The sequence below is a fragment of the Phyllobates terribilis genome, unplaced genomic scaffold (genome assembly GCF_046119375.1).
Source record: "Phyllobates terribilis strain yellow unplaced genomic scaffold, ASM4611937v1 Scaffold_11__3_contigs__length_659146591, whole genome shotgun sequence".
NCBI lineage: Eukaryota > Metazoa > Chordata > Amphibia > Anura > Dendrobatidae > Phyllobates > Phyllobates terribilis.
In genome coordinates this window covers 170,215,835-170,360,013 of record NW_027362771.1, presented here as the reverse complement: position 1 = coordinate 170,360,013, position 144,179 = coordinate 170,215,835, and positions in this window count along the sequence as shown.

The following is a 144,179-nucleotide window of genomic DNA, read 5'->3' as shown; positions in this document are numbered from 1 at the left end:
TACAGAGATATATGGAGCGAACAGATTATGGACCGCCTTGTTGAAAAATGTTACTAGTTTGAACTGGATTTGTTGGAGAATTGCAAATCAATGAAGGTATTTATAGAGGGGAGAAGTGTAAGAGTAGCAAGGAGAGAGGTAGATAAATCGGGTAGCAGAGTTAACGACAGACTGGAGTGGTGCGAGAGTGTTAGCTGTGAAGCCACATAGGAGAATATTGCAGTAGTCAACGCGGGAGATGATGAGGGCATACACCAACTTTTTAGTAGATTCAGGGTTGAGGAAAGGACAGATTCTGGGAATATTTTTGATTTGGAGGTGGCAAGAGGTGGTAAGAGCTTGAATGTGTGGTATGAAGGACAGGGCAGAATCAAGGTTACTCCCCTATCACAGTGTAATATCACTAGTTATCTTCTTTACATTCCTTAAAGGAATATGACGTAATGTTTAAGTTCATTAAATATAATTTTTGTAAGAAAACATGTAAGATTTTTTTTTAATGTTATTATCTATAGATTTAAAAAAATACTGAAATCGTACAGTTTTCACAATAGCCACTAAACCTCACACTAGACTGACACTGCATGTTATATAGACATCAAATCTTATTATCATCACAGGGTGGATATGAATGAAAGGTTATACATCTATTATATAACTGGAGGCAGATTACTGAGGAACCACCATATACATCAGATGATGGACATAGCTCACCTGCTCCATCACTTCACCAATACACTATGAACAGAACATGCTTAAAACAAGCTACCTTGGAAGCTATTTACACATTGTTATAAATGAGTAAATGTTATTCCAAACAAATTAAATTAATTTAGAATTTCCCAATTTGAATTTTTTGGAATTTGATTTGTGCGAGCCCAGAAAAAAGGCTGCCATTTTGCTGAATTCACATGAGTCAGGAAGGGAACAAAAATAAAAATACATCATACATACATCTAAAAGGGTCAATTGTCTGGAGATAATTTTTTTATAAATATTATGTAATGACATTAAAATGAAAAAAAAAATCACCACCATAAAGTCTTAAGCACTGTTTAAAATGGTTATGCCAAATTTACAACTTAACCCCTATTCACACTGCTGAGTGATTGGGGCATAAGCAAATTGGGCCCAAGGCTCCAGGGTGGCCCATGGTCCAAAAAATAATTGCCCCCATTATAATTTGCATGGTTGTCACCTCTGCAGCCACAGGCGGTTTAAAAGATGCTGGGCGTTCCCAGTGATTACACTCCTGTGAGTGTATAATCGGCTGTTATGTAGAGCAGTCATATCAGTGATTTCTGTGGGACACTCTGGATTATTTCATCACGTCAAAGAGGTAGGGATATAGTTGTTTTTGCAGGTAACAATGGCTTCAAATGGAATAAGCGTTAGATGAGTATTTTTGTTGCTTATTATTTTCTGTTCTTTACAGGAGACGATGGCTTCAATTGAATGGTCATTAGGTGAGTATAACTGTGCTTGCTATTTTTAAATAACAAAAGTAAAAGACTGTTTTTTTATTTCAAATAAAGGATTTTTTTCTGGCTGTGTCTTTATTTCACAAATTTTACTATGGGGTTAGTAATGAGGGCGTCTTATAGACGTCTCTCCATTACTAACCTGGGCTTTATGTCAGCTGCCAATACAAGGCTGACATGAACCCCAACCCTTTTACGCCACTTGCCACCACACCAGGGCAAGTGGGAAGAGCTGTGGCTAAGTTGCAGAATTGGGGCATCTTATGGATGCACCATTTCTGGGGCGGCTGAGAGCTAATGTTTTTAGCCTCGGAGGGGGCCAATATCCATGGCCCCTTCCTAGGCTATTAATATCAGCTTGCAGTTGTTTGCCTGGTTATCAATTATAGGGGGTCGCCACGTCAATTATTTTTGGGGTCCCCCATTTTAATAACCAGTAAGGCTAAGTATACAGCTGTAAGCGGATATTAATAGCCTGGGAAGCTCCATGGGTATTACCCTCTTCCCAGGCTATAAACACCAGCCCTAGCTGTCCGCTTTCCCTCTGCTGGTTAATAAAATTTAGGGGGATCCCACACCATTTCTTTCTGAAATGTAATCATTAATTAATAAATTACATGTACAGTAAGCTACAAACACAAAGTACTGAATATATAACTCACATATTTCTATCTATCATCTATCTATCCATTCATATATCTATCTATCATCCATATATCTATCCATCCGTTTAACTATATTTCCATCTATCAATCTATCCATCCATCCATCCATCTATCAATAAATATATAGATATAGATTACATAGATATACAGATAGATAGATAGATAGATATGGATAGATAGAAATATGGATAAATAGATATACAGATAGATAGATATACAGATAGATATGGATATAGATAGATAAACAGATAGAAAGATAAATATACAGATAGATATACAGATAGATATATGGATAGATAGATATGAATAGATAGATAGATAGAAAGGTTGATAGATACATGGATAGATAGTAGATGGATAGATAGACCGATAGATATAAAGATAGTTAGAAAAATAGACAGATATGGATAGATAGATACTTGGATAGATATATGGATAGATATACAGATAGATAGCTAGATATATGGATCGATAGATATGGATAGATAGTTAGATAGATATAGATAGATACAGTTGAAATCAGAAGTTTAAATACACTACATAAAAACACACATATGGATGTTTTTCTTAATATCTGACATGAAATCAGAATAAACCTTTCCCGTTTAAGATCAATTAGGATTATCATAATGTTTAATATTTGGCAAATGCCAGAATAATGAGAGAGAATGTTTTAAGGCATTTTTATTACTTACTACAAAGTCAAAAGTTTACATACATTTCAATAGTATTTATTACCATTGCCCTTAAACTGAATGACTTGGGTCAAACGTTTGGGATATCCTTCCACCAGCTTCTCATAATAGTTGATCAGAATTTGGGCCCATTCCTCCTGACAAAACTGGTGTAACTGATCCCGGTTTGTAGGTCGCCTTGCTCGCACCTGTCTTTTCAGATTTGCCCATAAATTTTCAATAGGACTGAAATCAGGGCTTTGCGATGGCCATTCCAAAACATTGACTTTGTTATCCTTAAGACACTTTGTTACCATTTTAGCAGTATGCTTTGGGTCATTGTCCATTTGGAAGACCCACTTCTGCCCAAGCTTTAACTTCCTGGCAGATGTTTTGAGATGTTGCTTCAGTATTGCCACATAATCTTCTTTTCTCATTATGCTATCTATTTTGTGAAGTGCACCAGTCCCTCCTGCAGTGAAACAACCCACAACATGATGCTCCCCCCCTGTGTTTCACAGTTGGGATGGTGTTTTTAGGCTTTCAAGCTTCTCACTTTTTCCTACAAACATAATGATGGTCATTATGCCCAAAAAGTTGTTTCAGCCCATGTTGATACAGTACTCCTTTCACTGTAGATATTGACACAATCTTACCAGCTTCCGCCATCATCTTCACAAGGTCTTTTGCTTTTATCCTTGGGCTGATATGCAGATGTCGGAACAAAGTACGTTTATCTCTGGGACACAGAACCCGTCTCCATCCTGAGCGGTATGATGGCTGGACATTCTCATCTTGTTTGTACTTGCATATAATTGTTTGTACAGATGAACAAGGCACCCTCAGGTATCTTGAAATTGTAGCCAAGGATGAGCCAGACGTGTGCAAGTCAACAATTCTCTTCCTGATATCTTTGCTGATTTCTTTAAACTTTCCCATGATGCTACACAAAGAAGCAGTGTGTTTCAGGTGTGCATTAAAATACATCCACAGGTGTGTCTCTAATTAACTCAGATGTTGCCAAAAAACCTATCAGAAGCTTAGAAACAAAAGCTTACAAACACATGACATCATCATATGGGCAGACCAGAATTTTTTAAAGGCATAGTAATCTTAGTGTATGTAAACTTTTGACTTTGCAGTAAGTAATAAAAATGCCTTAAAACATTCCCTCTCATTATTCTGGCATTTGGCAAATATTAAACATTATGGCAATCCTAACAGACCTAAAACAGGAAAGATTTTTTCTGATTTCATGTCAGATATTGAGAAAAACATGCATATGTGTCTTTTTATATAGTATATGTAAACTTCCGGCTTCAACTGTAGATAGATATTTGGATAGATAGATAGATAGATAGATAGATGTACAGATGGATAGATAGATAGATAGATAGATAGATAGATAGATAGATAGATAGATAGTAGCCACCTTTTGCTTTGATGACTGCTTTGCACACTCTTGGCATTCTCTTGATGAGATTCAAGAGGTAGTCACCGGAAATGGTTTTCACTTCACAGGTGTGCCGTGTCAGGTTTAATAAGTGGGATTTCTTGCCTTATAAATGGGGTTGGGACCATGAGTTGTGTTGTGCAGAAGTCTGGTGGAAACACACCTGATAGTCCTACTGAATAGACTGTTAGAATTTGTATTAGGGCAATAAAAAAGCAGCCAAGTAAAGAAAAACGAGTGGCCATCATTACTTTAAGAAATGAAGGTCAGTCAGTGCGAAAAATTGGGAAAACTTTGAAAGTGTCCCCAAGTGCAGTTGCAAAAACCATCAAGCGCTACAAAGAAACTGGCTCACATGAGGACCGCCCCCGGAAAGGAAGACCAAGAGTCACCTCTGCTTCTGAGGATAAGTTTATCCGAGTCACCAGCCTCAGAAATCACAGGTTATCAGCAGCTCAGATTAGAGACCAGGTCAATGCCACACGGAATTCTAGCAGCAGACACATCTCTTCAACAACTGTTAAGAGGAGACTTTGTGCAGCAGGCCTTCATGGTAAAATAGCTGCTAGGAAACCACTGCTAAGGATAGGCAACAAGCAGAAGAGTCTTGTTTGGGCTAAAGAACACAAGGAATGGACATTAGACCAGTGGAAATCTGTGCTTTGGTCTGATGAGTCCAAATTTGAGATCTTTGGTTCCAACCACTGTGTCTTTGTGCGACGCAGAAAAGATGAACGGATGGACTCTACATGCCTGGTTCCCACCGTGAAGCATGGAGGAGGAGGTGTGATGGTGTGGGGGTGCTTTGCTGGTGACACTGTTGGGGATTTATTCAAAATTGAAGGCATACTGAACCAGCATGGCTACCACAGCATCTTGCAGCGGCATGCTATTCCATCCGGTTTGCATTTAGTTGGACCATTTATTTTTATTCAAATAATTATTTATTAATTTAAACTTTTTTTTTTAACTTTCAGCACAGGCGTCAGCTGATGAGAGACTACCTCTCTAATCACAATGGTGGCACTCACTGTTAACAGTAAGAGCAGGCGCTAGCTGATGGGGGGAAGTACTCTCATCAGCCACCACCTGTAACCAGGTATTATCTTTTTACCACAGGTCACAGTCACAGTTGTGGGATCACGCTGACATCTGACAGTGTGATCCCACAGTGATGTGACCAGTGGTGACTATGTTACCGCCTCTCACAGCCTGATTCCCGCTCTCTCACGCAGATGACAGTGTGTGAAACCAGGGATGTTCGGGCTCGGCCGACTTTTGCAGATTTTGAGCAAAATGCTTGGGAATCCGAACCATGAATACGAATGTGAAATGCTCATGTCGACTTTGAGATTGGCAAACGTTTTATGAACATGTTCACTCATCTCTAATCACAACCCATTTTCTCCCATTTAAAATAAAGGTATTAAAGTGGTTGTCCGGTTATAAACTACAAATCTGCAGTCATTCTATGTGACTGCAGACATGTGAATCCTCATCTGACCCACACTGGCGGCAACAGCGGTCATGTTACTGCAAGTATGCAATATGCATAATTCCAGCCACAATCCGACTATATTGTTTCTTGCCTTGCTTAATACACTTGGATTGAGCAAGGCCACGCACATATAGCCAGAATGTGGCTAGGAGGAGTATGAAAATCACATACTTACAGTCATGCACCCTCCACTACCGGCAGCGGAGAATCCTCACAGTGCACAGTGCCTGCCATATGAAGATTCACAAGTCTGCAGTCACTTTATGTAGTCTCTTGTAGCCTAAGACCAGACAACCCCTTTAAAGTACATTTATATTGGCCAACTGACCATTTAAGTTGTTTTCCATCCCAGAGAAAATGTCTGGCAAGCAGTGCATCTTACTATAAACTGTGTACTACACTGTGTAATATATATAATGTTAGAATTCTGCTCTGCTAGCCAGTTTGGGCCGTTGTCATTTGACTGCAAGTATAAGATTTGCATTAAATTGCGGTTAAGTTCTGGACAGATTGTCATCTACTTCTCTCAGTAGAACATTGAGAGAAGCAAATGTGAATCTATTAGTCAGGTAATTACAACTATGGAAATCATGCACTTGCCATTATGTAGCAACCATTCGAAACAGCAAGCACAGCCGAATCGTAACATTATATCTTCTACACACTGTGAGTTATTCAGTAGGTTGCACTGTTTGCCAAATGTTTGCTCTGGGGTGGAAAACCTTTTTCATCGTCCCAGTCGGTCAGTATAAATGCACCTTACACATGTCTAAGATAATTGTTGAAGTCAGATATCTGTTAACGCTGGCAGCTCATAGTCTGCAATGTTTACTGATGATGATACTATTAAGCTGTATTCACATGGCATTTTTGCCCCAAGCTTAGCATATACACCTGGAAACTTCCTAAAAAAACACTGTACATATAGGTCAATTAGTCAGACAGAGGTCGAAAGAATGTCCTTTTGACCTCCGTATGGCAGTAATAAGTATACTTGAGTGACTTCCCATTAATATAACTTTGGCTGCATAACCATTTAACCTAAATACTTTCTCATGACCAAGCTATCTGAGGGGCCAAAGTAGCACATTTTTCCTGGAGCAGCTGCCTGCTGTAGAACATCGCTTCCCCATTCACAGTAAGCTATTTCTTCAGAAATAATCTGTATATAATGATGACATTGGTCACATGACCCATTACATGACCCATCACATGACCTGTGAAATGGGGGAACCCACACAGTCTGCACTGCTCAGTCCCCTGGCTACCGTTAATCCACGCCTGGTTGGGGGTCCCATCACTTGGACCCTCACCGGACCCAAGAATGGAATGCAAGTGTTTAACATTAGTGCATTCTGGAGCACTTTCATTTTTTGTAATTTAGAGATCAATATGTCTACATTTTCCATAATATAATCTTATATTCTGCAGTCAGCTACAGACTTTCACATTTCTAAAGCCCAGATTGACCATGGGAAAACTCTTAAATGCAATGCAGCCACCGTCATCCATACACTCTTTTGGTTCTAATGTCACAGTTACAGGAACCTAAAAGAATGCAGAATCTAGAAGCCAGGACTAGTTTAAGTATTTTCTAAAAGGAGTTTACTAGTTTATTGTTTTACCTTTTTCCTCCAGAGCATCTGTGGGGCATCCTTCTGGACTTCACTGATGTGATTTCATTGCAGAATTTATTGCATCTAGTGGATATCTGTAACTTTCTTCTGTAAATAATAAGCTTTGGAAGATTTATACAAAATTACCTTATTAGTTCTGTTTCCTAATTTATATGAAACTTTTGTGTTGCACTTCCTGTTATTTTTCATAGCACAGTAATTACCAAACAAGCCAGATATATTTGATCTTCAAATATATCTCGTCTTAACCATTAATCTGATGTGCAGCAGTCAATAAATGCTAATAAATGCTAATAACTCTCACAAGGAATTATACAGTTGCAGGACATGATACACAATTTCTTTCTTAAAATGCCCTTAAGATATATTGGTTCGTTTTTTATTTATTTATTTATTTTATTTATATACATTACAGAGCTTTATGCATCCTCTGTGATAATAATGGATGGCAAAATGTTCTCATGCACAGACTGTTTCCGATATACATTGTAATTAAGGAAGCAGATCATTTGTATAAAGATCAATACCGTGCAATTTATTCAGGACCTTGGGAAACAAGGGGTCATTAATTTTTGTTCTTTCCTGTAAAAAGAATAATTCAGACTAGAGTAAAACAAAATGATTTCATCACTGGAGCCACTAATGTTTAACTTTGCATACTGTCATTTTTAAGCAAAGTATTGAGCTGCACTTCCCAATAATATATCATGCAAGAGAAATATCTACAAAATAGGAAATATATTTAAACTGAAGTTGTCAGGTCCCCTACACATTGGAAACTGAAATTCTATCTATCTATCTATCTATCTATCTATCTATCTATCTATCTATCTATCTATCTATCTATCTACAGTATACAGTGAAGGAAATAAGTTTTTGATCCCTTGCTGTTTTTGTAAGTTTACCCACTGACAAAGACATGAACAGTGTATAATTTTAAGGGTAGGTTAATTTTAACATTGAGAGATAGAATATACAAAAGAAATAAAAAAAATCACATTGTATAAATTAGATAATTTTTTTTTCATTTTGCTGTGAGAAATAAGTATTTGATCCCCTACAAACCATTATCAGTTCTGGCTCCTACAGACCAGTTAGACACTCCTAATCAACTCGTTATCTGCATTAAAGACAGATGTCTTACACAGTTCACAGACTCAATCAATCACACTCTAAACTCTACAACATGGGCAAGACCAAAGAGCTTTCTAAAGATGTCAGGGACAAGATCATAGACTTGCACAAAGCTGGAATGGGCTACAAAACCATAGGTAAGACGCTGGGTGAGAAGGAGACAACTGTTGGTGCAATAGTAAGAAAATGGAAGAAATACAAAATGACTGTCAATCGACATCGATCTGGGGCACCATGCAAAATCTCACCTCGTAGGGTATCCTTGATCATGAGGAAGGTGAAAGATCAGCCTAAAGCTACACAGGTGGAACTTGTTAATGATCTCAAGACAGCTGGGACCAGAGTCACCAAGAAAACCATTGGTAACACTTTACGCCTTAAAGGTTTAAAATCCTGCAGTGCCCACAAGGTCCCCCTGCTCAAGAAGGCACATGTGCAGGCCCGTCTGAAGTTTGCCAATGAACACCTGGATGATAAAGGTGCTGTCGTCAGATGAGACAAAAAATTTGATTTTTTACGTTAACTCAACTCGAAGTGTTTATGCAGAAGAGAAATGCTACCTACGACCCAAAGAACATCATCCCCACTGCAAGCATGGAGATGGAAATATTATGTTTTGGGGGTGTGGACTACTTCATCACAACAATGGGAGAATGGATGGAGTCATGTAACGTAAAATCCTGAGTGTCAACCTCCTTCCCTCCGCCAGGACATTTAAAATGGGTCATGGCTGGGTCGTCCAGCAAGACAATGACCCAAAACATACAGCCAAGGCAACAAAGTAGTGGCTCAAAAAGAAGCACATTAAGGTAATGGAGTGGCCTAGCCTGTCTCCTGACCTTAATCCCATAAAAAGCTTATGGAGGGAGTTGAAGCTCCGAGGTGCCAAGCGACAGCCTCAAAATCTTAACGATTTAGAGATGATCTGCAAAAAGGAGTGGACCAAAATTCCTCCTGACATGTGCACAACCCTCATCATCAACTCCAAAAAACGTCCGACTGCTATGCTTGCCAACAAGGGTTTTGCCATCAAGTATTAAGTGTTTGGTTATAGACTGTTCATGGCTTTGTCAGTGGGCAAACTTACAAAAACAGCAAGGGATCAAATAATTATTTCCTGCGCTGTATATATAGGGTGGCCCAACCAGTTATTAGATTTAGGGTTCAATCAATTTTTCACACAGGGCCCTGTAGGTTTGGATTTCTTTTTCCCTTAATAATAAAGATCTTAATTTAAAAACTGCATTTTGTGTTTACTTGTGTTATCTTTGTCTAATATTTAAATCTGTTTTGTGATCTGAAACATTTAAGTGTGACAAACATAAAAACAAATAAAAAATCAGGAAGGGGGCAAACGCTTCATCACACCAATGTATGTATATATATATATATAAATATATATATATATATATATATACAGTACAGACCAAAAGTTTGGACACACCTTCTCATTTAAAGATTTTTCTGTATTTTCATATGAAAATTGTACTTTCACACTGAAGGCATCAAAACTATGAATTAACACATGTGGAATTATATACTTAACAAAAAAGTGTGAAGCAACTGAAAATATGTCTTATATTCTATGTTCTTCAAAGTAGCCACCTTTTGCTTTGATGACTGCTTTGCACACTCTTGGCATTCTCTTGATGAGCTTCAAGAGGTAGTCACCGGAAATGGTTTTCACTTCACAGGTGTGCCCTGTCAGGTTTAATAAGTTGGATTTCTTGCCTTAAAAATGGGGTTGGGACCATCAGTTGTGTTGTGCAGAAGTCTGGTGGATACACAGCTGATAGTCCAACAGAATAAACTGTCAGAATTTGTATTATGGCAAGAAAAAAGCAGCTAAGTAAAGAAAAACGTGTGGCCATCATTACTTTAAGAAATGAAGGTCAGTCAGTCTGAAAAATTGAGAAAACTTTGAAAGTGTTCCCAAGTGCAGTTGCAAAAACCATCAAGCGCTACAAAGAAACTGGCTCACATGAGGACCGCACCAGGAAAGTAAGACCAAGAGTAACCTCTGCTTCTGAGGATAAGTTTATCCGAGTCACCAGCCTCAGAAATCGCAGGTTAACAACAGCTCAGATTAGAGACCAGGTCAATGCCACACAGAGTTCTAGCAGCAGACACATCTCTTCAACAACTGTTAAGAGGAGACTTTGTGCAGCAGGCCTTCATGGTAAAATAGCTGCTTGGAAACCACAGCTAAGGACAGGCAACAAGCAGAAGAAACTTGTTTGGGCTAAAGAACCCAATGAATGGACATTAGACCAGTGGAAATCTGTGCTTTCGTTTGATGAGTCCAAATTTGAGATCTTTGGTTCCAACCACCGTGTCTTTGTGCGACGCAGAAAAGGTGAAGGGATGAACTCTACATGCCTGGTTCCCACCGTGAAGCGTGGAGGAATCTGAGCTGCTGTTAACCTGCGATTTCTGAGGCTAGTGACTCGGATAAACTTATCCTCAGAAGCAGAGGTGACTCTTGGTCTTCCTTTCCTGGGGCGGTCCTCATGTGAGCCAGTTTCTTTGTAGCGCTTGATGGTTTTTGCAACTGCACTTTGGGACACTTTCAAAGTTTTCCCAATTTTTTGGACTGACTGACCTTCTTTTCTTAAAGTAATGATGGCCACTCGTTTTTCTTTACTTAGCAGCTTTTTTCTTGCCATAATACAAATTCTAACAGTCTATTCAGTAGGACTATCAGCTGTGTATCTACCAGACTTCTGCACAACACAACTGATGGTCCCAACCCCATTTATAAGGCAAGAAATCCCACTTATTAAATCTGACAGGGCACACCTGTGAAGTGAAAACCATTTCCGGTGACTACCTCTTGAAGCTCATCAAGAGAATGCCAAGAGTGTGCAAAGCAGTCATCAAAGCAAAAGGTGGCTACTTTGAAGAACCTAGAATATAAGACATATTTTCAGTTGTTTCTCACTTTTTTGTTAAGTATATAAATCCACATGTGTTAATTCATAGTTTTGATGCCTTCAGTGTGAATGTACAATTTTCATAGTCATGAAAATACAGAAAAATCTTTAAAATGTGAAGGTGTGTCCAAACTTGTGGTCTGTACTGTATATATATATATATATATATACAGTATATATATAAATATATATATATATATATATATATATATATATATATATATATACAGTGCTGCTCACCATTATTGGCACCCCTTCTTTTATTCACAGACTGTACAATATCTTCGGAAATAAATAGAAATGTACCAAAGTTATATCCTTAGGACTTTTTAATTAGTGGTCCAAAGTAATACAACAATAAAACATTGTTTTTCAACTTCCATGTTGCAATTTCAAAGAAAAAACGGAATAAACAGCATGTGCAGCAATAAAGGCACCCCTAATTAATACTTGGTTGCATGCTCTTTGGCATTGCTGACAGCCTCCAAATGTTTCTTGTAATCTATAAGCTTTTTGCACTTCTCAGCTGGAATTTTCTCCCACATTTCCTTTGCAATTTATTCAAGCTCTTGAATGTTTACTGGGTTCTTTTTCCCAATGGCAGATTTCAGCTCACCCCACAGATTTTTTAATGGAATTGAGGTCAGGACTCATTGTGAACATTTTCAAACAGTCCATTGTTTCTTTTTCAACCATTCCTGTCTACTTTTGGATGTGTGCTTTGGGTCATTGTTTTGCTGGAGGACCCATTATATTCAACTCAAACCAAGTTTTCTTACACTGTGTAGGACATTTCGCTCTAAAATCTCTTAATAATCCTCTGATTTCATGATTCCTGTCATATGGTCAAGGCCTCCAGTATCAGACGCGGAAAATCAACCCGACATCATTATGGATCCTCCTCCATGTTTAACTGTTGGTAAGGTGTTCTTTTCCTTGTAAGCTTTATTGTTCTGTCTGTAAATAAACTGCTGTTTTGCATTGCCAAAAAACTCTATTTTAGTTTTATCTGTCCACAGAACATTTTCCATGGAGGGTTGGGGTTTGTCAAGGTAATCTTTAGCAAAGATCAGTTGTTCCTCTTTATGTCTTTTCTTCAGCAATGGCTTGTTCCGTGGCCTTTACCCATAAAGCTCTGCTTGGTTTAGTGTGCGGCATATGGTACTTGTTGAAACCATGACTGTTCCAGCTTGGTCTTTGGATGTTTGACGTGGTGTTTTTTCCAGCATTCGCACCAACCTTTGAAGATATCTCTTGTCAATTTTTCTCTTTTCCCCACATCCAGGGAAGTTTCTTGACAGTTCCATGCTTTGAAAACTCCTTAATAACATTGTGCACTGTTGAAAATGGGATACCAAGGCTTTTGGAGATGGCCTTATACCCTTTGGAAATCTTATGTTTGCTAATAACAGCAGTTCTGATGTCCCCCAACAGCTCCTTTGTCTTCACCATTGTGATAAAAGAACAGGGCCTACCATGTGGCCTTTTAAAACAGTGAAGTCATCATTCATTGGCTACTTCGTGTCACAATGGCACTGAAAATTAATCACAGCAGAATCTCTTTTTTGATTTACCACAGGCGAGTCAAAATGTGTTTCAATACTAAATTAATGTAAAGGGTGCCAACACCAGTGTCACAGCAAGCTTTACATTTTTCTATTTTTCCCTCCCATTGTATTTGGTTTTAAATTATTGTTTATCATTTGCTCTTTTGTATTTAACACGAGTGCTCTATACAAAAAAACTGTTTCACTTGATTCATTTTTTTCAGGAGATATTCCACATTATGTATTTTAACTTCATGGGTGGCAATAACGATGAGCAGGACTGTATATATATTGTGAGAAAGTCAAAGATAAAATACTGGAGGGGAGATATGTGTCACTCAGGATGTTAACCTTAGTGATATGAACCTGGAAAAATGCTCCAGTATACTAAGTGCTGAGAGGGGTTAATTGGCTATATTAATCGGCTGGGGTTTTTGTGAACAGCTGAAGAGTGGGCGGGAGGCTGTTCACCATATTTCCACCCCAGGGTGTGGTCAACAAGGTAAATGTGGAGCCTTTGGACTCATTCAGTGTTGGACAAGATCTCCAAAGCTGTGCTCATGTTAAAGAGAACTGAACCTTGATTTTTGTTCCCCTGAGCGGGTGAATCCCCGCAGCCACACTGACTGTACTGTATGCTATTTTGTTTTCTCATTATGCCAGAAGGGCCGTGTTTGTTTACCTAATTTTTGACTAATTTATGCAGTTTGTTTTTCATAAACCAGTTGGAAATGTAAACGTAGAGTGATTCTGTGACTACGTCTTTAAGCAGCCAAGTGAGTCGATGTACCACAATATATGTACCCACAAGGATGTCTCTATTAAATAGTAAAAAGAATAAAAAGGAATTAAACAGAGTGCCGGCATATACCGTAGAAAGCAAAGAGATAGCTAATTTAGTTAAGAAACATTGGAGTATGTTAAATAAATGTTTGCCAAATATTGTAGAATTTAAACCCCCTCCCTCTATTCTCTTATAGGAGAAGTAGGAATATAGAGGATCACCTTGTGCATTCAGATATTGGCACGTTTAAGAAATCCCATCAAACCTACCCAACAGGCACACAGAGAAAGGGGTGTTATCCATGTTTTTCATGTTAAAATTGTCCATTGATGTTAAAGGGACCTACCTTTACTCATCCTGTGACACATGTGAGTTACAATATAGAACATTATTTGACATGCAATTTAGAATATGTAGTCCACCTCCTGCAATGTCCTTGTTCCGTATGGTATATTGGTGAAACAACTTGGGATTTCAGGACACGTATCAACCACCACCGATATACCATAAGGAAGAAAAGACTGGATCTTCCGTTCTCTAAACTTTTTTTTTAAATGGGCCATAATGAGAAACAACTCAGATTTAAAATCATTGATATAATTCCACCACAGTGGAGAGGAGGTGACAGAGTTCGCGTTTTAAAATGAAAAGAAAAGAATAAGAGTGGATATACAAACTCAATACCTTAAAACCTGCTAGATTGAATGTAGAATTCAAAATCAATTTGATTAGGTAATATCATCTAATTCCCCTTCTAACTATAACATCTGTTTTGTCCCTGGTGATATAACAGGGATCTTATATTCTTTAAGAACATATATATGTTTTCTTTTTTAGAATTTTAATTATTTTATATCTTCACAGATCATTTCACGACTAATAATAATTTTTATTTTTATAGCACCAACATATTCCGCAGCACTTTACAATTTTAGGGGGCGCTTGAACAGACAAAAATACATTACAGAATAAGCATAACTCACATATTAAAAGGAGTGAGGGCCCTGTTCACAAGCTTACAGTCTATGAGGAAATAGGGGGGACACAAAAGGTAAAATGTACAAATATTGAATAATACAGCCATAATATCCTAAATAGGGTAAGTACATAACACTGTATGAACTGGTTGCCAGACAGTATGTGTACAGTACAGACAGAGGCTATTCAGTGCATGGATTGTATGAGCATGATTTTGAAGAAAATTTTGGTATGGGCCAAACTGGGACAGTTAGATAAGTGTGTTAAGGTGATAGGCCAGTCTAAAGAAATTGTTTTTTTAGGGCACGCTTAAAACTGTGGTTATTGGGAATTAATTGAATTGTCCTTGGTAGTGCATTCCAAAGAATTGGCGCAGCACACATGAAATCCTGGAGACGGGAGTGGGAGGTTCGGATTACAGAGGATTTTAGTTTTAAGTCATTAGCAGAATGGAGGGCACGGGAAGGGTGGTAGATTGAGATGAAGGAGGAGATGTAGAGTGGTGCTGAATCGTGGAGAGGTTTGTGTGTAAGAGTGATAAGTTTATATTGAACTCTGTATTGGATTGGCAAGCAGTGCAATGACTGGCACAGGGAAGAGGTATTCGTGTATCGGTTGGTGAGGAATATGATCCTGGCTGTTGCATTCAGGATGAATTGGAGAGGGGAAAGTTTAGAAAGAGGGAGACTGATCAGTAAAGAGTTGCAATAGTCCAGACGAGAATGAATAAGAGCTACAGTAAGAGTTTTTACCGAGTCAAAGGTAGGAAAAGTTCTGATTCTAGAGATGTTTTTGAGGTGTAGATTAGTGTTGAGCCACCCCCGTAGTGTTCGAGTTCGGTTCGGTTCGTCGAACACCCGTGTGTTCGCCGAACTGTTCGTCGAACTGTTCGTCGAACACCTTCGAACACCGTTAAAACCAATGGCAGGCAAACAAAAACACATAGAAACACATAGAAAACACCTTCAAAGGTGTCCAAAAGCTGACAAACTGCTCAGAAGACACAACTAACACATGGAAAAGTGACAAGTACATATAGTCATGCGAAAAGAAAAGAGGTGGAGGAGTAAAAGGAGGGGGAGACACAGATATAGGCATGTCATGCCCTTCTAAAATCCAAAAAGTGAGAAGCCGAGACGGCCAGTCCGCTCCTGCCCGTGCCACCTCCGTGTCGCCGGGTTTGTGCCAGAGCCGCGGTGAACCCTGACGGCCAGCCCCCCTCTCCCAATACTGGTGCCTGTCCTCTGGTGGGTCGAGAGAGCCCCCCTGCGGTGGAGGCAGCTCTAAGCTTTTTAATTTAAATTGTCCCTCTAATTTGAATGAATACACTTTAAATCCATTTACAAGGATCTATTGGAGGGCAAGTCTCATGCCAGCAGCCGCGTAATTCCAGCTCCAGTAGCGTCCACTAAAGCTGCTGCAGTTAAAAAGCTTTTATAAGGATCGAGCTCGGCTGTCCACCGCAAGGCATCCTAGTGCCAGTCCCAGCCCCTATGCCTTGGGGTGCCTCCTGATGCTCTTCACTGAGTATCCCGTGGTCCCGAAGCATTTCCTTTGAAAAAATTAAGTGTCCAAACTACAGGTGGTGTAGCTTGCTTAACAGCCGGGATAATCTGCTGACTAGCAGACACTGCTACTAGGCACAAAGTATTTCCTGGGCTAGATGCAGTTAAAAATTTGTAAGTAGATACTCTCGTTGGATGCTGAGAAAGCATTCCATAGAGTCTCCTGGCACGCCATATATGATTCTCTTAAAAAGCTTGGGGTAGGGGTCTAGGGGACCCTTTTATAGCCAAAATCACGGCCCTGTATCACAATACGTCACCTAGGCTGAAGATAAATGGAACTGTAGCACCGAGGGCTCGGTTGCTACAGACGTATTGCACCTCACCCAGAGGTGTGATATCTCACTCTCAGATAAGGATGGAGTGTGGATCAGGACCCGACACCTGCATGCATTACACCACATTGCCGTGGGGCAGGGCGACCAATATGCCCCTGAGGTGGGCACGACAGTCCCTGTCCCTGGCTGGAGTGGGGGGAGGGAACACTGAGGAAGGGGAACCCTGCAGTGCAGGAGCAGGGAGGAAGCAGTTCCTGGGTGCATTGAGAAGGGAGTATAAAAGGTGGGCACCATCTTAGTTCAGTGCAGAGAAGTCTGAGCAGAAGTGGCAGGGAGCAGGGGCTCTGCATGAGCTCTGCTCCGGAGGCGGGCCTAGTAACAGAGGCCCAGGCCTGCAAGAGGGAGAAGGAAGGAAGAGGAGCGGAGAAGGCTCCAGGAACGAGGAATGAAGGGATCCCAGGGGTGCGGACGGGCGAGTCGCCACCGCACGCCCGAATCCACCTGCGTGGAGGGGTCAGGCCAAAGGGGGAGACCGGTCCCCGAACTAGTGGAGGCAGGAAACGACCCTCAGCTAGAAACCGGAGGCTCTGACATTTTATGTGGCGCAGCCCCTTGCTCCACCCGCTAGGAAGGCACCACATAGGGTCAGGGAAACTGGCGCCAAGTTTACCAAGAGGAGGCCCGAGGCAGCCGGACAGAAGTGTTGGTAAGAAAGGCCAGACAAAGGACACACAAAGGGGGTCCTGTGAAGCGCTCCAAAGTTATCTGGGAGTTGTCTGAGCCCCTCACCTGGTGAGCACAGTACGACGTGGGCAGCTGTTACCTGCAGACGTGGTCTGGATAATAAGAACTGTGAGTAAAGGCCCTGAACTGCATCACTGACTCCGTGTCGTTACTGCTGCTGCCCTGCACCATCACCCCCATCCTCCGCATACACTGCCCTGAGGCTATACTCCTCCCGTGGGGAGTTATGCTACGCTCTGCTGCACCCACAACACCAGCCTTAGCGGTCTGCCCTGTAGCGGCGGTTCACTCTGACCGCAATCCACGGGTGGCGTAGTCGGACATTTAAACATCAAAACCACATAAATAGTTCCGCCACTGGTTTGACCGCCCTGAGCCACGGAACCGGATCGCCGCCACGAAGACTACAACCACCAGCATCCACCAAAAAGGGTCCGGCTCCGGGTGTCCCAAGGCCCAGGGGGTGCGTCAGAACATTTTCATCACCTTTCACAATCACCAATGGGACAAGGCAGGGATGTCCTCTGTCCCCTCTCTTATACATCCTAGTGACGGAGCACCTGCTCTCATCAATTCGCCATAACCCCAATATTAGGTGGATTGAGGTGGGAGGCACCGAGTACAAGTGCTCTCTATTTGCTGATGATGTCCTAGTATATATCACTCAATCACATATATCCATCCCTGCTGTTATGGCTGAAATAGATCACTTTGTTACATGGTAAAATTTTAAAATCAATGCAGCGAAGTCTGAGGCCCTCGATGTCTCCCTCCCTAAATCCATATAGGATTCCATCCAGTCCAACTTTCCCTTTGCCTGGCCCTCACAGGGTATCAAATACTTAGGAATTCCTATTCATAGAGACCTCTCCCATCTATGTTATCTTAATTTTGGGCCCTTTATTGAACAATTCCATACAGACCACGGTTGGCAAGTTAGAACTGTAAGATTCACTACGTGAACCACTGGTGTTTTGTGGAAAATCACATGTACACCGCGTTCCAAATTATTATGCAAAAAGTGTTTAGGAGTGATAAGGGAAGAATTTGTTTGTTTGTCAGTTAAACTCATTGATGGTGATGTGTGTCAGGGCTCTTTATATCACTGTAAGCAATTGCAGACACCTGTGCTAATTAGTTTGGCAGGTGTGTCCAATAAAAGGCAAGACTACTTAAGAAGGCTCTCTCACATTATTAAGCAGCCTACATTTTCTGCCAAAATGGGAAAGAAAAAGGATGTGTCGGCTGCTGAGAAGCAACAAATTGTGGAGTGTTTAGGTCAAGGCATGACTATAATCAACATTGTGCGATGATCAGGGTGAAGTGTCTTGGCAATCAAGAAGTATGTAGCTGATTCACAGTACACACGTGTGCGTGCTGATAAGGGAAAATTGAGGACTCTTTCCTACAGGCAATTACGTCAGGTTGAAAGAGCAGCGGCAAAAAAGCCTTGTCATAGCAGCAGACAAGTTTTTGAAGCTGCTTGTGCCTCCAACGTCCCCCGAACAACAAGATGCAGGGTCCTTCAGAGGTTTGCAGCTGTGCATACGCCATCCTGTCGACCTCCTCTATCCACTTCACACAAGCAGAAACGGCTCCAGTGGGCCAAACATTACATGAAGACTGATTTCAAAACTGTTTTGTTCACGGATGAGTGCCGTGCAGCGCTCGATGGTCCAGATGAATGGAGTGGAGGATGGCTGGTTGATGGACACCCCACGCAAACACGGCTACAGCGCCAACAAGGAGGAGGTGGAGTAATGTTTTGGGCTGGAATCATGGGGAGAGAGATTGTCGGCCCCTTTAGGATCCCTGAAGGCGCTAAAGATGAACTCCATAATGTATGTGGATTTTCTCAAACAGCACTTCCTGCCATGGTTCAAGAAGAAGAACCGTGTATTTCACAGCAAGATCATTTTTCTGCATGATAATGCACCATCTCATGCTGCACATAAAACATCTGCATCTCTGGCTGATATGGGCATAAAAGGGGACAAACTTATTGTGTGACCCCCATGCTCCCCTGACCTCTACCCCATTCAGAACCTTTGGAGCATCATTAAAAGGAGTGTCTATGATGGCGGGAGGCAGTTCACATCTAAGCAACAGCTCTGGGAGGGTATTCTGTCCTCATGCAAAACAATTGAAGCAGAAACCATCCAAAACCTGACAAATTCAATGGACGAGAGAGTTCAGAAGCTCCTTTCGAACAAGGGGTCCTATGTGAAAATGTAACATCACCTAGAATAAAGTTTTGAGTTGAAAACTGTTTGATTTCAGTTTCTAACAACCTGCTAATGCTTATAATTTCAAAAATGACCATTTTTTTGGTCTTTATTAAAATGAAAAGGTTGATCGAAAAGTTTGGGGGATCTAAGAGTGTGGCAACCCAGTAGTCATGATTACTTCGAATTCTGACAATATGAGGGTCATGCTGCAGGTAGTGCAGCAAGAAGGCACTTATGTGTCTTGCGCATCTCGGAGCCCCAAAATTATTTTCCGGGCTAGATGCAGCTAAAAATTATTTTTAATTTTAAATCTGGTGAAGCTTATTATAGATGGCCTAATAGGATCAGTGCTGCACACTGCTACAAAGCCCAAATTATTTTCCAGTCAAGATACAGATAAACATGATTAGTAATTTGAAAGCTTAAAACGGTTGGTAGGGTGATTTTAACCAATCATCAAGCTTTTACTCTCCCCAGGATGACACAGGGGTAGAAAAGTCGTTTCGGATCCATGATTTGTTCATCTTTATGAACGTGAGTCTGTCTACATTATCATTGGAGAGCCGCGTGCGCTTATCTGTCAGCACACCACCAGCAGCGCTGAACACACGTTCAGACAGAACGCTGGCTGCGGGGCATGACAAGATCTCCAAGGCGTAAGTGGCTAGCTCCGGCCATTTATCCAGATTGGAAGCCCAAAAAGAGCAAGGGTCCAGTGACACAGTCGTGGCTTCAATGTTTACTTGGAGATACTCCTGTACCATCGTCTCTAGGCGTTGACTATGTGTCAGACTTCTTGTCTCCTGTGGCCTTGCAAAGGATGGGCTAAAAAAGTGGTGAAATGATTCCGCAAAATTGATGTTACCAGCAGATACTGTGGTTCTGTTACGGTTTGAGTGCTGAACACTTGACGGTCCCACGGTTGGCAAGTTGGAACTGTGAGATTCACTACGTGCACCACTGGTATTTTGTGGAAAAGCACATGTAAGATTCTGCAACAGTCTCTGCTGATACTCCTGCATGCGTGCATCCCTTTCTATGGCAGGAATAATTTCTGCAAATTTACTTTTGTACCGGGGATCTAACAGTGTGGCAACCCAGTAGTCAGGATTATTTCTAATTCTCACAATTCGAGGGTCATGTTGCAGGTAGTGCAGCAAGAAGGCACTCATGTGTGTTGCGCATCCAGGAGCACCAAGTCCCTGTTGTGTTGGTGGCGAGGTAACAATCATGCTTCCTTCCTCTGTCCTCTCCCCCCAACCTCGCACAACAGAAATGTGATCAAGGTCTCCCTCATCTGATGAGTCTTCCATCAGTTCGTCCTCCACTTCTTCCTGGGCTCCTGCACCTTCCTCACTAGTTTGGCTGCTACCATGCACCCTGGTAAAATCATCTCCCCCACCCTCACATGCCTGCCGCCTTGGTGCTGCCGACCGTTTGGACCTTGCAGATGTTAGCCCTTCCGCATACAACTCCTCCTCCTCTACTTCCTCCACCTCCTCTTGTGCCACCACCTGACTCCGAATTCTGTTTAACATGTGCTCCAGCATGTAAATCACCGGAATAGTCATGCTGATAATGGCATCGTCAGCACTAAACATCTTCGTCGCCATTTCAAAACTGTGCAGAAGGGTGCATAGGTCCCTGATCTGAGACCACTCCTCCAGCGTGATTTGCCCCACCTCTGAATCTCGTTGGCCCAGGCTATACGTCAGAACGTATTGCACCAGGGCTTGTCGGTGCTGCCACAGTCGCTGCAACATGTGCAGAGTTGAATTCCACCGGGTAGGCACATCGCATTTTAGCCGGTGAAGTGGCAGGCCCAACGACTTCTGTAGAGATGTAAGTCGCTGAGCTGCGGGATGCGAACGGCGGAAGTGAGCACACAGCGACCGTGCCCTCTGCAGAGGGCCATCTAGTCTGGGATAGTGGGCTAAAAATTGCTGGACAACCAGGTTCAACACGTGAGCCATACAAGGCACGTGTGTGACATTGCCCCGGCGAAGGGCCGCACCCAGGTTTGCAGCATTGTCGCACACGGCCTTCCCTGGTTTCAGGTCCAGTAAAGACAACCATTCATGAAATTGGTTCTCCAGAGCTGACCACAACTCCTCAGCTGTGTGACTCACATTTCCCAGACATTTCAATGTAAAAACCGCCTGATGACGTTGAGCCCTACTGCCAGCATAGTAAGGAGGTGTGCAGGATCCCTTCTGCGCAGTTAGAAAGCTTGTGGCATGACCAGACAGGCTTTGGGTGCAGGTGGAAGACCGAGAGGAGGTTGAGGAGGCAGAAGCAGTGGAGGAACTTTGACATAAAGAGGATTGACGCACAACTCGTGGGGACGGCAAGACTTGGACAGCAGCCCCTTGTCCTGCTGTCACCATAGTTACCCAGTGCCCAGTCAGCGACATGTAACGCCCCTGTCCATGCCTACTCGTCCAAGTGTCTGTGGTGAAATGCACCCTGTCACACACAGAGTTTCTCAAAGAAGCGGTGATGTTGTGTGCGACATGCTGGTGGAGCGCAGGCACACCTTTCTTTGAGAAGTAGTGCCGACTGGGCATCTGGTACTGGGGCACTGCGACGGACATAAGGTCTCGAAAATCCTCTGTGTCCACCAGGCGGAAAGGCAGCATTTCTGTAGCCAAGAGCTTGCAGATGGTGAAATTCAACCTCTTAGCTTTCTCATGGCTAGGAGGAAATGGTCTTTTACTTGTCCACATCTGAGGGACCGAGGGCTGGCTATTGTGCTTAGACGGGGTTGATAAGGGTGTCCCCGGCAAACTGCCGGTCTGTGAGGAAGATGCAGGCGGACATGTTAGGTTGCCTTGATCCAAAGGTGGTGCTATCGATGTCGGACAGCGCTCAAGACCAGCTGGTGTTACCACCTCCAAAGAAAATGATGACCTGCCAATCACGCTGGCTGTTGCGGGTAAAGAGGTGGCAGGTCTGCGCCCCAAAACAGGTGTGACTGCTGTCCCCCCAGTCACAGAGGATGAAGAGGCCGCGGATGCACAAGATATGGCAGACGGTGGTTGGCCCGGCCGGCTAGGCCGCATTGTAGCACACTGAGCTTCCCACTGCAACTTATGCTTCATGTCCATGTGCCGGATCATGCATGAAGTACTCAAACTATGTATTTTTTGGCCTCTACTTAGCTTTTGCTGACAAATGTTACAGATAACACGAGTTGGGTCATCTTTATCGATCTGAAAAAATGCCCAGGCTATGCAAGGCTTAGCACCCATGCGACCTGAAGAGCCACCACGACTTGTGGTGAGAGGCAGAGTTGTGTTTGAGGATGCAGTTGTTGACGTGCTTCCAGTACTACGTCTCTGTCCAGGAAGGCGCAACCTGACCTCGTCGTCACTATCATCTTCCTCCACCTCCTCTGCTGACCTCATCTCTTGGCTGACTGTGGGTTGACAGTAAGTGGGATCTCCGACCTCATCATCATCACCCTGTGCGTTATCACACCCGTCGTCCTCAGAGCCAACCTGTTCCTGCCCTGACAAAAAACTAAAGTTGTCGCTCCAATCAGGTATTTGAGTCTTATCATCGTCTTCCTCATTGTCTCCACCAACAGGAGTTACAGTTTGGGAATGAGGGTCTACATTATGGTCAGAACCTTCTGCGTCTGGTCCTGGATCCGACTCATAAAGATTCTGGGCATCAGTGCAGATCATTTCCTCGTCTGGATTCACAGAAGCGCTGGAGTCGACCTCTGATTCCCAGGCTATAGTATGAGTAAACAGCTCTGCAGACTCAACCATCTGTTCTACCTCATACTCAGACGGGCAGCTGGAGATTTGGGAGCTGTGAGGAAGCAAGTGCGATTTGGGTGACACCTTTGAGGACTGGAGTATTTGTGATGTTGAAGTTGATGTGGAGGAGAGCCCACTTAAAGGAGCACTTGATATCCGTTGAAGCACATGCTGTTTTTGTGCCTCATCTGGAATTTGTAGCGATTGGCGTGGCCGTAAGAAAGGGATCTTATCACATTGTCCGCTAAAAGAAGTAGACATTTTAGTTTGGCTGGAAGATGGTCTTTCTTCTGCACCTACCCCATGGACACAACCTTTTTTCCCCTTCCCAACACGCCTATTCCCCTTTCCACCAGCAGCAGGCCTTTTTCCACTCATTTTGGTGGTTAACTAATTCACAACTCTGGAGTTGTTTGCACAAAAAAACAATGGATGGTAACCGAGCAGAGCTGAGTGGCCAAACTGTGGTATTAGGCCAAAACTATTGGCTGGGTTAGATGCAGAAAAAAATTATTTTTAATTTGCAACCTGATGGAGGTCAGTATAGATGGACTAATAGACCAAGTCCCACACACCGCTAGAAGCCCAAATATTTTTTCAGAGCTAGATGCAGAAATTTTTTTTATTCAATTTGCAACCTGATGGAGGTCAGTATAGATGGACTAATAGACCAAGTCCCACACACTGCTAGAAGCCCAAATATTTTTTCAGAGCTAGATGCAGAAAAAAATTATTTTTAATTTGCAACCTGATGGAGGTCAGTATAGATGGACTAATAGACCAAGTCCCACACACTGCTAGAAGCCCAAATATTTTTTCAGAGCTAGAAGCAGAAAAAAATTATATTCAATTTGCAACCTGCTGGAGGTCAGTATAGAAGGACTAATAGAACAAGTCCCACACACTGCTAGAAGCCCAAATATTTTTTCAGAGCTAAATGAAGAAAAAAATTATTTTTAATTTGCAACCTGATGGAGGTCAGTATAGATGGACTAATAGACCAAGTCCCACACACTGCTAGAAGCCCAAATATTTTTTCAGAGCTAGATGCAGAAAAAAATTATTTTTAATTTGCAACCTGATGGAGGTCAGTATAGATGGACTAATAGAACAAGTCCCACACACTGCTGGAAGCCCAAATATTTTTTCAGAGATAAATGAAGAAAAAAATTATTTTTAATTTGCAACCTGATGGAGGTCAGTATAGATGGACTAATAGAACAAGTCCCACACGCTGCTAGAAGCCCAAATATTTTTTCAGAGATAAATGAAGAAAAAAATTATTTTTAATTTGCAACCTGATGGAGGTCAGTATAGATGGACTAATAGACCAAGTCCCACACACTGCTAGAAGCCCAAATATTTTTTCAGAGCTAGATGCAGAGAAAAATTATTTTTAATTTGCAACCTGATGGAGGTCAGTATAGATGGACTAATAGACCAAGTCTCACACACGGCTAGAAGCCCAAATATTTTTTCAGAGCTAGATGCAGAAAAAAATTATATTCAATTTGCAACCTGCTGGAGGTCAGTATAGAAGGACTAATAGAACAAGTCCCACACACTGCTAGAAGCCCAAATATTTTTTCAGAGCTAAATGAAGAAAAAAATTATTTTTAATTTGCAACCTGATGGAGGTCAGTATAGATGGACTAATAGACCAAGTCCCACACACTGCTAGAAGCCCAAATATTTTTTCAGAGCTAGATGCAGAAAAAAATTATTTTTAATTTGCAACCTGATGGAGGTCAGTATAGATGGACTAATAGACCAAGTCCCACACACCGCTAGAAGCCCAAATATTTTTTCAGAGCTAGATGCAGAAATTTTTTTTATTCAATTTGCAACCTGATGGAGGTCAGTATAGATGGACTAATAGACCAAGTCCCACACACTGCTAGAAGCCCAAATATTTTTTCAGAGCTAGATGCAGAAAAAAATTATTTTTAATTTGCAACCTGATGGAGGTCAGTATAGATGGACTAATAGACCAAGTCCCACACACTGCTAGAAGCCCAAATATTTTTTCAGAGCTAGATGCAGAAAAAAATTATTTTTAATTTGCAACCTGATGGAGGTCAGTATAGATGGACTAATAGAACAAGTCCCACACGCTGCTAGAAGCCCACATATTTTTTCAGAGATAAATGAAGAAAAAAATTATTTTTAATTTGCAACCTGATGGAGGTCAGTATAGATGGACTAATAGACCAAGTCCCACACACTGCTAGAAGCCCAAATATTTTTTCAGAGCTAGATGCAGAAAAAAAATATTTTTAATTTGCAACCTGATGGAGGTCAGTATAGATGGACTAATAGAATGATGCTATGCCCAAAAGATTTTACTTCACTAGGTGCAGTAAAAAAATTGGTATTCTATACACAGGTGGTATATCTTGCAACACAGATAGGCTACTCCACTGACTAACACACTCTGCAATAGGCCAAAAAGGATTAGCTTTGCTAGATTCAGCCAAATGCTGTGAAAAAAACTTGCACAGCACTGGCACAGACCTGCCTGGCAAAAACTGATAGGAACTGATGTAACCTAGTCCTGAAAAGGACTCCAATTACAATTAGTCTTTACTCCCACAATCTATCTATTTAAGAGCACAGACCTGCTTGATAAAAGTCGTAGGAAATGCTGTAACCTAGTCCTTAAAAGGACTGCAATCACAACTATTCCCTACTCCCAAGCTATCTGTATATTTGTGCGAAAATTGGCTTGAAATTAACAAGGTATAGCGCACACAGCAACAGCGGTGCCGTCTAACACGCAGCTGCAGCAGTGAGAAAATGGTGGCGACGGGGAAAATGGCTTGGTCTTATAGGGCAAGGACATGTGACATACACTGCCAATCACACATGCCCTTGCTTGTGTGAAAAAAAGCACTTCGCTCCGTGTGTGCGCTGCTGATAGGCTGACAGATTGCACCTCCCCACTAGTGTTGAGCCACCCCCGTAGTGTTCGAGTTCGGTTCGGTTCGTCGAACACCCGTGTGTTCGCCGAACTGTTCGTCGAACTGTTCGTCGAACACCTTCGAACACCGTTAAAACCAATGGCAGGCAAACAAAAACACATAGAAACACATAGAAAACACCTTCAAAGGTGTCCAAAAGCTGACAAACTGCTCAGAAGACACAACTAACACATGGAAAAGTGACAAGTACATATAGTCATGCGAAAAGAAAAGAGGTGGAGGAGTAAAAGGAGGGGGAGACACAGATATAGGCATGTCATGCCCTTCTAAAATCCAAAAAGTGAGAAGCCGAGACGGCCAGTCCGCTCCTGCCCGTGCCACCTCCGTGTCGCCGGGTTTGTGCCAGAGCCGCGGTGAACCCTGACGGCCAGCTCCCCTCTCCCAATACTGGTGCCTGTCCGCTGGTGGGTCGAGAGAGCCCCCCTGTGGTGGAGGCAGCTCTAAGCTTTTTAATTTAAATTGTCCCTCTAATTTGAATGAATACACTTTAAATCCATTTACAAGGATCTATTGGAGGGCAAGTCTCATGCCAGCAGCCGCGTAATTCCAGCTCCAGTAGCGTCCACTAAAGCTGCTGCAGTTAAAAAGCTTTTATAAGGATCGAGCTCGGCTGTCCACCGCAAGGCATCCTAGTGCCAGTCCCAGCCCCTATGCCTTGGGGTGCCTCCTGATGCTCTTCACTGAGTATCCCGTGGTCCCGAAGCATTTCCTTTGAAAAAATTAAGTGTCCAAACTACAGGTGGTGTAGCTTGCTTAACAGCCGGGATAATCCGCTGACTAGCAGACACTGCTACTAGGCACAAAGTATTTCCTGGGCTAGATGCAGTTAAAAATTTGTAAGTAGATACTCTCGTTGGATGCTGAGAAAGCATTCCATAGAGTCTCCTGGCACGCCATATATGATTCTCTTAAAAAGCTTGGGGTAGGGGTCTAGGGGACCCTTTTATAGCCAAAATCACGGCCCTGTATCACAATACGTCACCTAGGCTGAAGATAAATGGAACTGTAGCACCGAGGGCTCGGTTGCTACAGATGTATTGCACCTCACCCAGAGGTGTGATATCTCACTCTCAGATAAGGATGGAGTGTGGATCAGGACCCGACACCTGCATGCATTACGCCACATTGCCGTGGGGCAGGGCGACCAATATGCCCCTGAGATGGGCACGACAGTCCCTGTCCCTGGCTGGAGTGGGGGGAGGGAACACTGAGGAAGGGGAACCCTGCAGTGCAGGAGCAGGGAGGAAGCAGTTCCTGGGTGCATTGAGAAGGGAGTATGAAAGGTGGGCACCATCTTAGTTCAGTGCAGAGAAGTCTGAGCAGAAGTGGCAGGGAGCAGGGGCTCTGCTTGAGCTCTGCTCCGGAGGCGGGCCTAGTAACAGAGGCCCAGGCCTGCAAGAGGGAGAAGGAAGGAAGAGGAGCGGAGAAGGCTCCAGGAACGAGGAATGAAGGGATCCCAGGGGTGCGGACGGGCGAGTCGCCACCGCACGCCCGAATCCACCTGCGTGGAGGGGTCAGGCCAAAGGGGGAGACCGGTCCCCGAACTAGTGGAGGCAGGAAACGACCCTCAGCTAGAAACCGGAGGCTCTGACATTTTATGTGGCGCAGCCCCTTGCTCCACCCGCTAGGAAGGCACCACATAGGGTCAGGGAAACTGGCGCCAAGTTTACCAAGAGGAGGCCCGAGGCAGCCGGACAGAAGTGTTGGTAAGAAAGGCCAGACAAAGGACACACAAAGGGGGTCCTGTGAAGCGCTCCAAAGTTATCTGGGAGTTGTCTGAGCCCCTCACCTGGTGAGCACAGTACGACGTGGGCAGCCGTTACCTGCAGACGTGGTCTGGATAATAAGAACTGTGAGTAAAGGCCCTGAACTGCATCACTGACTCCGTGTCGTTACTGCTGCTGCCCTGCACCATCACCCCCATCCTCCGCATACACTGCCCTGAGGCTATACTCCTCCCGTGGGGAGTTATGCTACGCTCTGCTGCACCCACAACACCAGCCTTAGCGGTCTGCCCTGTAGCGGCGGTTCACTCTGACCGCAATCCACGGGTGGCGTAGTCGGACATTTAAACATCAAAACCACATAAATAGTTCCGCCACTGTTTTGACCGCCCTGAGCCACGGAACCGGATCGCCGCCACGAAGACTACAACCACCAGCATCCACCAAAAAGGGTCCGGCTCCGGGTGTCCCAAGGCCCAGGGGGTGCGTGAGAACATTTTCATCACCTTTCACAATCACCAATGGGACAAGGCAGGGATGTCCTCTGTCCCCTCTCTTATACATCCTAGTGACGGAGCACCTGCTCTCATCAATTCACCATAACCCCAATATTAGGTGGATTGAGGTGGGAGGCACCGAGTACAAGTGCTCTCTATTTGCTGATGATGTCCTAGTATATATCACTCAATCACATATATCCATCCCTGCTGTTATGGCTGAAATAGATCACTTTGTTACATGGTAAAATTTTAAAATCAATGCAGCGAAGTCTGAGGCCCTCGATGTCTCCCTCCCTAAATACATATACGATTCCATCCAGTCCAACTTTCCCTTTGCCTGGCCCTCACAGGGTATCAAATACTTAGGAATTCCTATTCATAGAGACCTCTCCCATCTATGTTATCTTAATTTTGGGCCCTTTATTGAACAATTCCATACAGACCACGGTTGGCAAGTTAGAACTGTAAGATTCACTACGTGAACCACTGGTGTTTTGTGGAAAAGCACATGTACACCGCGTTCCAAATTATTATGCAAAAAGTGTTTAGGAGTGATAAGGGAAGAATTTGTTTGTTTGTCAGTTAAACTCATTGATGGTGATGTGTGTCAGGGCTCTTTATATCACTGTAAGCAATTGCAGACACCTGTGCTAATTAGTTTGGCAGGTGTGTCCAATGAAAGGCAAGACTACTTAAGAAGGCTCTCTCACATTATTAAGCAGCCTACATTTTCTGCCAAAATGGGAAAGAAAAAGGATGTGTCGGCTGCTGAGAAGCAACAAATTGTGGAGTGTTTAGGTCAAGGCATGACTACAATCAACATTGTGCGATGATCAGGATGAAGTGTCTTGGCAATCAAGAAGTATGTAGCTGATTCACAGTACACACGTGTGCGTGCTGATAAGGGCAAATTGAGGACTCTTTCCTACAGGCAATTACGTCAGGTTGAAAGAGCAGCGGCAAAAAAGCCTTGTCATAGCAGCAGACAAGTTTTTGAAGCTGCTTGTGCCTCCAACGTCCCCCGAACAACAAGATGCAGGGTCCTTCAGAGGTTTGCAGCTGTGCATACGCCATCCTGTCGACCTCCTCTATCCACTTCACACAAGCAGAAACGGCTCCAGTGGGCCAAACATTACATGAAGACTGATTTCAAAACTGTTTTGTTCACGGATGATTGCCGTGCAGCGCTCGATGGTCCAGATGAATGGAGTGGAGGATGGCTGGTTGATGGACACCCCACGCAAACACGGCTACAGCGCCAACAAGGAGGAGGTGGAGTAATGTTTTGGGCTGGAATCATGGGGAGAGAGATTGTCGGCCCCTTTAGGATCCCTGAAGGCGCTAAAGATGAACTCCATAATGTATGTGGATTTTCTCAAACAGCACTTCCTGCCATGGTTCAAGAAGAAGAACCGTGTATGTCACACCAAGATCATTTTTCTGCATGATAATGCACCATCTCATGCTGCACATAAAACATCTGCATCTCTGGCTGATATGGGCATAAAAGGGGACAAACTTGTGGTGTGACCCCCATGCTCCCCTGACCTCTACCCCATTCAGAACCTTTGGAGCATCATTAAAAGGAGTGTCTATGATGGCGGGAGGCAGTTCACATCTAAGCAACAGCTCTGGGAGGGTATTCTGTCCTCATGCAAAACAATTGAAGCAGAAACCATCCAAAACCTGACAAATTCAATGGACGAGAGAGTTCAGAAGCTCCTTTCGAACAAGGGGTCCTATGTGAAAATGTAACATCACCTAGAATAAAGTTTTGAGTTGAAAACTGTTTGATTTCAGTTTCTAACAACCTGCTAATGCTTATAATTTCAAAAATGACCATTTCTTTGGTCTTTATTAAAATGAAAAGGTTGATCGAAAAGTTTGGGGGATCTAAGAGTGTGGCAACCCAGTAGTCATGATTACTTCGAATTCTGACAATATGAGGGTCATGCTGCAGGTAGTGCAGCAAGAAGGCACTTATGTGTCTTGCGCATCTCGGAGCCCCAAAATTATTTTCCGGGCTAGATGCAGCTAAAAATTATTTTTAATTTTAAATCTGGTGAAGCTTATTATAGATGGCCTAATAGGATCAGTGCTGCACACTGCTACAAAGCCCAAATTATTTTCCAGTCAAGATACAGATAAACATGATTAGTAATTTGAAAGCTTAAAACGGTTGGTAGGGTGATTTTAACCAATCATCAAGCTTTTACTCTCCCCAGGATGACACAGGGGTAGAAAAGTCGTTTCGGATCCATGATTTGTTCATCTTTATGAACGTGAGTCTGTCTACATTATCAGTGGAGAGCCGCGTGCGCTTATCTGTCAGCACACCACCAGCAGCGCTGAACACACGTTCAGACAGAACGCTGGCTGCGGGGCATGACAAGATCTCCAAGGCGTAAGTGGCTAGCTCCGGCCATTTATCCAGATTGGAAGCCCAAAAAGAGCAAGGGTCCAGTGACACAGTCGTGGCTTCAATGTTTACTTGGAGATACTCCTGTACCATCGTCTCTAGGCGTTGACTATGTGTCAGACTTCTTGTCTCCTGTGGCCTTGCAAAGGATGGGCTAAAAAAGTGGTGAAATGATTCCGCAAAATTGATGTTACCAGCAGATACTGTGGTTCTGTTACGGTTTGAGTGCTGAACACTTGACGGTCCCACGGTTGGCAAGTTGGAACTGTGAGATTCACTACGTGCACCACTGGTTTTTTGTGGAAAAGCACATGTAAGATTCTGCAACAGTCTCTGCTGATACTCCTGCATGCGTGCATCCCTTTCTATGGCAGGAATAATTTCTGCAAATTTACTTTTGTACCGGGGATCTAACAGTGTGGCAACCCAGTAGTCAGGATTATTTCTAATTCTCACAATTCGAGGGTCATGTTGCAGGTAGTGCAGCAAGAAGGCACTCATGTGTGTTGCGCATCCAGGAGCACCAAGTCCCTGTTGTGTTGGTGGCGAGGTAACAATCATGCTTCCTTCCTCTGTCCTCTCCCCCCAACCTCGCACAACAGAAATGTGATCAAGGTCTCCCTCATCTGATGAGTCTTCCATCAGTTCGTCCTCCACTTCTTCCTGGGCTCCTGCACCTTCCTCACTAGTTTGGCTGCTACCATGCGCCCTGGTAAAATCATCTCCCCCACCCTCACATGCCTGCCGCCTTGGTGCTGCCGACCGTCTGGACCTTGCAGATGTTAGCCCTTCCGCATACAACTCCTCCTCCTCTACTTCCTCCACCTCCTCTTGTGCCACCACCTGACTCCGAATTCTGTTTAACATGTGCTCCAGCATGTAAATCACCGGAATAGTCATGCTGATAATGACATCGTCAGCACTAAACATCTTCGTCGCCATTTCAAAACTGTGCAGAAGGGTGCATAGGTCCCTGATCTGAGACCACTCCTCCAGCGTGATTTGCCCCACCTCTGAATCTCGTTGGCCCAGGCTATACGTCAGAACGTATTGCACCAGGGCTTGTCGGTGCTGCCACAGTCGCTGCAACATGTGCAGAGTTGAATTCCACCGGGTAGGCACATCGCATTTTAGCCGGTGAAGTGGCAGGCCCAACGACTTCTGTAGAGATGTAAGTCGCTGAGCTGCGGGATGCGAACGGCGGAAGTGAGCACACAGCGACCGTGCCCTCTGCAGAAGGCCATCTAGTCTGGGATAGCGGGCTAAAAATTGCTGGACAACCAGGTTCAACACGTGAGCCATACAAGGCACATGTGTGACATTGCCCCGGCGAAGGGCCACACCCAGGTTTGCAGCATTGTCGCACACGGCCTTCCCTGGTTTCAGGTCCAGTGGAGACAACCATTCATGAAATTGGTTCTCCAGAGCTGACCACAACTCCTCAGCTGTGTGACTCACATTTCCCAGACATTTCAATGTAAAAACCGCCTGATGACGTTGAGCCCTACTGCCAGCATAGTAAGGAGGTGTGCAGGATCCCTTCTGCGCAGTTAGAAAGCTTGTGGCATGACCAGACAGGCTTTGGGTGCAGGTGGAAGACCGAGAGGAGGTTGAGGAGGCAGAAGCAGTGGAGGAACTTTGACATAAAGAGGATTGACGCACAACTCGTGGGGATGGCAAGACTTGGACAGCAGCCCCTTGTCCTGCTGTCACCATAGTTACCCAGTGCCCAGTCAGCGACATGCAACGCCCCTGTCCATGCCTACTCGTCCAAGTGTCTGTGGTGAAATGCACCCTGTCACACACAGAGTTTCTCAAAGAAGCGGTGATGTTGTGTGCGACATGCTGGTGGAGCGCAGGCACACCTTTCTTTGAGAAGTAGTGCCGACTGGGCATCTGGTACTGGGGCACTGCGACGGACATAAGGTCTCGAAAATCCTCTGTGTCCACCAGGCGGAAAGGCAGCATTTCTGTAGCCAAGAGCTTGCAGATGGTGAAATTCAACCTCTTAGCTTTCTCATGGCTAGGAGGAAATGGTCTTTTACTTGTCCACATCTGAGGGACCGAGGGCTGGCTATTGTGCTTAGACGGGGTTGATAAGGGTGTCCCCGGCAAACTGCCGGTCTGTGAGGAAGATGCAGGCGGACATGTTAGGTTGCCTTGATCCAAAGGTGGTGCTATCGATGTCGTACAGCGCTCAAGACCAGCTGGTGTTACCACCTCCAAAGAAAATGATGACCTGCCAATCACGCTGGCTGTTGCGGGTAAAGAGGTGGCAGGTCTGCGCCCCAAAACAGGTGTGACTGCTGTCCCCCCAGTCACAGAGGATGAAGAGGCCGCGGATGCACAAGATATGGCAGACGGTGGTTGGCCCGGCCGGCTAGGCCGCATTGTAGCACACTGAGCTTCCCACTGCAACTTATGCTTCATGTCCATGTGCCGGTTCATGCATGAAGTACTCAAACTATGTATTTTTTGGCCTCTACTTAGCTTTTGCTGACAAATGTTACAGATAACACGAGTTGGGTCATCTTTATCGATCTGAAAAAATGCCCAGGCTATGCAAGGCTTAGCACCCATGCGACCTGAAGAGCCACCACGACTTGTGGTGAGAGGCAGAGTTGTGTTTGAGGATGCAGTTGTTGACGTGCTTGCAGTACTACGTCTCTGTCCAGGAAGGCGCAACCTGACCTCGTCGTCACTAGCATCTTCCTCCACCTCCTCTGCTGACCTCATCTCTTGGCTGACTGTGGGTTGACAGTAAGTGGGATCTCCGACCTCATCATCATCACCCTGTGCGTTATCACACCCGTCGTCCTCAGAGCCAACCTGTTCCTGCCCTGACAAAAAACTAAAGTTGTCGCTCCAATCAGGTATTTGAGTCTTATCATCGTCTTCCTCATTGTCTCCACCAACAGGAGTTACAGTTTGGGAATGAGGGTTTACATTATGGTCAGAACCTTCTGCGTCTGGTCCTGGATCCGACTCATAAAGATTCTGGGCATCAGTGCAGATCATTTCCTCGTCTGGATTCACAGAAGCGCTGGAGTCGACCTCTGATTCCCAGGCTATAGTATGAGTAAACAGCTCTGCAGACTCAACCATCTGTTCTACCTCATACTCAGACGGGCAGCTGGAGATTTGGGAGCTGTGAGGAAGCAAGTGCGATTTGGGTGACACCTTTGAGGACTGGAGTATTTGTGATGTTGAAGTTGATGTGGAGGAGAGCCCACTTAAAGGAGCACTTGATATCCGTTGAAGCACCTGCTGTTTTTGTGCCTCATCTGGAATTTGTAGCGATTGGCGTGGCCGTAAGAAAGGGATCTTATCACATTGTCCGCTAAAAGAAGTAGACATTTTAGTTTGGCTGGAAGATGGTCTTTCTTCTGCACCTACCCCACGGACACAACCTTTTTTCTCCTTCCCAACACGCCTATTCCCCTTTCCACCAGCAGCAGGCCTTTTTCCACTCATTTTGGTGGTTAACTAATTCACAACTCTGGAGTTGTTTGCACAAAAAAACAATGGATGGTAACCGAGCAGAGCTGAGTGGCCAAACTGTGGTATTAGGCAAAAACTATTGGCTGGGTTAGATGCAGAAAAAAATTATTTTTAATTTGCAACCTGATGGAGGTCAGTATAGATGGACTAATAGACCAAGTCCCACACACCGCTAGAAGCCCAAATATTTTTTCAGAGCTAGATGCAGAAATTTTTTTTATTCAATTTGCAACCTGATGGAGGTCAATATAGATGGACTAATAGACCAAGTCCCACACACTGCTAGAAGCCCAAATATTTTTTCAGAGCTAGATGCAGAAAAAAATTATTTTTAATTTGCAACCTGATGGAGGTCAGTATAGATGGACTAATAGACCAAGTCCCACACACCGCTAGAAGCCCAAATATTTTTTCAGAGCTAGATGCAGAAAAAAATTATATTCAATTTGCAACCTGCTGGAAGTCAGTATAGAAGGACTAATAGAACAAGTCCCACACACTGCTAGAAGCCCAAATATTTTTTCAGAGCTAAATGAAGAAAAAAATTATTTTTAATTTGCAACCTGATGGAGGTCAGTATAGATGGACTAATAGACCAAGTCCCACACACTGCTAGAAGCCCAAATATTTTTTCAGAGCTAGATGCAGAAAAAAATTATATTCAATTTGCAACCTGCTGGAGGTCAGTATAGAAGGACTAATAGAACAAGTCCCACACACTGCTAGAAGCCCAAATATTTTTTCAGAGCTAAATGAAGAAAAAAATTATTTTTAATTTGCAACCTGATGGAGGTCAGTATAGATGGACTAATAGACCAAGTCCCACACACCGCTAGAAGCCCAAATATTTTTTCAGAGCTAGATGCAGAAATTTTTTTTATTCAATTTGCAACCTGATGGAGGTCAGTATAGATGGACTAATAGACCAAGTCCCACACACTGCTAGAAGCCCAAATATTTTTTCAGAGCTAGATGCAGAAAAAAATTATTTTTAATTTGCAACCTGATGGAGGTCAGTATAGATGGACTAATAGACCAAGTCCCACACACTGCTAGAAGCCCACATATTTTTTCAGAGATAAATGAAGAAAAAAATTATTTTTAATTTGCAACCTGATGGAGGTCAGTATAGATGGACTAATAGACCAAGTCCCACACACTGCTAGAAGCCCAAATATTTTTTCAGAGCTAGATGCAGAAAAAAAATATTTTTAATTTGCAACCTGATGGAGGTCAGTATAGATGGACTAATAGAATGATGCTATGCCCAAAAGATTTTACTTCACTAGGTGCAGTAAAAAAATTGGTATTCTATACACAGGTGGTATATCTTGCAACACAGATAGGCTACTCCACTGACTAACACACTCTGCAATAGGCCAAAAAGGATTAGCTTTGCTAGATTCAGCCAAATGCTGTGAAAAAAACTTGCACAGCACTGGCACAGACCTGCCTGGCAAAAACTGATAGGAACTGATGTAACCTAGTCCTGAAAAGGACTCCAATTACAATTAGTCTTTACTCCCACAATCTATCTATTTAAGAGCACAGACCTGCTTGATAAAAGTCGTAGGAAATGCTGTAACCTAGTCCTTAAAAGGACTGCAATCACAACTATTCCCTACTCCCAAGCTATCTGTATATTTGTGCGAAAATTGGCTTGAAATTAACAAGGTATAGCGCACACAGCAACAGCGGTGCCGTCTAACACGCAGCTGCAGCAGTGAGAAAATGGTGGCGACGGGGAAAATGGCTTGGTCTTATAGGGCAAGGACATGTGACATACACTGCCAATCACACATGCCCTTGCTTGTGTGAAAAAAAGCACTTCGCTCCGTGTGTGCGCTGCTGATAGGCTGACAGATTGCACCTCCCCACTAGTGTTGAGCCACCCCCGTAGTGTTCGAGTTCGGTTCGGTTCGTCGAACACCCGTGTGTTCGCCGAACTGTTCGTCGAACTGTTCGTCGAACACCTTCGAACACCGTTAAAACCAATGGCAGGCAAACAAAAACACATAGAAACACATAGAAAACACCTTCAAAGGTGTCCAAAAGCTGACAAACTGCTCAGAAGACACAACTAACACATGGAAAAGTGACAAGTACATATAGTCATGCGAAAAGAAAAGAGGTGGAGGAGTAAAAGGAGGGGGAGACACAGATATAGGCATGTCATGCCCTTCTAAAATCCAAAAAGTGAGAAGCCGAGACGGCCAGTCCGCTCCTGCCCGTGCCACCTCCGTGTCGCCGGGTTTGTGCCAGAGCCGCGGTGAACCCTGACGGCCAGCTCCCCTCTCCCAATACTGGTGCCTGTCCGCTGGTGGGTCGAGAGAGCCCCCCTGTGGTGGAGGCAGCTCTAAGCTTTTTAATTTAAATTGTCCCTCTAATTTGAATGAATACACTTTAAATCCATTTACAAGGATCTATTGGAGGGCAAGTCTCATGCCAGCAGCCGCGTAATTCCAGCTCCAGTAGCGTCCACTAAAGCTGCTGCAGTTAAAAAGCTTTTATAAGGATCGAGCTCGGCTGTCCACCGCAAGGCATCCTAGTGCCAGTCCCAGCCCCTATGCCTTGGGGTGCCTCCTGATGCTCTTCACTGAGTATCCCGTGGTCCCGAAGCATTTCCTTTGAAAAAATTAAGTGTCCAAACTACAGGTGGTGTAGCTTGCTTAACAGCCGGGATAATCCGCTGACTAGCAGACACTGCTACTAGGCACAAAGTATTTCCTGGGCTAGATGCAGTTAAAAATTTGTAAGTAGATACTCTCGTTGGATGCTGAGAAAGCATTCCATAGAGTCTCCTGGCACGCCATATATGATTCTCTTAAAAAGCTTGGGGTAGGGGTCTAGGGGACCCTTTTATAGCCAAAATCACGGCCCTGTATCACAATACGTCACCTAGGCTGAAGATAAATGGAACTGTAGCACCGAGGGCTCGGTTGCTACAGATGTATTGCACCTCACCCAGAGGTGTGATATCTCACTCTCAGATAAGGATGGAGTGTGGATCAGGACCCGACACCTGCATGCATTACGCCACATTGCCGTGGGGCAGGGCGACCAATATGCCCCTGAGATGGGCACGACAGTCCCTGTCCCTGGCTGGAGTGGGGGGAGGGAACACTGAGGAAGGGGAACCCTGCAGTGCAGGAGCAGGGAGGAAGCAGTTCCTGGGTGCATTGAGAAGGGAGTATGAAAGGTGGGCACCATCTTAGTTCAGTGCAGAGAAGTCTGAGCAGAAGTGGCAGGGAGCAGGGGCTCTGCTTGAGCTCTGCTCCGGAGGCGGGCCTAGTAACAGAGGCCCAGGCCTGCAAGAGGGAGAAGGAAGGAAGAGGAGCGGAGAAGGCTCCAGGAACGAGGAATGAAGGGATCCCAGGGGTGCGGACGGGCGAGTCGCCACCGCACGCCCGAATCCACCTGCGTGGAGGGGTCAGGCCAAAGGGGGAGACCGGTCCCCGAACTAGTGGAGGCAGGAAACGACCCTCAGCTAGAAACCGGAGGCTCTGACATTTTATGTGGCGCAGCCCCTTGCTCCACCCGCTAGGAAGGCACCACATAGGGTCAGGGAAACTGGCGCCAAGTTTACCAAGAGGAGGCCCGAGGCAGCCGGACAGAAGTGTTGGTAAGAAAGGCCAGACAAAGGACACACAAAGGGGGTCCTGTGAAGCGCTCCAAAGTTATCTGGGAGTTGTCTGAGCCCCTCACCTGGTGAGCACAGTACGACGTGGGCAGCCGTTACCTGCAGACGTGGTCTGGATAATAAGAACTGTGAGTAAAGGCCCTGAACTGCATCACTGACTCCGTGTCGTTACTGCTGCTGCCCTGCACCATCACCCCCATCCTCCGCATACACTGCCCTGAGGCTATACTCCTCCCGTGGGGAGTTATGCTACGCTCTGCTGCACCCACAACACCAGCCTTAGCGGTCTGCCCTGTAGCGGCGGTTCACTCTGACCGCAATCCACGGGTGGCGTAGTCGGACATTTAAACATCAAAACCACATAAATAGTTCCGCCACTGTTTTGACCGCCCTGAGCCACGGAACCGGATCGCCGCCACGAAGACTACAACCACCAGCATCCACCAAAAAGGGTCCGGCTCCGGGTGTCCCAAGGCCCAGGGGGTGCGTGAGAACATTTTCATCACCTTTCACAATCACCAATGGGACAAGGCAGGGATGTCCTCTGTCCCCTCTCTTATACATCCTAGTGACGGAGCACCTGCTCTCATCAATTCACCATAACCCCAATATTAGGTGGATTGAGGTGGGAGGCACCGAGTACAAGTGCTCTCTATTTGCTGATGATGTCCTAGTATATATCACTCAATCACATATATCCATCCCTGCTGTTATGGCTGAAATAGATCACTTTGTTACATGGTAAAATTTTAAAATCAATGCAGCGAAGTCTGAGGCCCTCGATGTCTCCCTCCCTAAATACATATACGATTCCATCCAGTCCAACTTTCCCTTTGCCTGGCCCTCACAGGGTATCAAATACTTAGGAATTCCTATTCATAGAGACCTCTCCCATCTATGTTATCTTAATTTTGGGCCCTTTATTGAACAATTCCATACAGACCACGGTTGGCAAGTTAGAACTGTAAGATTCACTACGTGACCCACTGGTGTTTTGTGGAAAAGCACATGTACACCGCGTTCCAAATTATTATGCAAAAAGTGTTTAGGAGTGATAAGGGAAGAATTTGTTTGTTTGTCAGTTAAACTCATTGATGGTGATGTGTGTCAGGGCTCTTTATATCACTGTAAGCAATTGCAGACACCTGTGCTAATTAGTTTGGCAGGTGTGTCCAATGAAAGGCAAGACTACTTAAGAAGGCTCTCTCACATTATTAAGCAGCCTACATTTTCTGCCAAAATGGGAAAGAAAAAGGATGTGTCGGCTGCTGAGAAGCAACAAATTGTGGAGTGTTTAGGTCAAGGCATGACTACAATCAACATTGTGCGATGATCAGGATGAAGTGTCTTGGCAATCAAGAAGTATGTAGCTGATTCACAGTACACACGTGTGCGTGCTGATAAGGGCAAATTGAGGACTCTTTCCTACAGGCAATTACGTCAGGTTGAAAGAGCAGCGGCAAAAAAGCCTTGTCATAGCAGCAGACAAGTTTTTGAAGCTGCTTGTGCCTCCAACGTCCCCCGAACAACAAGATGCAGGGTCCTTCAGAGGTTTGCAGCTGTGCATACGCCATCCTGTCGACCTCCTCTATCCACTTCACACAAGCAGAAACGGCTCCAGTGGGCCAAACATTACATGAAGACTGATTTCAAAACTGTTTTGTTCACGGATGATTGCCGTGCAGCGCTCGATGGTCCAGATGAATGGAGTGGAGGATGGCTGGTTGATGGACACCCCACGCAAACACGGCTACAGCGCCAACAAGGAGGAGGTGGAGTAATGTTTTGGGCTGGAATCATGGGGAGAGAGATTGTCGGCCCCTTTAGGATCCCTGAAGGCGCTAAAGATGAACTCCATAATGTATGTGGATTTTCTCAAACAGCACTTCCTGCCATGGTTCAAGAAGAAGAACCGTGTATGTCACACCAAGATCATTTTTCTGCATGATAATGCACCATCTCATGCTGCACATAAAACATCTGCATCTCTGGCTGATATGGGCATAAAAGGGGACAAACTTGTGGTGTGACCCCCATGCTCCCCTGACCTCTACCCCATTCAGAACCTTTGGAGCATCATTAAAAGGAGTGTCTATGATGGCGGGAGGCAGTTCACATCTAAGCAACAGCTCTGGGAGGGTATTCTGTCCTCATGCAAAACAATTGAAGCAGAAACCATCCAAAACCTGACAAATTCAATGGACGAGAGAGTTCAGAAGCTCCTTTCGAACAAGGGGTCCTATGTGAAAATGTAACATCACCTAGAATAAAGTTTTGAGTTGAAAACTGTTTGATTTCAGTTTCTAACAACCTGCTAATGCTTATAATTTCAAAAATGACCATTTCTTTGGTCTTTATTAAAATGAAAAGGTTGATCGAAAAGTTTGGGGGATCTAAGAGTGTGGCAACCCAGTAGTCATGATTACTTCGAATTCTGACAATATGAGGGTCATGCTGCAGGTAGTGCAGCAAGAAGGCACTTATGTGTCTTGCGCATCTCGGAGCCCCAAAATTATTTTCCGGGCTAGATGCAGCTAAAAATTATTTTTAATTTTAAATCTGGTGAAGCTTATTATAGATGGCCTAATAGGATCAGTGCTGCACACTGCTACAAAGCCCAAATTATTTTCCAGTCAAGATACAGATAAACATGATTAGTAATTTGAAAGCTTAAAACGGTTGGTAGGGTGATTTTAACCAATCATCAAGCTTTTACTCTCCCCAGGATGACACAGGGGTAGAAAAGTCGTTTCGGATCCATGATTTGTTCATCTTTATGAACGTGAGTCTGTCTACATTATCAGTGGAGAGCCGCGTGCGCTTATCTGTCAGCACACCACCAGCAGCGCTGAACACACGTTCAGACAGAACGCTGGCTGCGGGGCATGACAAGATCTCCAAGGCGTAAGTGGCTAGCTCCGGCCATTTATCCAGATTGGAAGCCCAAAAAGAGCAAGGGTCCAGTGACACAGTCGTGGCTTCAATGTTTACTTGGAGATACTCCTGTACCATCGTCTCTAGGCGTTGACTATGTGTCAGACTTCTTGTCTCCTGTGGCCTTGCAAAGGATGGGCTAAAAAAGTGGTGAAATGATTCCGCAAAATTGATGTTACCAGCAGATACTGTGGTTCTGTTACGGTTTGAGTGCTGAACACTTGACGGTCCCACGGTTGGCAAGTTGGAACTGTGAGATTCACTACGTGCACCACTGGTTTTTTGTGGAAAAGCACATGTAAGATTCTGCAACAGTCTCTGCTGATACTCCTGCATGCATGCATCCCTTTCTATGGCAGGAATAATTTCTGCAAATTTACTTTTGTACCGGGGATCTAACAGTGTGGCAACCCAGTAGTCAGGATTATTTCTAATTCTCACAATTCGAGGGTCATGTTGCAGGTAGTGCAGCAAGAAGGCACTCATGTGTGTTGCGCATCCAGGAGCACCAAGTCCCTGTTGTGTTGGTGGCGAGGTAACAATCATGCTTCCTTCCTCTGTCCTCTCCCCCCAACCTCGCACAACAGAAATGTGATCAAGGTCTCCCTCATCTGATGAGTCTTCCATCAGTTCGTCCTCCACTTCTTCCTGGGCTCCTGCACCTTCCTCACTAGTTTGGCTGCTACCATGCGCCCTGGTAAAATCATCTCCCCCACCCTCACATGCCTGCCGCCTTGGTGCTGCCGACCGTCTGGACCTTGCAGATGTTAGCCCTTCCGCATACAACTCCTCCTCCTCTACTTCCTCCACCTCCTCTTGTGCCACCACCTGACTCCGAATTCTGTTTAACATGTGCTCCAGCATGTAAATCACCGGAATAGTCATGCTGATAATGACATCGTCAGCACTAAACATCTTCGTCGCCATTTCAAAACTGTGCAGAAGGGTGCATAGGTCCCTGATCTGAGACCACTCCTCCAGCGTGATTTGCCCCACCTCTGAATCTCGTTGGCCCAGGCTATACGTCAGAACGTATTGCACCAGGGCTTGTCGGTGCTGCCACAGTCGCTGCAACATGTGCAGAGTTGAATTCCACCGGGTAGGCACATCGCATTTTAGCCGGTGAAGTGGCAGGCCCAACGACTTCTGTAGAGATGTAAGTCGCTGAGCTGCGGGATGCGAACGGCGGAAGTGAGCACACAGCGACCGTGCCCTCTGCAGAAGGCCATCTAGTCTGGGATAGCGGGCTAAAAATTGCTGGACAACCAGGTTCAACACGTGAGCCATACAAGGCACATGTGTGACATTGCCCCGGCGAAGGGCCACACCCAGGTTTGCAGCATTGTCGCACACGGCCTTCCCTGGTTTCAGGTCCAGTGGAGACAACCATTCATGAAATTGGTTCTCCAGAGCTGACCACAACTCCTCAGCTGTGTGACTCACATTTCCCAGACATTTCAATGTAAAAACCGCCTGATGACGTTGAGCCCTACTGCCAGCATAGTAAGGAGGTGTGCAGGATCCCTTCTGCGCAGTTAGAAAGCTTGTGGCATGACCAGACAGGCTTTGGGTGCAGGTGGAAGACCGAGAGGAGGTTGAGGAGGCAGAAGCAGTGGAGGAACTTTGACATAAAGAGGATTGACGCACAACTCGTGGGGACGGCAAGACTTGGACAGCAGCCCCTTGTCCTGCTGTCACCATAGTTACCCAGTGCCCAGTCAGCGACATGTAACGCCCCTGTCCATGCCTACTCGTCCAAGTGTCTGTGGTGAAATGCACCCTGTCACACACAGAGTTTCTCAAAGAAGCGGTGATGTTGTGTGCGACATGCTGGTGGAGCGCAGGCACACCTTTCTTTGAGAAGTAGTGCCGACTGGGCATCTGGTACTGGGGCACTGCGACGGACATAAGGTCTCGAAAATCCTCTGTGTCCACCAGGCGGAAAGGCAGCATTTCTGTAGCCAAGAGCTTGCAGATGGTGAAATTCAACCTCTTAGCTTTCTCATGGCTAGGAGGAAATGGTCTTTTACTTGTCCACATCTGAGGGACCGAGGGCTGGCTATTGTGCTTAGACGGGGTTGATAAGGGTGTCCCCGGCAAACTGCCGGTCTGTGAGGAAGATGCAGGCGGACATGTTAGGTTGCCTTGATCCAAAGGTGGTGCTATCGATGTCGTACAGCGCTCAAGACCAGCTGGTGTTACCACCTCCAAAGAAAATGATGACCTGCCAATCACGCTGGCTGTTGCGGGTAAAGAGGTGGCAGGTCTGCGCCCCAAAACAGGTGTGACTGCTGTCCCCCCAGTCACAGAGGATGAAGAGGCCGCGGATGCACAAGATATGGCAGACGGTGGTTGGCCCGGCCGGCTAGGCCGCATTGTAGCACACTGAGCTTCCCACTGCAACTTATGCTTCATGTCCATGTGCCGGTTCATGCATGAAGTACTCAAACTATGTATTTTTTGGCCTCTACTTAGCTTTTGCTGACAAATGTTACAGATAACACGAGTTGGGTCATCTTTATCGATCTGAAAAAATGCCCAGGCTATGCAAGGCTTAGCACCCATGCGACCTGAAGAGCCACCACGACTTGTGGTGAGAGGCAGAGTTGTGTTTGAGGATGCAGTTGTTGACGTGCTTGCAGTACTACGTCTCTGTCCAGGAAGGCGCAACCTGACCTCGTCGTCACTAGCATCTTCCTCCACCTCCTCTGCTGACCTCATCTCTTGGCTGACTGTGGGTTGACAGTAAGTGGGATCTCCGACCTCATCATCATCACCCTGTGCGTTATCACACCCGTCGTCCTCAGAGCCAACCTGTTCCTGCCCTGACAAAAAACTAAAGTTGTCGCTCCAATCAGGTATTTGAGTCTTATCATCGTCTTCCTCATTGTCTCCACCAACAGGAGTTACAGTTTGGGAATGAGGGTCTACATTATGGTCAGAACCTTCTGCGTCTGGTCCTGGATCCGACTCATAAAGATTCTGGGCATCAGTGCAGATCATTTCCTCGTCTGGATTCACAGAAGCGCTGGAGTCGACCTCTGATTCCCAGGCTATAGTATGAGTAAACAGCTCTGCAGACTCAACCATCTGTTCTACCTCATACTCAGACGGGCAGCTGGAGATTTGGGAGCTGTGAGGAAGCAAGTGCGATTTGGGTGACACCTTTGAGGACTGGAGTATTTGTGATGTTGAAGTTGATGTGGAGGAGAGCCCACTTAAAGGAGCACTTGATATCCGTTGAAGCACCTGCTGTTTTTGTGCCTCATCTGGAATTTGTAGCGATTGGCGTGGCCGTAAGAAAGGGATCTTATCACATTGTCCGCTAAAAGAAGTAGACATTTTAGTTTGGCTGGAAGATGGTCTTTCTTCTGCACCTACCCCACGGACACAACCTTTTTTCTCCTTCCCAACACGCCTATTCCCCTTTCCACCAGCAGCAGGCCTTTTTCCACTCATTTTGGTGGTTAACTAATTCACAACTCTGGAGTTGTTTGCACAAAAAAACAATGGATGGTAACCGAGCAGAGCTGAGTGGCCAAACTGTGGTATTAGGCAAAAACTATTGGCTGGGTTAGATGCAGAAAAAAATTATTTTTAATTTGCAACCTGATGGAGGTCAGTATAGATGGACTAATAGACCAAGTCCCACACACCGCTAGAAGCCCAAATATTTTTTCAGAGCTAGATGCAGAAATTTTTTTTATTCAATTTGCAACCTGATGGAGGTCAGTATAGATGGACTAATAGACCAAGTCCCACACACTGCTAGAAGCCCAAATATTTTTTCAGAGCTAGATGCAGAAAAAAATTATTTTTAATTTGCAACCTGATGGAGGTCAGTATAGATGGACTAATAGACCAAGTCCCACACACCGCTAGAAGCCCAAATATTTTTTCAGAGCTAGATGCAGAAAAAAATTATATTCAATTTGCAACCTGCTGGAGGTCAGTATAGAAGGACTAATAGAACAAGTCCCACACACTGCTAGAAGCCCAAATATTTTTTCAGAGCTAAATGAAGAAAAAAATTATTTTTAATTTGCAACCTGATGGAGGTCAGTATAGATGGACTAATAGACCAAGTCCCACACACTGCTAGAAGCCCAAATATTTTTTCAGAGCTAGATGCAGAAAAAAATTATATTCAATTTGCAACCTGCTGGAGGTCAGTATAGAAGGACTAATAGAACAAGTCCCACACACTGCTAGAAGCCCAAATATTTTTTCAGAGCTAAATGAAGAAAAAAATTATTTTTAATTTGCAACCTGATGGAGGTCAGTATAGATGGACTAATAGACCAAGTCCCACACACTGCTAGAAGCCCAAATATTTTTTCAGAGCTAGATGCAGAAAAAAATTATTTTTAATTTACAACCTGATGGAGGTCAGTATAGATGGACTAATAGACCAAGTCCCACACACCGCTAGAAGCCCAAATATTTTTTCAGAGCTAGATGCAGAAAATTTTTTTATTCAATTTGCAACCTGATGGAGGTCAGTATAGATGGACTAATAGACCAAGTCCCACACAGTGCTAGAAGCCCAAATATTTTTTCAGAGCTAGATGCAGAAAAAAATTATTTTTAATTTGCAACCTGATGGAGGTCAGTATAGATGGACTAATAGACCAAGTCCCACACACTGCTAGAAGCCCAAATATTTTTTCAGAGCTAGATGCAGAAAAAAATTATTTTTAATTTGCAACCTGATGGAGGTCAGTATAGATGGACTAATAGAACAAGTCCCACACGCTGCTAGAAGCCCAAATATTTTTTCAGAGATAAATGAAGAAAAAAATTATTTTTAATTTGCAACCTGATGGAGGTCAGTGTAGATGGACTAATAGACCAAGTCCCACACACTGCTAGAAGCCCAAATATTTTTTCAGAGCTAGATGCAGAAAAAAATTATTTTTAATTTGCAACCTGATGGAGGTCAGTATAGATGGACTAATAGACCAAGTCCCACACACCGCTAGAAGCCCAAATATTTTTTCAGAGCTAGATGCAGAAAAAAATTATATTCAATTTGCAACCTGCTGGAGGTCAGTATAGAAGGACTAATAGAACAAGTCCCACACACTGCTAGAAGCCCAAATATTTTTTCAGAGCTAAATGAAGAAAAAAATTATTTTTAATTTGCAACCTGATGGAGGTCAGTATAGATGGACTAATAGACCAAGTCCCACACACTGCTAGAAGCCCAAATATTTTTTCAGAGCTAGATGCAGAAAAAAATTATATTCAGTTTGCAACCTGATGGAGGTCAGTATAGATGGACTAATAGAATGATGCTATGCCCAAAAGATTTTACTTCACTAGGTGCAGTAAAAAAATTGGTATTCTATACACAGGTGGTATATCTTGCAACACAGATAGGCTACTCCACTGACTAATACACTCTGCAATAGGCCAAAAAGGATTAGCTTTGCTAGATTCAGCCAAATGCTGTGAAAAAAACTTGCACAGCACTGGCACAGACCTGCCTGGCAAAAACTGATAGGAACTGATGTAACCTAGTCCTGAAAAGGACTCCAATTACAATTAGTCTTTACTCCCACAATCTATCTATTTAAGAGCACAGACCTGCTTGATAAAAGTCGTAGGAAATGCTGTAACCTAGTCCTTAAAAGGACTGCAATCACAACTATTCCCTACTCCCAAGCTATCTGTATATTTGTGCGAAAATTGGCTTGAAATTAACAAGGTATAGCACACACAGCAACAGCGGTGCCGTCTAACACGCAGCTGCAGCAGTGAGAAAATGGTGGCGACGGGGAAAATGGCTTGGTCTTATAGGGCAAGGACATGTGACATACACTGCCAATCACACATGCCCTTGCTTGTGTGAAAAAAAGCACTTCGCTCCGTGTGTGCGCTGCTGATAGGCTGACAGATTGCACCTCCCCACTGCAAATGCGGGAAAGAGAAAAAAAAATGGAGATCTTCATTGTTCCTGCAGAGATCCATCCCCTGCCCCTCCCCCCGCCCCGCTGTACACTCAAACTGCGTATTAACATTCATTTTCATCATTACTGAGAAAAAATCCAGTTATGATTTTGGTGCACGAACAGTTATCGAACATAACCTCGAACAGCCGAATTTTTCTCAAATTGTTCGTGTTCGCCGACCGGCTCGAACACCGCCCAAAACAGCTCGAATTTGAGATTGGCGAACAGTTCGAGTAGAACAACGCTCATCTCTACTCCCCACTGCAAATGCGGGAAAGAGAAAAAAAAATGGAGATCTTCATTGTTCCTGAAGAGATCCATCTCCTGCCCCTCCCCCCGCCCCGCTGTACACTCAAACTGCGTATTAACTAGAGATGAGCGTTGTTCTACTCGAACTGTTCGCCAATCTCAAATTCGAGCTGTTTTGGGCGGTGTTCGAGCCGGTCGGCGAACACGAATAATTTGAGAAAAATTCGGCTGTTCGAGGTTATGTTCGATAACTGTTGTAATGATGAAAATTAATGTTAATACGCAGTTTGAGTGTACAGCGGGGCGGGGGGAGGGGCAGGGGATGGATCTCTGCAGGAACAATGAAGATCTCCATTTTTTTTTCTCTTTCCCGCATTTGCAGTGGGGAGGTGCAATCTGTCAGCCTATCAGCAGCGCACACACGGAGCGAAGTGCTTTTTTTCACACAAGCAAGGGCATGTGTGATTGGCAGTGTATGTCACATGTCCTTGCCCTATAAGACCAAGCCATTTTCCCCGTCGCCACCATTTTCTCACTGCTGCAGCTGCGTGTTAGACGGCACCGCTGTTGCTGTGTGCGCTATACCTTGTTAATTTCAAGCCAATTTTCGCACAAATATACAGATAGCTTGGGAGTAGGGAATAGTTGTGATTGCAGTCCTTTTAAGGACTAGGTTACAGCATTTCCTACGACTTTTATCAGGCAGGTCTGTGCTCTTAAATAGATAGATTGTGGGAGTAAAGACTAATTGTAATTGGAGTCCTTTTCAGGACTAGGTTACATCAGTTCCTATCAGTTTTTGCCAGGCAGGTCTGTGCCAGTGCTGTGCAAGTTTTTTTCACAGCATTTGGCTGAATCTAGCAAAGCTAATCCTTTTTGGCCTATTGCAGAGTGTGTTAGTCAGTGGAGTAGCCTATCTGTGTTGCAAGATATACCACCTGTGTATAGAATACCAATTTTTTTACTGCACCTAGTGAAGTAAAATCTTTTGGGCATAGCATCATTCTATTAGTCCATCTATACTGACCTCCATCAGGTTGCAAACTGAATATAATTTTTTTCTGCATCTAGCTCTGAAAAAATATTTGGGCTTCTAGCAGTGTGTGGGACTTGGTCTATTAGTCCATCTATACTGACCTCCATCAGGTTGCAAATTAAAAATAATTTTTTTCTTCATTTAGCTCTGAAAAAATATTTGGGCTTCTAGCAGTGTGTGGGACTTGTTCTATTAGTCCTTCTATACTGACCTCCAGCAGGTTGCAAATTGAATATAATTTTTTTCTGCATCTAGCTCTGAAAAAATATTTGGGCTTCTAGCGGTGTGTGGGACTTGGTCTATTAGTCCATCTATACTGACCTCCATCAGGTTGCAAATTAAAAATAATTTTTTTCTGCATCTAGCTCTGAAAAAATATTTGGGCTTCTAGCAGTGTGTGGGACTTGGTCTATTAGTCCATCTATACTGACCTCCATCAGGTTGCAAATTAAAAATAATTTTTTTCTTCATTTATCTCTGAAAAAATATTTGGGCTTCTAGCAGCGTGTGGGACTTGTTCTATTAGTCCATCTATACTGACCTCCATCAGGTTGCAAATTAAAAATAATTTTTTTCTGCATCTAGCTCTGAAAAAATATTTGGGCTTCTAGCAGTGTGTGGGACTTGGTCTATTTGTCCATCTATACTGACCTCCATCAGGTTGCAAATTAAAAATAATTTTTTTCTGCATCTAGCTCTGAAAAAATATTTGGGCTTCTAGCAGTGTGTGGGACTTGGTCTATTAGTCCATCTATACTGACCTCCATCAGGTTGCAAATTGAATAAAAAAATTTTCTGCATCTAGCTCTGAAAAAATATTTGGGCTTCTAGCGGTGTGTGGGACTTGGTCTATTAGTCCATCTATACTGACCTCCATCAGGTTGCAAATTAAAAATAATTTTTTTCTGCATCTAGCTCTGAAAAAATATTTGGGCTTCTAGCAGTGTGTGGGACTTGGTCTATTAGTCCATCTATACTGACCTCCATCAGGTTGCAAATTAAAAATAATTTTTTTCTTCATTTAGCTCTGAAAAAATATTTGGGCTTCTAGCAGTGTGTGGGACTTGTTCTATTAGTCCTTCTATACTGACGTCCAGCAGGTTGCAAATTGAATGTAATTTTTTTCTGCATCTAGCTCTGAAAAAATATTTGGGCTTCTAGCGGTGTGTGGGACTTGGTCTATTAGTCCATCTATACTGACCTCCATCAGGTTGCAAATTAAAAATAATTTTTTTCTGCATCTAGCTCTGAAAAAATATTTGGGCTTCTAGCGGTGTGTGGGACTTGGTCTATTAGTCCATCTATACTGACCTCCATCAGGTTGCAAATTAAAAATAATTTTTTTCTGCATCTAGCTCTGAAAAAATATTTGGGCTTCTAGCAGTGTGTGGGACTTGGTCTATTAGTCCATCTATACTGACCTCCATCAGGTTGCAAATTGAATAAAAAAAATTTCTGCATCTAGCTCTGAAAAAATATTTGGGCTTCTAGCGGTGTGTGGGACTTGGTCTATTAGTCCATCTATACTGACCTCCATCAGGTTGCAAATTAAAAATAATTTTTTTCTGCATCTAGCTCTGAAAAAATATTTGGGCTTCTAGCAGTGTGTGGGACTTGGTCTATTAGTCCATCTATACTGACCTCCATCAGGTTGCAAATTGAATAAAAAAAAATTCTGCATCTAGCTCTGAAAAAATATTTGGGCTTCTAGCGGTGTGTGGGACTTGGTCTATTAGCCATCTATACTGACCTCCATCAGGTTGCAAATTAAAAATAATTTTTTTCTGCATCTAGCTCTGAAAAAATATTTGGGCTTCTAGCAGTGTGTGGGACTTGGTCTATTAGTCCATCTATACTGACCTCCATCAGGTTGCAAATTGAATAAAAAAATTTTCTGCATCTAGCTCTGAAAAAATATTTGGGCTTCTAGCGGTGTGTGGGACTTGGTCTATTAGCCATCTATACTGACCTCCATCAGGTTGCAAATTAAAAATAATTTTTTTCTGCATCTAGCTCTGAAAAAATATTTGGGCTTCTAGCAGTGTGTGGGACTTGGTCTATTAGTCCATCTATACTGACCTCCATCAGGTTGCAAATTGAATAAAAAAATTTTCTGCATCTAGCTCTGAAAAAATATTTGGGCTTCTAGCGGTGTGTGGGACTTGGTCTATTAGTCCATCTATGCTGACCTCCATCAGGTTGCAAATTAAAAATAATTTTTTTCTGCATCTAACCCAGCCAATAGTTTTGGCCTAATACCACAGTTTGGCCACTCAGCTCTGCTCGGTTACCATCCATTGTTTTTTTGTGCAAACAACTCCAGAGTTGTGAATTAGTTAACCACCAAAATGAGTGGAAAAAGGCCTGCTGCTGGTGGAAAGGGGAATAGGCGTGTTGGGAAGGGGAAAAAAGGTTGTGTCCGTGGGGTAGGTGCAGAAGAAAGACCATCTTCCAGCCAAACTAAAATGTCTACTTCTTTTAGCGGACAATGTGATAAGATCCCTTTCTTACGGCCACGTCAATCGCTACAAATTCCAGATGAGGCACAAAAACAGCAGGTGCTTCAACGGATATCAAGTGCTCCTTTAAGTGGGCTCTCCTCCACATCAACTTCAACATCACAAATACTCCAGTCCTCAAAGGTGTCACCCAAATCGCACTTGCTTCCTCACAGCTCCCAAATCTCCAGCTGCCCGTCTGAGTATGAGGTAGAACAGATGGTTGAGTCTGCAGAGCTGTTTACTCATACTATAGCCTGGGAATCAGAGGTCGACTCCAGCGCTTCTGTGAATCCAGACGAGGAAATGATCTGCACTGATGCCCAGAATCTTTATGAGTCGGATCCAGGACCAGACGCAGAAGGTTCTGACCATAATGTAGACCCTCATTCCCAAACTGTAACTCCTGTTGGTGGAGACAATGAGGAAGACGATGATAAGACTCAAATACCTGATTGGAGCGACAACTTTAGTTTTTTGTCAGGGCAGGAACAGGTTGGCTCTGAGGACGACGGGTGTGATAACGCACAGGGTGATGATGATGAGGTCGGAGATCCCACTTACTGTCAACCCACAGTCAGCCAAGAGATGAGGTCAGCAGAGGAGGTGGAGGAAGATGCTAGTGACGACGAGGTCAGGTTGCGCCTTCCTGGACAGAGACGTAGTACTGGAAGCACGTCAACAACTGCATCCTCAAACACAACTCTGCCTCTCACCACAAGTCGTGGTGGCTCTTCAGGTCGCATGGGTGCTAAGCCTTGCATAGCCTGGGCATTTTTTCAGATCGATAAAGATGACCCAACTCGTGTTATCTGTAACATTTGTCAGCAAAAGCTAAGTAGAGGCCAAAAAATACATAGTTTGAGTACTTCATGCATGAACCGGCACATGGACATGAAGCATAAGTTGCAGTGGGAAGCTCAGTGTGCTACAATGCGGTCTAGCCGGCCGGGCCAACCACCGTCTGCCATATCTTGTGCATCCGCGGCCTCTTCATCCTCTGTGACTGGGGGGACAGCAGTCACACCTGTTTTGGGGCGCAGACCTGCCACCTCTTTACCCGCAACAGCCAGCGTGATTGGCAGGTCATCATTTTCTTTGGAGGTGGTAACACCAGCTGGTCTTGAGCGCTGTCCGACATCGATAGCACCACCTTTGGATCAAGGCAACCTAACATGTCCGCCTGCATCTTCCTCACAGACCGGCAGTTTGCCGGGGACACCCTTATCAACCCCGTCTAAGCACAATAGCCAGCCCTCGGTCCCTCAGATGTGGACAAGTAAAAGACCATTTCCTCCTAGCCATGAGAAAGCTAAGAGGTTGAATTTCACCATCTGCAAGCTCTTGGCTACAGAAATGCTGCCTTTCCGCCTGGTGGACACAGAGGATTTTCGAGACCTTATGTCCGTCGCAGTGCCCCAGTACCAGATGCCCAGTCGGCACTACTTCTCAAAGAAAGGTGTGCCTGCGCTCCACCAGCATGTCGCACACAACATCACCGCTTCTTTGAGAAACTCTGTGTGTGACAGGGTGCATTTCACCACAGACACTTGGACGAGTAGGCATGGACAGGGGCGTTACATGTCACTGACTGGGCACTGGGTAACTATGGTGACAGCAGGACAAGGGGCTGCTGTCCAAGTCTTGCCGTCCCCACGAGTTGTGCGTCAATCCTCTTTATGTCATTTTTCCTCCACTGCTTCTGCCTCCTCAACCTCCTCTCGGTCTTCCACCTGCACCCAAAGCCTGTCTGGTCATGCCACAAGCTTTCTAACTGCGCAGAAGGGATCCTGCACACCTCCTTACTATGCTGGCAGTAGGGCTCAACGTCATCAGGCGGTTTTTACATTGAAATGTCTGGGAAATGTGAGTCACACAGCTGAGGAGTTGTGGTCAGCTCTGGAGAACCAATTTCATGAATGGTTGTCTCCACTGGACCTGAAACCAGGGAAGGCCGTGTGCGACAATGCTGCAAACCTGGGTGCGGCCCTTCGCCGGGGCAATGTCACACACGTGCCTTGTATGGCTCACGTGTTGAACCTGGTTGTCCAGCAATTTTTAGCCCACTATCCCAGACTAGATGGCCTTCTGCAGAGGGCACGGTCGCTGTGTGCTCACTTCCGCCGTTCGCATCCCGCAGCTCAGCGACTTACATCTCTACAGAAGTCGTTGGGCCTGCCACTTCACCGGCTAAAATGCGATGTGCCTACCCGGTGGAATTCAACTCTGCACATGTTGCAGCGACTGTGGCAGCACCGACAAGCCCTGGTGCAATACGTTCTGATGTATAGCCTGGGCCAACGAGATTCAGAGGTGGGGCAAATCACGCTGGAGGAGTGGTCTCAGATCAGGGACCTATGCACCCTTCTGCACAGTTTTGAAATGGCGACGAAGATGTTTAGTGCTGACGATGCCATTATCAGCATGACTATTCCGGTGATTTACATGCTGGAGCACATGTTAAACAGAATTCGGAGTCAGGTGGTGGCACAAGAGGAGGTGGAGGAAGTAGAGGAGGAGGAGTTGTATGCGGAAGGGCTAACATCTGCAAGGTCCAGATGGTCGGCAGCACCAGGGCGGCAGGCATGTGAGGGTGGGGGAGATGATTTTACCAGGGCGCATGGTAGCAGCCAAACTAGTGAGGAAGGTGCAGGAGCCCAGGAAGAAGTGGAGGACGAACTGATGGAAGACTCATCAGATGAGGGAGACCTTGATCACATTTCTGTTGTGCGAGGTTGGGGGGAGAGGACAGAGGAAGGAAGCATGATTGTTACCTCGCCACCAACACAACAGGGACTTGGTGCTCCTGGATGCGCAACACACATGAGTGCCTTCTTGCTGCACTACCTGCAACATGACCCTCGAATTGTGAGAATTAGAAATAATCCTGACTACTGGGTTGCCACACTGTTAGATCCCCGGTACAAAAGTAAATTTGCAGAAATTATTCCTGCCATAGAAAGGGATGCACGCATGCAGGAGTATCAGCAGAGACTGTTGCAGAATCTTACATGTGCTTTTCCACAAAATACCAGTGGTGCAAGTAGTGAATCTCACAGTTCCAACTTGCCAACCGTGGTCTGTATGGAATTGTTCAATAAAGGGCCCAAAATTAAGATAACATAGATGGGAGAGGTCTCTATGAATAGGAATTCCTAAGTATTTGATACCCTGTGAGGGCCAGGCAAAGGGAAAGTTGGACTGGATGGAATCCTATATGGATTTAGGGAGGGAGACATCGAGGGCCTCAGACTTCGCTGCATTGATTTTAAAATTTTACCATGTAACAAAGTGATCTATTTCAGCCATAACAGCAGGGATGGATATATGTGATTGAGTGATATATACTAGGACATCATCAGCAAATAGAGAGCACTTGTACTCGGTGCCTCCCACCTCAATCCACCTAATATTGGGGTTATGGCGAATTGATGAGAGCAGGTGCTCCGTCACTAGGATGTATAAGAGAGGGGACAGAGGACATCCCTGCCTTGTCCCATTGGTGATTGTGAAAGGTGATGAAAATGTTCTGACGCACCCCCTGGGCCTTGGGACACCCGGAGCCGGACCCTTTTTGGTGGATGCTGGTGGTTGTAGTCTTCGTGGCGGCGACCCGGTTCCGTGGCTCAGGGCGGTCAAACCAGTGGCGGAACTATTTATGTGGTTTTGATGTTTAAATGTCCGACTACGCCACCCGTGGATTGCGGTCAGAGTGAACCGCCGCTACAGGGCACACCGCTGAGGCTGGTGTTGTGGGTGCAGCAGAGCGTAGCATTACTCCCCACGGGAGGAGTATAGCCTCAGGGCAGTGTATGCGGAGGATGGGGGTGATGGTGCAGGGCAGCAGCAGTAACGACACGGAGTCAGTGATGCAGTTCAGGGCCTTTACTCACAGTTCTTATTATCCAGACCACGTCTGCAGGTAACGGCTGCCCACGTCGTACTGTGCTCACCAGGTGAGGGGCTCAGACAACTCCCAGATAACTTTGGAGCACTTCACAGGACCCCCTTTGTGTGTCCTTTGTCTGGCCTTTCTTACCAACACTTCTGTCCGGCTGCCTCGGGCCTCCTCTTGGTAAACTTGGCGCCAGTTTCCCTGACCCTATGTGGTGCCTTCCTAGCGGGTGTAGCGAGGGGCTGCGCCACATAAAATGTCAGAGCCTCCGGTTTCTAGCTGAGGGTCGTTTCCTGCCTCCACTAGTTCGGGGACCGGTCTCCCCCTTTGGCCTGACCCCTCCACGCAGGTGGATTCGGGCGTGCGGTGGCGACTCGCCCGTCCGCACCCCTGGGATCCCTTCATTCCTCGTTCCTGGAGCCTTCTCCGCTGCTCTTCCTTCCTTCTCCCTCTTCCAGGCCTGGGCCTCTGTTACTAGGCCCGCCTCCGGAGCAGAGCTCATGCAGAGCCCCTGCTCCCTGCCACTTCTGCTCAGACTTCTCTGCACTGAACTAAGATGGTGCCCACCTTTTATGCTCCCTTCTCAATGCACCCAGGAACTGCTTCCTCCCTGCTCCTGCACTACAGGGTTCCCCTTCCTCAGTGTTCCCTCCCCCCACTCCAGCCAGGGACAGGGACTGTCGTGCCCATCTCAGGGGCATATTGGTCGCCCTGCCCCACGGCAATGTGGTGTAATGCATGCAGGTGTCGGGTCCTGATCTACACTCCATCCTTACCTGAGAGTGAGATATCACACCTCTGGGTGAGGTGCAATATGTCTGTAGCAACCGAGCCCTCAGGGTGCTACAGTTCCATTTATCTTCAGCCTAGGTGACGTATTGCGATACAGGGCCGTGATTTTGGCTATAAAAGGGTCCCCTAGACCCCTACCCCAAGCTTTTTAAGAGAATCATATATGGCGTGCCAGGAGACTCTATGGAATGCTTTCTCAGCATCCAACGAGAGTATCTAATTACAAATTTTTAACTGCATCTAGCCCAGGAAATACTTTGTGCCTAGTAGCAGTGTCTGCTAGTCAGCGGATTATCCCGGCTGTTAAGCAAGCTGCACCACCTGTAGTTTAGACACTTAATTTTTTCAAAGGAAATGCTTCGGGACCATGGGATACTTAGTGAAGAGCATCAGGAGGCACCCCAAGGCATAGGGGCTGGGACTGGCAGTAGGATGCCTTGCGGTGGACAGCCGAGCTCGATCCTTATAAAAGCTTTTTAACTGCAGCAGCTTTAGTGGACGCTACTGGAGCTGGAATTACCGCGGCTGCTGGCATGAGACTTGCCCTCCAATAGATCCTTGTAAATGGATTTAAAGTGTATTCATTCAAATTAGAGAGACAATTTAAATTAAAAAGCTTAGAGCTGCCTCCACCACAGGGGGGCTCGCTCGACCCACCAGCGGACAGGCACCAGTATTGGGAGAGGGGGGCTGGCCGTCAGGGTTCACCGCGGCTCTGGCACAAACCCGGCGACACGGAGGTGGCACGGGCAGGAGCGGACTGGCCGTGTCGGCTTCTCACTTTTTGGATTTTAGAAGGGCATGACATGCCTATATCTGTGTCTCCCCCTCCTTTTACTCCTCCACCTCTTTTATTTTCGCATGACTATATGTACTTGTCACTTTTCCATGTGTTAGTTATGTCTTCTGAGCAGTTTGTCAGCTTTTGGACACCTTTGAAGGTGTTTTCTATGTGTTTCTATGTGTTTTTGTTTGCCTGCCACTGGTTTTAACGGTGTTCGAAGGTGTTCGACGAACAGTTCGACGAACAGTTCGGCGAACACACGGGTGTTCGACGAACTGAACCGAACTCGAACACTACGGGGGTGGCTCAACACTAATCAAGAGTATTTCCATCTCCATGTATAGGAGAGTTAGTAAGCTGTGAAAGGCCGAAGGAGGAAGTTAGCGATAAAAGATGAGCGGCAGATGAGGAGAGGGGACGCCCATTGGGATGTTAAAGTCCCCCATGATGAGAGTGGGGATGTCACAGGATAGGAAGTTTGCAAGCCAAGTGGCAAAGTGATTTAGAAACTGACTGGAGGGGCCCGGATGGCGATACACAGCCGCCACTCACAGGGAGAAGGGCCGGTAGAGTCTGGCTGTGTGGGCCTCAAAAGAAGGAAAGATAAGTGAGGGTACTGGGGGGATAACCTGAAAAGTACATTTTGTTGAAAGGGGCAGACCAACACCTCCACTTGATCTGTTGTAGGGTCTCGGGGTATGAGAGAAGTGTAGGCCACCATATGAGAGAGCAGCAGCGGTGGTGATGTTGGACTGCTGGATCCATGTTTCAGTGAGAGCCAGAAGGTTGAGAGAATTTGAGAGGAAAAAGTTATGTATGTAGGAGAGTTTATTACATGCTGACTGCACGTTCCAAAGGGCACAGTTGAATGAGACAGAGGGCATGCAGGGAATATTAATGAGATTGGCAGTGTTTCTGAGTGTAGCAGGGAAAGAGTTAGTGTTATTATTACAAGAAGGTCCTGGATTAGGAGAAATATCAACTGAGACTAAGAGAAGGAAAATAGAGAGAGTGAGCAGATGGTTGAGTGATTTGTGAGAGCGTTTCTTGTGTTGTATGGTGGGAGTGAATGTGTCTGTGCGATATAACATTGCGAAGAGAGCATGAGAGCTGTACATAGGAGAAGAAAGGAGAGAGGGGTTAATATGGATGAAGTGTTCCGAGTTTGAGGGAGAACGGTGAATGTCGATGATTGTAGCAGCCAGAAAATAAATGGCACAAATACAAATGGTGAACACTGTTTGCAAAACAGATGACCTGGAAGCAAGTTTGTTTAATTGTCTTGCATGTCTTATCTGTCTCCTGCCCTGTCCAACTGCCATGTCTAACTGTGCCGGGACTTTGAAAACCGATGCATAGTTGAAAAACTATGCATAAATGCACCCCACATAAATGCAGCCCCTTAACTAAGTCTCAGTATATACAGTATGGAAGTATGTGCTTAGATCTAACACAGATATAATTCGTTAGCAATCAATCAACTAGCTGAAACGATTAAAGAATTTACAGATGAATTTGACTCATCCATTTATTGTATTGTTATAGATTTTGTTTTTTTTCTATAAAAACAATGTAAAAACAAAAAAAAATATATATATTTTTTCATATATGTATTTTTTAGTGATTATTTTTCAGCCAATAAGTATTTCTTATGGGTAAATTACATATAAACACAGAAATCCTTTTTGAGCTTTACACAGATAGGGTTGGAAAAGTTCATTCTTCATATAATTACATCCGTTATTTCCCATTTGTGAACTTGATGGGAGGGCCTGACGTGGGAGGGCAACCTTCTCCTATCATATCACAGGCATCCAAAATCACCTTCACAACAGGGGGCGTTGTGGAGTGCTTGGGTTGGAATGAAATATGCAAACATTTTGGCCTTCCCAATACCCGTATTATATAAAACTATGGCTTTGAAAGCATGTTGTCATTGGCCCTGGAGTGTGTAACGCTCATTCTAAATATATAAATCTCTGTTAATATAGTGCAAACCTTGCCATGTAAGTGAGAGTCTCTGTCCCACAGTAAATATGGCGCTTGCACGCAAAAAAGTGATACTGCGCAGGCGCAAGCAAGCCATTACATTTTTCCCTCTTCAATAATGGAGATCGCGAATATTTGAGCTCCGCAACGCATGAGCAATTGTGCTTTGACCTGGCCATGGTATGATTGTCTGTTTGGCGGTCACGTGATTAGACATGCGCAATAGCGCCACACAGATGCCGAGATCGGCGTGTTTTACAAAAATAACATAACCGGGAACAATATACCCTTTTGACCTTGCACTAAGTAATAAAAATGCCATAAAACATTCTCTCTCTCTCTTATTTTGACATTTGGCAAATATTAAAAATTATGGTAATCCTAATTGACCTAAAATGGGAAAGGTTTATTCTGATTTCATATCAGATATTGAGAAAAACATGCATATGTGTCTTTTTATATAGTGCATGTAAACTTCTGGTTTCAACTGAATATGTGGGTGAGTCATATTTAATTATAACAAATACATGATTCAATCATTATATCAATTATATATATATGCACAATGTAATCAAGTATGTATATCTGTCTTATGCACTTTGTAACACTCGTGCTTTGTATCAGATGAATGAGATTGCTTTTTTTGCAGATATTTTTGTAGATATTTGTACTTTCACAAAAGTCAAAATGTGTTGTTTTTAATCTCATTTTGCATATGATTTATAAATTGCACAATGATGAAATGTTCCTATGTATACTCCCTATGTTCAATTCACGGTTTGAGAAAGGTTCACTTTAACTGAAAAATCGCCATACCATATAGGCTAAATAAAGACCTCTTGTTTTTGGTAAATATTGGAGTGCTGCCTACTTTTTCTATTTATATATATACAGTACAGACCAAACTTTGGACACACCTTCTCATTTAAAGATTTTTCTGTATTTTCATGACTATGAAAATTGTACATTCACACTGAAGGCATCAAAACTATGAATTAACACATGTTGAATTATACAGTTAACAAAAAAGTGTGAAACAACTGAAAATATGTCATATTCTAGGTTCTTCAAAGTAGCCACCTTTTGCTTTGATGACTGCTTTGCACACTCTAGGCATTCTTTTGATGAGCTTCAAGAGGTAGTCACCGGAAATGGTCTTCCAACAATCTTGAAGGAGTTCCCAGAGATGCTTAGCACTGGTTGGCCTTTTTGCCTTCACTCTGCGGTCCAGCTCACCCCAAACCATCTCGATTGGGTTCAGGTCTGGTGACTGTGGAGGCCAGGTCATCTGGTGTAGCACCCCATCAATCTCCTTCTTGGTCAAATAGCCCTTACACAGCCTTGAGGTGTGTTTGGGTCATTGTCCTGGTGAAAAATAAATGATGGTCCAACTAAACGCAAACCGGATGGAATAGCATGCCGCTGCAAGATGCTGTGGTAGCCATGCTGGTTCAGTATGCCTTCAATTTTGAATAAATCCCCAACAGTGTCACCAGAAAAGCACCCCCACACCATCACACCTCCTCCTCCATGATTCTCGGTGGGAACCAGGCATGTAGAGTCCATCCGTTCACCTTTTCTGCGTCGCACAAAGACACGATGGTTGGAACCAAAGATCTCAAATTTGGACTCATCAGACCAAAGCACAGATTTCCACTGGTCTAATGTCCATTCCTTGTGTTCTTTAGCCCAAACTTGTCTCTTCTGCTGGTTGCCTGTCCTTAGCAGTGGTTTCCTAGCAGCTATTTTACCATGAAGGCCTACTGCACAAAGTCTCCTCTTAACAGTTGTTGAAGAGATGTGTCTGCTGCTAGAACTCTGTGTGGCATTGACCTGGTCTCTAATCTGAGCTGCTGATAACCTGTGATTTCTGAGGCTGGTGACTCGGATAAACTTATCCTTAGAAGCAGAGGTGACTCTTGGTCTTCCTTTCCTGGGGCGGTCCTCATGTGAGCCAGTTTCTTTGTAGCGCTGTATGGTTTTTGCAACTGCACTGGGGGACACTTTCAAAGTTTTCCCAATTTTTCGGACTGACTGACCTTCATTTCTTAAAGTAATGATGGGCACTCGTTTTTCTTTACTTAGCTGCTCTTTTCTTGCCATAATACAAATTATAACAGTCTATTCAGTAGGACTATCAGTTGTGTATCCACCTGACTTCTGCACAACACAACTGATGGTCCCAACCCCATTTATAAGGCAAGAAATCCCACTTATTAAACCTGACAGGGCACACCTGTGAAGTGAAAACCATTTCCGGTGACTACCTCTTGAAGTTCATCAAGAGAATGCCAAGAGTGTGCAAAGCAGTCTTCAAAGCAAAAGGTGGCTACTTTGAAGAACCTAGAATATAAGACATATTTTCCACTGTTTCACAATTTTTTGTTAAGTATATAATTCCATATGTGTTAATTCATAGTTTTGATGCCTTCAGTGTGAATGTACAATTTTCATAGTCATGAATAGTGTTGAGCGATACCTTCCGATATCGGGAAATATCGGATCAGATTGGATCGGACCGATACCCAAAAAATATCGGATATTGCCGATTCCTATACTGGAAACCAATGCAAGTCAATGGGACACAAATATCGGAATGAAAATAAACCCTTTCTTTCCTTGTAGGTTAATTCTACATGAAGGAAAACAACTAAGAATAATGAAGAATGTATTACATGAAAAGCCGGCAATTCAGCAGCGGCATACACCGGTACCCGACAATTTAGAACAGAAAGAATAGAGCATCACACATAGATTAGATAGATAGAAACATGTCAGTCACATATATAAGAAATACAGTGACAGTGTTGCTTACTGTACTTGTCAGTTAGTGTTAAAGGATTTATTTAAAAAAATAATGTTTTCATGCACCGTCTCTTTAAAAAAGCCGGCGGGCAATTCAGCATCGGTACCGGACAATTTAGAATAGAAAGAATAGAGCATCACACATAGATTAGATACATAGAAACATGTCAGTCACATATATAAGAAGTACAGTGATAGTGTTGATTTCTGTACTTGTCATTTAGTCTTAAAATAAAGGATTTATTAAAAAAAAAAATTGGCGTGGGGTTCCCCGTAATTATTGTCTCTAGCGGAGGTTAAGCAGATGGCTGGGGCAGATGTTTTAAGCCTGGGAAGGTGGTAATACCCACGGAGCTTCCCAGGCAACTAATATCAGCCCCCAGCTGAATACCTAGCCTTTACTAGCTATTAAAATGGGGGACCCCCAAAAAATGTCGTGGGGTCCCCCCTATTTTAATAGCTAGCAAAGGCTAGTCATACAGCTGGGGGCTGATATTAATAGCCCAGGAAGGGTGCCATGAATATTGGCCCCGTCCCAGGCTAGAAACACCAGCCGTCAGCCGCCCCAGAAATGGCACTTAGCCTCGCTCTTCCCACTGCCCTGTAGTGGTGACAGTGGGGTAATAGGGCTGGGGTTGATGTCAGCTTATAATGCCAGCTGACATCAAGCCCAGGTTAGTAATGGAGAGGCGTCTATAAGACACCCCCATTACTAACCCCATAGTCAAAGTTAAAAAAAACCACAAACACCCAGAAAAAAGTCCTTTAATTGAAATAAACACACAATTCTTTATTGTTCTAAATTATACCATACTTACCATCACGCCCATTCCAGCTGAAGCCAATGTCTTCTGCAATCAAAGTAAAATAATAAACCAACATCATCCTTAACTTTCCATGGTTCCCACGAGGGCTCCAGCTCTGCTACATTCACACAACAGGCTGGATCGCAGCCGAAAGCTGCCATCCAGCTTGCCATGCCGCAGACACTGAGAAGCGCAATCATGCTTGCGCTCCTCAGTGTCTGGCTGTGACGGCATAAAGATGAGCCGAGGTCAAGTCCAATGAACTCAGCTCACCTCATGCACGTCACTGACGTCACTGACCCCTCACGTGGAGTGGTTAATAAAGATGCAGTCCCTAAAATATTATTTTTTTTTATTATGTTTTAATTAATTTTTCCCAAAAATGTTGACGTGGGCTTCGCCATATTTTTTGTATGCCAGCCAGGTACAGCATCCAGGAACGGGCTGCCCCCAACCACCAGATGCCTATTTGTACCTTGCCGGACACAACAATATAGGTAACCCTTTTTTTTTTATTATTTCATGAATTTCATGAAATAATTTAAAAAAAAAATACGTTGAGCTTTGCCCTATTTTTGTGTCCAGCCAGGTACAACTAGGCAGCTGGGGGCTGGAATCTGCAGCGCAGGGAGGCCCAAGCTTTCTGGGCCCACCCCCCCCCCACTGCAAATTGCAGTCCCCAGCCACCCCAGAAAATGTCACGTTCATAGAAGCGCCATCTTCTGACGCTGTACCAAACTCATCCAGGGCCCTGGTGCGTTGGCTCACTGGGTAATAAAGGGGTTAGGGCCAGCTTGGCATTATCAGCTGGCCCTAAGCCCGAAATTCATGGGGTCACGCCAATATTAGACATGACCGCCATGAATTTCTTGAAAAGTATTTAAAAAAACGCAACACCCAGAATAAAGTCCTTTAATTGAAATAAACACACAATTTTTTAATGTTCTAAATTAAACCATACTTACCGTCACGCCCATTCCAGCTGAAGCCAATGTCTTCTGCAATAAAAGTAAAATAATAAAGCAACATCATCCTTACCTTTCCATGGTTTCCACGACGGCTCCAGCTCTGCTACATTGACACGACAGGCTGGATCGCAGCCGAAAGCTGCCATCCAGCTTGCCATGCCGCAGACACTGAGAAGTGCAGGCATGCTTGCGCTCCTCAGTGTCTGGCTCTGACAGCATAAAGATGAGCCAAGGTCATGTCCAATGAACTCAGCTCACCTCATGCACGTCACTAACAGAGTGGGAAAATTCTCCTGGGCTTGCAGTGAGCGTGAGAGAATTCTCCTGCTGAAGCGCAGGAGAATTTTCCCACGCTGTCAGTGAAGTGCATGAGGCGAGCTCATGTCCAATGAACTCAGCCCACCTCATGCACGTCATTGACATCGTCATTGACGTGCATGAGGTGAGCTGAGTTCATTGGACGGGACCTCGGCTCATCTTTATGTCGTCACAGCCAGACACTGAGGAGCGCAAGCATGCCTGCGCTTCTCAGTGTCTGCGGCATGGCAAGCTGGATGGCAGCTTTCGGCTGCGATCCAGCCTGTCATGTGAATGTAGCAGAGCTGGAGCCGTCGTGGGAACCATGGAAAGGTAAGGATGATGTTGGATTTATTATTTTACTTTTATTGCAGAAGACATTGGCTTCAGCTGGAATGGGCGTGATGGTAAGTACGGTTTAATTTAGAACAATAAAGAAATGTGTGGTTATTTCAATTAAAGGACTTTATTCTGGGTGTTTGTGTTTTTTTTTAACTTTGATTATGGGGTTAGTAATGGGGGTGTCTTATAGACGCCTCTCCATTACTAACCTGGGCTTGATGTCAGCTGGCATTATAAGCTGACATCAACCCCAGCACTATTACCCCACTGCCACCGCTACAGGGCAGTGGGAAGAGCGAGGCTAAGTGCCAGAATTGGCGCATCCTATGGATGCGCCATTTCTGGGGCAGCTGATGGCAGGTGTTTCTAGCCTGGGACGGGGCCAATATTCATTGGACCCTTCCTGGGCTATTAATATCAGCCCCCAGCTGTCTGCCTAGCCTTTGCTAGCTATTAAAATAGGGGGGGGCCCACGTCATTTTTTTGGGGGTCCCCCATTTTAATAGCTAGTAAAGGCTAGGTATTCAGCTGGGGGCTGATATTAGTAGCCTGGGAATCTCCGTGGGTATGACCCCCTTCCCAGGCTTCAAACATCTGCCCCAGCCATCTACTTAACCTCCGCTAGAGATTAAAATTACGGGGAACCCCACGCCAATTTTTTTTAAAATAAATCCTTTATTTTAACACTAAATGACAAGTACAGTAATCAACACTATCACTGTACTTCTTATATATGTGACTGACATGTTTCTATGCATCTAATCTATTTGTGATGCTCTATTCTTTCTATTCTAAATTGTCGGGTACGGATGCTGAATTGCCGGCTGGCTTTTTTAAAGAAACGGTGCATGAAAACACTATTATTTTTTTTTAATAAATCCTTTAACACTAAATGACAAGTACAGTAAGCTGAGCGCTGCCATCCAGCTTGTCATCCTTCAGAGACACTGCAGAGCACAGGCATTATGGGAACTTCCGATTCTGGCATTCGATATTCTAAAAGTATCGGAACTCAGTATCGGAACTCCGATACCGCGAATATCGGTTGATACCCGATATTTCAGTATCGGAATGCTCAACACTAATCATGAAAATACAGAAAAATCTTTAAATGAGAAGGTGTCCAAACTTTTGGTCTGTACTGTATATATATATGTATGTATGTATATATATATATATATATACATATTTATATATATACAATACAAAAGGTAGAGAATGCATTGTGGTGGGAGGAGATGTGATTAGTCTTGCGCTGCCTATTCGGATGAAGGATGATGGATGGAGCCAACAAAGGATCAGATTTATTTGTCAACGCAATTCGGAGTATATACACCTTCTTCCTCAGGTCAAAACCACAACTTGGTGGTTTGTATGTGCTGCACATTTTTTGCACAGTGGCCCTTTTCTCTTACGGTAAGGCCACATGATGCTGCTGCAGTATGCATTTGACAAAGTGAAAAAACACATGCAGATGACCTTATGTAGTTTTTGCATAAACAAACATGAATGACATGGTGTCTTAGATTATTACTATGATTACTAGTGATGAGCGAATATGTTCAAAAAACTATCGCAAATTTCAAATTCGGCACGAATATGGCACATTCGGATACGTGATCGGAAACCTGAGTATTTTTCCTTAAAATCGGCTAAAATGGGAAAAATGTGGTAAAAGTGTGGGAAATTATTGCGCTTTGCAACTGAAGTATTTTTATCACTTTGGCTAGGATAGTGGTGGTGTATGATGAGTGGGGGTACGTGTTTGAAAAGGTGAGGGGCTGAGGAGAGCTTAGAAGAGCTCAGAGGAGCAGCATACTTGTAATCTTTTTTATTTCCGAACTTTATGTGTGCAAATCGCAGCTAGCCAATCAGGGCGCAGGAAACATCCACACTGTCTAGACACCAGGGCTTGTGCCATTGGCTGCTGAAATCACATGTCCCTCTCTATGTAAGGAACGGACATGTTGTATTAGCACCATTTTGTGATTATAACAGGTCACAGAGGCTGTTGCTGATGGTGCTCCTGCATACAGAGAGATTTTAGCTAGTTAGACGGTTGCTTCTGAGTCAGATAGTTTAGGTAGCTAGTGTCCTGTGTGGCTGTGAAATCAACCTTCCAGCAGATTTTTTTTTCTTGTGCCATTACTGACGTCCAGACAAAGACTGCAGGGCACATTTCAAAGAAGTCTGTTGTGCACTGCTTCTATTGAGCTCCATGTTTGACCACACCTTTAAGAAACTATTTTTTTTTCAGTTGCTAATGTGATACAACAAGCCATAGTAGCCCACCTTGTCATTTTGTGGGGTTGAAATTCAGCTTTATGCAGAGCTCCTGCAGAGTAAAAAAATCTATTTTTTTCATTTGTTAATGTGATACAGCAAGCCATAGTAGCCCACCTTGTCATTTTGTGGGGATGAAGTGCAGCTGTATACAGAATAAAAAAAAAAAAATTGTGAGTAATGTGATGCAGCACGCCAAAAGCTACCTTGTCATTTTGTGGTGTTAAAATTCAGCTGTATGCAGAGTAAAAAAATCTATTTTTTTCTATGAATAATGTGATACAGCAAGCCATAGCTCACCTTGTCATTTAGTGACGCTGAAATTCAGCTGTGTGCAGAGCTGTTGCACAGTAAAAAAATCTATTTTTTTCAGTTGCTAATGTGATACAGCAAAACATAGATCACCTTGTCATTTAGTGACGCTGAAATTCAGCTGTATGCATTGCTACTGAAGAGTAAAAAAATATATTTTTTTCTGTGACAAACTTGATACAGTAAGCTAGATCAGAGTTTGAAATTGTTTGGAGCATATCTTGTATGTTATACAGGCCTCATCCACACTAAAAAAATATTTTCTTCTGTAACTAACATGATACAGTAGGGGACATCTCAGTTTGAAATTTTTCGGAGCATATCTTGTATATTATACAGGTCTCATCCACACTAAAAAAAAATTTCTTCTGTGACTAACGTGATACAATATGGGAGATATGAGTTTGAAATTGTTTGGAGCATATATTTTATGTTATACAGGCCTCATCCACACTAAAGAAATATTTTCTTCTGTTACTAATGTGATACAGAAGGGGAAATCTGAGTTTGAAATTATGTGGAGCATATCTTGTATGTTATACAAGCCTCATCCACACTAAAAAATATTTTCTTTTGATACTAGCATGATACAGTAGGGGAGATGAGAGTTTGAAATTGTTTGCAGCATATCTTGTATATTATACAGGCTTCATCCACACTAAAAAAATATTTTCTTCTGTTACTAACATGATACAGTATGGGAGATATGAGTTTGAAATTGTTTGGAGCATATCTTTTATGTTATACAGGCCTCATCCACACTAAAGAAATATTTTCTTCTGTTACTAATGTGATACAGTACAGGAGATCTGAGTTTGAAATTATTTGGAGCATATCTTGTATGTTATACGAGCCTCATCCATACTAAAAAATATTTAAATATTTTCTTCTGATACTAATGTGATACAGTAGGGGAGATTTGAGTTTATAATTGTTTGGAGCATATCTTGTATATTATACATGCCTCATCCACACTAAAAAATATTTTTTCATTTTCTTCTGTGACTAACGTGATACAGTATGGGAGATTTGATTTTGAAATTGCTTGGAGCATATCTTGTATGTTATACAAGCCTCATCCATACTAAAAAAATATTTTCTTCTTTGACTAACTTGATACAGTAGGGGAGATCTCAGTTTGCAATTGTTTGGAGCATACCTTGTATGTTATACAGACCTCATCCACACTAAAAAAATATTTTGTTCTTTGACTAATGTGATACAGTAGGGGACATCTCAGTTTGATATTTTTCAGAGCATATCTTGTATATTATACAGGCCTCAACCACACTAAAAAAACATTTTCTTCTGTGACTAACGTGATACAGTATGGGAGATATGAGTTTGAAATTGTTTGGAGCATATCTTTTATGTTATACAGGCCTCATCCACACTAAAGAAATATTTTCTTCTGTTACTAATGTGATACAGTAGGGGAGATCTCAGTTTGAAATTGTTTGGAGAATATCTTGCATGTTATACAGGCCTCATACACACTTAAAAAAATGTCTTCTGTGAGTAATGTGATACAGTAGGGGAGATCTGAGTTTAAAATTGTTTGGAGCATATCTTGTATAATATACAGGCCTCATCCACACTAAAAAAACATTTTCTCATATTCTTTTGTGACTAACGTGATACAGTATGGGAGATTTGAGTTTTAAATTGCTTGGAGCATATCTTGCATGTTATACAGGACTCATCCACGCTAAAAATAAAATTCTTCTGTTACTAATGTGATATAGTAGGGGAGATCTGAGTTTGAAATTTTTGTAGCATATCTTGTATGTTATAAAGGCCTCATCCACACTAAAGAAATATTTTCTTCTGTTACTAATGTGATACAGAAGGGGAAATCTGAGTTTGAAATTATGTGGAGCATATCTTGTATGTTATACAAGCCTCTTCCACACTAAAAAATATTTTCTTTTGATACTAACATGATACAGTATGGGAGATATGAGTTTGAAATTGTTTGGAGCATATCTTTTATGTTATACAGGCCTCATCCACACTAAAGAAATATTTTCTTCAGTTACTAATGTGATACAGTAGAGGAGATCTGAGTTTGAAATTATTTGGAGCATATCTTGTATGTTATGCGAGCCTCATCCATACTAAAAAATATTTAAATATTTTTTTCTGATACTAATGTGATACAGTAGGGGAGATTTGAGTTTATAATTGTTTGGAGCATATCTTGTATATTATACATGCCTCATCCACACTAAAAAATATTTTCTCATTTTCTTCTGTGACTAACGTGATACAGTATGGGAGATTTGATTTTGAAATTGCTTGGAGCATATCTTGTATGTTATACAAGCCTCATCCATACTAAAAAAATATTTTCTTCTTTGACTAACATGATACAGTAGGGGAGATCTCAGTTTGCAATTGTTTGGAGCATACCTTGTACGTTATACATGCCTCATCTACGCTAAAACAATATTTTGTTCTTTGACTAATGTGATACAGTAGGGGACATCTCAGTTTGATATTTTTCAGAGCATATCTTGTATATTATACAGGCCTCAACCACACTAAAAAAACATTTTCTTCTGTGACTAACGTGATACAGTATGGGAGATATGAGTTTGAAATTGTTTGGAACATATCTTTTATGTTATACAGGCCTCATCCACACTAAAGAAATATTTTCTTCTGTTACTAATGTGATACAGTAGGGGAGATCTCAGTTTGAAATTGTTTGGAGAATATCTTGCATGTTATACAGGCCTCATACACACTTAAAAAATGTTTTCTGTGAGTAATGTGATACAGTAGGGGAGATCTGAGTTTAAAATTGTTTGGAGCATATCTTGTATAATATACTGGCCTCATCCACACTAAAAAAACATTTTCTCATTTTCTTCTGTGACTAACGTGATACAGTATGGGAGATTTGAGTTTTAAATTGCTTGGAGCATATCTTGCATGTTATACAGGCCTCATCCACGCTAAAAAAAAAATTCTTCTGTTACTAATGTGATATAGTAGGGGAGATCTGAGTTTGAAATTTTTGGAGCATATCTTGTATGTTATACAAGCCTCATCCACACTAAAAATATTTCTTCTGTTACTAATGTGATACAGTAGGGGAGATTAGAGTTTGAAATAGTTTGGAGCATATCTTGTATATTATACAGGCCTCATCCACACTAAAAAAATATTTTCTTCTTTGACTAACATGATACAGTAGGGGAGATTTCAATTTGCAATTGTTTGGAGCATATCTTGTATGTTATACAGGCCTCATCCACACTAAAAAAATATTTTGTTCTGTTGCTAATGTGAAACAGTAGGGGAGATCTCAGTTTGCAATTGTCTGGAGCATATCTTGTATGTTATACAGACCTCATCCACACAAAAAAAATATTTTGTTCTTTGACTAACATGATACAGTAGGGGACATCTCAGTTTGAAAACTTTCAGAGCATATCTTGTATATTATACAGGCCTCATCCACACTAAAAAAACATTTTCTTCTGTGACTAATGTGATACAGTATGGGAGATATGTGTTTGAAATTGTTTGGAGCATATCTTTTATGTTATACAGGCCTCATCCACACTAAAGAAATATTTTCTTCTGTTACTAATGTGATACAGTAGGGGAGATCTCAGTTTGAAATTGTTTGGAGATTATCTTGCATGTTGTACAGGCCTCATCCATAGTGTTGAGCATAACGATACTGAAATATCGGGTATCGGCCGATATTTGTGGTATCAGAATTCCGATACTTAATTCCGATACTTTTGCAATATCGTATACCGGAATCGGAAGTTCCCATAATGCAATGAGCCAGTTTCATTTTATTCAGCCAATGAGGATCCTAAGAAGTGTGGGCACATCCTGTTAGGCATGTAGGCATCTTAACTAATGGCATGGCTGTGATTGGCTGCTGAAATGATGTCATGATGCACTATAAAATTTGCCGTCGCCATTTTCAGCTCACTCTGCTGTGAATTCAGTTAGGGATAGGACGCTGTTGTTCTGAGGGACAGTTTTAGCTACCTATTTGGTCTATTCTGCTTTACTAAAGCTACTTTATAAATCGCTGTGTCTTGCAGCGCTAGTACACAGTTCTCTGTGCTGTTCACCACTGTCTGCAAGGTCTGTGTGTGTGAGTGCTGCTCACCCTGTAGTGTGTGCTTCAGCCACGTCTGGTTGTAGTGCACTCAGTGTGTGTCACTGCCTCATATATTGTCCTTTTTTGCCAATTCATAATTTTTCCTGATATCTCCTATTAGTGTGGTGGTTCCATCCGTATTCAGCTAAATTGGTTCCAAACACACTATATAGGAGTAGATAGAGAATTTTTTTTGGTCTTGCAGCGCTAGTGCACAGTGCTCTGCATCTGCACTGTTCACCGCTGTCTGCAAGGTCTGTGTGTGTGAGTGCATCCCACCCTGTAGTGTGTGTTTCAGCCACGTCTGGTTGTAGTGCATTCAGTGTGTGTCACTGCCTCATACATTGTCCTTTTTTGCCAATTCATAATTTTTCCTGATTTCTCCTATTAGTGTGGTGGTTCCATCCGTATTCAGCTAAATTGGTTCCAAACACACTATATAGGAGTAGTTAGAGGAGCCTTTCTGCAGCATTGTGCCCTGCAGCCCCAGCCAGATTAGTATTAGCCTATTTTTTGTAGCCTCATCTATTGCATTGTAGGTTACCTTCCTACATTGTAATAGTTACAAAAAGTTTGTGATACTATCAGTATTACATCTTTGGGCACATCCAGTGTCTTCTTGTGACAAAAAAACCTAAATAAAGTTCACCAAACACTCCACTTTACAGTTGTGTAGGCCACATTAGCTCATATTAAAGTCTAGTCCACACTTTATAAAATTAGTGTTTCTTATACCTGTTAGCAGCTGTTCAGGAATAAGCACACTAAGCCCTTAGTACTTTTCTGCCTATCTTTATCAGTCTACCAAGATGAAGAAGGCAGGGAGAAAGGCATGTGGTCGTGGGCATGGAGTTTCTGCAGGGAGAGGACGTGAGGATTCTGTGCCTGCAGGGAGAGGACATGGGGATTCTGTGCCTGCTGCGGGCACCAGTGATTCAGCATGCCCCAGTTTTACCAGGGAACAGTCCTTTATGCTCAGCTTTGTAGGAGCTAGCCGTACCCCACTGCTGCGGGAGGACCAAATTGAAGCCGTTGTCGGATGGATGGCAGCTAACGCATCGACTTCAGTTAGTTCCAGATCCTCTCAGGTCCTGAGCACTGAAGAGCACCCATCTGTCTCTTCACCACCTACCAAATTGGCCAGGCAGTCAGAGAACCCTGGACAGGAGCCATCTCTACTTCTGTTCTCTGAATCTCTTGGCTTGGAAAGAGGGGGCCAGCCAAGCAGAATTCGAGAATTTGAAGAAGAGGTAGTATGCAATGATGCGCAACCGTTTTGTCTCTCTGAATCTGAAGAGGCGGGTGGGCCAGTGCCTATGGTCAGCAGCACACCTCAGTACGCATCTGATGATGAGACTCAGGTGCCACTTTCTGGTGCGTACTGTGCTGTCGAGACTACCCAGGAGAAGCAGTTGTTTGAAGAGGGTGGTGTAGATGATGAGGTCCTTGACCCATCATGGCGTGAGGGACAGGAAGGTGGTGGGAGCAGCTCTGAGGAAGAGATTCCCCGAATGGCCCAAAAAGGAGGGAGAGGGAGGGGGCAGACTTGGTTGCCTGTAGCCTCCACTTCGGCACCCATTAGGAGCATGGCTCTTCCAAAATCCAAAGCGGCCGCTCCCAAGACTTGCAGTGCCTGGTCCTTTTTTGACACAGTTGCAGATGACATTTGCTTTGTCAAATGCAAGCTGTGTAATCAGAAGGTGAAAAGAGGGAAAAGTGTCAGCAACCTCAATACCACAAATATGTGGAAACATGTGCGGACCAAGCACGTGGTGGAGTTACAAAAACACACTGAAGACCTAAGCCAACCTACAGCGCCACCTACCACCTCTTCAGCTCGTGTTGTAGCCTCTTCCTCCAGCTCACACACAGGATCGCCATGGAAGAATCTCTGGCAATGTTGTACAGAGACACAGTGTAATTCCACCCACAGCACCACTTTCCCTGTCATCCTCACACTCCCAGGCCAGTCTACAGCCATCGTTAGCACAGGCATGGGAGAAAAGGCGCCCATACTCGGCAAACCACCCCCGAGCACAGGCTCTGAATGCTGGCATTGCTAAACTACTGGCCCTTGAAATGCTATCATTCAGGCTGGTGGAGACTGACACCTTCCATAACTTTATGGCATTGGCAGTCCCACAATACAACGTGCCCAGCCGATTTTATTTCAGCAGGCAAGCCGTCCCTGCCCTGCAACAGCATGTGGAGGGAAAAATTAAACATGCGCTACAAAACGCCATCAGGAGCAAGGTCCACCTGACCACCGATGCGTGGACCAATAAGCATGGACAGGGACGATACCTTTCCCTCACTGCCCATTGGGTAAATGTTGTGGAGCCGGGTACAGATCTTGAGAGTGACGCTGTACGTGTTCTGCCAACTCCAAGGATTGCAGGAATCCAGTCTGTACACATTCTTCTGTGATTAATGTGATACAGTAGGGGAGATCTGAGTTTAAAATTGTTTGGAGCATATCTTGTATATTATACAGACCTCATCCACGCTAAAAATAATTTTCTTCAGTGACTAACGTGATACAGTAAGGGAGATTTGAGTTTGAAATTGCTTGGAGCATATCTTGTATGTTATATAGGCCTCATCCACACTAATAAAAATTTCTTCTGTTACTAATGTGATACAGTAGGGGAGATCTGAGTTTGAAATTGTTTGGAGCATATCTTGTATGTTATACAAGCCTCATCCACACTAAAAAAAAATTTCTTCTGTTACTAATGTGATACAGTAGGGGATATTAGAGTTTGAAATTGTTTGGAGCATATCTTGTATATTATACAGGCCTCCTCCACACTAAAAAGATATTTTGTTCCTTGATTAACATGATACAGTAGGGGAGATCTCAATTTGAAATTGTTTGGAGCATATTTTATATTTTATACAGGCTTCATCCTCACTAAAAAAACATTTTCTTCTGTTAATAACATGATACAGTAGGGGAGATCTCAGTTTAAAATTGTTTGGAGCATATCTTGTATATTATACAGGCCTCATTCACACTAAAAAAACATTTTCTTCTGTGACTAACGTGATACAGTATGGGAGATTTGAGTTTTAAATTGCTTGGAGCATATCTTGTATGTTATACAGGCCTCATCCACACTAAAAAAAAATTTCTTCTGTTACTAATGTGATACAGTAGGGGAGATTAGAGTTTAAAATTGTTTGGAGCATATCTTGTATATTATACAGGCCTCATCCACACTAAAAAAATATTTTCTTCCTTGACTAACATGATAGAGTAGGGGAGATCTCAGTTTGCAATTGTTTGGAGCATATCTTGTATGTTATACAGGCTTCATCCACACTAAAAAAATATTTTCTTCTGTTACTAACGTGATACAATAGGGGAGATCTCAGTTTAAAATTGTTTGGAGCATATCTTGTATATTATACAGGCCTCATCCACACTAAAAAAACATTTTCTTCTGTGACTAACTTGATACAGTATGGGAGATTTGAGTTTTAAATTGCTTGGAGCATATCTTGTATGTTATACAGGCCTCATCCACACTTAAAAAATTTTTTTCTGTTACTAATGTGATACAGTAGGGGAGATTAGAGTTTGAAATTGTTTGTAGCATATCTTGTATATTATACAGGCCTCATCCACACTAAAAAAATATTTTCTTCCTTGATTAACATGATACAGTAGGGGAGATCTCAATTTGAAATTGTTTGGAGCATATTTTATATGTTATACAGTCCTCATCCAGACTAAAAAAATATTTTCTTCTGTGACTAACGTGATACAGTAGGGGAGATCTCAGTTTGCAATTGTATGGAGCATATCTTGTATATTATACAGGCCTCATCCACACTGAAAAAATGTTTTCTTCTGTGACTAACATGAAACTGTAGGGGAGATCTGAGTTTGAAATTGCTTGGAGCATATCTTATATGTTATACAGGGCTCATCCACACTAATAAAAATACTTTCTTCTGTTACTAACGTGATACAGCAAGCCATATCTTACCTTGTCATTTAGTGCCGCAGAAATTCTGTTGCGTGCAGAGCTGGTGCAGAGTAAAAAAAACTAATTTTTGGTTGCTAATAGCGTGCTCCTCCCACACTATCTGAGCAACATAAGTAGGAAAAAGCGAGATCTTGGTGGAAGTGGGAATAGGCTTAGTGTTCAAGATATATGTGTAGTAGTTGGTAATGTTAGTGAAAGAGCTGGTAGTAAACCAACAGCGTAACGTCCTATCCAAAGACAACTGACAACTTCTGTTACTGGACGGGTTACTCCACTCTCTTTCTTTGGCAGCTGCAAAGCTGATGAGGGCCAGAAATAGCATGTACTCCAGTAGATGGCAAGCGCTGCTTCAAGTGGCCTCTCCTCCTCTTCCTCCACCTCAACATCACACACAGTACAGTCCACAGAGGTTTCACCCCAATTACGCTTGCTTCCCCCCACGTCACAACTGTCCAACCACCCAAATGACTGTAGGGAACCAGAGATGAGTGAGTCTGCAGAACTGTTCACACATTCTATGCCATGGACATCAGAAGTGTACTCCAAAGATTCACAGATTCAAGAGGAGGAAAGCATCTGCACCGACACCTAAAAATTTTTTAGATTGGATTCAGGGCTGGACAAAGTAGGGTGCGAGCAGGCTCCTGACCCTCTTCAAGAGACGTTAACCCCTGGGGGAGGTGATCCTGATGAGACTCAGATACCTGAGGCTTGCGCAGGAATGGGATAACACATTGGATGATGATGAGGTTGTAGATCCCACTTGGTGTGAACCCAGAGACACGCAGCTGAGTAGCTCATCTGAGGAGGTGAAGGAAGACGAGGTTCCTTTGTGCCCTTGGGCGCAGACACGGAGTGATGCAAGCACGAGGAGCATTGCAACTTTAGCCACAACTGTGGCGGTGGCCAGCAGTGGTCGGAGGTCTGCAACTCACATGGATGGCAAGGGTTGCCTAGCCTGGGCCTTTTTTGTCACTGTAAAGAATGAGCCAACTCACGTTATTTGCAAACTTTGCTTGAAAAAACTCAGTAGAGGGAAAAAGTGCAATAATTTGACTACTACATGAATGAACCTTCACATGAGCAATCAACAATGTGTTGCTCTGTCAAACTCACTGCAATAAAATGCGGACCTCAACAACCATCAGACTCTCCATCAACTGCATCTGCTGTTTCTTGCTCCTCCTCTGTTACCTTGACAAGTATTGTCATGCAGGTATCCGGTCGCAGAACCTCTGGTTCCTAACACAATCCAGTCAGGCTGAGTGAGAGCCCTTCGGCTGTAATGGAAGCGGACATGCCTGCTGTGTTTGTTTCAATGAGCACACCACATGTTTCTCAATCCACCATAACATCTCCATCTGCACCTCACTCGCGGTCCAGCAGTTTGTCTGGTTCACCGTACTCTGCCCCCTCTCAGCACTGCAGCCAGCCCTTGGTCCCACAGTTGTTTCATCCTACACATGACAAAGCTAAGAGAATGAACTCCACCATCTCCAATCTGCTGGCCATGGAAATTCTGCCTTCCCACCTCATAGATACAGACGGTTTTCAAAAGATGATGGCCGGCACAATCCCCCAGTAACAGTTGCCCAGTCGCCATTATTTCTCTAAGAAATCTGTGCATACGCTAAACCAGCATGTCGCAGACAACATCACCTATTCCTTGACTAAATCTATGTCTGCCAGTTTGCATTTCACCACAGACACCTGGATGAGTAAGCATGGCCAAGAGCATTACATCTCGCTGACTGGGCACTGGGTGACTCTGGTTGCTGTGGGGGTAGGCAAGGAAGGGGCTGCTCTACAAGTCTTGGAATCCTCAAGGCTGGCAGAACAAACCTCTGTATTTCACACTTCCTCCACTGCTTCTGCCTGCTCTACCTCCTCTAGGGTCTCCATCTGCCCCCTCAATCTCTGCCTTAATGAGACACGTGTTCCAACAGTGCAGAGTGAATCCACACCACCTCTGTACTGCGCAGCCAGGGCTCACTGCAATCATGCAGTCTTAAAATTAATATGCCTTGGACATCACAGTCATACAGCTGAACAGTTGGGGACAGCTCTACAGGCTGAGTTTGAGCAATGGCTGTCTCCGCTGAAACTGGAGCCAGGGAAGGCTGTGTGCGATAACGGTGCGAACCTGGTGGTGGCACTACACTGATGCGAGCTCACAGACGTGCCTTGCATGCCTCGCGTCCTCAATGGTGGTACAGCAATTTCTCCACCACTACCCCAGCCTTGATGAGCTGCTGCAGAAAGCACAGAAGCTGTGTGCTCACTTCTGCCGTTCGTACCCCTCAGGTCATCGACTTGCATTGATATAGAGGTCTTTGTCCTTGCCAGTTAACAGGTTGATATGCGATGTGCCAACATGGTGGAATTCCGCTCTGCACATGTTGCAGTGACTGTGGCAGCAGCAACAAGTCCTGACCCAGTATGTCATGTCATATAGCCTGGGCCAATGCAGTATGGACGTGGGGCACATCATGTTTACGGAGTGGGCACAGATAAATGACCTCTGTACTCTTCTGCACAGTTTTGAAATGGCTAATAAGATGGTTAGCGCTGATGATGCCGTCATCAACATCACTATTCCAGTCATCTACATGCTGGAGCAGATTTGAATAGCCTGCGGCAGGAGCTGGTGGTCCCAGAAGAAGAGAAGGATGTGGAAGGGATAACAATGTTTCTAAGTTCCATACTGTCGTCACACAGGCGGATGCCAATTGAGGGTGGATTACTGCGATCGAGGGGGGCTGTTGATACCAGACAATCTGTTAGTGAAGGGACAAATGAAAGAGGAAGTGGTGATGGGCGAGCAACAGTCAGAAGATGAAGAGAATAACCATTACCTGTCTGTTGTTCATGGCTGGCGGGAGGAGACGGAGGAAACAAGCATCAGTGTTACCCAGCCAGCAATACAGCATGGCATTGGACCTCATGGAAGAGCCCAAAATATGCGTGCCTTCTTGCTGCGCTATCTGCAACATGATCCCTATATAGTTATGATTCTAAATAGTGCTGACTACTGGGTTACTCTGTTAGATCCACATTATAAGAGTAAATTTTGTCAAATGCTTCCCGCCCTGGAAAGGGACCCACGAATGCTGTACTATCGAAACAAGCTTTTACACAACCTTAAGAGAGGTTTTCCCCAAGACAGCAGTGAGGCACACAGTGTGCATCGCAGCTCTACACTTCCAACCTGTGGCATGTCAATTCGTCAACGCCAAAATATTAGCAGCAGCAGCATAGGTGGCAGAAGCAATTTCTGTGAGTCCTTTCACACATTTTTTAGACCAGCTCGGGCACCAGTACAACAGAGTACAAGTCTATACATGCAAAAAGTCAATAGTAGCCAGCTTACCCAGATCGTAGTTTCTCCTTCGTCTTATCATCTACCAGGGATCCCCACGGAAATGAAGGAGGCACACCCTCCTGCAATCGCTTGGAACCAAAACAAGTAAAGTCCAGTGGAGGAACCCTTATTTTGGCATTTTTGTTAAAATCTTTTTATTCTTCACTTAGAAGAAGACCTATACGGTTGAAACGCGTAGTCTGTTCCTAGACAGTTGTGTCCTCTATGCTGCCATAAAGTGTCCACTGTATGTACATACCTGGTCCGAAAAGGAATGATGTTCTTTTATGGATTGTTGAAGAATAAAAAGATTTTGTTTTGGCCCCAAGAGAGTACAAGTCTGACACGTGGTGAACGATTGGAGAGGATGTTGCAGGAGTATATAAAGCTCAATATCAATACCATCAGGGAGGGTTTGGACCCTTTTACATTTTTGTCTTCAAAAATGGATGAGTGGCCTGAGCTCACCTGTTACGCCTTGAAGGTTTTATCATGCCCGGCAGCCAGCGTTCTCTCAGAATGTGTCTTCAGCGCTGCTGGTGGTGTCCCGACAGATAAGCACAGCCGGCTGTCCCCTGAAAAAGTAGACCAACTAACTTTCATCAAGATGAACAAGTCATGGATCTCCAAGGACTTTTGCACCCCAATCGCAGACTGTACACAGTAGGCGATGTTGTAGTTTTTAGTGTGCTGCATTGATTTCACGTAATTGCAGTCTGTGATATCTTTAGTGTAGCTTCTGTGCCTGCTGTTGCTGCTGCTACTGCAGGTGTTAACACAGATTTTTGGAAATGTGAACACTCCTGGTTGGGTCTCCATCTGCTGGGGTGACTGTAGTGGAAGAGGTGTCAGTCCCCATTATACTAGTTGTACCATACTAAAATGGATGCCACTCCTGTGGTGTCAGCCCCTAATTTAGTAAAATGTGAACACTCCTGATTGGGTATCCATTTTCTTGGCTGGCCATACTAGAAGGGTGTCAGTCCCCATTATACTAGTTCTACTCTGGTGAAATTGATGCCACTTTGGTGGTTTCTGCCCTTAATTTTTTGGAAATGTGGAGACTCCTTTTTGGGTCTCCATTTGCTGGGCTGGCTGTAGTGGAAGAGGTGTTGGTCCTAATTATACTGTTTGTACTATAGTTAAATTGATGTCACTTTGGTAGTGTCAGCCCCTAATTTAGTGAAATGTGAACACTCCTGTTTTGGTCTCCATTTGCAGGGTTTTCTGTACTGGAAGGGTGTCGGTCCCCATTATACTAGTTCTACTCTAGTGAAATTGATGCCACCTTAGTGAAACTGATGTCACTTCAGTGATGTCTGCCCCTAATTTTTGGAAATGTGGAGACTCCTGATTGGATCTCCATTACTGATGAGCAAGCGTGCTCGCCACTGCTTTGTACTCTCCTGAGCATCTCACTGCTGGACATGCTCGGCGAGTATTTTCGGAATGCTCGGGCGGGAGCTTTGGTCCCCGCCCCACATGTTTGGCATTCTTTAGACAGCCAATTAACATGCAGGGATTGCCAGCCACTCACTTTAATGCCGTAGCCATGTTGGTTGTGGCATTACAGTGATTGGTTGGCCACATAACGTCATCGAGTCTATATAAGAAGACCCGGTTACCCCATGCTCGTCACAGTTGACCTCGGAAACAGGCAGAGTAGGGAGAGGTGCTGCTGAGTGAGGGACAGAATTGGAGGTTTATTAGTTAGGTATAGGTATTCCACAGTAAGATACATACCTATCTGAAGTAACAGTCCTTCTAAGGACTAATCCAGCTGCATATATTACTGGTGATAGCAGGAGTTAGGCCGGCAGAGTTTGTGGACACTGTATAGAGCAGAACAGGGTCCATTGCACGTTCTGTCTGCTGCTGCTGTTACAGATATCCATAAGCCTAGATATTTTTTTTTGCTCTTAATCCTGATTATTTGCTTAAAAAGCAATACAGTACACCATTTTACTGCTCAATTTGCTTGTTAGCAGAATACAGACAGATTTTTTTTTATTTTATCCGCATTGCTGCATTGTGGGAGCAGAGAAACTTTTCCATCGTCAGATGTAATCCCATATCACTGAGGTAACAATACAGACATTTTGTGAAGCGTGCCAAATATTACACTTCATTTAAAGTCAGCCAGTTGTGTTTTGTTGAACCTATTCACACTTGGTCGCTGACCAATACCACATCTATAAGGCCACTTCCTAAAACCGTGGTCATGAGACGTGATCCCATATTACAGCCGTAATAATCCTGACATTTTTGGGAGCATTTCAAACATTATAATCCATTTAAAGTCTGTCAGCTGTGCGTTCAAACCTATTCACAATTGGTAGCTGGACAATACCATATCTGTGAACGATGTTGTCAGAGTATTAAGCCACTTTTCCAGACTGAGAATAAAACATACAAAAACAAATCTAAAATGTTTTTTTCATGGAAGAAATGTTAAGAAACATTCTTTGCAGGATCACGACTTGTATATAAGGCCAAATAAATTAGAAAAAAAACCCTATAAAAACACAGCAGGATCTTTAGTATAAAAACCAGACTCGCCAATGTAACCTCTTAATCCTTGCAAGCTTCAACAAAATATTCACAAGGTAGACAGCAGAGGTGGTCGCTCCCCTAGACAACGAGCAAACTCCTTCATAATGGTAGAGGCCACCATCTCCTTAGCTTGTTGGTACTTACTTGGGAGCGTCGGTAGGCAAAACAGAAAGCTTTTCCATTTAAAAGTCCATTCTGGTTAATTGCTGTGTCATAAACCAGCCATAAGCAAAGGAAAATAAACATCCTTCAGTTTAGGCAAACAAAATAAACAGTTCTTTAGGCTAAGTCTCTTGAGAACCTGTCCTAGTCACACCGGCTGGAAAACATCTAGTACACCAGCTCAGTTTGCAGAAACCACGCAGGAGGACCTCTTCCTCCTCATACAGAGACCATATGTCAAACAACGGACTCCATTTTACCTTGTTATCCACACCCAGAGGTGAGGTATGTGGGTAGCCAGACTCACAGATCTCTCTGGCCACCTGTAAAACCTGGGCTTTGATGCATCAAATAATCCTCTTAGTGCTTACGTGCAGTACAGCAACATTCAAGGATTTCATCACAGACGACAGCCATCTCTGTGATACATACCTCCCATGAACTATGTGTCCGTTAGCCACCTTACACTGCTCAAACATTAGTTTCTCACAAAGGAGTTGAAGACACTGTGTGACAATAGGTACAAGTTTCTCCAGCATGACCTGTTTGTTAGATATCAAAGGGAGAACCGAATTGGGCTTTGTTATTTTATTATTATTATATTATGATAATCCTAATTATTACTATTATTTATTATTATAGCGCCATTAATTCCATGGCGCTTTACATGTTTAAAATGGGTATACATAGCAAACAACAAGTACAATAATTTGAACAAAAACAAGTCAGCGACTGGTTCAGGAGGAGAGAGTACCCTGCCCGCGAAGGCTCACAATCTACAACGGATGGGTGAGGATACAGTAGGTGAGGGTAGAGTTGGTTGGTCAGCGGTATGGTTGAGTGAGGGTTGCTGCAGGTTGTAGGCTTGTTGGAAGAGGTGGGTCTTCAGTTTCCTTTTGAAGGTTACGACGGTCGGCCATAGTCTGATATATTGAGGTAGAGAGTTCAGAATAGGGGGGATGCACAGGAGAAATCTTGTATACAATTGTGGGAAGAGGAGATAAGAGGAGAGAAGAGAAGGAGATCTTGTGATGATCGGAGGTTGCGTGCAGGTATGTACCGGGAGACTAGATCACAGCTGTATGGAGGAGACAGGTTGTGGATGGCTTTATATGCCATGGTTAGAGTTTTGAAGTGGAATCTCTGGGCATTGGGGAGTCAGTGAAGGGATTGACAAAGAGGAGAGGCCGAGGAATAGCGGGGGGACAGGTGGATTTGTCGGGCAGCAGAGTTTAAGATACATTGGAGGTGTTCAAGAGTGTTAGAAGGGAGGCCACAGAGCAGGAGGTTGCAGTAGTTGAGGTGGGAGATGATGAAGGCATGCACTAGTGTTTTTTGCAGATTCGTGGTTGAGGAATGTGCGGATCCAAGAAATATGTTTTAGCTGGAGTCGGCAGGAAGTGGAAAGGGCTTGGATATGAGGTTTGAAGGAGAGAACAGAGTCAAGGGTTTTCCCGAGGCAGTGAGCTTGCGGGACTGGGGAGAATGGACAGTCATTGACTTTGATAGATTGATCAGATGGGGTGATTGAGCGAGATGGTGGAAAGATGAATTCAGTTTTATCCATATTAAGTTTTAGGAATCTAGCAGAGAAGTAAGATGAAATAGCGGACAGGCAGTGTGGGATTATATAATTATAACTACTATAAAATATCTTATAATTATAAAATATAATATATAATATTAAATATAATTATATAATTAGAATATTTCTATATAATATTTCTATATAAATATAATATACTATAATATTTCTACTCTGGTGAAATTGATGCCACTTTGGTGATGTCAGCCTTTAATTTTTTGAAATGGAGAGACTCCTGGTTGGGTCTCCTTCATGTGTGTTGCCTATAGCAGTAGGCCTCCCAGACTGGTAGGCCTCCACCTACTTTCAGTCAACTAACCGTGTTACTATCCTTACCTTTTTGTATCAGTACTAATCTATGAAGCTGATTTTTCTGCAATGTGAGTGTGGCTGAGCACAAAAACAGGTTGAGCTGTTGCATGTGGTATCAAGGCTCCCAGCACAGCAGACCTACACCGATCCCTCACCCACCTTGTCTTAATTTGAATCCAATGGCGTTCAGCTTTGTTTAGCGAATATTTGACAAATAAATCAGCGAATATTGTAAATTTGACAATCGTAATCTGAACAGAATATTGAAATATTCACTCATCTCTACTATTGTTGTCACAAAATTCCATTAGGTTTTAGTACTGTAAATACTGTCTGTTCATTTTTATTTTTTTTAGGATAGTATTTCAGTAAGAAGCTTTACTGTCTTATATCCTATTGTTTTTATTTGAATTCTCACTTAATTGCTGTACAAATTGATTAATTGGTGAGACTTACACCCTCTATTAGTTACTGTATAAAAAAAAAAATTGGCAGTACATTTATGACAATACCAAACATATCCAGTTTTTTCAATTGTTTTAGTGGTTAAAAAAATTCAGAAATTTGTAAAAAAAAAAATTTTGTGCATGACAACAATAACAGTGGAATAACAGTGCACCCTCTCTGGTTTGCACCAATTAATTTCCATTGTTACAGATAGACGGCGACATTTAAGAGGTTAATAGCCGCAAGCAGAGCTCATTTTTGCCCCCGACTGTTAGAGGCAAATCTTGCCTGTGACATGTAGCCCTTATTTGCCGGGTATGGGGCCCACTCCATACATCCATTCCCTACTTGCACCGTACATTTACGCAGATGTCTAGAAGGGGTTAAGCAAGCTATTGGTTACCACCAGCTGCCATCCATTTACCTATAACCATATATGCTGAAGTCACTTGGATATTAATAAGGATGTGTTTTTGATAAAGATACAGCCCTAGGATTCCTCAGAGTGTTACACATGTCTCTTCCAGGCAATGAAAGGCTCTGCAGTATTGAGATTTGTAGGGAATCGATTTACTGCAAATCAAATACTTGGTAAAAATTTGTTGAAACTGGAGATTTTGAATTTAATCCCTAGTCACTGCTATTAGTATGATACTTATGATCAAAATGATAAGCCAACATGTAATATCAGAGCACTATTACTAGTGTTGAGCCACCCCCGTAGTGTTCGAGTTCGGTTCGGTTCGTCGAACACCCGTGTGTTCGCCGAACTGTTCGTCGAACACCTTCGAACACCGTTAAAAACAAAGGCAGGCAAACAAAAACACATAGAAACACATAGAAAACACCTTCAAAGGTGTCCAAAAGCTGACAAACTGCTCAGAAGACATAACTAACACATGGAAAAGTGACAAGTACATATAGTCATGCGAAAATAAAAGAGGTGGAGGAGTAAAAGGAGGGGGAGACACAGATATAGGCATGTCATGCCCTTCTAAAATCCAAAAAGTGAGAAGCCGACACGGCCAGTCCGCTCCTGCCCGTGCCACCTCCGTGTCGCCGGGTTTGTGCCAGAGCCGCGGTGAACCCTGACGGCCAGCCCCCCTCTCCCAATACTGGTGCCTGTCCGCTGGTGGGTCGAGCGAGCCCGCCTGTGGTGGAGGCAGCTCTAAGCTTTTTAATTTAAATTGTCTCTCTAATTTGAATGAATACACTTTAAATCCATTTACAAGGATCTATTGGAGGGCAAGTCTCATGCCAGCAGCCGCGTAATTCCAGCCCAGTAGCGTCCACTAAAGCTGCTGCAGTTAAAAAGCTTTTATAAGGATCGAGCTCGGCTGTCCACCGCAAGGCATCCTACTGCCAGTCCCAGCCCCTATGCCTTGGGGTGCCTCCTGATGCTCTTCACTAAGTATCCCATGGTCCCGAATCATTTCCTTTGAAAAAATTAAGTGTCTAAACTACAGGTGGTGTAGCTTGCTTAACAGCCGGGATAATCCGCTGACTAGCAGACACTGCTACTAGGCACAAAGTATTTCCTGGGCTAGATGCAGTTAAAAATTTGTAATTAGATACTCTCGTTGGATGCTGAGAAAGCATTCCATAGAGTCTCCTGGCACGCCATATATGATTCTCTTAAAAAGCTTGGGGTAGGGGTCTAGGGGGCCCTTTTATAGCCAAAATCACGGCCCTGTATCGCAATACGTCACCTAGGCTGAAGATAAATGGATCTGTAGCACCCTGAGGGCTCGGTTGCTACAGACGTATTGCACCTCACCCAGAGGTGTGATATCTCACTCTCAGGTAAGGATGGAGTGTGGATCAGGACCCGACACCTGCATGCATTACACCACATTGCCGTGGGGCAGGGCGACCAATATGCCCCTGAGATGGGCACGACAGTCCCTGTCCCTGGCTGGAGTGGGGGGAGGGAACACTGAGGAAGGGGAACCCTGTAGTGCAGGAGCAGGGAGGAAGCAGTTCCTGGGTGCATTGAGAAGGGAGTATAAAAGGTGGGCACCATCTTAGTTCAGTGCAGAGAAGTCTGAGCAGAAGTGGCAGGGAGCAGGGGCTCTGCATGAGCTCTGCTCCGGAGGCGGGCCTAGTAACAGAGGCCCAGGCCTGGAAGAGGGAGAAGGAAGGAAGAGGAGCGGAGAAGGCTCCAGGAACGAGGAATGAAGGGATCCCAGGGGTGCGGACGGGCGAGTCGCCACCGCACGCCCGAATCCACCTGCGTGGAGGGGTCAGGCCAAAGGGGGAGACCGGTCCCCGAACTAGTGGAGGCAGGAAACGACCCTCAGCTAGAAACCGGAGGCTCTGACATTTTATGTGGCGCAGCCCCTCGCTACACCCGCTAGGAAGGCACCACATAGGGTCAGGGAAACTGGCGCCAAGTTTACCAAGAGGAGGCCCGAGGCAGCCGGACAGAAGTGTTGGTAAGAAAGGCCAGACAAAGGACACACAAAGGGGGTCCTGTGAAGTGCTCCAAAGTTATCTGGGAGTTGTCTGAGCCCCTCACCTGGTGAGCACAGTACGACGTGGGCAGCCGTTACCTGCAGACGTGGTCTGGATAATAAGAACTGTGAGTAAAGGCCCTGGACTGCATCACTGACTCCGTGTCGTTACTGCTGCTGCCCTGCACCATCACCCCCATCCTCCGCATACACTGCCCTGAGGCTATACTCCTCCCGTGGGGAGTTATGCTACGCTCTGCTGCACCCACAACACCAGCCTCAGCGGTCTGCCCTGGAGCGGCGGTTCACTCTGACCGCAATCCACGGGTGGCGTAGTCGGACATTTAAACATCAAAACCACATAAATAGTTCCGCCACTGGTTTGACCGCCCTGAGCCACGGAACCGGGTTGCCGCCACGGAGACTACAACCACCAGCATCCACCAAAAAGGGTCCGGCTCCGGGTGTCCCAAGGCCCAGGGGGCGCGTCAGAACATTTTCATCACCTTTCACAATCACCAATGGGACAAGGCAGGGATGTTCTCTGTCCCCTCTCTTATACATCCTAGTGACGGAGCACCTGCTCTCATCAATTCGCCATAACCCCAATATTAGGTGGATTGAGGTGGGAGGCACCGAGTACAAGTGCTCTCTATTTGCTGATGATGTCCTAGTATATATCACTCAATCACATATATCCATGCCTGATGTTATGACTGAAATAGATCACTTTGTTACATGCTCAAATTTTAAAATCAATGCAGCGAAGTCTGAGGCCCTCGATGTCTCCCTCCCCAAATCCATATAGGATTCCATCCAGTCCAACTTTCCCTTTGCCTGTCCCTCACAGGGTATCAAATACTTAGGAATTCCTATTCATAGAGACCTCTCCCATCTATGTTATCTTAATTTTGGGCCCTTTATTGAACAACTCCATACAGACCACGGTTGGCAAGTTAGAACTGTAAGATTCACTACGTGAACCGCTGGTGTTTTGTGGAAAAGCACATGTACACTGCGTTCCAAATTATTATGCAAAAAGTGTTTAGGAGTGATAAGGGAAGAATTTGTTTGTTTGTCAGTTAAACTCATTGATGGTGATGTGTGTCAGGGCTCTTTATATTACTGTAAGCAATTGCAGACACCTGTGCTAATTAGTTTGGCAGGTGTGTCCAATGAAAGGCAAGACTACTTAAGAAGACTGTCTCACATTATTAAGCAGCCTACATTTTCTGCCAAAATGGGAAAGAAAAAGGATGTGTCGGCTGCTGAGAAGCAACAAATTGTGGAGTGTTTAGGTCAAGGCATGACTACAATCAACATTGTGCGATGATCAGGATGAAGTGTCTTGGCAATCAAGAAGTATGTAGCTGATTCACAGTACACACGTGTGCGTGCTGATAAGGGCAAATTGAGGACTCTTTCCTACAGGCAATTTCGTCAGGTTGAAAGAGCAGCGGCCAAAATGCCTTGTCATAGCAGCAGACAAGTTTTTGAAGCTGCTTGTGCCTCCAACGTCCCCCGAACAACAAGATGCAGGGTCCTTCAGAGGTTTGCAGCTGTGCATACGCCATCCTGTCGACCTCCTCTATCCACTTCACACAAGCAGAAACGGCTCCAGTGGGCCAAACATTACATGAAGACTGATTTCAAAACAGTTTTGTTCACGGATGAGTGCCGTGCAGCGCTCGATGGTCCAGATGGATGGAGTGGAGGATGGCTGGTTGATGGACACCCCACGCAAACACGGCTACAGCGCCAACAAGGAGGAGGTGGAGTAATGTTTTGGGCTGGAATCATGGGGAGAGAGATTGTCGGCCCCTTTAGGATCCCTGAAGGCGCTAAAGATGAACTCCATAATGTATGTGGATTTTCTCAAACAGCACTTCCTGCCATGGTTCAAGAAGAAGAACGGTGTATTTCACAGCAAGATCATTTTTCTGCATGATAATGCACCATCTCATGCTGCACATAAAACATCTGCATCTCTGGCTGATATGGGCATAAAAGGGGACAAACTTGTGGTGTGACCCCCATGCTCCCCTGACCTCTACCCCATTCAGAACCTTTGGAGCATCATTAAAAGGAGTGTCTATGATGGCGGGAGGCAGTTCACATCTAAGCAACAGCTCTGGGAGGGTATTCTGTCCTCATGCAAAACAATTGAAGCAGAAACCATCCAAAACCTGACAAATTCAATGGATGAGAGAGTTCAGAAGCTCCTTTCGAACAAGGGGTCCTATGTGAAAATGTAACATCACCTAGAATAAAGTTTTGAGTTGAAAACTGTTTGATTTCAGTTTCTAACAACCTGCTAATGCTTATAATTTCAAAAATGACCATTTTTTTGGTCTTTATTAAAATGAAAAGGTTGATCGAAAAGTTTGGGGGATCTAAGAGTGTGGCAACCCAGTAGTCATGATTACTTCGAATTCTGACAATATGAGGGTCATGCTGCAGGTAGTGCAGCAAGAAGGCACTTATGTGTCTTGCGCATCTCGGAGCCCCAAAATTATTTTCCGGGCTAGATGCAGCTAAAAATTATTTTTAATTTTAAATCTGGTGAAGCTTTAGTATAGATGGCCTAATAGGATCAGTGCTGCACACTGCTACAAAGCCCAAATTATTTTCCAGTCAAGATACAGATAAACATGATTAGTAATTTGAAAGCTTAAAATGGTTGGTAGGGTGATTTTAACCAATCATCAAGCTTTTACTCTCCCCAGGATGACACAGGGGTAGAAAAGTCGTTTCGGATCCATGATTTGTTCATCTTTATGAACGTGAGTCTGTCTACATTATCAGTGCAGAGCCGCGTGCGCTTATTTGTCAGCACACCACCAGCAGCGCTGAACACACGTTCAGACAGAACGCTGGCTGCGGGGCATGACAAGATCTCCAAGGCGTAAGTGGCTAGCTCCGGCCATTTATCCAGATTGGAAGCCCAAAAAGAGCAAGGGTCCAGTGACACAGTCGTGGCTTCAATGTTTACTTGGAGATACTCCTGTACCATCGTCTCTAGGCGTTGACTATGTGTCAGACTTCTTGTCTCCTGTGGCCTTGCAAAGGATGGGCTAAAAAAGTGGTGAAATGATTCCGCAAAATTGATGTTACCAGCAGATACTGTGGTTCTGTTACGGTTTGAGTGCTGAACACTTGACGGTCCCACGGTTGGCAAGTTGGAACTGTGAGATTCACTACGTGCACCACTGGTATTTTGTGGAAAAGCACATGTAAGATTCTGCAACAGTCTCTGCTGATACTCCTACATGCGTGCATCCCTTTCTATGGCAGGAATAATTTCTGCAAATTTACTTTTGTACCGGGGATCTAACAGTGTGGCAACCCAGTAGTCAGGATTATTTCTAATTCTCACAATTCGAGGGTCATGTTGCAGGTAGTGCAGCAAGAAGGCACTCATGTGTGTTGCTCATCCAGGAGCACCAAGTCCCTGTTGTGTTGGTGGCGAGGTAACAATCATGCTTCCTTCCTCTGTCCTCTCCCCCCAACCTCGCACAACAGAAATGTGATCAAGGTCTCCCTCATCTGATGAGTCTTCCACCAGTTCGTCCTCCACTTCTTCCTGGGCTCCTGCACCTTCCTCACTAGTTTGGCTGCTACCATGCGCCCTGGTAAAACCATCTCCCCCACCCTCACATGCCTGCCGCCTTGGTGCTGCCGACCGTCTGGACCTTGCAGATGTTAGCCCTTCCGCATACAACTCCTCCTCCTCTACTTCCTCCACCTCCTCTTGTGCCACCACCTGACTCCGAATTCTGTTTAACATGTGCTCCAGCATGTAAATCACCGGAATAGTCATGCTGATAATGGCATCGTCAGCACTAAACATCTTCGTCGCCATTTCAAAACTGTGCAGAAGGGTGCATAGGTCCCTGATCTGAGACCACTCCTCCAGCGTGATTTGCCCCACCTCTGAATCTCGTTGGCCCAGGCTATACGTCAGAACGTATTGCACCAGGGCTTGTCGGTGCTGCCACAGTCGCTGCAACATGTGCAGAGTTGAATTCCACCGGGTAGGCACATCGCATTTTAGCCGGTGAAGTGGCAGGCCCAACGACTTCTGTAGAGATGTAAGTCGCTGAGCTGCGGGATGCGAACGGCGGAAGTGAGCACACAGCGACCGTGCCCTCTGCAGAAGGCCATCTAGTCTGGGATAGTGGGCTAAAAATTGCTGGACAACCAGGTTCAACACGTGAGCCATACAAGGCACGTGTGTGACATTGCCCCGGCGAAGGGCCGCACCCAGGTTTGCAGCATTGTCGCACACGGCCTTCCCTGGTTTCAGGTCCAGTGGAGACAACCATTCATGAAATTGGTTCTCCAGAGCTGACCACAACTCCTCAGCTGTGTGACTCACATTTCCCAGACATTTCAATGTAAAAACCGCCTGATGACGTTGAGCCCTACTGCCAGCATAGTAAGGAGGTGTGCAGGATCCCTTCTGCGCAGTTAGAAAGCTTGTGGCATGACCAGACAGGCTTTGGGTGCAGGTGGAAGACCGAGAGGAGGTTGAGGAGGCAGAAGCAGTGGAGGAACTTTGACATAAAGAGGATTGACGCACAACTCGTGGGGACGGCAAGACTTGGACAGCAGCCCCTTGTCCTGCTGTCACCATAGTTACCCAGTGCCCAGTCAGCGACATGTAACGCCCCTGTCCATGCCTACTCGTCACAGTGTCTGTGGTGAAATGCACCCTGTCACACACAGAGTTTCTCAAAGAAGCGGTGATGTTGTGTGCGACATGCTGGTGGAGCGCAGGCACACCTTTCTTTGAGAAGTAGTGCCGACTGGGCATCTGGTACTGGGGCACTGCGACGGACATAAGGTCTCGAAAATCCTCTGTGTCCACCAGGCGGAAAGGCAGCATTTCTGTAGCCAAGAGCTTGCAGATGGTGAAATTCAACCTCTTAGCTTTCTCATGGCTAGGAGGAAATGGTCTTTTACTTGTCCACATCTGAGGGACCGAGGGCTGGCTATTGTGCTTAGACGGGGTTGATAAGGGTGTCCCCGGCAAACTGCCGGTCTGTGAGGAAGATGCAGGCGGACATATTAGGTTGCCTTGATCCAAAGGTGGTGCTATCGATGTCGGAGAACGCTCAACACCAGCTGGTGTTCCCACCTCCAAAGAAAATGATGACCTGCCAATCACGCTGGCTGTTGCGGGTAAAGAGGTGGCAGGTCTGCGCCCCAAAACAGGTGTGACTGCTGTCCCCCCAGTCACAGAGGATGAAGAGGCCGCGGATGCACAAGATATGGCAGACGGTGGTTGGCCCGGCCGGCTAGGCCGCATTGTAGCACACTGAGCTTCCCACTGCAACTTATGCTTCATGTCCATGTGCCGGTTCATGCATGAAGTACTCAAACTATGTATTTTTTGGCCTCTACTTAGCTTTTGCTGACAAATGTTACAGATAACACGAGTTGGGTCATCTTTATCGATCTGAAAAAATGCCCAGGCTATGCAAGGCTTAGAACCCATGCGACCTGAAGAGCCACCACGACTTGTGGTGAGAGGCAGAGTTGTGTTTGAGGATGCAGTTGTTGACGTGCTTCCAGTACTACGTCTCTGTCCAGGAAGGCGCAACCTGACCTCGTCGTCACTAGCATCTTCCTCCACCTCCTCTGCTGACCTCATCTCTTGGCTGACTGTGGGTTGACAGTAAGTGGGATCTCCAACCTCATCATCATCACCCTGTGTGTTATCACACCCGTCGTCCTCAGAGCCAACCTGTTCCTGCCCTGACAAAAAACTAAAGTTGTCGCTCCAATCAGGTATTTGAGTCTTATCATTGTCTTCCTCATTGTCTCCACCAACAGGAGTTACAGTTTGGGAATGAGGGTCTACATTATGGTCAGAACCTTCTGCGTCTGGTCCTGGATCCGACTCATAAAGATTCTGGGTCTCAGTGCAGATCATTTCCTCGTCTGGATTCACAGAAGCGCTGGAGTCGACCTCTGATTCCCAGGCTATAGTATGAGTAAACAGCTCTGCAGACTCAACCATCTGTTCTACCTCATACTCAGACGGGCAGCTGGAGATTTGGGAGCTGTGAGGAAGCAAGTGCGATTTGGGTGACACCTTTGAGGACTGGAGTATTTGTGATGTTGAAGTTGATGTGGAGGAGAGCCCACTTAAAGGAGCACTTGATATCCGTTGAAGCACCTGCTGTTTTTGTGCCTCATCTGGAATTTGTAGCGATTGGCGTGGCCGTAAGAAAGGGATCTTATCACATTGTCCGCTAAAAGAAGTAGACATTTTAGTTTGGCTGGAAGATGGTCTTTCTTCTGCAGATGTTACTGTTGCTTTAACACCTACCCCACGGACACAACCTTTTTTCCCCTTCCCAACACGCCTATTCCCCTTTCCACCAGCAGCAGGCCTTTTTCCACTCATTTTGGTGGTTAACTAATTCACAACTCTGGAGTTGTTTGCACAAAAAAACAATGGATGGTAACCGAGCAGAGCTGAGTGGCCAAACTGTGGTATTAGGCCAAAACTATTGGCTGGGTTAGATGCAGAAAAAAATTATATTCAATTTGCAACCTGATGGAGGTCAGTATAGATGGACTAATACAACAAGTCCCACACACAGCTAGAAGCCCAATATTTTTTCAGAGGTAGATGCAGAAAAAAATATATTCAGTTTGCAACCTGATGGAGGTCAGTATAGATGGATTAATAGAACAAGACCCACACACAGCTAGAAGCCCAATATTTTTTCAGAGCTAGATGCAGAAAAAAATTATATACAGTTTGCAACCTGATGGAGGTCAGTATAGATGGATTAATAGAACAAGACCCACACACAGCTAGAAGCCCAATATTTTTTCAGAGTTAGATGCAGAAAAAAATTATATTCAGTTTGCAACCTGATGGAGGTCAGTATAGATGGATTAATAGAACAAGACCCACACACAGCTAGAAGCCCAATATTTTTTCAGAGCTAGATGCAGAAAAAAATTATATTCAATTTGCAACCTGATGGAGGTCAGTATAGATGGATTAATAGAACAAGACCCACACACAGCTAGAAGCCCAATATTTTTTCAGAGCTAGATGCAGAAAAAAATTATATTCAGTTTGCAACCTGATGGAGGTCAGTATAGATGGATTAATAGAACAAGACCCACACACAGCTAGAAGCCCAATATTTTTTCAGAGTTAGATGCAGAAAAAAATTATATTCAGTTTGCAACCTGATGGAGGTCAGTATAGATGGATTAATAGAACAAGACCCACACACAGCTAGAAGCCCAATATTTTTTCAGAGCTAGATGCAGAAAAAAATTATATTCAATTTGCAACCTGATGGAGGTCAGTATAGATGGATTAATAGAACAAGACCCACACACAGCTAGAAGCCCAATATTTTTTCAGAGCTAGATGCAGAAAAAAATTATATTCAGTTTGCAACCTGATGGAGGTCAGTATAGATGGATTAATAGAACAAGACCCACACACAGCTAGAAGCCCAATATTTTTTCAGAGGTAGATGCAGAAAAAAATATATTCAGTTTGCAACCTGATGGAGGTCAGTATAGATGGACTAATACAACAAGTCCCACACACAGCTAGAAGCCCAATATTTTTTCAGAGGTAGATGCAGAAAAAAATATATTCAGTTTGCAACCTGATGGAGGTCAGTATAGATGGATTAATAGAACAAGACCCACACACAGCTAGAAGCCCAATATTTTTTCAGAGCTAGATGCAGAAAAAAATTAGATTCAGTTTGCAACCTGATGGAGGTCAGTATAGATGGACTAATAGAATGATGCTATGCCCAAAAGATTTTACTTCACTAGGTGCAGTAAAAAAATTGGTATTCTATACACAGGTGGTATATCTTGCAACACAGATAGGCTACTCCACTGACTAACACACTCTGCAATAGGCCAAAAAGGATTAGCTTTGCTAGATTCAACCAAATGCTGTGAAAAAAACTTGCACAGCACTTGCACAGACCTGCCTGGCAAAAACTGATAGGAACTGATGTAACCTAGTCCTGAAAAGGACTCCAATTACAATTAGTCTTTACTCCCACAACCTATCTATTTAAGAGCACAGACCTGCCTGATAAAAGTCGTAGGAAATGCTGTAACCTAGTCCTTAAAAGGACTGCAATCACAACTATTCCCTACTCCCAAGCTATCTGTATATTTGTGCGAAAATTGGCTTGAAATTAACAAGGTATAGCGCACACAGCAACAGCGGTGCCGTCTAACACGCAGCTGCAGCAGTGAGAAAATGGTGGCGACGGGGAAAATGGCTTGGTCTTATAGGGCAAGAACATGTGACATACACTGCCAATGACACATGCCCTTGCTTGTGTGAAAAAAAGCACTTCGCTCCGTGTGTGCGCTGCTGATAGGCTGACAGATTGCACCTCCCCACTGTAAACGCGGGAAAGAGAAAAAAAAATGGAGATCTTCATTGTTCCTGCAGAGATCCATCTCCTGCCCCTCCCCCCACCCCGCTGTACACTCAAACTGCGTATTAACATTAATTTTCATCATTACTGAGAAAAAATCCAGTTATGATTTTGGTGCACGAACAGTTATCGAACATAACCTCGAACAGCCGAATTTTTCTCAAATTGTTCGTGTTCGCCGAACTTCTCGAACACCGCCCAAAACAGCTCGAATTTGAGATTGGCGAACAGTTCGAGTAGAACAACGCTCATCTCTAACTATTACATATCAATATACGGCATTTCTCTATTAATTCTGGGCTGTGCTTACACAATTTTCAGAAGTAATTGTTTGAAGCCTGAAGTATGTTTTTCATTTATTGATAAATCAAATTCCTATGAAATTTACAACATTTCTTTCAGCTAAAAGAAAAAGATAGCTCCTTAACCACTGGGTTTGGACAAATAACATCAGAGTTCTATTGAGATTCAAATTATATGAGCTTTATGGATGTAAGTGTATCTGTGAAAAATAAACATTTGTATCTGTGCAAAATGCATATGATAAGTTGAAAAGTCATCTCAGTATGATCATGACCATTGCCCTTACCATGAATGACAGCAGACAAAAAGACTTTGAAAAGTGAATTCATTCTCACACTGGGGTGCAGACTGTGTAAATATGTGAACCAATCAGAAAATAGATTGATGTGATTAAGGATATTGTATCTGTATGAGACAATCAGCAGGTTACTGTTGACTTAAGGGACCTTTCATCTTAAGGCCCCATCACACTTAGCGATGCTGCAACGATCCCGACAACGATATGACCTGTCAGGGATCGTTTCTGCGTCACTATGTGGTCGCTGGTAGAGATGAGCGTTGTTCTACTCGAACTGTTCGCCAATCTCAAATTCGAGCTGTTTTGGGCGGAGTTCGAGCCGGTCGGCGAACACGAACAATTTGAGAAAAATTCGGCTGTTCGAGGTTATGTTCAATAACTGTTCGTGCACCAAAATCATAACTGGATTTTTTCTCAGTAATGATGAAAATTAATGTTAATACGCAGTTTGAGTGTACAGCGGGGCGGGGGGAGGGGCAGGGGATGGATCTCTGCAGGAACAATGAAGATCTCCATTTTTTTTTCTCTTTCCCGCATTTGCAGTGGGGAGGTGCAATCTGTCAGCCTATCAGCAGCGCACACACGGAGCGAAGTGCTTTTTTTCACACAAGCAAGGGCATGTGTGATTGGCAGTGTATGTCACATGTCCTTGCCCTATAAGACCAAGCCATTTTCCCCGTCGCCACCATTTTCTCACTGCTGCAGCTGCGTGTTAGACGGCACCGCTGTTGCTGTGTGCGCTATACCTTGTTAATTTCAAGCCAATTTTCGCACAAATATACAGATAGCTTGGGAGTAGGGAATAGTTGTGATTGCAGTCCTTTTAAGGACTAGGTTACAGCATTTCCTACGACTTTTATCAGGCAGGTCTGTGCTCTTAAATAGATAGATTGTGGGAGTAAAGACTAATTGTAATTGGAGTCCTTTTCAGGACTAGGTTACATCAGTTCCTATCAGTTTTTGCCAGGCAGGTCTGTGCCAGTGCTGTGCAAGTTTTTTTCACAGCATTTGGCTGAATCTAGCAAAGCTAATCCTTTTTGGCCTATTGCAGAGTGTGTTAGTCAGTGGAGTAGCCTATCTGTGTTGCAAGATATACCACCTGTGTATAGAATACCAATTTTTTTACTGCACCTAGTGAAGTAAAATCTTTTGGGCATAGCATCATTCTATTAGTCCATCTATACTGACCTCCATCAGGTTGCAAACTGAATATAATTTTTTTCTGCATCTAGCTCTGAAAAAATATTTGGGCTTCTAGCGGTGTGTGGGACTTGGTCTATTAGTCCATCTATACTGACCTCCATCAGGTTGCAAATTAAAAATAATTTTTTTCTGCATCTAGCTCTGAAAAAATATTTGGGCTTCTAGCAGTGTGTGGGACTTGGTCTATTAGTCCATCTATACTGACCTCCATCAGGTAGCAAATTAAAAATAATTTTTTTCTGCATCTAGCTCTGAAAAAATATTTGGGCTTCTAGCAGTGTGTGGGACTTGGTCTATTAGTCCATCTATACTGACCTCCATCAGGTTGCAAATTAAAAAAAAATTTTTTTCTTCATTTATCTCTGAAAAAATATTTGGGCTTCTAGCAGCGTGTGGGACTTGTTCTATTAGTCCATCTATACTGACCTCCATCAGGTTGCAAATTAAAAATAATTTTTTTCTGCATCTAGCTCTGAAAAAATATTTGGGCTTCTAGCAGTGTGTGGGACTTGGTCTATTATTCCATCTATACTGACCTCCATCAGGTTGCAAATTAAAAATAATTTTTTTCTGCATCTAGCTCTGAAAAAATATTTGGGCTTCTAGCAGTGTGTGGGACTTGGTCTATTAGTCCATCTATACTGACCTCCATCAGGTTGCAAATTAAAAATAATTTTTTTCTTCATTTATCTCTGAAAAAATATTTGGGCTTCTAGCAGCGTGTGGGACTTGTTCTATTAGTCCATCTATACTGACCTCCATCAGGTTGCAAATTAAAAATAATTTTTTTCTGCATCTAGCTCTGAAAAAATATTTGGGCTTCTAGCAGTGTGTGGGACTTGGTCTATTAGTCCATCTATACTGACCTCCATCAGGTTGCAAATTAAAAATAATTTTTTTCTGCATCTAGCTCTGAAAAAATATTTGGGCTTCTAACAGTGTGTGGGACTTGGTCTATTAGTCCATCTATACTGACCTCCATCAGGTTGCAAATTAAAAATAATTTTTTTCTTCATTTATCTCTGAAAAAATATTTGGGCTTCTAGCAGCGTGTGGGACTTGTTCTATTAGTCCATCTATACTGACCTCCATCAGGTTGCATATTAAAAATAATTTTTTTCTTCATTTATCTCTGAAAAAATATTTGGGCTTCTAGCAGCGTGTGGGACTTGTTCTATTAGTCCATCTATACTGACCTCCATCAGGTTGCAAATTAAAAATAATTTTTTTCTGCATCTAGCTCTGAAAAAATATTTGGGCTTCTAGCAGTGTGTGGGACTTGGTCTATTAGTCCATCTATACTGACCTCCATCAGGTTGCAAATTAAAAATAATTTTTTTCTGCATCTAGCTCTGAAAAAATATTTGGGCTTCTAGCAGTGTGTGGGACTTGGTCTATTAGTCCATCTATACTGACCTCCATCAGGTTGCAAATTAAAAATAATTTTTTTCTGCATCTAGCCCAGCCAATAGTTTTGGCCTAATACCACAGTTTGGCCACTCAGCTCTGCTCGGTTACCATCCATTGTTTTTTTGTGCAAACAACTCCAGAGTTGTGAATTAGTTAACCACCAAAATGAGTGGAAAAAGGCCTGCTGCTGGTGGAAAGGGGAATAGGCGTGTTGGGAAGGGGAAAAAAGGTTGTGTCCGTGGGGTAGGTGCAGAAGAAAGACCATCTTCCAGCCAAACTAAAATGTCTACTTCTTTTAGTGGACAATGTGATAAGATCCCTTTCTTACGGCCACGCCAATCGCTACAAATTCCAGATGAGGCACAAAAACAGCAGGTGTTTCAACGGATATCAAGTGCTCCTTTAAGTGGGCTCTCCTCCACATCAACTTCAACATCACAAATACTCCAGTCCTCAAAGGTGTCACCCAAATCGCACTTGCTTCCTCACAGCTCCCAAATCTCCAGCTGCCCGTCTGAGTATGAGGTAGAACAGATGGTTGAGTCTGCAGAGCTGTTTACTCATACTATAGCCTGGGAATCAGAGGTCGACTCCAGCGCTTCTGTGAATCCAGACGAGGAAATGATCTGCACTGATGCCCAGAATCTTTATGAGTCGGATCCAGGACCAGACGCAGAAGGTTCTGACCATAATGTAGACCCTCATTCCCAAACTGTAACTCCTGTTGGTGGAGACAATGAGGAAGACGATGATAAGACTCAAATACCTGATTGGAGCGACAACTTTAGTTTTTTGTCAGGGCAGGAACAGGTTGGCTCTGAGGACGACGGGTGTGATAACGCACAGGGTGATGATGATGAGGTCGGAGATCCCACTTACTGTCAACCCACAGTCAGCCAAGAGATGAGGTCAGCAGAGGAGGTGGAGGAAGATGCTAGTGACGACGAGGTCAGGTTGCGCCTTCCTGGACAGAGACGTAGTACTGGAAGCACGTCAACAACTGCATCCTCAAACACAACTCTGCCTCTCACCACAAGTCGTGGTGGCTCTTCAGGTCGCATGGGTGCTAAGCCTTGCATAGCCTGGGCATTTTTTCAGATCGATAAAGATGACCCAACTCGTGTTATCTGTAACATTTGTCAGCAAAAGCTAAGTAGAGGCCAAAAAATACATAGTTTGAGTACTTCATGCATGAAAAGGCACATGGACATGAAGCATAAGTTGCAGTGGGAAGCTCAGTGTGCTACAATGCGGCCTAGCCGGCCGGGCCAATCACCGTCTGCCATATCTTGTGCATCCGCGGCCTCTTCATCCTCTGTGACTGGGGGGACAGCAGTCACACCTGTTTTGGGGCGCAGACCTGCCACCTCTTTACCCGCAACAGCCAGCGTGATTGGCAGGTCATCATTTTCTTTGGAGGTGGTAACACCAGCTGGTGTTGAGCGCTGTCCGACATCGATAGCACCACCTTTGGATCAAGGCAACCTAACATGTCCGCCTGCATCTTCCTCACAGACCGGCAGTTTGCCGGGGACACCCTTATCAACCCCGTCTAAGCACAATAGCCAGCCCTCGGTCCCTCAGATGTGGACAAGTAAAAGACCATTTCCTCCTAGCCATGAGAAAGCTAAGAGGTTGAATTTCACCATCTGCAAGCTCTTGGCTACAGAAATGCTGCCTTTCCGCCTGGTGGACACAGAGGATTTTCGAGACCTTATGTCCGTCGCAGTGCCCCAGTACCAGATGCCCAGTCGGCACTACTTCTCAAAGAAAGGTGTGCCTGCGCTCCACCAGCATGTCGCACACAACATCACCGCTTCTTTGAGAAACTCTGTGTGTGACAGGGTGCATTTCACCACAGACACTTGGACGAGTAGGCATGGACAGGGGCGTTACATGTCGCTGACTGGGCACTGGGTAACTATGGTGACAGCAGGACAAGGGGCTGCTGTCCAAGTCTTGCCGTCCCCACGAGTTGTGCGTCAATCCTCTTTATGTCAAAGTTCCTCCACTGCTTCTGCCTCCTCAACCTCCTCTCGGTCTTCCACCTGCACCCAAAGCCTGTCTGTTCATGCCACAAGCTTTCTAACTGCGCAGAAGGGATCCTGCACACCTCCTTACTATGCTGGCAGTAGGGCTCAACGTCATCAGGCGGTTTTTACATTGAAATGTCTGGGAAATGTGAGTCACACAGCTGAGGAGTTGTGGTCAGCTCTGGAGAACCAATTTCATGAATGGTTGTCTCCACTGGACCTGAAACCAGGGAAGGCCGTGTGCGACAATGCTGCAAACCTGGGTGCGGCCCTTCGCCGGGGCAATGTCACACACGTGCCTTGTATGGCTCACGTGTTGAACCTGGTTGTCCAGCAATTTTTAGCCCACTATCCCAGACTAGATGGCCTTCTGCAGAGGGCACGGTCGCTGTGTGCTCACTTCCGCCGTTCGCATCCCGCAGCTCAGCGACTTACATCTCTACAGAAGTCGTTGGGCCTGCCACTTCACCGGCTAAAATGCGATGTGCCTACCCGGTGGAATTCAACTCTGCACATGTTGCAGCGACTGTGGCAGCACCGACAAGCCCTGGTGCAATACGTTCTGACGTATAGCCTGGGCCAACGAGATTCAGAGGTGGGGCAAATCACGCTGGAGGAGTGGTGTCAGATCAGGAACCTATGCACCCTTCTGCACAGTTTTGAAATGGCGACGAAGATGTTTAGTGCTGACGATGCCATTATCAGCATGACTATTCCGGTGATTTACATGCTGGAGCACATGTTAAACAGAATTCGGAGTCAGGTGGTGGCACAAGAGGAGGTGGAGGAAGTAGAGGAGGAGGAGTTGTATGCGGAAGGGCTAACATCTGCAAGGTCCAGACGGTCGGCAGCACCAAGGCGGCAGGCATGTGAGGGTGGGGGAGATGGTTTTACCAGGGCGCATGGTAGCAGCCAAACTAGTGAGGAAGGTGCAGGAGCCCAGGAAGAAGTGGAGGACGAACTGATGGAAGACTCATCAGATGAGGGAGACCTTGATCACATTTCTGTTGTGCGAGGTTGGGGGGAGAGGACAGAGGAAGGAAGCATGATTGTTACCTCGCCACCAACACAACAGGGACTTGGTGCTCCTGGATGCGCAACACACATGAGTGCCTTCTTGCTGCACTACCTGCAACATGACCCTCGAATTGTGAGAATTAGAAATAATCCTGACTACTGGGTTGCCACACTGTTAGATCCCCGGTACAAAAGTAAATTTGCAGAAATTATTCCTGCCATAGAAAGGGATGCACGCATGCAGGAGTATCAGCAGAGACTGTTGCAGAATCTTACATGTGCTTTTCCACAAAATACCAGTGGTGCACGTAGTGAATCTCACAGTTCCAACTTGCCAACCGTGGGACCGTCAAGTGTTCAGCACTCAAACCGTAACAGAACCACAGTATCTGCTGGTAACATCAATTTTGCGGAATCATTTCACCACTTTTTTAGCCCATCCTTTGCAAGGCCACAGGAGACAAGAAGTCTGACACATAGTCAACGCCTAGAGACGATGGTACAGGAGTATCTCCAAGTAAACATTGAAGCCACGACTGTGTCACTGGACCCTTGCTCTTTTTGGGCTTCCAATCTGGATAAATGGCCGGAGCTAGCCACTTACGCCTTGGAGATCTTGTCATGCCCCGCAGCCAGCGTTCTGTCTGAACGTGTATTCAGCGCTGCTGGTGGTGTGCTGACAGATAAGCGCACGCGGCTCTCCACTGATAATGTAGACAGACTCACGTTCATAAAGATGAACAAATCATGGATCCGAAACGACTTTTCTACCCCTGTGTCATCCTGGGGAGAGTAAAAGCTTGATGATTGGTTAAAATCACCCTACCAACCGTTTTAAGCTTTCAAATTACTAATCATGTTTATCTGTATCTTGACTGGAAAATAATTTGGGCTTTGTAGCAGTGTGCAGCACTGATCCTATTAGGCCATCTATAATAAGCTTCACCAGATTTAAAATTAAAAATAATTTTTAGCTGCATCTAGCCCGGAAAATAATTTTGGGGCTCCGAGATGCGCAAGACACATAAGTGCCTTCTTGCTGCACTACCTGCAGCATGACCCTCATATTGTCAGAATTCGAAGTAATCATGACTACTGGGTTGCCACACTCTTAGATCCCCCAAACTTTTCGATCAACCTTTTCATTTTAATAAAGACCAAAAAAATGGTCATTTTTGAAATTATAAGCATTAGCAGGTTGTTAGAAACTGAAATCAAACAGTTTTCAACTCAAAACTTTATTCTAGGTGATGTTACATTTTCACATAGGACCCCTTGTTCGAAAGGAGCTTCTGAACTCTCTCGTCCATTGAATTTGTCAGGTTTTGGATGGTTTCTGCTTCAATTGTTTTGCATGAGGACAGAATACCCTCCCAGAGCTGTTGCTTAGATGTGAACTGCCTCCCGCCATCATAGACACTCCTTTTAATGATGCTCCAAAGGTTCTGAATGGGGTAGAGGTCAGGGGAGCATGGGGGTCACACCATAAGTTTGTCCCCTTTTATGCCCATAGCAGCCAGAGATGCAGATGTTTTATGTGCAGCATGAGATGGTGCATTATCATGCAGAAAAATGATCTTGCTGTGAAATACACGGTTCTTCTTCTTGAACCATGGCAGGAAGTGCTGTTTGAGAAAATCCACATACATTATGGAGTTCATCTTTAGCGCCTTCAGGGATCCTAAAGGGGCCGACAATCTCTCTCCCCATGATTCCAGCCCAAAACATTACTCCACCTCCTCCTTGTTGGCGCTGTAGCCGTGTTTGCGTGGGGTGTCCATCAACCAGCCATCCTCCACTCCATTCATCTGGACCAACGAGCGCTGCACGGCACTCATCCGTGAACAAAACAGTTTTGAAATCAGTCTTCATGTAATGTTTGGCCCACTGGAGCCGTTTCTGCTTGTGTGAAGTGGATAGAGGAGGTCGACAGGATGGCATATGCAGATGCAAACCTCTGAAGGACCCTGCATCTTGTTGTTCGGGGGACGTTGGAGGCACAAGCAGCTTCAAAAACTTGTCTGCTGCTATGACAAGGCTTTTTTGCCGCTGCTGTTTCAACCTGACGTAATTGCCTGTAGGAAAGAGTCCTCAATTTGCCCTTATCAGCGCGCACACGTGTGTACTGTGAATCAGCTACATACTACTTGATTGCCAAGACACTTCATCCTGATCATCGCACAATGTTGATTGTAGTCATGCCTTGACCTAAACACTCCACAATTTGTTGCTTCTCAGCAGCCGACACATCCTTTTTCTTTCCCATTTTGGCAGAAAATGTAGGCTGCTTAATAATGTGAGAGAGCCTTCTTAAGTAGTCTTGCCTTTCATTGGACACACCTGCCAAACTAATTAGCACAGGTGTCTGCAATTGCTTACAGTGATATAAAGAGCCCTGACACACATCACCATCAATGAGTTTAACTGACAAACAAACAAATTCTTCCCTTATCACTCCTAAACACTTTTTGCATAATAATTTGGAACGCGGTGTACATGTGCTTTTCCACAAAACACCAGTGGTTCACGTAGTGAATCTTACAGTTCTAACTTGCCAACCGTGGTCTGTATGGAATTGTTCAATAAAGGGCCCAAAATTAAGATAACATAGATGGGAGAGGTCTCTATGAATAGGAATTCCTAAGTATTTGATACCCTGTGAGGGCCAGGCAAAGGGAAAGTTGGACTGGATGGAATCCTATATGGATTTAGGGAGGGAGACATCGAGGGCCTCAGACTTCGCTGCATTGATTTTAAAATTTTACCATGTAACAAAGTGATCTATTTCAGCCATAACAGCAGGGATGGATATATGTGATTGAGTGATATATACTAGGACATCATCAGCAAATAGAGAGCACTTGTACTCGGTGCCTCCCACCTCAATCCACCTAATATTGGGGTTATGGCGAATTGATGAGAGCAGGTGCTCCGTCACTAGGATGTATAAGAGAGGGGACAGAGGACATCACTGCCTTGTCCCATTGGTGATTGTGAAAGGTGATGAAAATGTTCTGACGCACCCCCTGGGCCTTGGGACACCCGGAGCCGGACACTTTTTGGTGGATGCTGGTGGTTGTAGTCTTCGTGGCGGAGATCCGGTTCCGTGGCTCAGGGCGGTCAAACCAGTGGCGGAACTATTTATGTGGTTTTGATGTTTAAATGTCCGACTACGCCACCCGTGGATTGCGGTCAGAGTGAACCGCCGCTACAGGGCAGACCGCTAAGGCTGGTGTTGTGGGTGCAGCAGAGCGTAGCATAACTCCCCACGGGAGGAGTATAGCCTCAGGGCAGTGTATGCGGAGGATGGGGGTGATGGTGCAGGGCAGCAGCAGTAACGACACGGAGTCAGTGATGCAGTTCAGGGCCTTTACTCACAGTTCTTATTATCCAGACCACGTCTGCAGGTAACGGCTGCCCACGTCGTACTGTGCTCACCAGGTGAGGGTCTCAGACAACTCCCAGATAACTTTGGAGCGCTTCACAGGACCCCCTTTGTGTGTCCTTTGTCTGGCCTTTCTTACCAACACTTCTGTCCGGCTGCCTCGGGCCTCCTCTTGGTAAACTTGGCGCCAGTTTCCCTGACCCTATGTGGTGCCTTCCTAGCGGGTGGAGCAAGGGGCTGCGCCACATAAAATGTCAGAGCCTCCGGTTTCTAGCTGAGGGTCGTTTCCTGCCTCCACTAGTTCGGGGACCGGTCTCCCCCTTTGGCCTGACCCCTCCACGCAGGTGGATTCGGGCGTGCGGTGACGACTCGCCCGTCCGCACCCCTGGGATCCCTTCATTCCTCGTTCCTGGAGCCTTCTCCGCTCCTCTTCCTTCCTTCTCCCTCTTGCAGGCCTGGGCCTCTGTTACTAGGCCCGCCTCCAGAGCAGAGCTCATGCAGAGCCCCTGCTCCCTGCCACTTCTGCTCAGACTTCTCTGCACTAAACTAAGATGGTGCCCACCTTTTATACTCCCTTCTCAATGCACCCAGGAACTGCTTCCTCCCTGCTCCTGCACTGCAGGGTTCCCCTTCCTCAGTGTTCCCTCCCCCCACTCCAGCCAGGGACAGGGACTGTCGTGCCCATCTCAGGGGCATATTGGTCGCCCTGCCCCACGGCAATGTGGTGTAATGCATGCAGGTGTCGGGTCCTGATCCACACTCCATCCTTATCTGAGAGTGAGATATCACACCTCTGGGTGAGGTGCAATACGTCTGTAGCAACCGAGCCCTCGGTGCTACAGTTCCATTTATCTTCAGCCTAGGTGACGTATTGTGATACAGGGCCGTGATTTTGGCTATAAAAGGGTCCCCTAGACCCCTACCCCAAGATTTTTAAGAGAATCATATATGGCGTGCCAGGAGACTCTATGGAATGCTTTCTCAGCATCCAACGAGAGTATCTACTTACAAATTTTTAACTGCATCTAGCCCAGGAAATACTTTGTGCCTAGTAGCAGTGTCTGCTAGTCAGCGGATTATCCCGGCTGTTAAGCAAGCTACACCACCTGTAGTTTGGACACTTAATTTTTTCAAAGGAAATGCTTCGGGACCACGGGATACTTAGTGAAGAGCATCAGGAGGCACCCCAAGGCATAGGGGCTGGGACTGGCACTAGGATGCCTTGCGGTGGACAGCCGAGCTCGATCCTTATAAAAGCTTTTTAACTGCAGCAGCTTTAGTGGACGCTACTGGAGCTGGAATTACGCGGCTGCTGGCATGAGACTTGCCCTCCAATAGATCCTTGTAAATGAATTTAAAGTGTATTCATTCAAATTAGAGGGACAATTTAAATTAAAAAGCTTAGAGCTGCCTCCACCACAGGGGGGCTCTCTCGACCCACCAGCGGACAGGCACCAGTATTGGGAGAGGGGGGCTGGCCGTCAGGGTTCACCGCGGCTCTGGCACAAACCCGGCGATACGGAGGTGGCACGGGCAGGAGCGGACTGGCCGTCTCGGCTTCTCACTTTTTGGATTTTAGAAGGGCATGACATGCCTATATCTGTGTCTCCCCCTCCTTTTACTCCTCCACCTCTTTTCTTTTCGCATGACTATATGTACTTGTCACTTTTCCATGTGTTAGTTGTGTCTTCTGAGCAGTTTGTCAGCTTTTGGACACCTTTGAAGGTGTTTTCTATGTGTTTCTATGTGTTTTTGTTTGCCTGCCATTGGTTTTAACGGTGTTCGAAGGTGTTCGACGAACAGTTCGACGAACAGTTCGGCGAACACACGGGTGTTCGACGAACCGAACCGAACTCGAACACTACGGGGATGGCTCAACACTAGTCGCTGGTGAGCTGTCAAACAGGCAGGCTCACCAACGATCAGGGGAGCAGCGACATCGTGGAAAGAATCTTTCCACGATGTTCTTCTCCTGGTTACCAGCCTGCTGCTGAAGCAGTAGCAGGCTGGTAACCATGGTAAACATCGGGTTACTAGGGGCACACGCGAACCTAGTAACCCGTTGTTTATCATGATTCCCACTCTGCTACAGTGAGCGGGAGGTTACCGCTCACTTTAGCAGGCTGGTAAAGTTCAGAAGTTCAGAAGCAAAGAATTGTGTGATGGAGATTCCTGTGGAGAGTTCACAATTGTGCTCTCCAAACCGTATGTTCAGTAGTGTTGAGCCACCCCCGTAGTGTTCGGGTTCGGTTCGGTTCGTCGAACACCGGGATGTTCGAGGAACTGTTCGTCGAACTGTTCGTCGAACACCTTAGAACACCGTCGAACACCGTTAAAACCAATGGCAGGCAAACAAAAACACATAGAAACACATAGAAAACACCTGCAAAGGTGTCCAAAAGCTGACAAACTGCTCAGAAGACACTCTCTTTAAAAAAGCCGGCCGGCAAATTCAGCAGCGGCATACACCGGTACCCGACAATTTAGACAAGAAGGAATAGAGCATCACACATAGATTAGATAGATAGAAACATGTCAGTCACACATATAAGAAGCACAGTGACAGTGTTGGTTACTGCACTTGTCATTTAGTGTAAAGGATTTATTAAAAAAAATATTAGTGTTTTCATGCACCGTCTCTTTAAAACAGCCGGCCGGCAATTCAGCAGCGGTACCCGACAATTTAGAACAGAAAGAATAGAGCTTCACACATAGATTAGATAGATAGAAACATGTCAGTCACATATATAATAAGTACAGTGATAGTGTTGCTTACTGTACTTGTCATTTAGTGTAAAGGATTTATTTAAAAAAATAAGAGTGTTTTCATGCACTGTCTCTTTAAAAAAGCCGGCCGGCAATTCAGCAGCGGTACCCGACAATTTAGAACAGAAAGATAGAGCATCACACATAGATTAGATAGAAACATGTCAGTCACATATATATGAAGTACAGTGATAGTGTTGGTTACTGTACTTGTCATTTAGTATTAAAATAAAGGGTTTATTATTAAAAAAATTGGCGTGGGGTTCCCCTTAATTTTAGGCTCTAGCGGAGGTTAAGCAGACGGCTGGGGCAGATGTTTGAAGCCTGGGAAGGGGGTAATACCCACGGAGCTTCCCAGGCTACTAATATCAGCCCCCAGTTGAATACATAGCCTTTACTAGCTATTAAAATGGGGGACCCCCCAAAAAAAATGACGTGGGGTCCCCCCTAATTTAATACCTAGCAAAGGCTAGGCAGGCAGCTGGGGGCTGATATTAATAGCCCAGGAAGGGAGCCATGAATATTGGCCCCCTCCCAGGCTAGAAACACCAGCCGTCAGCCGCCCCAGAAATGGCGCATTCATAGGATGCGCCAATTCTGGCACTTAGCCTCGCTCTTCCACGCTGCCCTGGTGCGGTGGCAGGGGGTAATAGGGTTGGGGTTGATGTCAGCTTATAATGCCAGCTGACATCAAGCCCAGGTTAGTAATGGAGAGGCGTCTATAAGACACCCCCATTACTAACCCTATAGTCAAAGTTAAAAAAAACACAAACACCCAGAATAAAGTCCTTTAATTGAAATAAAGACACAATCCTTTATTGTTCTAAATTAAACCATACTTATCATCACGCCCATTCCAGCTGAAGCCAACGATCTCCTGCAATAAAAGAAAAATAATAAAGCAACCTCATCCTTACCTTTCCATGGTTCCCACGACAGCTTCAGCTCTGCTACATCGAGATGACAGGCTGGACCGCAGCAGAACGCTGCCATCCAGCCTGTCATCCCGCAGACACTGAGAAGCGCAGGCTTGCTTGCGCTGCTCAGCGTCTCTCTGTGACGACATCCAGATGAGCCGAGTTCATGTCCAATGAACTTGGCTCACCTCATGCACGTCACTGACAGCGTGGGAAAATTCTCACGCTGAAGCGCTGATTGTAGGAGAATTTTCCCACGCTGTCAGTGACGTGCAGGAGGTGAGCTGAGTTCATTGGACATGAGCTCACCTCATGCACATCACTGACAGCGTGGGAGAATTCTCCTGCACTCAGCACTTCAGCGTGAGAATTTTCCCACGCTGTCAGTGACGTGCATGAGGTGAGCCGAGTTCATTGGACATGACCTCGGCTCATCTGGATGCCGTCACAGCGAGACAGTGAGGAGCGCAAGCATGCCTGCGCTTCTCAGTGTCTGCGGGATGACAGACTGGATGGCAGCGTTCTGCTGCGGTCCAGCCAGTCATCTCGATGTAGCAGAGCTGAAGCTGTCGTGGGAACCATGGAAAGGTAAGGATGAGGTTGGTTTATTATTTTTCTTTTATTGCAGGAGATCGTTGGCTTCAGCTGGAATGGGCGTGATGGTAAGTATGGTTTAATTTAGAACAATAAAGAATTGTGTCTTTATTTCAATTAAAGGACTTTATTCTGGGTGTTGTGTTTTTTTTAAATACTTTACTAGAAATTCATGGCGGTCATGTCTAATACTGGCGTGACCCCATGAATTTTGGGCTTGGGGCCAGCTGATAATACCAAGCTGGCCCTAACCCCTTTATTACCCAGTGAGCCACCGCACCAGGGCCCTGGATGAGTTGGGTACAGCGCCAGAAGATGGCGCTTCTATGAACGCGCCATTTTCCGGGGTGGCTGCGGACTGCAATTTGTAGCGGGGGGGGGCCCAGAAAGCTTGGGCCTCCCTGCGCTGCAGATTCCAGCCCCCAGCTGCCTAGTTGTACCTGGCTGGACACAAAAATAGGGCGAAGCCCCACGTACTTTTTTTTTAATTATTTCATGAAATTCATGAAATAATTAAGAAAAAAAGGCCTTCCCTATATTGTTGTGTCCGGCCAGGTACAAATAGGCAGCTGGTGGTTGGGGGCAGCCCGTTCCTGCCTGCTGTACCTGGCTGGACACAAATATAGTGCAAAGCCCCACTTCAATTTTTTTTAATTATTTCATGAAATTCATGAAATAATTAAGAAAAAAAGGGCTTCCCTATATTGTTGTGTCCGGCCAGGTACAAATAGGCAGCTGGTGGATGGGGGCAGCCCGTTCCTGCCTGCTGTACCTGGCTGGACACAAATATAGTGCGAAGCCCCACTTCAATTTTTTTAAATTATTTCAGGAAATTCATGAAATAATTTAAAAAAAATTGACGTGGGGCTTCGCACTATATTTGTGTCCAGCCAGGTACAGCAGGCAGGAACGGGCTGCCCCCAACCACCAGCTGCCTATTTGTACCTGGCCGGACACAACAATATAGGGAAGCCCTTTTTTTCTTAATTATTTCATGAAATAATTTAAAGAAAATTGACGTGGGGCTTCGCCCTGTTTTTGTGTCCAGCCAGGTACAACTAGGCAGCTGGGGGCTGGAATCCGCAGCGCAGGGAGGCCCAAGCTTTCTGGGCCACCCCCGCTGCAAATTGCAGTCCGCAGCCACCCCGGAAAATGGCGCGTTCATAGAAGCGCCATCTTCTGGCGCTGTACCCAACTCATCCAGGGCCCTGATGCGGTGGCTCACTGGGTAATAAAGGGGTTAGGGCCAGCTTGGCATTATCAGCTGGCCCTAAGCCCGAAATTCATGGGGTCACGCCAATATTAGACATGACCACCATGAATTTCTAGTAAAGTATTTAAAAAAAACACAACACCCAGAAAAAAGTCCTTTAATTGAAATAAACACACAATTCTTTATTGTTCTAAATTAAACCATACTTACCATCACGCCCATTCCAGCTGAAGCCAACGATCTCCTGAAATAAAAGAAAAATAATAAAGCAACATCATCCTTACCTTTCCATGGTTCCCATGACAGCTTCAGCTCTGCTACATCGAGATGACAGGCTGGACCGCAGCAGAACGCTGCCATCCAGCCTGTCATCCCGCAGACACTGAGAAGCGCAGGCTTGCTTGCGCTCCACAGTGTCTCTCTGTGAGGGCATCCAGATGAGCCGAGTTAATGTCCAATGAACTCGGCTCACCTCATGCACGTCACTGACAGCGTGGGAAAATTCTCCTGCACTCAGCGCTTCAGCGTGGGAGAATTCTCACACTGAAGCGCTGAGTGCAGGAGAATTCTCCCACGCTGTCAGTGACGTGCAGGAGGTGAGCTGAGTTCATTGGACATGAGCTCACCTTATGCACATCACTGACAGCGTGGGAGAATTCTCCTGCACTCACCGCTTCAGCTTGAGAATTTTCCCACTCTGTCAGTGACGTGCATGAGGTGAGCCGAGTTCATTGGACATGAACTCGGCTCATCTGGATGTCGTCACAGAGAGACGCTGAGCAGCGCAAGCAAGCCTGCGCTTCTCAGTGTCTGCGTGATGAAAGGCTGGATGGCAGCGTTCTGCTGCGGTCCAGCCTGTCATCTCGATGTAGCAGAGCTGAAGCTGTCGTGGGAACCATGGAAAGGTAAGGATGAGGTTGCTTTATTATTTTTCTTTTATTGCAGGAGATCGTTGGCTTCAGCTGGAATGGGCGTGACGGTAAGTATGGTTTAATTTAGAACAATAAAGGATTGTGTCTTTATTTCAATTAAAGGACTTTATTCTGGGTGTTTGTGTTTTTTTTAACTTTGACTATGGGGTTAGTAATGGGGGTGTCTTATAGACGCCTCTCCATTACTAACCTGGGCTTGATGTCAGCTGGCATTATAAGCTGACATCAACCCCAACCCTATTACCCCCTGCCACCGCACCAGGGCAGCGTGGAAGAGCGAGGCTAAGTGCCAGAATTGGCGCATCCTATGAATGCGCCATTTCTGGGGCGGCTGACGGCTGGTGTTTCTAGCCTGGGAGGGGGCCAATATTCATGGCTCCCTTCCTGGGCTATTAATATCAGCCCCCAGCTGTCTGCCTAGCCTTTGCTAGCTATTAAATTAGGGGGGACCCCACGTCAATTTTTTTGGGGGGTCCCCCATTTTAATAGCTAGTAAAGGCTATGTATTCAGCTGGGGGCTGATATTAGTAGCCTGGGAAGCTCCGTGGGTATTAACCCCTTCCCAGGCTTCAAACATCTGCCCCAGCCGTCTGCTTAACCTCCGCTAGAGCCTAAAATTAAGGGGAACCCCACGCCAATTTTTTTAATAATAAATCCTTTATTTTAATACTAAATGACAAGTACAGTAACCAACACTATCACTGTACTTCATATATATGTGACTGACATGTTTCTATCTATCTAATCTATGTGTGAAGCTCTATTCTGTCTGTTATAAATTGTCGGGTACCGCTGCTGAATTGCCGGCCGGCTTTTTTAAAGAGACGGTGCATGAAAACACTATTATTTTTTTTGATAAATCCTTTACGCTAAATGACAAGTACAGTAAGCAACACTGTCACTGTACTTCGTATATATGTGGCTGACATGTTTCTATCTATCTAATCTATGTATGATGCTCTATTCTGTCTGTTATAAATGGTCGGGTACCGCTGCTGAATTGCCGGCCGGCTTTTTTAAAGAGACAGTGCATGAAAACACTATTATTTTTTTAAATAAATCCTTTACACTAAATGACAAGTACAGTAATCAACACTGTCACTGCACTTCTTATATATGTGACTGACATGTTTCTATCTATCTAATCTATGTGTGATTCTCTATTCCTTCTATTCTAAATTGTCGGGTACCGCTGCTGAATTGCCGGCCGGCTTTTTTAAAGAGACGGTGCATGAAAACACTATTATTTTTTTTGATAAATCCTTTACGCTAAATGACAAGTACAGTAAGCAGCACTTTCACTGTACTTCGTATATATGTGGCTGACATGTTTATATCTATCTAATCTATGTGTGAAGCTCTATTCTTTCGGTTCTAAATTGTCGGGTACCGGTGTATGCCGCTGCTGAATTGCCGGCTTTTCATGTTTCACTGTGATCATTGTTCCCATCGATTTGGGCAATCACTGTAATGCCACAACCACCATGGCTGTGGCATTACAGTGAGTGGCAGACAATCCCTGCATGATTGGTGCTCTAAATAGCGCCAGACATGCAGGACACGCTTTTGGTGCACGAACAGTTATCGAACATAACCTCGAACAGCCGAATTTTTTGCAAATCGTTCGGGTTCGTTGAACAACTCGAACACCACCCAAAACAGCTCGAATTTGAGATTGGCGAACAGTTCTAGTCGAACACCGCTCATCTCTAATGTTCAGTCATCTACAGTATATATTCAGCAACATTGCTGAGACACAATGTTCTGTGTGTTACCGATGTGTTCTATTGGAAGATACCATCATGTTAACTATATCACCATTAGGAGTTATATACCCATACATGTCATCTATCTCAGATCAGTGGGATCAGTAGCATTACTTGAAGTTCATGGGCCTCAATTCAAAATCTTTAACAGGGCCCCAGTTACCACAGGTCTTTATTAGTATTTGTCCTCTCGTGTGAGCCAAAGGGACCTTCTAGGCCTGGTAGGCTACAGGGCCTGGGTGTGACTAAAATCCTTGGACCCACTATAGATATGCCCCTGACCTGGATCCGACACTAGGTACTTCCTCTGCTTAGCTGTTAGCAGCTCTCACCACAGTTGGATGTACAAAGTAGACTAGTCAGAACTGCACGGCTATTGGTGTAGAGGCTAATCTTTGGTGCTGCAGCTCAAAGCCCTCATTAGATCCCTATCAATCTAATTTTGATGATGGGTAGGTCATTGATATCAATTTTTGGGACAACCTCTTTAAATTTGAGGTCTACTAGTGGAAACCGCACAAAAATCACCACACCTAAAACATGCTTTATATTTTAAAAAAATACACCATAAAGTTAAAAAAACTCATAGAAACAAATATCACATTTCCCATAACCAACAGTAGAATTCTACTAATTGGATAACAAAAGCAGATTGGTGAGTTATTGCCAACAACACCATTTTATTTTTTTTCTTTTGACATCTTTCGACTACATTTTAGAAATTAACTTATGCGAAACTCAGATATCTAGTCATACAGCTCCAACACTGAAAGAATGCATACTGAAAGAAGTACTCCTCCCATCAAAGTTTTTATCCTCTTTATATATTGCAATCACCATATTATACAGCACAGTGTGCTTACAATTGCTCATTTTGCCTTTCTACCCATTTTATTCTTCTCTTTTTTCTTTTCTCTGCTCTACACAGAAACAGGAAGTCTCTTTTCCCTGCACAAGTCATCCCCTTCTTCAGCTCCTGACCCAGCTGCTCCGCTCCAACCCCCTGACTTTTGTAGTGATGTCTCTTGCAGGAAAAAAATAATTCCTAATCAGTTTTTAATCATGTGATGTCATAGACCTAATGGAAAAGAGAATAATTAACTGGGTAGAAGACAAAATGAGCAATTGTAAATACACAGTGCTATATAATATGATGACTGCAATAAATTAAGAGGATAAAAATTTTGAAGAGTGTGCTTCTTTAAGAAACACACTGAATTTAAAAAAAAACCTGTTTATTAAAGTGATCTTACACCATTGCTTTATAGATGCAGATAGGCAGGTACAGAAATTACTTCTATCATACATCTAAGGGGCCTCATGGTGGTTCAGTGGTTAAAGCTATTTTCCCATAGAATAAAATAGAATAGGATATGATAGGATACATTATCACTTTATGATCGATGTGTCCCCTTCTAAATTTTCTTTGTACAGAAACACTCCTGGCCAACAAGCTGTTCAGGAAATGGTTTATTGTTACAGGTCTACAGGTCTACCCATTTTTCTTACCACTGTTAGTAAATATATTATTTACACTTCAATTTATGGTGTCCTTTCTCATTATATGTTTAAATTTAATACAATAATTGCCATTTCTTCATTCTCCCATAGTCAGTTTCAATTCATAGAAGCAGACTGTGGGAGCTGGTGCCACTAATGTGACAAGTTAGACAAATGGCAAGTGGCTTCATGTGTTTGTGTTGAGGTCAGCCAAAGACATTTCTAATATCCATTGGAATCAGGGGCTGTAACAGACTGACTGTTTAAAGAGTAGGAGTTCAGCAGTGACAGGATGTTGCTGAGCTAGCCCAATCTTATGGATTGGTGCATTTCATTATATGACTGAGCAACTTCCAAAGCCAATATGGATTAAATGACTTTGATTATCTTATTACAGTTTGCTCTATATAAGAGTACAATATTTGTATGTCGTCTTTTTTAATAAATAAAACTATGGATTAAATGACTATGATTATCTTATACCAGTTTGCTCAGTATAAGAGTACAATATTTGTATGTTGTATTTTTTAATAAATAAAACTATTTCCAATACATTTTTGGGATATTGTATACAGCAGATATTACACTATGACAGCATTTTTAATAAATTAAAAGATTGGAATCATAATTTATTTACAGTTTTTGATTGTACTTAACTTTTTAAGTGTAAGAAATATATCAACTATAATTATAAGGTACAGTTTAATGCTTGATATTTCTAGTTGAAATTGATCTTAAATAAATATTTAATTTAAAATAATATTCCCTATAAATATTTTTTTTTCAAATGGCAGTAATAGTAAGAGCTGACACATTGTATCATGTTGAATAATTATATTTATGCTATTTTCTTTGGAGTGGGACTACACTTCTATTGTGAGAAGCCTTGAGGGCTCAAGCATCAATAAGTGCTTGATAACAGAACCCTGACTGGTGGCATGACTTCAAATACAGATTTCTTTTGTAAGAATAATTTATTGCTTTGATTCTCACATTGACTTTTGTTCCTACACAGTTTTAAATGTGTCTTTATCCTCTTGTTATTTTATAATGGCTTGTAACTTTACTTAAAGATGCATTCCTAGCAAAACTTGTATATCCTAATACTTTCTTAATATGTTTGTAATGTAATGTTGGTGCTAGAGATGAGCGTTGTTCTACTCGAACTGTTCGCCAATCTCAAATTCGAGCTGTTTTGGGCGGTGTTCGAGCCGTTCGGCGAACACGAACAATTTGAGAAAAATTCGGCTGTTCGAGGTTATGTTCGATAACTGTTCGTGCACCAAAATCATAACTGGATTTTTTCTCAGTAATGATGAAAATTAATGTTAATACGCAGTTTGAGTGTACAGCGGGGTGGGGGGAGGGGCAGGGGATGGATCTCTGCAGGAACAATGAAGATCTCCATTTTTTTTTCTCTTTCCCGCATTTGCAGTGGGGAGGTGCAATCTGTCAGCCTATCAGCAGCGCACACACGGAGCGAAGTGCTTTTTTTCACACAAGCAAGGGCATGTGTCATTGGCAGTGTATGTCACATGTCCTTGCCCTATAAGACCAAGCCATTTTCCCTGTCGCCACCATTTTCTCACTGCTGCAGCTGCGTGTTAGACGGCACCGCTGTTGCTGTGTGCGCTATACCTTGTTAATTTCAAGCCAATTTTCGCACAAATATACAGATAGCTTGGGAGTAGGGAATAGTTGTGATTGCAGTCCTTTTAAGGACTAGGTTACAGCATTTCCTACGACTTTTATCAGGGAGGTCTGTGCTCTTAAATAGATAGGTTGTGGGAGTAAAGACTAATTGTAATTGGAGTCCTTTTCAGGACTAGGTTACATCAGTTCCTATCAGTTTTTGCCAGGCAGGTCTGTGCCAGTGCTGTGAAAGTTTTTTTCACAGCATTTGGCTGAATCTAGCAAAGCTAATCCTTTTTGGCCTATTGCAGAGTGTGTTAGTCAGTGGAGTAACCTATCTGTGTTGCAAGATATACCACCTGTGTATAGAATACCAATTTTTTTACTGCACCTAGTGAAGTAAAATCTTTTGGGCATAGCATCATTCTATTAGTCCATCTATACTGACCTCCATCAGGTTGCAAATTAAAACTAATTTTTATCTGCATCTACAGTACCTCTGAAAAAATATTTGGGCTTCTACCTGTGTGTGGGACTTGTTGTATTAGTCCATCTATACTGACCTCCATCAGGTTGCAAACTGAATATATTTTTTTCCTGCATCTACCTCTGAAAAAATATTTGGCCTTCTAGTAGTGTGTCGGACTTTCTCTATTAGTCCATCTATACTGACCTCCATCAGGTTGCAAACTAAATATAATTTTTTTCTGCATCTAGCTCTGAAAAAATATTTGGCCTTCTAGTAGTGTGTCGGACTTTCTCTATTAGTCCATCTATACTGACCTCCATCAGGTTGCAAATTAAAACTAATTTTTATCTGCATCTACAGTACCTCTGAAAAAATATTTGGGCTTCTAGCTGTGTGTGGGACCTGTTGTATTAGTCCATCTATACTGACCTCCATCAGGTTGCAAACTGAATATATTTTTTTCTGCATCTACCTCTGAAAAAATATTGGGCTTCTAGCTGTGTGTGGGTCTTGTTCTATTAATCCATCTATACTGACCTCCATCAGGTTGCAAACTGAATATAATTTTTTTCTGCATCTAGCTCTGAAAAAATATTTGGCCTTCTAGTAGTGTGTCGGACTTTCTCTATTAGTCCATCTATACTGACCTCCATCAGGTTGCAAACTAAATATAATTTTTTTCTGCATCTAGCTCTGAAAAAATATTTGGCCTTCTAGTAGTGTGTCGGACTTTCTCTATTAGTCCATCTATACTGACCTCCATCAGGTTGCAAATTAAAACTAATTTTTATCTGCATCTACAGTACCTCTGAAAAAATATTTGGGCTTCTAGCTGTGTGTGGGACCTGTTGTATTAGTCCATCTATACTGACCTCCATCAGGTTGCAAACTGAATATATTTTTTTCTGCATCTACCTCTGAAAAAATATTTGGGCTTCTAGCTGTGTGTGGGACTTGTTGTATTAGTCCATCTATACTGACCTCCATCAGGTTGCAAACTGAATATATTTTTTTCTGCATCTACCTCTGAAAAAATATTGGGCTTCTAGCTGTGTGTGGGACTTGTTGTATTATTCCATCTATACTGACCTCCATCAGGTTGCAAACTGAATATATTTTTTTCTGCATCTACCTCTGAAAAAATATTGGGCTTCTAGCTGTGTGTGGGTCTTGTTCTATTAATCCATCTATACTGACCTCCATCAGGTTGCAAACTGAATATAATTTTTTTCTGCATCTAGCTCTGAAAAAATATTTGGCCTTCTAGTAGTGTGTCGGACTTTCTCTATTAGTCCATCTATACTGACCTCCATCAGGTTGCAAACTGAATATATTTTTTTCTGCATCTACCTCTGAAAAAATATTTGGCCTTCTAGTAGTGTGTCGGACTTTCTCTATTAGTCCATCTATACTGACCTCCATCAGGTTGCAAATTAAAACTAATTTTTATCTGCATCTACAGTACCTCTGAAAAAATATTTGGGCTTCTAGCTGTGTGTGGGACTTGTTGTATTAGTCCATCTATACTGACCTCCATCAGGTTGCAAACTGAATATATTTTTTTCCTGCATCTACCTCTGAAAAAATATTGGGCTTCTAGCTGTGTGTGGGTCTTGTTCTATTAATCCATCTATACTGACCTCCATCAGGTTGCAAATTCAAAATAATTTTTTTCTGCATCTAACCCAGCCAATAGTTTTGGCCTAATACCACAGTTTGGCCACTCAGCTCTGCTCGGTTACCATCCATTGTTTTTTTGTGCAAACAACTCCAGAGTTGTGAATTAGTTAACCACCAAAATGAGTGGAAAAAGGCCTGCTGCTGGTGGAAAGGGGAATAGGCGTGTTGGGAAGGGGAAAAAAGGTTGTGTCCGTGGGGTAGGTGTTAAAGCAACAGTAACATCTGCAGAAGAAAGACCATCTTCCAGCCAAACTAAAATGTCTACTTCTTTTAGCGGACAATGTGATAAGATCCCTTTCTTACGGCCACGCCAATCGCTACAAATTCCAGATGAGGCACAAAAACAGCAGGTGCTTCAACGGATATCAAGTGCTCCTTTAAGTGGGCTCTCCTCCACATCAACTTCAACATCACAAATACTCCAGTCCTCAAAGGTGTCACCCAAATCGCACTTGCTTCCTCACAGCTCCCAAATCTCCAGCTGCCCGTATGAGTATGAGGTAGAACAGATGGTTGAGTCTGCAGAGCTGTTTACTCATACTATAGCCTGGGAATCAGAGGTCGACTCCAGCGCTTCTGTGAATCCAGACGAGGAAATGATCTGCACTGATGCCCAGAATCTTTATGAGTCGGATCCAGGACCAGACGCAGAAGGTTCTGACCATAATGTAGACCCTCATTCCCAAACTGTAACTCCTGTTGGTGGAGACAATGAGGAAGACGATGATAAGACTCAAATACCTGATTGGAGCGACAACTTTAGTTTTTTGTCAGGGCAGGAACAGGTTGGCTCTGAGGACGACGGGTGTGATAACGCACAGGGTGATGATGATGAGGTCGGAGATCCCACTTTCTGTCAACCCACAGTCAGCCAAGAGATCAGGTCAGCAGAGGAGGTGGAGGAAGATGCTAGTGACGACGAGGTCAGGTTGCGCCTTCCTGGACAGAGACGTAGTACTGGAAGCACGTCAACAACTGCATCCTCAAACACAACTCTGCCTCTCACCACAATTCGTGGTGGCTCTTCAGGTCGCATGGGTGCTAAGCCTTGCATAGCCTGGGCATTTTTTCAGATCGATAAAGATGACCCAACTCGTGTTATCTGTAACATTTGTCAGCAAAAGCTAAGTAGAGGCCAAAAAATACATAGTTTGAGTACTTCATGCATGAACCGGCACATGGACATGAAGCATAAGTTGCAGTGGGAAGCTCAGTGTGCTACAATGCGGCCTAGCCGGCCGGGCCAACCACCGTCTGCCATATCTTGTGCATCCGCGGCCTCTTCATACTCTGTGACTGGGGGGACAGCAGTCACACCTGTTTTGGGGCGCAGACCTGCCACCTCTTTACCCGCAACAGCCAGCGTGATTGGCAGGTCATCATTTTCTTTGGAGGTGGTAACACCAGCTGGTGTTGAGCGCTGTCCGACATCGATAGCACCACCTTTGGATCAAGGCAACCTAACATGTCCGCCTGCATCTTCCTCACAGACCGGCAGTTTGCCGGGGACACCCTTATCAACCCCGTCTAAGCACAATAGCCAGCCCTCGGTCCCTCAGATGTGGACAAGTAAAAGACCATTTCCTCCTAGCCATGAGAAAGCTAAGAGGTTGAATTTCACCATCTGCAAGCTCTTGGCTACAGAAATGCTGCCTTTCCGCCTGCTGGACACAGAGGATTTTCGAGACCTTATGTCCGTCGCAGTGCCCCAGTACCAGATGCCCAGTCGGCACTACTTCTCAAAGAAAGGTGTGCCTGCGCTCCACCAGAATGTCGCACATAACATCACCGCTTCTTTGAGAAACTCTGTGTGTGACAGGGTGCATTTCACCATAGACACTTGGACGAGTAGGCATGGACAGGGGCGTTACATGTCGCTGACTGGGCACTGGGTAACTATGGTGACAGCAGGACAAGGGGCTGCTGTCCAAGTCTTGCCATCCCCACGAGTTGTGCGTCAATCCTCTTTATGTCAAAGTTCCTCCACTGCTTCTGCCTCCTTAACCTCCTCTCGGTCTTCCACCTGCACCCAAAGCCTTTTCTGGTCATGCCACAAGCTTTCTAACTGCGCAGAAGGGATCCTGCACACCTCCTTACTATGCTGGCAGTAGGGCTCAACGTCATCAGGCGGTTTTTACATTGAAATGTCTGGGAAATGTGAGTCACACAGCTGAGGAGTTGTGGTCAGCTCTGGAGAACCAATTTTATGAATGGTTGTCTCCACTGGACCTGAAACCAGGGAAGGCCGTGTGCGACAATGCTGCAAACCTGGGTGCGGCCCTTCGCCGGGGCAATGTCACACACGTGCCTTGTATGGCTCACGTGTTGAACCTGGTTGTCCAGCAATTTTTAGCCCACTATCCCAGACTAGATGGCCTTCTGCAGAGGGCACGGTCGCTGTGTGCTCACTTCCGCCGTTCGCATCCCGCAGCTCAGCGACTTACATCTCTACAGAAGTCGTTGGGCCTGCCACTTCACCGGCTAAAATGCGATGTGCCTACCCGGTGGAATTCAACTCTGCACATGTTGCAGCGACTGTGGCAGCACCGACAAGCCCTGGTGCAATACGTTCTGACGTATAGCCTGGGCCAACGAGATTCAGAGGTGGGGCAAATCACGCTGGAGGAGTGGTCTCAGATCAGGGACCTATGCACCCTTCTGCACAGTTTTGAAATGGCGACGAAGATGTTTAGTGCTGACGATGCCATTATCAGCATGACTATTCCGGTGATTTACATGCTGGAGCACATGTTAAACAGAATTCGGAGTCAGGTGGTGGCACAAGAGGAGGTGGAGGAAGTAGAGGAGGAGGAGTTGTATGCGGAAGGGCTAACATCTGCAAGGTCCAGACGGTCGGCAGCACCAAGGCAGCAGGCATGTGAGGGTGGGGGAGATGGTTTTACCAGGGCGCATGGTAGCAGCCAAACTAGTGAGGAAGGTGCAGGAGCCCAGGAAGAAGTGGAGGACGAACTGATGGAAGACTCATCAGATGAGGGAGACCTTGATCACATTTCTGTTGTGCGAGGTTGGGGGGAGAGGACAGAGGAAGGCAGCATGATTGTTACCTCGCCACCAACACAACAGGGACTTGGTGCTCCTGGATGAGCAACACACATGAGTGCCTTCTTGCTGCACTACCTGCAACATGACCCTCGAATTGTGAGAATTAGAAATTATCCTGACTACTGGGTTGCCACACTTTTAGATCCCCGGTACAAAAGTAAATTTGCAGAAATTATTCCTGCCATAGAAAGGGATGCACGCATGCAGGAGTATCAGCAGAGACTGTTGCAGAATCTTACATGTGCTTTTCCACAAAATACCAGTGGTGCACGTAGTGAATCTCACAGTTCCAACTTGCCAACCGTGGGACCGTCAAGTGTTCAGCACTCAAACCGTAACAGAACCACAGTATCTGCTGGTAACATCAATTTTGCGGAATCATTTCACCACTTTTTTAGCCCATCCTTTGCAAGGCCACAGGAGACAAGAAGTCTGACACATAGTCAACACCTAGAGACGATGGTACAGGAGTATCTCCAAGTAAACATTGAAGCCACGACTGTGTCACTGGACCCTTGCTCTTTTTGGGCTTCCAATCTGGATAAATGGCCGGAGCTAGCCACTTACGCCTTGGAGATTTTGTCATGCCCCGCAGCCAGCGTTCTGTCTGAACGTGTGTTCAGCGCTGCTGGTGGTGTGCTGACAGATAAGCGCACGCGGCTCTCCACTGATAATCTAGACAGACTCACGTTCATAAAGATGAACAAATCATGGATCCGAAATGACTTTTCTACCCCTGTGTCATCCTGGGGAGAGTAAAAGCTTGATGATTGGTTAAAATCACCCTACCAACCGTTTTAAGCTTTCAAATTACTAATCATGTTTATCTGTATCTTGACTGGAAAATAATTTGGGCTTTGTAGCAGTGTGCAGCACTGATCCTATTAGGCCATCTATACTAAAGCTTCACCAGATTTAAAATTAAAAATAATTTTTAGCTGCATCTAGCCCGGAAAATAATTTTGGGGCTCCGAGATGCGCAAGGCACATAAGTGCCTTCTTGCTGCACTACCTGCAGCATGACCCTCATATTGTCAGAATTCGAAGTAATCATGACTACTGGGTTGCCACACTCTTAGATCCCCCAAACTTTTCGATCAACCTTTTCATTTTAATAAAGACCAAAAAAATGGTCATTTTTGAAATTATAAGCATTAGCAGGTTGTTAGAAACTGAAATCAAACAGTTTTCAACTCAAAACTTTATTCTAGGTGATGTTACATTTTCACATAGGACCCCTTGTTCGAAAGGAGCTTCTGAACTCTCTCGTCCATTGAATTTGTCAGGTTTTGGATGGTTTCTGCTTCAATTGTTTTGCATGAGGACAGAATACCCTCCCAGAGCTGTTGCTTAGATGTGAACTGCCTCCCGCCATCATAGACACTCCTTTTAATGATGCTCCAAAGGTTCTGAATGGGGTAGAGGTCAGGGGAGCATGGGGGTCACACCATAAGTTTGTCCCCTTTTATGCCCATATCAGCCAGAGATGCAGATGTTTTATGTGCAGCATGAGATGGTGCATTATCATGCAGAAAAATGATCTTGCTGTGAAATACACGGTTCTTCTTCTTGAACCATGGCAGGAAGTGCTGTTTGAGAAAATCCACATACATTATGGAGTTCATCTTTAGCGCCTTCAGGGATCCTAAAGGGGCCGACAATCTCTCTCCCCATGATTCCAGCCCAAAACATTACTCCACCTCCTCCTTGTTGGCGCTGTAGCCGTGTTTGCGTGCGGTGTCCATCAACCAGCCATCCTCCACTCCATCCATCTGGACCATCGAGCGCTGCACGGCACTCATCCGTGAACAAAACAGTTTTGAAATCAGTCTTCATGTAATGTTTGGCCCACTGGAGCCGTTTCTGCTTGTGTGAAGTGGATAGAGGAGGTCGACAGGATGGCGCATGCACAGCTGCAAACCTCTGAAGGACCCTGCATCTTGTTGTTCGGGGGACGTTGGAGGCACAAGCAGCTTCAAAAACTTGTCTGCTGCTATGACAAGGCTTTTTTGCCGCTGCTCTTTCAACCTGACGTTATTGCCTGTAGGAAAGAGTCCTCAATTTGCCCTTATCAGCACGCACACGTGTGTACTGTGAATCAGCTACATACTTCTTGATTGCCAAGACACTTCATCCTGATCATCGCACAATGTTGATTGTAGTCATGCCTTGACCTAAACACTCCACAATTTGTTGCTTCTCAGCAGCCGACACATCCTTTTTCTTTCCCATTTTGGCAGAAAATGTAGGCTGCTTAATAATGTGAGAGAGCCTTCTTAAGTAGTCTTGCCTTTCATTGGACACACCTGCCAAACTAATTAGCACAGGTGTCTGCAATTGCTTACAGTGATATAAAGAGCCCTGACACACATCACCATCAATGAGTTTAACTGACAAACAAACAAATTCTTCCCTTATCACTCCTAAACACTTTTTGCATAATAATTTGGAACGCAGTGTACATGTGCTTTTCCACAAAACACCAGTGGTTCACGTAGTGAATCTTACAGTTCTAACTTGCCAACCGTGGTCTGTATGGAGTTGTTCAATAAAGGGCCCAAAATTAAGATAACATAGATGGGAGAGGTCTCTATGAATAGGAATTCCTAAGTATTTGATACCCTGTGAGGGCCAGGCAAAGGGAAAGTTGGACTGGATGGAATCCTATATGGATTTGGGGAGGGAGACATCGAGGGCCTCAGACTTCGCTGCATTGATTTTAAAATTTTACCATGTAACAAAGTGATCTATTTCAGCCATAACAGCATGGATGGATATATGTGATTGAGTGATATATACTAGGACATCATCAGCAAATAGAGAGCACTTGTACTCGGTGCCTCCCACCTCAATCCACCTAATATTGGGGTTATGGCGAATTGATGAGAGCAGGTGCTCCGTCACTAGGATGTATAAGAGAGGGGACAGAGGACATCACTGCCTTGTCCCATTGGTGATTGTGAAAGGTGATGAAAATGTTCTGACGCACCCCCTGGGCCTTGGGACACCCGGAGCCGGACCCTTTTTGGTGGATGCTGGTGGTTGTAGTCTTCGTGGCGGCGACCCGGTTCCGTGGCTCAGGGCGGTCAAACCAGTGGCGGAACTATTTATGTGGTTTTGATGTTTAAATGTCCGACTACGCCACCCGTGGATTGCGGTCAGAGTGAACCGCCGCTACAGGGCAGACCGCTGAGGCTGGTGTTGTGGGTGCAGCAGAGCGTAGCATAACTCCCCACGGGAGGAGTATAGCCTCAGGGCAGTGTATGCGGAGGATGGGGGTGATGGTGCAGGGCAGCAGCAGTAACGACACGGAGTCAGTGATGCAGTTCAGGGCCTTTACTCACAGTTCTTATTATCCAGACCACGTCTGCAGGTAACGGCTGCCCACGTCGTACTGTGCTCACCAGGTGAGGGGCTCAGACAACTCCCAGATAACTTTGGAGCACTTCACAGGACCCCCTTTGTGTGTCCTTTGTCTGGCCTTTCTTACCAACACTTCTGTCCGGCTGCCTCGGGCCTCCTCTTGGTAAACTTGGCGCCAGTTTCCCTGACCCTATGTGGTGCCTTCCTAGCGGGTGTAGCGAGGGGCTGCGCCACATAAAATGTCAGAGCCTCCAGTTTCTAGCTGAGGGTCGTTTCCTGCCTCCACTAGTTCGGGGACCGGTCTCCCCCTTTGGCCTGACCCCTCCACGCAGGTGGATTCGGGCGTGCGGTGGCGACTCGCCCATCCGCACCCCTGGGATCCCTTCATTCCTCGTTCCTGGAGCCTTCTCCGCTCCTCTTCCTTCCTTCTCCCTCTTCCAGGCCTGGGCCTCTGTTACTAGGCCCGCCTCCAGAGCAGAGCTCATGCAGAGCCCCTGCTCCCTGCCACTTCTGCTCAGACTTCTCTGCACTGAACTAAGATGGTGCCCACCTTTTATACTCCCTTCTCAATGCACCCAGGAACTGCTTCCTCCCTGCTCCTGCACTACAGGGTTCCCCTTCCTCAGTGTTCCCTCCCCCCACTCCAGCCAGGGACAGGGACTGTCATGCCCATCTCAGGGGCATATTGGTCGCCCTGCCCCACGGCAATGTGGTGTAATGCATGCAGGTGTCGGGTCCTGATCCACACTCCATCCTTACCTGAGAGTGAGATATCACACCTCTGGGTGAGGTGCAATACGTCTGTAGCAACCGAGCCCTCAGGGTGCTACAGTTCCATTTATCTTCAGCCTAGGTGACGTATTGCGATACAGGGCCGTGATTTTGGCTATAAAAGGGTCCCCTAGACCCCTACCCCAAGCTTTTTAAGAGAATCATATATGGTGTGCCAGGAGACTCTATGGAATGCTTTCTCAGCATCCAACGAGAGTATCTAATTACAAATTTTTAACTGCATCTAGCCCAGGAAATACTTTGTGCTTAGTAGCAGTGTCTGCTAGTCAGCGGATTATCCCGGCTGTTAAGCAAGCTGCACCACCTGTAGTTTAGACACTTAATTTTTTCAAAGGAAATGCTTCGGGACCATGGGATACTTAGTGAAGAGCATCAGGAGGCACCCCAAGGCATAGGGGCTGGGACTGGCAGTAGGATGCCTTGCGGTGGACAGCCGAGCTCGATCCTTATAAAAGCTTTTTAACTGCAGCAGCTTTAGTGGACGCTACTGGAGCTGGAATTACCGCGGCTGCTGGCATGAGACTTGCCCTCCAATAGATCCTTGTAAATGGATTTAAAGTCTATTCATTCAAATTAGAGAGACAATTTAAATTAAAAAGCTTAGAGCTGCCTCCACCACAGGGGGGCTCGCTCGACCCACCAGCGGACAGGCACCATTATTGGGAGAGGGGGGCTGGCCGTCAGGGTTCACCGCGGCTCTGGCACAAACCCGGCGACACGGAGGTGGCACGGGCAGGAGCGGACTGGCCGTGTCGGCTTCTCACTTTTTGGATATTAGAAGGGCATGACATGCCTATATCTGTGTCTCCCCCTCCTTTTACTCCTCCACCTCTTTTATTTTCGCATGACTATATGTACTTGTCACTTTTCCATGTGTTAGTTATGTCTTCTGAGCAGTTTGTCAGCTTTTGGACACCTTTGAAGGTGTTTTCTATGTGTTTCTATGTGTTTTTGTTTGCCTGCCATTGGTTTTAACGGTGTTCGAAGGTGTTCGACGAACAGTTCGACGAACAGTTCGGCGAACACACGGGTGTTCGACGAACCGAACCGAACTCGAACACTACGGGGGTGGCTCAACACTAGTTGGTGCATCACTTACAGTTTGTTGTCTTCCAAGATTTCCAGTGTCTCTCCTGTCTTCTTCTGGGTCACATGACTTCAAATCAGTGCTAATAATTTATCCAAGTGTTTGTTAGCTAATTTCCAATTAAACTGCCAAACAGAACTGGCTCAAGGTGATTAAAAACTGTTCTATAAAAAATCTCAGTACACAAGGCATTTCTAGGCTCAATGGCCACTTTTTCAGGTGGCTGAGATTGAAAAAGGGGCCCTAGCTAGCCCAGAAAAACAGATATTCCAGATCATACATGGTTTATGTGTGGAACTCAAGTCACTTTCTCAATGTTAGTCTATGGAACTTTGTTCTGAGTCTCATATACTTACTTTGGTAGAAGTAGAATTGATCCACATAGCAGTCCCTGTGTGAATAGGCAAAAAGGAGGAGCACTCAAATGGCCCAGAAGATGACCGGACCGGTCCTGGAAACTGGGGAAGATAGTGATTGGTAAGTATTTTAATACTCATGCAGGGGATACATTTTTTCACAGGAGATCTTTAGCAAATTACCTTAGTCAGACTTGATGCAAATTTTGTGTTCAATGTTAATATATCATTCACAATTTTCTTAACTATGCTAATAGGTCACAGAGGTAAGTGTCATATTTAAAGAAGGAGTGAGTTTCTTAGCCCCAACCAAAATGCCTGCTCCTCTGCATGCTTCGACACAGCCAGTACTTTCAATGTCATTTGGGGAATATCTAAATTAGTAAAGGGGAAATCTCCAGTTCAAAGTTCTCATTAAATTCTTAGTGGTGAACAGTTTCAAAGAACATCTCACACTTAAAGGACTCAGAATGTCCATATATTACATATACAGCACAGAAGGTTATATGGGGATGGTGTATTTCTGTACCCTCATACTGCTTATTGCTTGAATCTAGAAGCCTATAATAGATGGATTTCTACTTCAAAAAAAGTGAGAGGCCTTGCCCTGTTTTTTTCAGCATTTTGTATTATCTCAAGTTAGCCTTTCTATTTTTGGTTTCTATACATTTCAGTGACATAACCATAGAGGTTACACAGGTTGCTCTAGTACCCAGCACTAGATGCCAAAGGACCATCTGTCAAAAAGCAGATACATGTATAATAAAAAGCAAATTGTAGCTGGGGTAGGTGTGTTACAGATTTTGCATGGTGACCAGGACCTTCAAGTTACACCTTTGATGGATTGCATAAAAGTAATAAGACAACATATAAAAGAGTTATGGCAACTCTTGAGCTCTCTCTATGAGAGTAACTTAGGTTAGATTACATAGAACCAGGTAATTTGCATTCTAGGGTATTTTTGGCTTGCAGGTCAATATAGAGTATTCTTAATCATACATTCACATGTACCCAAAGCTCAGTAAGGACCCTGATCAATATGCTGTATTATCATTCATGTATATGGAATTGCTTGCATTCTAATTATTAGATGTGATCGAATCTGCTAAGATTCAAATTTGCCAAATTGAGCAGATTCTACAGTGAAATTTGATTTCCAATGAAGTAATTCTCTGAAAATTGCAGGTTTCTTTTTACATCTCCAGATCCTAGAGCATACTAAATGTAGGATGTAAAAAAGATACAACAAAAAATAGTTCTCACCTCATTGCTCAACTATCCACGCAGCCTGCCGTTTGGTCCGCCATGCCTTTTTTTTCCCCCTTCCTCTATTGCGCACATTGTATTTGGCCTTTTCATTATAACCTGTGGGAGATCACAGATGCTTGCTAATATACGCTTGCTATATAGTTTCAAATAGCTCTTGTTATCAATTTCATGAAATATTTTGTCCTTTGTTGGGTGATACACTATACACATACACACATACTGTATGTGCATAGACTGTCCTGAGGAAGCGGTGTGATCACCACGAAACGCATAGAAATAAAGTCTATTTCATCATTAGATCGATTTGGATTCCTCTGGTACATTATTCTGACAGGCGAGCAGCGCAGTCTGATGCCCCATTCTCTTCACCCAAGAAAGGATCATTGCTTCGGGGTTTGCAGCAGCAGCCAAAGCTAAGTACAGTGGTTGTGTCTTACACAATCCTAATAGGTGAGTGAATTTGAATTATCTTTCACAAATATTCCTTTTATCTCGGATAAGACCCTATGTGTGCGCTATATTCCTTCTAGTTACCATGAAATATTTTGTATAATTAGTAGATATGAGCACATTCATTAGAATGTAATTGAAGTCTCCATGAATTTTATAAGAATTTTTATTCTCCGAAATGTTTTTTTTTGCTATTGACTGAGTGTGAATTCAGAAAAATGGTAGCCAGTGATGAGCACTATTTTGTTAAATCATAGAAGGTCAGGCAAATTGTTAAAAAGTAAATAATACTCATCTCACCGCTCACCTGTCCCTGCAGCTTATTGTACGGGCCTCTGCGCTTCTTCTTTTCCACTTCTACCATTGCACGCATCCTCTTCACTCCAGTTCTTGGCTTCTCACAAGACTGCGCCTCAGAAGTCACTGCATGATGGACTGTCCCTCAGACAATGCACATTGTAAAACATGATGTACAGTGACGTCAGAATGCAAATATATGTAAAATTTGAGGATAATTAAATTCCACTCAAACAAATTTGATAATCTCTACTAATTATAAAAAAATATTTAAGAAAATTATTATAAAAAACTGTATGAAACGTGTAAGCATCTCAAATTTCCCTTCCTCCACAGTTTAGAGATGGTTAGAGTCACCTAAAGGTCTGGCAGCTTTAGAGAGCTGTGAAATTGGTTGGTAGACTATTATGAAGCAGAAAGGTTCATATCATACTTAAAATGCTGCATCTGCAATTTTATGTAGCTTAGTTTCTGAAATGGTCAATAAAAGAATACCATGTAACCGAGTACATCACAGATCCATGGTTAAAACTTGTAACTTTATTTTAATTGTTCCTGGTTCTGTAGCTACCAGGAAAAAACAGCAGAATTTAATATTAAGTGCTAACAATTCATTGTTGTGTATGCAAAATTAAAAATTCATGAATGTGCTCTGTTCATAATGTGTACTTGAAGGTAACTCACGTGTAGTGCTAAGTCACTGACATTTTCTTTTACAATCAAAAACTATTTTGTAGAAAAATGCAAGAATAGCAATTAGCATACAATACTATCATGTGAATTGTCATAGTACTGTTACAGTAATGTTTCAACTAGAGTTTAGAGGCAGCAGTGTGAACTTCTTTGGATGGTACTCGAATGCCAGCATCCTAGGCGCCTTTTGTGATTACCATGTCATGATTTCACGGGGAGCCTATACAGGAAAAATATATCTTTGTACCATGTTAGCCAGTAGATAGAAAAATATTGAAATTCAAGAGTCCTCAGTGGTGGATACCTTTCAATGGTTAACTGAAAAGATGGTAACAAATAGCAAGCTTTCGAGACAACTCAGGTCTTTTCGTTAGACATAGTAACTATGCCTGATGAAGAGACCTGGGTAGTCTCGAAAGCTTGCTATTTGTTACTATCTTTTCAGTTAGGCATTAAAAGGTATCAACTGTGACATGCAGCCTAGTCACTCACTATAAATTAAGACGTAAAAGTCTTTCTCTAGGTTTTAAGAGTAGGGGTTTATCCATAGAAAAATATTTGATTCGTGTTAGTTACAGAAGTTAGACCCTCAGCAATCACAGATTAATGGTCCATTCACCTCAGAACCTGACACCGCTCCTTTTATCTGGAATTACACTAAAGTAAATAAGGCTAGGTTGTGTTAGCTGCAAAGAAACTAATTGGCCACATTTACACCAGTCTATATATGTTTAATAAATTAACAAGGCACTTGTAATACATTGTTGCAAGACAAGGGTTAATAATGCAATGTGTGAATAATAATTTATCAATTATGTGCTAATATTGTACATCGGCTATTGATCAGTTGTTGAGATTGCCTATACACCAATATTAGTCTTGTCATTGATAGAACCTGTGCAATCTAAATAATGATGACTTTTTGAATAATTTCTAGTTTACGCATCGGGTCTGCTCTGATGGCAGCTTTCAATTTGCATAGAAAGTATTTCATGCAATTACTGCAGTTATCATGCAGCTTTCATGCCTTACTGACTCACTTTAATATTTTATATTTGATAGAGCATTTTAGTGTAACCAAATATTATAATGTGCTGTCAAGCCGGGCTTTAAAATGTACGGTATTGGGAAAAAATTCCACTACTTGAAAGCATGTATCTTTAGGTTACTCCAACTCTTTCTTCCAGGGAACTAAATAATGTGTGGTGTATGCACAGCACTTAATACACAGTTTACCATCCTTCTTATTAGGAATATAAAAAAGGGGACAAATATTGTTACCAGTGAGTCCATTTAGACCAGAGTCTCAAACTCTATCAACTCTGCAAGCACGGAAATCTTTTGGAATAATACAGCACACTTTGAATATCTTTTGCAATAGAAATAAAAGTATTCTTTCTTTAGGAAATTGACTGAGCAATGTTACACCCATTTATTTATTATTTTTCATTTACTAAATCAATTGGTTGCCCTCTTATTCATTTCAAGCTTTATACACTAATGGTGTTATCAAATTGTACTTCCTTCTAGCATCATCAGAATGCCTGGGATCACTCAAGATTTGTAACCAGGGTGGCCTCATTACCAGCAGTAAGCCCTTTTATAGTGACACCAGACTTTTCCCATTAAAGGAGTTATGAAGGAATAGTTTAGTATAGGCTTGATTTTATGTTTTTTTTTTAATCAAAACAATGTTAACTAAATATTCTATGTTATTTTCATGTACTATTACTATTTATTTATTTATTGTAGAGTATTTGCTAATTTTGTTCTTATCTTGGGGTTTTGTCTATTTAGTGGCCAGTGTGAACATGTGCCTACATGCTGCATGCACATCATATTCCACTTACAGTTGTGCTCAAGAGTTTACATACCCCGGCAGAATTTTTCTTTTCTTGGCCTTGTTTCATAGAATATGAGTGATAACAAAAAAACTTTTTCTCCACTCATGATTATTGGTTGAGTGAAGCCATTTATTGTCAAACTACTGTGTTTTCTCTTTTTAAATCTTAATGACAAGCAAAAACATCCAAATGACAAATCAAAGGTTCACATATCCCAGGTATTAATACCGTGTATTGCCCCCTCTAACATCAATGACTGCTTGAAGTCTTTTGTGGTAGTTGTGGATGAGGTTCTTTAATTTCTCAGATGGTAAAGCTGCCCATTCTTCTTGGCAAAAAGCCTCCAGTTCCTGTAAATTCCTGGGCTGTCTAGCATGAACTGCGCGCTTGAGATCTCCCCAGAGTGGCTCAATGATATTGAGGTCAGGAGACTGAGATGGCCACTCCAGAACCTTCACTTTGTTCTGCTGCAGCCAATTACAGGTCGAATTGGTCTTGTGTTTTGGATCGTTGTCATGTTGGAACTAGTGTTAAGCGAATTTGTTCGGCATTTCAAATTCGGGTTCGTGTTCGGAGTTTCAGCTTGTTATCACCAAAAAAATCGACTCAGCCCACGAACATCCCTGATTTGCCACGCTGTCACACAGATGTTATCACTAGTTGGAACATCCAAGTACATCCCACGCATAGCTTCTGGGCTGATGAGTGCACATTTGCCTCTGGTATTTGCTGATAATATGCTGCATTCACCTTTCCTTCAACTTTTGCCAAGTTTCCTGTGCCTTTGTAGCTCACACATCCCCAAAACATCAGCAATCCACCTCTGTGCTTTACTGTAGGAATGGAGTTCCTTTCATCATAGGCCTTGTTGACCTCTCTCCAAATGTAACGTTTATGGTTGTGGCCAAAAAGTTCAATTATGGTCTCATCACTTCAAATTACCTTGTTCCAGAAGTTTTAAGGCTTGTCTCTGTGCTGTTTGGTGTATTGTAGGCGAGATACTTTGTGGCATTTGCACAGTAATGGCTTTCTTCTGGCAACTCGACCAAGCAGCCCATTTTTCTTCTAGTGCCTCCTTATTCTGCATCTTGAAACAGCCACACCGCTAGTTTTCAGAGAGTCCTGAATTTCAGCTGATGTTATTTGTGGGTTTTTCTTTGCATCCCGAACAATTTTCCTGGCAGTTGTGGCCGAAATATTTGTTGGTCTACCTGACCGTGGTTTGGTTTTTACAAAGCCCCTGATTTTCCATTTGTTAATTACAGTTTGAACGCTGCTGACTGGCATTATCAATTCCTTGGATATTTTTTTTGCATCCCTTTCCTGTGTTATACAGTTCAACTACCTTTTCCCATAGATCTGTTAACAATTCTTTTGCTTTCCCCATGACTCACAATCCAGAAACATCAGTGGCTGGATGAAGGGTGCAAGAGTCTTCCTGGATCCCATAAACTCACTTAGCTTTTATGCACACACACTGATTACAAGCAAACATGTCACAGGTGAGGATGTTACCTTTAGCAGCCATTCAAACCCATTTGTGTAAAATTCTGTGCATGTTCAGGTTAAAGTCACCACAGTATGAGAACTTTTGATCACGGTCATTTCGATGTTTTTGGTTGGCATTAAGATTTAAAAAGAGAAAACACAGTAGTTTGACAATAAATGGCTTCACCCAACCAATAACTATGAGTGGAGAAAAAGGTTTTTGTTATAATTCATATTCTCTGAAACAAGGCCAAGAAATGAAAAATTCTGCCGTGGTATGTAAACTTTTGAGCACAACTGTATATTTCAGTTCATTTGTTTCAGTTTTGTTTTAGGTTTTAGCACTCTGTGCAAATAAAAGTGTGACCTCCCTTTTCTTTGAGCTGGGCATTATGTTTATATAGCGCCCCATGGCTGGGTGTTTACTGGTCGGGGCCCCAGTCCTGCTCGGCCCTTATTCGCATTTGCATCACTTGACATATGGTAAGGTTTTAATACTAGACATTAGGACCTTCCCAGATGGGGTCACTTTGATGTGGTGAAATGTCTTTTAAATTTTTTTGATCAAATTAACTAAGTACGCTCTATTATTTTCATGCACTATAGCTATTTATTTACTTACTGCAGGGTAATTGCTCAATTTGTTTTTATCTTTGGTTTTGTTTGTATATTGAACATGCACCTACATGTTCCATGCATACCAACTTATATTCCAGTTCATTTCTTTCAGTTTTGAATTTTTTTTAGTATAGGCTTGTAGACATAAAAAATAACAAAAACACCAATACTCAACTTCTTTAGGTTCAGCGCTTCCTCTTCAAAGCCACTTTAGTTTTTGTTGACAGGCTGCAGTGGTGATGTCACTACATAGCATGTCACTGCTGCAACCAATCATTGGACTCAGTGGACTTGCCAATATAGATGCCACAAACTGCTGAGCCCAATCATTGTCAAAAGCGGTCTCATGCTTTGTAGTTTTCATGTCATCACTGCAGTCTGTCAACAAAGTCTGGAACAACAACAGAGAAGCAGCACTGGGACCTGAGGAAGATAAGTATTGGTGTGTTTCTGATGACGAGAACCAAGGGGTCATAAGACCCTTCCTGTAATGATCAAAGGAGGTCCAGTGCATTGTTTGCTATAAATAATTAAGCACAACCAACTCTGCAGATTGCTCCTTTAATACTTCCTTCTTACTTTCTCAAACTCCCAAAGTGCAGGTTATCAGTTCTACACTGTGGACTTAGTTGCTTAAAGTAATAAACTAAACATCAGTCCATTGCTGCAATCTACCTGTAGATAAGACTCAATAGATTGCTTATCCAAGTTCTAAACCCATCAATCCATAGCTACCAGAACCATGTATGATAAGACTGATTTGATTCATCTTATAAGGTATTGCTTTGAGATATTGCTATAATGTTACATTATGAACAATTTATTCTAAAGTATAATATTATTAATATACAATTTTGCATTGTAGAGTAACTTGCTTACACATTGCATTTGTTATAGGAAGAAAATTTAAGGTCTCAAATGTGTGCACTGAGATTAAACCAATATTTGCTTAGTAATTAATCACAGCATATTACTGAACTTATGTTATCTTCTATTTTTATGCATACAATCTCTACTTATTACTCAATAATAGATAATAAATTTTACCAAAGCCAACTGGGCAGCATGGTGGCTAAGGGGCTAAAATTATTGCCTTGCCGCACTAAAACCCTGGATTGAAATCTGGTTAAGGGCAACATCTGCGTGGAAGACTATATGTCCCCAATGTTTGTGAGCTTTCCCTAAGTACTTCAGGTTCCTTTTTTGCACACTGAAAACATACTGATAATACTGGTTACTAGTGATGAGCGAGCACTAAAATGCTCGGGTGCTCGATGCTCGGGTCAAGCAAATGGGAATACTCGGGTGCTCGACCCAAGCAATGAGCCCAATGTAAGTCTATGGGAAACTCGAGCATTTTTCAGGCGGCTCCCCCCGGTGGTCTGCAGAGGGCCTAAAAATTGCCCAAAGCGATGGGAGCAGTACTCAAATGACATGGGGACGGCATGAGGAAGACCCCTCGAAGCATTTCTGACTCCCAGGTCACTTCTGTCAATAACGTTGTCAGAGGTAGTACGCCACTTTTACGGACTCACAATAAAACATATAAAAACGAAACCAAAATGGATTTTCCTGGGAAATATGTTAAGGACCATCCTTTCCAGGGTAATGACTTGTATATAAAGCAAAATAAATAACCAAAAACAAAAATGCTCCTCCACACCTTGGGCTATGTTCACATGTAGCGTTTTTGATGCATTTTTTCACTTTTGCATTACTTTCAACCGTGACAAATGCATTCACCAGGAAATGTCATTTTAACATTTTAAAACCTTATCTGGCCATGTGGTGTGTGAGAAATCATCAGACACATCGTGTTTCATTTATGAAGGAGGGACACTGAAAGTCACAAAGCCTATTTTTATAGGGCCATCAGGCGGCCTTCACTATTCTTAAAGGGCCAGCAGTCGGCTCTCACTATTCTTAGAGAGCCATCAGCCGGCTATGTTTTATTGTTCCCATTACGAAAGAGTGGGTCTCCTATACTGTTATTGTGTATGCAGGGAGTGGCAGGGCTGCCCAAAATTTGGACGCACCCCAATACCTTTTTGAAAATTTGGATCTACCCCAATTCCCCTTTGAAGAGACTTAGAGGAGGGCCTCCTGAAAGCATTGTTTCCATTATTAGGAAGTGAGTCTCCCATTGTGTTTGTCTATGCAGTGAATGCAAGGGCTGCCAAAAATTGGGAGGTGCTCCAATGCCCCTTGGAAGAGACGTGGAGGAGGGCCTCATAAAAAAATGTTCCTATTAGAAAGGAGCGGGCTTCCTATACTTGTAATGCCCATGCACTAAGTGTATGGGATGACAAACATTTACCCCTGGGGGGTCTACATGAACATACTGTATAAAAATTTTTTTACGGGAATCATAAACACCCTTTAAAAAAATGATGTGGGTGTTGCATCACGGACCACGGTCACCCTGGTGATATGGTGGTAGAGGACGAGGAAAAGGAGGAGGACAAGAGTAAATAGCCAAAATCTGGAAGCGTATACCCATGTCTGGGTGTGAAAAGGTGCATGGGAATACACCTCCCAAGAAAAGACACTGGATTTGAGTTTATGTTATGCTGAAATCATTCGGTGGTGTTGAGAAGTCTGGCCCAATCCAGCCCTTGTTCATTTTTATAAGAGTCAGCCTGTCAGCATTTTCAGTTGACAGGTGGATGCGCTTATGAGTTATTATTCCACCAGCGGCACAAAAAACATGCTCTGATAAAATGCTGGCGATAGGGCAGGCCAGGACCTCCAAGGCATAGAGAGCCAGTTAATTCCACATATCCAGCTTGGATACCCAATAATTATAAGGCACAGAGGAATCACAGAGGATGTTGGTACGGTCGGCAAGATACTCCCTAAGTATCATCCCAAACTTTGCACTCCTTGTGAGAAAACCCCGCGCCTCAGGACTTGTGCGATGGAAGGGGCTGAGAATATTCTCCCAGAGCTTTGACAGTGTTCCCCTGCCTCTGCAGGATTGAAGATGTGTCTCTCTCGCCTGTACTCCTTGGTTGTCGAACAAAGTGTGACCTCTGCCGCCAGCGTTTTCAGATGGGAATTTTTTTAATAGTTCCGCAACAAGGGCCTTCTGGTACAGCCCCAGGAATAAGAGAAATAAAGTTCTCCTTGTAGCGTGGGTCTAGAAGTGTCACCAACCAGTAAAGACTGTCACCCAAAATTTTGAAAACACGAGGGTCATGGGAAAGGCAGCGTAACATAAACTCAGCCATGCGTGCCAGACTACTAACAGGCAAGACTTACGTGTCCTCACCATGAGGATGACTGACCATGCTCTCCTCCTCCTTTCTGTCCTCTGGCCATCCACGATGAACAGACGGTATGACAGCTGTGCAGGTAGTACCGTCTATAGCGCATGAAACTAGCTCCCGCTATTCCTCCTCCTCCTCTTCCTCATTGTCCCCCAATCCACGTTGGGATAAGATGAGGCTGGGCTGTGTGTAATCACCCTGTATAGTTCCTTGCTCCATCTCATCGTTCTCCCCCTGCAATGCATTCTTTTTGATTGTGAGTAGAGAGCATTTCAAAAGACAGAGAGGCGGGATGGTGACGCTAATTATGGCGTCATCGCCGCTCACCATCTTGGTGGAGTCCTCAAAGTTTTGGAGGATGGTACGTATGTCTGACATCCATGTCCATTCCTGAGGTCTTATGTGTGGAGTCTGAACTGAATACCGATGGCCTTGTTGATGCTGGTACTCAACAACTGCCCGCTTCTACTCACAAATCCTTCCCAACATCTGCAGTGTAGAGTTCCAAAGCATGGGGAAATCAAACACCAGTCTGTGAGCCGGAAGCTGCAAATGCTGCTGAAACATGGCAAGGGCGGCGAAAGCTGTAGCTGACTTTCAAAAATGGGCACACAGGCAGCATACTTTAACAAGCAGATCGGGAAGCTTCGGGTAGGATTTGAGAAACCGCTGAACCAAAAGGTTAAGCACATGGGCCAGGCATGGTAAGTGTGTGAGCTCGCATCGCTTCAGAGCCGCCACCAGGTCCCGGCCATTGTCACACATGACCATGCCTGGCTGTAGGTTTAGCGGTGTGAGCCACAGATCTGCCTGCTCTTTCAGAGCTGTCCACAACTCTTCAGCATTGTGTGGTTTGTCACCTAAGCATATTAGCTTCAGCACAGCCTGTTGCCACTTGGCCGAGGCAGTGCTGCAGTGCTTCCAGCTTGTGACTGATGTGGTCACTTCGGAGATGGAGGCTGAAGAGGTGGTGGAGGCTGAGGAGGATGAGGTGCAGGAGCTGTAGACCGTGTGGGCAACCCTGATTGACCTAGGGCCCGCAATCCTTGGCGTCAGGAGGACGTGTTCCATCCCAAGGTCCGACTGGGTCCCGGCTTCCACTATGTTAACCCAGTGTGCCATCAGCGAGATGTACCGTCCCTGCCCACAAGCACTTTTCCACATGTCTGTGGTTAGGTGGACTTTCACAGTAACTGCATTGTTGAGGGCATGGCTAATGTTTTGGGACACTTGCTTGTGTAATAAGGGAACAGCACACCGGGAGAAATAGTGGCGGCTGGAGACTGAGTACCGAGAGACGGCCATCGCCATGAGGTTGCGGAATGCTTCCTTCTCCACAAGCCTAAAAGGCAACATTTCGAGCGCAAGCAGTCATGAAATGTGAGAATTTAGTAGTGTGGTCTGTGGGGCGTTAGCTGCGTATTTGCGCTTGCGTTCCAAGGACTTGGGGTATGGACAACTGAATGCTGCGCTGGGACAAGCACGTGGACGTACTTCCTGATGCTGCTACTTGAGAGCGTGCAATGACAGGTGCAGGGCAGGAGGCATCTTCGCATGCATCATGGACAGGGGATTGGCTTGCATGCACAACAACTGAAGAAGCTATGGTGCCACCTGCAGACACTGTTCCTGGACCCTGGGGTTTGGCCCACAAAGTCGGGTGCTTTGCTGCCACGTGCCTGATCATGCTGGTGGTGGTCAGGCTGGTCGTTTTTCCACCTCTGCTGATGCTGGCTTGGCAGTTGGTGCAAATGGCCTTTTTGGGGTTATCGGCAGAGTCTTTAAAAAACAACCAGACTCGGGAAGACCTAACAGTTGTACAGGCAACTTCCTTCGTGTTGGTGTTACGGGGAATGGTTGCCTGCCTTCTGTCACCACACTGCTTCTTCCAGCCTGTTGGGATGCTGTGCCTCCCTCCCCCTGGGTGCTGCTGTCCTCGCTCTGCATGTCCTCCTGCCAGGTTGGGTCAGTTACTATATCATCCACCACCTTGTCTTCCACTTCCGCACCCTGGTCCTCCTCCTGACTAGTGTTGAGCCACCCCCGTAGTGTTCGAGTTCGGTTCGGTTCGTCGAACACCCGTGTTTTCGCCGAACTGTTCGTCGAACTGTTCGTCGAACACCTTCGAACACCGTTAAAACCAATGGCAGGCAAACAAAAACACATAGAAACACATAGAAAACACCTTCAAAGGTGTCCAAAAGCTGACAAACTGCTCAGAAGACATAACTAACACATGGAAAAGTGACAAGTACATATAGTCATGCGAAAATAAAAGAGGTGGAGGAGTAAAAGGAGGGGGAGACACAGATATAGGCATGTCATGCCCTTCTAAAATCCAAAAAGTGAGAAGCCGACACGGCCAGTCCGCTCCTGCCCGTGCCACCTCCGTGTCGCCGGGTTTGTGCCAGAGCCGCGGTGAACCCTGACGGCCAGCCCCCCTCTCCCAATACTGGTGCCTGTCCGCTGGTGGGTCGAGCGAGCCCCCCTGTGGTGGAGGCAGCTCTAAGCTTTTTAATTTAAATTGTCTCTCTAATTTGAAAGAATACACTTTAAATCCATTTACAAGGATCTATTGGAGGGCAAGTCTCATGCCAGCAGCCGCGTAATTCCAGCTCCAGTAGCGTCCACTAAAGCTGCTGCAGTTAAAAAGCTTTTATAAGGATCGAGCTCGACTGTCCACCGCAAGGCATCCTACTGCCAGTCCCAGCCCCTATGCCTTGGGGTGCCTCCTGATGCTCTTCACTGAGTATCCCATGGTCCCGAAGCATTTCCTTTGAAAAAATTAAGTGTCTAAACTACAGGTGGTGTAGCTTGCTTAACAGCCGGGATAATCTGCTGACTAGCAGACACTGCTACTAGGCACAAAGTATTTCCTGGGCTAGATGCAGTTAAAAATTTGTAATTAGATACTCTCGTTGGATGCTGAGAATGTTAGAACCTTGCTCTTAGGTTTTTTTTCCTTTGCTGGTCACATGACCTTGTTGGCCTATTTAATCCTGCTCCGCCCTTCTGGCTTTGCTGGACTTCATTGTATATCTACTTTCTAGCTAGCCTGTGCTCTGTGTCTTGCTCTGTTAGTTTGCTTGGTCTACTGACCTCTATGTTCTATATATTTTGTTTGTTCGTCTGTCTGCTACTATTTCTGTTAGGAGGTGTCCCATATTCCTCCCAGTCCTTAGTACTTGTAGGGATTCCTTCCCCACATCTATAGGTCTCCGTACAGACTAGCTTAGGACTTTAGCAGGTCTGATCGCAGGATCAGGTCCCCTGTTACATCGTAGGGATTAAGCTGAGTTCTATCGTAGGGAACAGATCTCCTCTCTTTCCTTAGCTCTGGTAGCAGACATAACAGAGAAAGCATTCCATAGAGTCTCCTGGCACGCCATATATGATTCTCTTAAAAAGCTTGGGGTAGGGGTCTAGGGGATCCTTTTATAGCCAAAATCACGGCCCTGTATCACAATACGTCACCTAGGCTGAAGATAAATGGAACTGTAGCACCATGAGGGCTCGGTTGCTACAGAGGTATTGCACCTCACCCAGAGGTGTGATATCTCACTCTCAGGTAAGGATGGAGTGTGGATCAGGACCCGACACCTGCATGCATTACACCACATTGCCGTGGGGCAGGGCGACTAATATGCCTCTGAGATGGGCACGACAGTCCCTGTCCCTGGCTGGAGTGGGGGGAGGGAACACTAAGGAACGGGAACCCTGTAGTGCAGGAGCAGGGAGGAAGCAGTTCCTGGGTGCATTGAGAAGGGAGTATAAAAGGTGGGCACCATCTTAGTTCAGTGCAGAGAAGTCTGAGCAGAAGTGGCAGGGAGCAGGGGCTCTGCATGAGCTCTGCTCCGGAGGCGGGCCTAGTAACAGAGGCCCAGGCCTGGAAGAGGGAGAAGGAAGGAAGAGGAGCGGAGAAGGCTCCAGGAACGAGGAATGAAGGGATCCCAGGGGTGCGGACGGGCGAGTCGCCACCGCACGCCCGAATCCACCTGCGTGGAGGGGTCAGGCCAAAGGGGGAGACCGGTCCCCGAAACTAGTGGAGGCAGGAAACGACCCTCAGCTAGAAACCGGAGGCTGTGACATTTTATGTGGCGCAGCCCCTCGCTACACCAGCTAGGAAGGCACCATATAGGGTCAGGGAAACTGGCGCCAAGTTTACCAAGAGGAGGCCCGAGGCAGCCGGACAGAAGGGTTGGTAAGAAAGGCCAGACAAAGGACACACAAAGGGGGTCCTGTGAAGCGCTCCAAAGTTATCTGGGAGTTGTCTGAGCCCCTCACTTGGTGAGCACAGTACGACGTGGGCAGCCGTTACCTGCAGACGTGGTCTGGATAATAAGAACTGTGAGTACAGGCCCTGGACTGCATCACTGACTCCGTGTCGTTACTGCTGCTGCCCTGCACCATCACCCCCATCCTCCGCATACACTGCCCTGAGGCTATACTCCTCCCGTGGGGAGTTATGCTACGCTCTTCTGCACCCACAACACCAGCCTCAGCGGTCTGCCCTGCAGCGGCGGTTCACTCTGACCGCAATCCACGGGTGGCGTAGTCGGACATTTAAACATCAAAACCACATAAATAGTTCCGCCACTGGTTTGACCACCCTGAGCCACGGAACCGGGTCGCCGCCACGAAGACTACAACCACCAGCATCCACCAAAAAGGGTCCGGCTCCGGGTGTCCCAAGGCCCAGGGGGTGCATCAGAACATTTTCATCACCTTTCACAATCACCAATGGGACAAGGCAGGGATGTCCTCTGTCCCCTCTCTTATACATCCTAGTGATGGAGCACCTGCTCTCATCAATTCGCCATAACCCCAATATTAGGTGGATTGAGGTGGGAGGCACCGAGTACAAGTGCTCTCTATTTGCTGATGATGTCCTAGTATATATCACTCAATCACATATATCCATCCATGCTGTTATGGCTGAAATAGATCACTTTGTTACATGGTCAAATTTTAAAATCAATGCAGCGAAGTCTGAGGCCCTCGATGTCTCCCTCCCCAAATCCATATAGGATTCCATCCAGTCCAACTTTCCCTTTGCCTGGCCCTCACAGGGTATCAAATACTTAGGAATTCCTATTCATAGAGACCTCTCCCATCTATGTTATCATAATTTTGGGCCCTTTATTGAACAACTCCATACAGACCACGGTTGGCAAGTTAGATCTGTAAGATTCACTACGTGAACCACTGGTGTTTTGTGGAAAAGCACATGTACACTGCGTTCCAAATTATTATGCAAAAAGTGTTTAGGAGTGATAAGGGAAGAATTTGTTTGTTTGTCAGTTAAACTCATTGATGGTGATGTGTGTCAAGGCTCTTTATATCACTGTAAGCAATTGCAGACACCTGTGCTAATTAGTTTGGCAGGTGTGTCCAATGAAAGGCAAGACTACTTAAGAAGGCTGTCTCACATTATTAAGCAGCCTACATTTTCTGCCAAAATGGGAAAGAAAAAGGATGTGTCGGCTGCTGAGAAGCAACAAATTGTGGAGTGTTTAGGTCAAGGCATGACTACAATCAACATTGTGCGATGATCAGGATGAAGTGTCTTGGCAATCAAGAAGTATGTAGCTGATTCACAGTACACACGTGTGCGTGCTGATAAGGGCAAATTGAGGACTCTTTCTTACAGGCAATTACGTCAGGTTGAAAGAGCAGCGGCAAAAAAGCCTTGTCATAGCAGCAGACAAGTTTTTGAAGCTGCTTGTGCCTCCAACGTCCCCCGAACAACAAGATGCAGGGTCCTTCAGAGGTTTGCAGCTGTGCATACGCCATCCTGTCGACCTCCTCTATCCACTTCACACAAGCAGAAACGGCTCCAGTGGGCCAAACATTACATGAAGACTGATTTCAAAACTGTTTTGTTCACGGATGAGTGCCGTGCAGCGCTCGATGGTCCAGATGGATGGAGTGGAGGATGGCTGGTTGATGGACACCCCACGCAAACACGGCTACAGCGCCAACAAGGAGGAGGTGGAGTAATGTTTTGGGCTGGAATCATGGGGAGAGAGATTGTCGGCCCCTTTAGGATCCCTGAAGGCGCTAAAGATGAACTCCATAATGTATGTGGATTTTCTCAAACAGCACTTCCTGCCATGGTTCAAGAAGAAGAACCGTGTATTTCACAGCAAGATCATTTTTCTGCATGATAATGCACCATCTCATGCTGCACATAAAACATCTGCATCTCTGGCTGATATGGGCATAAAAGGGGACAAACTTATGGTGTGACCCCCATGCTCCCCTGACCTGTACCCCATTCAGAACCTTTGGAGCATCATTAAAAGGAGTGTCTATGATGGCGGGAGGCAGTTCACATCTAAGCAACAGCTCTGGGATGGTATTCTGTCCTCATGCAAAACAATTGAAGCAGAAACCATCCAAAACCTGACAAATTCAATGGACGAGAGAGTTCAGAAGCTCCTTTCGAACAAGGGGTCCTATGTGAAAATGTAACATCACCTAGAATAAAGTTTTGAGTTGAAAACTGTTTGATTTCAGTTTCTAACAACCTGCTAATGCTTATAATTTCAAAAATGACCATTTTTTTGGTCTTTATTAAAATGAAAAGGTTGATCGAAAAGTTTGGGGGATCTAAGAGTGTGGCAACCCAGTAGTCATGATTAGAGATGAGCGTTGTTCTACTCGAACTGTTCGCCAATCTCAAATTCGAGATGTTTTGGGCGGTGTTCGAGCCGTTCGGCGAACACGAACAATTTGAGAAAAATTCGGCTGTTCGAGGTTATGTTCGATAACTGGATTTTTTCTCAGTAATGATGAAAATTAATGTTAATACGCAGTTTGAGTGTACAGCGGGGTGGGGGGAGGGGCAGGGGATGGATCTCTGCAGGAACAATGAAGATCTCCATTTTTTTTTCTCTTTCCCGCATTTACAGTGGGGAGGTGCAATCTGTCAGCCTATCAGCAGCGCACACACGGAGCGAAGTGCTTTTTTTCACACAAGCAAGGGCATGTGTCATTGGCAGTGTATGTCACATGTCCTTGCCCTATAAGACCAAGCCATTTTCCCTGTCGCCACCATTTTCTCACTGCTGCAGCTGCGTGTTAGACGGCACCGCTGTTGCTGTGTGCGCTATACCTTGTTAATTTCAAGCCAATTTTCGCACAAATATACAGATAGCTTGGGAGTAGGGAATAGTTGTGATTGCAGTCCTTTTAAGGACTAGGTTACAGCATTTCCTACGACTTTTATCAGGCAGGTCTGTGCTCTTAAATAGATAGGTTGTGGGAGTAAAGACTAATTGTAATTGGAGTCCTTTTCAGGACTAGGTTACATCAGTTCCTATCAGTTTTTGCCAGGCAGGTCTGTGCCAGTGCTGTGCAAGTTTTTTTCACAGCATTTGGCTGAATCTAGCAAAGCTAATCCTTTTTGGCCTATTGCAGAGTGTGTTAGTCAGTGGAGTAGCCTATCTGTGTTGCAAGATATACCACCTATGTATAGAATACCAATTTTTTTACTGCACTTAGTGAAGTAAAATCTTTTGGGCATAGCATCATTCTATTAGTCCATCTATACTGACCTCCATCAGGTTGCAAACTGAATCTAATTTTTTTCTGCATCTAGCTCTGAAAAAATATTTGGCTTTCTAGCAGTGTGTGGGACTTGTTCTATTAGTCCACCTATACTGACCTCCATCAGATTGCAAACTGAATATATTTTTTTCTGCATCTACCTCTGAAAAAATATTTGGCTTCTAGCTGTGTGTGGGACTTGTTGTATTAGTCCATCTATACTGACCTCCATCAGGTTGCAAACTGAATATATTTTTTTCTGCATCTACCTCTGAAAAAATATTGGGCTTCTAGCTGTGTGTGGGTCTTGTTCTATTAATCCATCTATACAGACCTCCATCAGGTTGCAAACTGAATATAATTTTTTTCTGCATCTAGCTCTGAAAAAATATTTGGCCTTCTAGTAGTGTGTGGGACTTAGTCTGTTAGTCCATCTATACTGACCTCTATCAGGTTGCAAACTGAATATATTTTTTTCTGCATCTACCTCTGAAAAAATATTGGGCTTCTAGATGTGTGTGGGTCTTGTTCTATTAATCCATCTATACTGACCTACATCAGGTTGCAAACTGAATATAATTTTTTTCTGCATCTAGCTCTGAAAAAATATTTGGCCTTCTAGTAGTGTGTCGGACTTTCTCTATTAGTCCATCTATACTGACCTCCATCAGGTTGCAAATTAAAAATAATTTTTAACTGCATCTACAGTACCTCTGAAAAAATATTTGGGCTTCTAGCTGTGTGTGGGACTTGTTGTATTAGTCCATCTATACTGACCTCCATCAGGTTGCAAACTGAATATATTTTTTTCTGCATCTACCTCTGAAAAAATATTGGGCTTCTAGCTGTGTGTGGGACTTGTTGTATTAGTCCATCTATACTGACCTCCATCAGGTTGCAAACTGAATATATTTTTTTCTGCATCTACCTCTGAAAAAATATTGGGCTTCTAGCTGTGTGTGGGTCTTGTTCTATTAATCCATCTATACAGACCTCCATCAGGTTGCAAACTGAATATAATTTTTTTCTGCATCTAGCTCTGAAAAAATATTTGGCCTTCTAGCAGTGTGTGGGACTTGTTCTATCAGTCCACCTATACTGACCTCCATCAGGTTGCAAATTCAAAATAATTTTTTGTATGCATCTAGCTCTGAAAAAATATTTGGCCTTCTAGCAGTGTGTGGGACTTTCTCTGTTAGTCCATCTATACTGACCTCCATCAGGTTGCAAACTGAATCTAATTTTTTTCTGCATCTAGCTCTGAAAAAGTATTTGGCCTTCTAGCAGTGTGTCGGACTTTCTCTATTAGTCCATCTATACTGACCTCCATCAGGTTGCAAATTAAAAATAATTTTTATCTGCATCTACAGTACCTCTGAAAAAATATTTGGGC